The 118,979-nt window shown below is 39.9% G+C and overlaps 4 protein-coding genes and 1 long non-coding RNA gene across 7 annotated transcripts in view; 3 read left to right on the top strand and 2 right to left on the bottom strand.

The window, feature by feature from the left end:
• Positions 1-10,252: 10,252 nt before the first annotated feature.
• LOC122991912 (interferon-induced protein 44-like) lies at positions 10,253-42,099 on the bottom strand. Of its 3 annotated transcripts, none has more exons than XM_044365388.1 (12): positions 41,985-42,099; positions 39,896-40,048; positions 39,244-39,266; positions 38,323-38,380; positions 20,923-20,946; positions 20,800-20,833; positions 19,862-20,063; positions 15,630-15,782; positions 12,954-13,122; positions 11,966-12,066; positions 11,704-11,861; positions 10,253-10,940 (listed from the first exon to the last, which is right to left on the bottom strand). In XM_044365388.1, exons 1-12 carry the CDS (start codon positions 42,028-42,030, stop codon positions 10,700-10,702), a joined length of 1,362 nt encoding a protein of 453 aa, XP_044221323.1. In that variant the 5' UTR covers positions 42,031-42,099; the 3' UTR covers positions 10,253-10,699. The 3 variants fall into 3 exon arrangements, with proteins under 3 accessions (XP_044221323.1, XP_044221325.1, XP_044221326.1); XM_044365390.1 differs by having other exon boundaries at positions 39,896-40,045; XM_044365391.1 differs by lacking the exons at positions 38,323-38,380; positions 39,244-39,266; positions 39,896-40,048; positions 41,985-42,099 and adding exons at positions 21,298-21,324; positions 25,785-25,896.
• A 2,781-nt stretch (positions 42,100-44,880) lies between these two features.
• Positions 44,881-65,624, top strand: LOC122991668. The gene is made up of 11 exons (XM_044364864.1): positions 44,881-45,046; positions 47,709-47,732; positions 49,669-49,821; positions 50,815-50,837; positions 51,474-51,531; positions 55,349-55,531; positions 60,000-60,209; positions 61,830-61,976; positions 62,860-62,882; positions 64,934-65,006; positions 65,557-65,624. The coding sequence occupies exons 3-11, from the start codon at positions 49,749-49,751 to the stop codon at positions 65,622-65,624; spliced, it is 858 nt and encodes a 285-aa protein (XP_044220799.1). The 5' UTR covers positions 44,881-45,046; positions 47,709-47,732; positions 49,669-49,748.
• Positions 65,625-83,967: 18,343 nt separating this feature from the next.
• LOC122991929 lies at positions 83,968-86,035 on the top strand. The gene is made up of 4 exons (XR_006405938.1): positions 83,968-84,085; positions 85,283-85,394; positions 85,558-85,662; positions 85,948-86,035. It is a non-coding gene; the product is annotated as an uncharacterized LOC122991929 (long non-coding RNA).
• LOC122991921 lies at positions 86,032-99,761 on the top strand. Its single transcript, XM_044365400.1, has 11 exons — positions 86,032-86,156; positions 86,841-86,901; positions 89,919-90,008; positions 90,288-90,413; positions 90,538-90,651; positions 91,869-91,892; positions 92,247-92,534; positions 92,925-92,947; positions 94,290-94,347; positions 95,429-95,611; positions 99,366-99,761. Exons 3-11 carry the CDS (start codon positions 90,005-90,007, stop codon positions 99,596-99,598), a joined length of 1,053 nt encoding a protein of 350 aa, XP_044221335.1. The 5' UTR covers positions 86,032-86,156; positions 86,841-86,901; positions 89,919-90,004; the 3' UTR covers positions 99,599-99,761.
• Positions 99,762-114,350: 14,589 nt separating this feature from the next.
• Positions 114,351-118,979, bottom strand: part of LOC122992774 (interferon-induced protein 44-like) — a 16,372-nt gene continuing 11,743 nt past the window's right edge. Inside the window, exons 4-6 of the mRNA XM_044366684.1 lie at positions 118,235-118,403; positions 115,196-115,296; positions 114,351-115,115 (exon numbers count right to left, since the gene is read on the bottom strand). Of these exons, the coding sequence (XP_044222619.1) occupies positions 114,954-115,115; positions 115,196-115,296; positions 118,235-118,403 (432 nt within the window). The 3' untranslated portion in view covers positions 114,351-114,953. The remainder of the gene's footprint in view (positions 115,116-115,195; positions 115,297-118,234; positions 118,404-118,979) is intronic.

Genomic DNA, 118,979 nt, shown 5'->3' with positions numbered 1-118,979 from the left:
ACCCAATGCAAAATCATAAAACATGATATCCCTCCTTCATAACCCCTCCTATTGTGGAGCTTATTTTCTAGACTCCACCTCATTTTTTTAATTATGTTCAACCATTTGGTCATTATTGCTGAGTTCATGAGTGACCTTGATGCTTTGGTGATAACACAAGTATGACTTATCTTAGAAATTACTGCCTTAGCATCTTTCGCCTTTTTCTCACACTAAAAGCGGGCCTGGCGGCCTATAATCATCTCACACAGAAAACCAAATTGCTATACCACCGATTAGCCTTCTTAACTCCCTGGGAATTTTCTCTTGTTGACATAATGTTATCTTTGCACACCCACTGGCACATTCATTTGATCATAGCAAGGCAATTTCCACCACAAGGCCACCTTCTTCCATTGCTCCATGGTTCAGTGCCTGATGCTCACGTGCCCATTGTAGCTTTCGGCGGTGGACAGTGGTTAGCATGGACACAGGACCTGCCATTTTGGAGATGCTCTGACCCAGTCATCTAGCCATCACAGTTTGGCCCTGGTCGCTCAGATCCTTACGCTTGCCCGTTTTTCCTACTTCCAAAACATCAACTTCAAGAACTGACTGTTGCCTAATATAACCTGCTGCCTAATACATCCCACCCCTAGACAGGTGCCATTTTAACGAGATAATCAATGATATTCACTTTGCCTGTCAGTGGTTTTAATGTTTTGGCTGATTGGTTTAGATGTCTAGACATTTAAAAATCTACTGTATTTTAACCTTGATGCCTTTTCAAGTGTAAATCACCAAACATACTATTACTGGATCAGACTGTGAGCTAACAGTCATGTCTCTATGTCTTTGATCTATATATATATCAAATCTTAAATTGTATTTTTCATCTTCAATTGCTGCCTTCTGGGTTTTGTCTGTCAGATTAAAGCTGAATCATCCAATATTTTTGAAGCATTAAGAACTGACATAAATTTACAGATTACAAGAAAGAAAATGAATCATTTGTTTTATTAGATTTGACAAGTCAGAAGTGAGCAGGTGTGAACCTTTTAAAGTGTTTTCACGTTGACTGAATAAAAACAGAATTTCTAATGTTTGTATTGAACAGAATTTTTTTCTTCTTATTGAAATGTGTTTTGTTGTGATGTAGATCTGTGGTGATTCTTCAGTTAAACAAAGATGAAACAGATGATTACTTTTGGAGCCAAAGAACCAAGATTAAAAGTCTGCATTTAGCTTCAATCGCTAATGTTGAAAACCACAATCTTGGTGTTGTCATGTACTCAGAGTTGAATTTCAACAACCACATTAAGACAATTACAAGATCAGCTGACTATCACCTGAAGAACATATCAAGAATTAAAGGACCTCTGTCTATGTGTTTATCTTCAGTAGGCTCGACTACAGCAACAATGTGTTTACAGGTTGATCAGACAGCTGCAGCCCAATCAGAGACCAGGAGAGTGGATCACATCAGTCCACTTCTGTTACCTGGGGGCAGAGCAGGTGAACCCAAGAGCAGACACTCAGAGGCAAGGAGAGAGGAACACAGTTGGGCAAGGTATTTATTGCAAAGAGGGGGTGTAAAAAAGGCCATGTGCCTGGGCATGTTTTCCGATATCTCCTGTGCCAGATCATGCTCTGTGTATGTGAGTTCAGTGTGCCTACACTGCCTGTGCATGCAAATTCAGCATTGAGTGAGACCTGCAGATGACGGCAGAGATTATCCAACCTTGGATCACAGTGACATCCAATGAGCGTTTCTCTGTCTGTGTCCATAGAAACGTGAGTTTAATATTCACTCATGTTTATGGTACGCACACCATTAGTGTTTATATTTAGCCATGAGCATATTTTGTAGAGTTAGTTGTGGTTTTTCTGTCTGTTTACATGATGTGATTCAGGGTTAGCCGCTAGCTTGTAATAGTCTGAGTTGTGTCACTGTATTCTAACTATTGTTTTCAGTGCATTATTTTTCTGTTGTTTACGCTCCTGCACACTGAATGCTTGTTCATTAGTGACTATTACAGTGACTGTCATATGTTGTGCAGTTTGCTTATTCACTGTTTACTAATATTTTATAATATTAGCTAATGTTTTATTTATATTGCTAGCTTATTACACCAACATTAATAGCCTTTAGCTCTGTATGTTATCTGTTATCTGGGTAGATGTCTATGCCTAGCTTTGGTTGATATGCTAGATTCTCTTACAGAACCACACACCTTTAGATAAACAGCGTAGCCCTGGGGAAGCTTGGCTAAGGCTTGGGCTGGAAGCTGGGAACCTGGGACTGAGGCAGGCTGGGGCAAAGGGAGCTTGGGCCCATACTATGCGGCAGGATTTGGCATTAGTGAGGTAACTTAAGGTTTAACTCTGGGTTTTCAGGGTTACGACAGTGCTTCACTTTCTACTGGGGTGCATCACCATGGCAACTTATGCTAAACAGCTAACCTGCTCTGGAGCAGGTTAACTTTAGAGTCATCATTCCTACAGGATCCCGACATGGACAAAACTCCTGAGTTTACAATAAAGTAATAAGTGAAAGGAGCAATATATATTTTTATAGGTCAGTAGAAACATTTTATTGTTCCATGTTTCTATTTCCACTCTGGTTTTAAAACAGAGCTTCTAACAAACAGGGAAATCATTTACGACACTAAACACATAATGATAATTCTAGCTAAGTTTAAGCTGATTTTCTCCTGGAGTGACAGCTGACAATGTGGATGATTTTACACTCTGATTCCATCACTGCTGCTCGGAATAACATGAGACAACTGTGTGATAACCGGTAATAAAAACCAAAGATTGTCTTTTATTAGAAAAATATTACACACATTGTTAATTGGCTCCATGATTACAAATGCAACATTTGAGTCAGATAGACCTCATCAGTCATTAACTACTTTTCCATTCATTGCTTCTGGCATTACTTTTAAGTTTAAGTTCTTTGTTTGACATATTCAGAATGTTTTCTTCATCAACCAATTAAATATCAAAAAATATTCTATAATTAGGTCATTTATAATAATTCCTATATGTATTTTAAGCCTTAGCCTACTTTTAATAATTGGAAATTTCTATTGTTTCTACATCTTATTCTGTTGTATGATTACAGTCTGCTGTTTACATTTCACATTATGAAGTACTTCATTTATGGTTCTGATGATATTGCTCGTAATTAACAAACCCACCTCTCTTACATGAATGCGCTCGTAGCTAGAAAACCCAGAGTTGACTGAGCTAGTACATAACCAGCTTCGTAGTAATGGTTATCTGGGCAGCCAGTGTTAGGTTCACTGACGCCAGATAACGAAAAGATATCCCAGGTAAATTACCTTCTTATACATATCTATGTCGTGAGTGTGTTTTGTATTCTGATCTCTACAGCTTAATTTAATCAGGGTTGTAATTCTGTTACACCACACATAGCTGAATCTTGATCTTTTTCCTGTCAAATGCACCAGAATATAAATAGTTAGTACATTTACACCTCTGCATTAATAGAAGATTTTACAGTATACAGACATTACTGTGTTTCTATCTGGGTTGTGAACAATACAAATAAAAGTAACATTTGTGGTTTTGGAGCAACATAACAATGCCAAGGAAGAGTAAGAGGTCACAAGCTGCAAAGCTGCCCCGGCAGGGATTGAAGGACCATGCAACAAGTGAACAGAATGTCTTGATTCTCAGAGCACTGGAGAGATAAATGTGTCTGCCATGTCTCATGCTGAAAGTGTAAAACAGGGAGGTCAGGATGATGTTTCATGTACACCATGGGATTCTTGTGCTGACATTGTAAAGAGAGGGTGTTCCAGTGATGCTCACTGTGTACCTGGGCTTTCTAATGTTTACCAGGTAAACCAGGGAAGTCAAAGTGATTTGTCACATATACGACAGGTTTCATATGCTGACACTGTAAAGAGGGGATGTCACAGTGATGCTCCTTATATAGCAGGACCTTATCTTACAAACCATGTAAACCTGGTAGATCAGCCTTCTGTAAGACATGGTCTTGCATCCCGCAGCCAGGCTTCTCTTAAATATGGCCAGAAAGTCCAGAAATCATCAGTGTACATGTAACTCACTAACCTTTCTTGATTTCCGTCATGAGAATGAAAACATCACTAGAGCAGACCTTGACTTTGTTTTGGATAAGGGTGATGTGATCAATCAATCAATCAATTTTTATTTATATAGCGCCATATCACAACAAAAGTCATCTCAAGGCACTTTTCACATAGAGTAGGTCAAGACCGTACTCTTTAATTTACAGAGACCCAACAATTCCCCCATGAGCAGCACTTGGTGACAGCGGTAAGGAAAAACTCCCCTTTAACGGGTAGAAACCTCAAGCAGAACCTGGCTCTTGGTGGGCGGCCATCTTCTTTGACCGGTTGGGTTGAGAGAGAGAGAGAGAGAGGGAAAGGGGGAGGGGAGACAGAAGAACAACAATCATAACCATCATAATCATGTATAAAGAGGCCAGGAAAAGGTTTCCTAAAAATATCCATTTGGCTGCTGATGAGCTTCCTGTTGAGGTTATGGTACGCAGATGCATATATAATGTGGACATGACACAACCTTCCAGGTACGGCACATTAGGAGGACCTTCATTGGGATCTCTGCATAGGTTTCTTGACCTAAAGGCAGGACTGAGCTGTCTGTTATCAGATGTGCAGTTTTTCTCAGAAAAAGCATCAAAAAGAAAAGAGAATCAGAAGAGAAAAGAGAAGGAAAATATGCTTTGGATGAAACATATAAAGCAAAGAAAAAATCATACTCAAAAAGGCTATACAGATATTCTAACGCAAAACTGAAACTGAGCTACAAACAGAATGCCAAAATTTGTTACAGAGACAAACAGTGAATATAAACAAAAAAACAACAGTACATTATAAACCATTACAGAGACAATGTTGACTTCAGGCAGAGGCACAAACAGCACCTTACAAACCGTTAAAGAGACAATGTTGACTTCAGGGAAAGGAAGCAATCTTATATCGGCCAGTGTTATACACATGATGAAGCATTTAGAGTTAGAGACACAGGCAGCTAACGAAACAACTAATGAGAGACAGGTATAAAAACAATCTTGCATTTAGGAATTTGCATTGCATGAGATGTGCAAAGAAAAGAAGAAGGAAATACAGACGGATCAATAGACAAACACATCAAAGTGACAATGGTTTGATCAAAGAGGCCATATCTGTGTTCAAATCACAAATAAAGGCCAGTCCCACTTATGTATGCACTGTTTGTCACAAATCATAATTTCCAAACTATGACCCTGTATAAGGTCAAACTACATTAAAAATCCAGACGTAGTTGTAGCATGCTTAACAGGAAAATATTTTCATGTTTGTAATGATGACTGCAAAAATCAACATTGCATAGTGCCTGATGAAAGGAAGAAAGAGTGGATATGTTATACCTGCCATAATCACCTTAAAAATGGTGTCATGCCACCCCTTGCTGTGGCAAACTACTTGGACCCTTGCTGACATTCCACCTGAACTGTCTGATCTCAACATACTTTAGAGACATCTCATAGCCAAGTACATTACATTTTTTAAGATCATTCCTCTGCCAAAGGGCCAACAGAGAGCAATATGTGGTAATGTTGTATGTGTCCCATCTGAGGTACAGGAAACAGTGGATGCTCTACCCAGACTGAGAAGTGACTCTCAGGTCATGAGAGTGTGTGTTATGTGAGATGTGTGTTATGTTTTACGGAGGGAATCTACTCTGTTGTCCCAGCTGAAAGAAACAGTCCAATCAGCTTTTTCAAAACACCTAAACTGAAGGCCATGGCTTTCCCTGTTCAGTTCCCTATGGGTGAAAATACACTGGATGAAAAGAGAAACATTAAAGTAACACCCAGTGGTAACTTCAAAATAGGCTTTTCTCTATTGATGATTGGGAAACTGGTGCAAAATAAAGATGCAGTCAGATTCATGCAGCCACTGAGAGGGACTCCAGCCTATTGGGAGAAAACAAGATCTTTTTGCCATGATCAGACAACTGGGAAAGCCTACATTTGTCTGTACATTTTCAGCCACTGAAATGCGTTGGCCAGAAGTGATTGACGCAATAAGGACTCAGCAGGGTGAAGAAATCAATTTTGAAGAGCTTGACTGGCCAAAAAAATGTGACATTTTGAGAAGCACTCCTGTGACAACAATGCACATGTTTGATAAATGTATCGAGGCATTATTCAGAGATTTAATATTGTCTCCTGCACAACCTCTTGGCAAAGTTGTGGACTACTTTTACCGAATGGAGTTTCAGCACAGAGGAAGCCCACATACACATTGCCTCATATGGGTTGATGGTGCACCTGTGTTTGATGAGGATGAGGTGTGACTTTGTGTCAAAATATATCACAGCTCAGTTACCTGACCCACATATGCAACCTGAATTCTACAAGAAAGTGCAAGAAGTGCAAATTGACAGCAAAAATGACTCTAGAACATGTTTCAAATGTCCTGGCTCAGGTTGCAGATTTGGATTTCCTAAACCCCCGTCCAGAAAGACAATGATAACAAGACCTGGAGAGGATGAAGAGTCACTTGAACTGGAAAATGCAAAGAAGAAGCTCAAACCACTGAACCTGCTGCTCAATGAACCAGGAATTGCATCTATGACTTAAGAGCAGGTTCTGACTCGCTGTAAGTTAATTTTTGAAGAGTATGAACATTATATAAAATAACTGAAACATGTTACATTTCAGAAAAATACAAGAACACATCTGCTGAAGGAGCTGTACAGATTGACATTTGAATGGTTTTTATAGCACAAAGTATGCAGCAGTTGAAACGCGGCAAAAAACGTACAAAATGTGGAATAAAAAGAAGAATAGAGAGTTAGAAGAACAATGTGTGATTGCTTTCAACAATCACAGTGAATGTGATGAAATGAGGGCAATCATGCAGGCACCTTCCAAAAAAAGAGGAAATCGCTAACCCTCATCTTCTTGATGCCTGGAATGCTAACCATGACTTGCAGCTAATCCTCAACACGTATGGTGCAATCATATACATTACCACTTATATTACAAAAAAAGAGGGCGCAATGTCCGAGTACCTCAGAACTCTCATTCGGAATTCAAACGACAACAACGTGAACTTGACAATGTAATTTCTGTAGAAATTGCGTGTGATTGCTGAAAGCAGATTTAGATTGCATAACTGGAAACTGAACACTATTGAAAAATCGACCCAGATTAAAATCAGCAATGGATGGAACTGAACCCCCACCCTCATGTTTGTAAGACAGACATGCTGTGCACCGAGCTAACAAGTCACACAGCAATGTCAGGCCAGATTCTGGTCTTTAGTCTGTCAATTGCATGAAACTGACAAAAAGCAGTCTCATTAAGCAGATTGACATCACCTGTGGACTCCTGCATCCTTCAAGTATACTGAGTTCTGTCCAAAGCGGGGCTCAAACTCACAGCCTTTGGATCTAAACCACTAGACTACTCACACAGGCTCTGTAGCATAGGAAAAGATGTGTTTAACAAGCATATCAATCCACATTTTAGGTAATAATGTTAAAATAAGTTAGAGAGGAATTGACTTATGGTACATGATGAAGATGTGAAGCAACTTTGTAAATGAGAGCAATATTATGAGAGGCACTGCAGTAAGCAGGTATCAAACACACAACCTTGTCATCTAAGGCGAAGCTGATCAGTAGAACAGTGTTCTAAACCACTGAGCCAACAGACATTCACAAAAATGAGAGGAAAAAATCTCCATTTTGATGATGAAAATGTATTTGTCTCAAACTAGAGCTTGAAGCCCAGAGATGTGTACATCATCAGTGAAAGCAAGATTAGTTTTACATGAGAATGAATGATATGTGTAAAACGTGTTTGAAGGAAGAGAGAATCTGTATGTTTAAGAAACTGGAGTGAGAGGAGACACACATGCTGCAGACTGTATTGCAGTCAATGAGAACATGACATGGACCCTCTATCAATTAAGGTTCAGATGTCAAAAAGTATAAGTACTATGTGAAATGTATTTACATTTTGAGAGAGAGGAGGCTTGTGGCAACATACTGAGGCAAGATATATGCTTAAGGAGTTAAAACTGTGGAAGTGACAACTGTTTAGAATTTTTTTTCTGGTCTAAAATTATCTGTGCTCTCCACTGTGCCTGATCACATGACACACTGGTGAGACCTGGCAAAGTCTGCAAAACCCCTGATTTTGGGCTTGAATTGCTGAAAAACTACAACAGATATCACTGAACTATCTGATAACTTTGAAAACTCAAAGTTTTGTGAACATTTTGAAGTTTGAATGGCATCTGTAGGATAGGGGACGTCCGAACCGTTCTTTTTTTGGAAGGTGCCTGCATGATTGCCCTCATTTCATCACATTCACTGTGATTGTTGACAGCAATCACACATTGTTCTTCTAACTCTCTATTCTTCTTTTTATTCCATATTTTGTACGTTTTTTGCCGCGTTTCAACTGCTGCATACTTTGTGCTATAAAAACCATTCAAATGTCAATCTGTACAGCTCCTTCAGCAGATGTGTTCTTGTATTTTTCTGAAATGTAACATGTTTCAGTTATTTGATATAATTTTTTAAAACATTAAATTTTATAATGTCAGTCTATGGGACGACCCGTCCAACTGAGTTGGCTAACCGTCTAAGAGTAGGCTTAAAACTTTTCTTTTTGATAAAGCTTATAGTTAGGGCCGACCAGGCTTGCCTTGGATCAGCCCTTAGTTATGCTGCTATAGGCCTAGATTGCCGGGGGACTTCCCATGATGCACTGAGCTACTCTCTCCTCCTCCCCCTCTTCATTTGTATGCATTCATGTACCATTAATGCATGTTACCAACTTGGTTTTGTTGGGCCGTGGCTACAAGTTTGGCTATCAGCAATAATTAATTATTATTATTAATTATTAATTTGATTATCAAAGATAATTGTTAATTATTAAAATCAATAAAATTATTAATAAGAATTAATAATAACGGGGCACCACCCTGGACTCAGGGAAAAAGATACCCAATTCAGTCTCAAAGTGTATTAATCTATGAATTTGGGAGTTTGATTAATAATTAATTTAATAACTATAAACAAAATCACCATATCAATAGCTAGTTAAGGTTGAAGGATTTGGAGTTCTTTACAGAGCAGAGGTTGGCAAAACTCATTCTTGTGCAACATTAAAACAGACAACAGGTATATCCAAAAGCATTTATTTAACAAAAGGGTAAAAGCAAAACACACAATACTAATCTAGCTAAGTGTACCTATATACAAGTGTGAGTGTGTGTGTGTGTGTGTGTGTGTAGGGAAGACAATAGCAAGATGGCTGCAGTCACCTGGTGACTGAGCACATAGCATGCCGACAATTTGGAAGAGATGCTTTGTGGTGTTCTGCTTTGTAGCCGGTGAATCCGTGGGTGAGTCAGGCTGAGAGGGTTTTGGCTCTGAAGCTGAAAGATGCAGGCGTTGCTGGGGAGACAGCACTCCAGTCGTGCAGAGGGCCCAGGTCACTCCTTTGTGTAGAGTTAGCAGCAAGCTAACTCCATTTCGCGGCTCCTGTACTTGTTAAACTGGCCAGCAGACTTGTGTGTTAGCTGCTGGCACAAGGAAACTTAGTTTCTGAGTCTTAGGCAGGCTCTCGCGTCTTCTGCCGTAAAGAAGACTATGTGTCTGCTGTGAGCAGGCCACACAAGGGAGCAGAGAAAGACCAAGCAGCTGCTCCTGCAGCTGAAGGAGAAAGAAAGCAAGGAGCTGCTCCTGCTGCAGCTCATGGAGAAAAGAGAAAGATAAGAGGGGAATCTCTAGTTTTGATAACCTGGATCCATGGGTGGAGCTTCACACTTTGGGTTTCTTGGAGTCTTGAAACATGTGGTAAACAGTGGTCCACATGTAGTCCCAACAGCTTCTTCCCCGGAGTTTTTTGTTGCTTTCTCGTCTCGCAGGAATCTGCGGGATCCAAGCTGCAGTCCTGTTAGTGTCCTGCCCTGATGTCTTTTCCGGCTATTACTACTATTATTATTACTAGTCATATCTCTATATTTATTATTGTTGTTATTATGCTTCTCTGTGTCTCTCTCCCACCTCCACCAGGAGTCCAGTTGTGTTTGAGGTTTCTTCCTGTTAAAGGAACTTCCTTACACCAAGTGCTGCTCATGGGGAAATTGTTGGGTCTCTCTAAATCTAAGAGTACGGCCTTGACCTGCTCTATGTGAAAAGTGCCCTGAGATGACTTTTGTTGTGATTTGGTGCTATATAAATAAAATTGAATTGAATTGAATTGAATTGAATTGAATTGAACTGAATTGAATATTTATACCGTGGCCACAGGAATTCTTGCTCTCTGACTGGCTGGCAGGTGTCTGTTAAAATCATATGTGGACACCTCAAACGTAGCTCTGGTCAATAGTTTAAGCACTGCTTTGTTGAAGTACAGGTTACCATAGCAACAAGCTAACTGCTAACCATGGCTTAAAGGAAAACTACAGTTTGGATTGAACTTCCTTATCTCAGTCCAGAGGTGATAATAATGGTGCACTCACCAAGTTCATTTCTGAGTTCTGAGGATGCAGCAAACATTGTTAAAAAAGGTCGAACAGAGAAAAAAGGTCACAGGTTGTAAACAAACCAGCATTTACCCAGATGAACTGAACGTCTTTAGTTAAGAGAGAGGGACACACCTGAAATGTCATCAATGAGATCTCATCATGATCAAGATGCCAAACCCCAAAAGCAGAGTCATCAAGATACCAAACTGCTGTAGTCCAGTTATCAACATACCAAACTGCAGTAGTCCAGTTATCAAGGTACCAAACTGCTGTAGTTTAGTTATCAAGGTACCAAACTGCTGTAGTCCAGTTATCAAGATGTCAAACCACTGTATACAACTGTGTATCAAATTCCGCCACTGCTCCTGGTGGTACTGGTGATCCCTGCAAATACAGAAACACAATCAGCACTTTGAGACAAACAAAAGTGATGCAGTGGAATAAAGGCCTTTTGTTTTGAGATAATAACTCAGTGCCATGAGCTCTCTGAAAGGTTACATCAGTGAGATCTATTTGTAACCTCTTTCCTGAAACTGTTCATATATTATTGATTAAGGGCTGGTCCCATTGATCTTTATGCCAGATGAATCGTGTTGACTAATCAGGTTCATGCCTTTGTATTACGTCTGACCTTACGCATGCTGAGGAATGGCTCGGCCCCAAACATCCGTACATTAGATAATATTTTCAGCATAATTCATGATGTGCAGTCTTTTCAGTTTGTTCCACGCATTAGTTTAGAAGTTCTAGCACCTGTGTATTTCATAGAAGTAGAGAGTACATTAAAACTTTATTGTTTCTGTGTGATCACGTGTTAGCTGGTTTAAGAACATCGAATGAAAGTGTTTGTTGCTAATGTTTGACTTTGGTGAGTTGTTGAACTGATTGAATCAATGGCATGATCTGTGAAAATAAGCCCGCATTTATAATAAACTGTTGTTTTCCTTAGAGCTGACTACAAGAAAATTCAGACACAGCCTCAGTTTCTATAAGTGGCATAAGACAGAGCTGACTCCTGGTGTCCACACAGAGACAGTAACAGACTCCCTGTCTCCTTAAAATACAGACATGGACAATAAAAGAAATTTACCAAAAAGTAAAACCAATAAATAAAGTGTTATTGCTCATCTCTGTTTATAATTTTTACATTTTCTTGATGAAGTCATCTCCAAAGTCGATCATGCGTCTCAGAGCGCTGAGGATTAGAGTGTCAACATCATCGTTGAGGTCGATTTCTTTATTGTAGTTCTTCACAGGAAAGATGCAGTTCAAAGGGATACCGACTGCTGACTTGAAATCTTTCATCTACATGTTAAAGAAAAAACATTAATAAATGTGAAGTTTTAGTTTTATTGTGCTGAAACTATTTTGACTGCAAAGTTTCAGGTTACATTTCTGTACAAACTCACCTTTTTCTTCAGGTGCATGCTTTTATAAACGTTCCTCACATCCTTTTCAGTTTCAGCACAGGCCTCATCGATCTTTGTGATTATCGCCATCTGAGGAATCCCTGCAGATACAGAGACACACTCAGCTTTTTAAACCCGACTCAATGCTAACATGATCAGGCTAACTGAAATCTGATTTTAATCCTCTGCAGTCCAGCTTCCTTTAGCTTTACTTTTACAGACGCTGATAAATGAGCACATTTTAATAATAATCACTGAAAATATTTTTATAGAACAGTTTACGGTTGTAAAAGATCTAGTTTCATTATTCATACACACAAATCCAGCTGAAATGTGTAATGTCATGTTTCCACCTGCCGCTAGGACATTTTTTTAAAAACCATAACTTTGTGGTGTTTACTATTGCCATGACGACACCGGTTAAGAATTATAAACCATGTTTCAAGTCATCATCAAAACCAAGTAGTTTTTGTGCTTAAACCTAACCAGATTTTAACCACGGCCATTACACTCCTATGGGTTGTGGTCTGGTCCCTATATGTCCTATAGAGGGCGCTAAAAACACCCATATCAGTCGTTTTGGGAGCCACTGGAAATAGATCTATTCTCTCATTTCAAAACAACAATTGCCATTTGGTGCAAAAATCCTTCATCCTTCTATCTTCCATCTTTAAACTTCTGTTCTCAGTAAAATGTTGAATCTAATAGAAACTTTTATATTTAAAATCTTATTCAGAAAGGTCTTTATGTACTTAATAAATAAAATGATAACACGTTAGCTGTGGTTTAAATATTTACTTGTTTTTTACTTTAAAAATACAAACATAAGGCAGTAAACTTTTTTTTTCAAGCTTTAACCTGATACAAGCCTGCACACTTATGGACTCTGGACCTCATGGTTTAATGTTGGAGACCAAGAGTTCAGATCAGGTTAACTTAAATAAAACAGGATCAGTGGACACACACACTTTTAGTAAACTGTTCTCACCCAGGTCTCTGGCTGCCTCTCTGACGACCTTCATCTTCTCTAAAATCGACTCTTTAATCTCTGCTGTGTTAGCAGAGAGGACGCAAACCAGAACGTGGACTCGATCGTCTAGAGAGGGGGACCGGTTGTATCCTTCATCATGCTCTGACAGTGCAGATGCTGAGTTGAACTGGAAAACAATGTAGAATCCAAATGAATGACACATTATATCAAGGATTGAACATAAACGATAAACGTTCGACTAACTATAAAACAGAAATGTGAAACAGAGCTTCATACTCGCAGACATTTCTTTATCACACTGACGGTGAGAAGTCAGCAGACACTCAGACGTCACACATGTTGAAGACTTTGGATCATTTAATGCTGATCACTCACAGATTTTTGAGAAATTTCAGAAAATAACTGTTTTACAATTTACAATTTACAATTTCATTTAGCAGACGTTTTATCCAAAGCAACGTACATCTGAGAGCTGATTCAACACAAGCAAGGATCTAGTCAGGAGACCAAAACATGAGTAAGTGCCATGAAGCTAAGTTTGAGTCCGATAGGACGCAGATGCCAACAGGCGGTGCATTGAGGCAATGCATAGAGTGAATAGATTGCATAGAAGCAGATTTTTTTTTGTATTTTGTTTTTTCTCTACCTTCAGTCCATGAAGTGCGGAGGTGTTTGTGAATAGCTGGGTCTTTAGTCTTAAAGATTGAGAGAGACTCTGCAGATTGAATACAGTTTGGTAACTCACCATCGGGGAACTACAGAGGAGAAGAGTCTGGCTAGCAACATAGGGTCCTGTTGTGGTGGTGGTACCAGGCACCTTTCATTGGCAGAGCGTAGGGATCGGGAGGGAGTGTAGACCTGAGTTCAGGTAGGCAGGAGCCATTTTATTTGCTATTTTGTAAGCGAGTGTCAGGGTTTTGAATTTGATGTGGGCAGCAACTGGGAGCCAGCGGAGGGATATCAACAGTAGGGTGACGTGCTGTTTTGGGCCTGTTGAAGACCAGACGCAGTGCCATGTCCTGGATCATCTGCAGAGGTTTGAATGTACCTACCAAGGAAGGCTTGCCAGTAAGGTGTTGCAATAGTCAATGCGTGATATTATGAGAGCCTGTGCCAGGAGTTGTGCTGCATGCTCAGACAGGTAGGGTCTGATCTTCCTGATGTTGTACAGGGCAAACCAACATGACCAAGTGATTGAGGCCACATGAACCTTAAAGGTTAGTTGGTCATTGATCATGACACCCAAGTTCTGGACAGACTTTGTGGGCATGTGTTAGGCTGATTCGAGCTGGATGCCGATGTTCTGTTGTATAGAGGGACTGGCTGGGATGAGAAGGAGCTCGGTCTTAGAGAGGTTGAGTTGAAGGTGGCATTCTTTCATCACCTCTTTCATCAACACCTTTCACTATTGTTTCAATGTCTATATCTGTAGAATATGTCACAGACATGAAGTGTCACCACTGTAGCTCGAGGGAGCCTCTCTGGCGGAGAACTCCAGTACAGAGAGTCAGTGACACATGGAGCTTCTTTTCTCGACATCTGTCACTTTCTGTGATATTAGTTCAAACCGGGGCTGCTGCCTGTTGTTTCACCTGCTTCCAGATGGAGATTTGGTGTTGTTATTTTTCTTATTTGTTGTCAGTTTCCCTCCTGACAGTTTGGAGGTTTGTTTGTCGGAGTCTGTTTGGCTCATTTGGGGAACTTGGTGTCGTCAGAAGGGATTTTCTTCACTTGGAGTGGTGACAGCAGGGATTTAACTGGTGGAATGATTAATATAATCAATAAAAAAAAACATGACTTTTTTGAGGAATGTATGTGGCTGACAGAAGTAGCCCCAACCAAACCCCACCATGCCCATCAGAAAGAAGGCTGCTTTCACTTCATATATTGTTTATTTATTTTTAACAATTGAGCACATGCTTCCTTTTCTGACTAAACTAAATATAAATAAAATTTTATAATTAAATGATATGAAACATGCTATTATTGATGGCCATTATCAAAGCCAAACTCTATGTAGAAAGATAGATCTGGCAGCAGAAGCACCGCAGCAGCATTGCTGTCTGTGTGGACGCTGCAAGCATGCAAGACACAGCAGTTCAGTGACACACACGCACTGCTGAGGTTCCCAGGCATCAGTCTCTCTCCTCTGCTCGGCTGTTATGTCTATCAGCAGTTCTATCAGCACATCCACCAGCTACATGACACACATTTCCTTATTTGGACATCACTCCCGGAGTTGGGGGTGTTCCCCAGAGATAAAACCAAGCTACTGACACGTGCAAGGTGCCCTCAAGGGGCTCTCCATAACCTGTTGTTCCCCTTCTACTTTCCACAAAGTTAGGTCATAAAAAATAGACAATAAATGAAAGTGCATATTACTAAGTGTGCTGTCTCTGTGTTATGGGTGTATAAATAGGTAGGGTGTATAAATAGGTATAATCTATCTGCAATGAGGCAATGAGTAAAGTTTTATCTCAGTAGTCAGTGCAGTCGTCTATGATCTGAGAGACTCCAGTTCAAGACCTCTTTTGTAAGGTAGTTTCAGTTTTGTGAGACCAGAAAACCTGAGTTAAGTCCAAAGAGAGCTGCTAACACACTGATGTCACTTCGTGGTACAGGCTCCTGATCACAACAGTCGATGGTTTTTATTGAATAATGTGACAGTTGTACCTTGTAACCCTCCTTCACACGTCCCATCATGGCCAGTTTGATGTCTTCAGGATGGACGCCTTGTCCCGTCCCCTCCTCCAGACCCATGATGTCATTGAAGATGATCGGGTAGAAGCTGTTTGAGGTTCCTCTTCTGATTTCATGAGTTTCATACTGAAACACAAACAGAGAAACATGTGTCTATTGACTGTATAAAAACCCTGGATACATCTCTGTGAAAGAGGGAAATGTGTGTCTTTTGTTTGCAGCAGTGAGCTGCAGCTAAAGATTCGACTCTCGGGCGAATTCACAAAGAATGGATTTCGGCCACTGACAGCACCATGGAATGTGCATCATTTGCAACCGCTGTCTGCCCCAATGCAAAGTCCTAATCACACAAGATATTGCACTAATGATGATAATGATTCAGACATGCCCATAAACTTTTGCTGCTAAGTGCAATTTGCCCTTGTTTTGCATCTGTTTGAGTGAGTGGAGCTGTTTCCAGTGTTTCAGGCTTTTCTCCACATTTCAGCACACAGATTGGTCCATAATGAAAACTGAAAAGAGCAAAAAACCTCAAATTGTGTGTCTTTAATTAGTTTATTTAATTTAATTAATTTATTTCTCTAGTATTTCACATCTATAACATAATTTACTGAAATGTCAAATAATCTATTAATGTGACTCAGGCAGGTCTGAAACATGTTAGATTAATGTCTGAATCTCACAATAATTTTGTTCAGGTGTCACTGAATGAATCCGGGATTTCGCAGAAACATACTGATGTTCTGTTTGTTGTCCACAGCTGGCTGCAGCTGAAATGATAAGTGCATCGCCAAACTGAGAAAGACGTCATGTGCATTTACACACGTGGCACAGCAGTGGTAACTTCATTAACACCGGATCGGCCAAGATCTGTGTTCTGCTACACATCTACACAGGTCAGCTGTTACACACAGATTCCAGGTTTATATGGTGGAATTATTTGTAATAAAGTAGCCCTCATGGATGAATCCTGAGCTCCACCAGAGCTGTCAGGACATATTTATTTTAAAGTAGCTGAAAGTGCAAGATAAGCCTGCCACCCCATATCCTACCTCCTGCATCTTGTAGCCCCCCATCGAACCTGTCCTCCTCCCTCCCACTGTAGAGACATATAGAAATGTAGCTTCATTCATTCCACTAAACGTTACTGTGAACATCATCCAGGCAGAGACGTCACTGGAAAATAATTCATATATGAAGTCATATATGAAGGTCATTTCTAGCAGACAGGGTTGGTCCTATGGATCTTCTGCTCTGAGAACTACAAACTCACCAAACATAATGCTGATGTAACACATAAGTCTTGCTCTTTTCCTGTTTATCCTCCACACACATGAGTTCAGCTACAACAGGAGCTACTGCAGTATCAGCAGCAGGTGGATTTCTTTCAGGTCAAAACATCCTGAACGTCCAGGAGGGAGCTTGGAGGTTGTTTAAAGGTGCAAACTGATGAAAGCTGAAGTTTTAACATTCATAGTTTACATCAAAACTTTAATTTTTCACAAATCTTGTGTAGATGATAAAATAGAATATTTTAGAATGAATATGAGCTTGTTCCATCTAATAGACCCTTTTCACTGCAGACATTCAGACTTGTCAAAGCAGGAACAGCACAGGTGGAATCATTAACATTAATAATGGCCGCACGTCATTGTGGTGAGCTGGCTGCAGCTCTGGTACTGAGCATGCTCAGTCACTGATATGTTGCTTACTGGAACCAAGCGGGTAGCTCCAGGTCTGAAAAGTGAAGCGAATGCAGAAGTGCCTTAAACCTGCATTCTCTCTAACGGCCAGCAGGGGGCGACTCCACTGGCTCCAAAAAGAAATCAGATTGTATAAAAGTCTAAGAGAAAATGACCTTACTTCTCAATTGATTCATTACCTCAATAAACACTTTCCTAATGAGATTATGGTCTCAATCCCTAGTTTCAAATCTTCAATACAGCATGATGTTCATTTTGTAATTTATGGTCCCATTTACAGCATACAGCGTATGCTTTAGGGCGTGGCTACCTTGTGATTGTAGCTACCTCTGCTCCCCAGGTCCACCCTCTCATCCAAATATGGTCACTTCTCATCACTTCTAGCTCCAAAACAACAAGATGGCGACAGTCAAAATGCCAAACTTGAGGCTTTAAAAACAGGAGTCCACAAACCAATGGGTAACATCACAGTGGCTACATCCATTATTTTTATACAGTCTATGATTGGGACACTTAATGGAATGGAACCATGGTTATTAGTATTATTTACAGCTGTGATTTTCCTGCTTTGACATGTCCAGCTGTCTGCTGTGAAAAGGCTCCATTGTGCCTCCCACTGCATTCACTTCAGTTTGCTTTTTAATATTTGATATTTTTGTGTCTCAAGCTGCTTTGTGGTCTCTTTATGTGTACATTTACTTCCTTGATATAATGTGTCATGTTGCTGTACGTCTCTTTATGTGTATATTTGGGGCCCAAGCACCTAGCAGTGTGAAGGTCCTATTGTATCCGAAGGAATTCTTCTTCTTCTTCTTCTTCACAATGAATCGCATTTTCAAGGGGCTTAATGTCCTCGAAAACTCACCAAACTCTGCAAATGTGTCAGGAGTTGGGGGAAATTGTATTTTCTATAGTGATTGGGTGTGGGGGCGTGGTCAGCGGGCTCCGTAGCGCCCCCAGACGCAGGTCCATTTAGGAAAAAGTGTCTTTGATGTTCATGTAATTCAGTGGTATCATTGGTCTCATCATTAGACTTATAATTTTTGGGGGGAGCCCAACAGGAAGTCAGCCATTTTGGATTTTGTGTGTCAGTTTTCATTATACAAACACATTTTTCATGCCTTTAGGATGCGCAAAAGCTCACAAAACTTTGCACACTTGTTTGAATTAGTGTTTTGATTTCATATCGCAAATGGACTTGGGTGTGGCACGGCAGCTCTATAGCCTCCCATTAATTAATTTTGACATTTTTAAGGTGCTAAGAATGCTTCAAAACTCAAACAAAAATTTTCACAGTCATCAGAAGTGGCAAAACTTGATATTCTTTGGCTTTGGCTTGGGTGTTCCAAAATGGCTCAAAGGCGCCCCCTAGAAAATTTAAAATTAAAAGCCCCCACCTTTAAATTTGACATAGATGAACGAAATTTGGTAGGCATATGTATCATGTCCACACGCATAAGAAAACCTCTTGGAGCCATACCCTAAATCCAACAGTAAATTGGCCATTTTGAATATACTGTGCAATTTTTGCGCAGTTTTTGCATTATACAAGTGTTGTATTTTAACGACTCCTAGAAATTTAACCGCAGTGACTTCGAATTTGGTCAGTGTCATTTAAAGACCTTTGTGATGAAAGGTTATCAAAATCTTGAGTTTTCATCGAACTCCCTTGATGTGGTGATGAGGTGAAATTTGATATTTCGCCATGAAGCAGGATGTTGTTGTAACTTGAATGTACATTAGCTAACCTGTACCAAATTTCTTAATCTTGATAAGAGTCCAGGCCTGAACACATCTTAATGTCAATATTGATTCATAGTCATAGCACCATCTACTGTCAGCATGAACTCAGCCTTTTATGACAAACATCATTCAATTTACATGGAATATACATGGTGTGGTCTACACATGATATTCAGCAACATGACGTATAATTAGTGGGTGTTCTCTAGTGCCACATAGTGCACACAGGAAGTGATATTTAATTCCTTTGTGCAACATCCAATAAGAGCCCGGTCCTGAACACATATGCATGCCCACAATAAAAGCCTTTCGACTGTGGCACACCTTGATGTGTGCGAAGGTGCAAGGGCCTGATCATTGCTGCTTGCAGCTTTAATTATTTTTGCTCTTTGTGTCCATATTATATTTAGTAGATGCTCATGAAGTATATAGTATTCTAGTTTTTAAGGTTACCTATTAATACTCTGAACATGTTGCTGTACTTCATTTTGCTGCTGTGACACTTTAATATTCCTGTGTGGGATCAATAAAGTTTCTCTTGTCTTGTCAATGCAAAGTTAATTTAAGAATATGACTAAATCAAGGGAACAAAATAATTATACTGAATTAATTCAGATTTATTAAGATTTATCTCTGTTGCTTTAAAGTTTCATCAAAGTGTTGTCAAATGTTTATAGTAATAAAAATGAAATAAACTAAAAATATATTGATAAAAACACTTAACTGGGATCATTTTTGACACAGATTAAGTGTTCTTACTTTTTTAGTGAAACTCTTGTCAGAGGTGGTAGAACTGACTGCAGCAGGAATGCTCATTCTGCGTCGCAGGACGTTGCTGACAGAGTTAATGAAGCTGGACTTTCCGGCTCCAACCGGCCCGTACAGCAGAACTCGGAGATGTTTGACTTTCCCCTTTGCAGGCGAGTAATTCTCCACATACTGCAGATCTGTCTCGTTGTCTCTGTAAATAAAATGACATTTGATTTCAGATAAAAATATAAACCTGTTTAAATTTTTAAGAGATCTTTTTTTAATTGATTTTATCATCAACAAACTGAACAAATACAGATGTATTTACACAATTGTGAGCACAATTAGTGTGAATCTAGAGGGAAAAAAACTTATTGTAGACAATATAGAAAATAATAATTCAATACATCAACTATTGTATAATAATAATAACTAGAATGTGCATTTCCTGAAGAAAACGGGTGTGTTTGCTACTTGCAGATTCAGCTGCTGAAAGATTTACAGCAAGATGTTTCACTTTTATAAAACTCAAACGAATGTTGAGTTTTGCCTCTTTCAGTTTTCTGATTAAAATGTTTGTTATAATACAACTTTTAATGTGATTTATGGTTTCATGTTGGATCTCTTCCCTGCAGTTAAATACCTGCAGTCAGCTTCCTCAGCAGAATTCATCTGTTTTGTATTATGACACTGATTTCCACAGTCGCATCGTGTTTCTACATGTTTGCAGTTGTGGTTTTATGATCCACAGAACTGCCTGAAGCAGCCTTCAATAATGAGCAGATATGACTCATAATAACAATACTGCAGCTCACCTGACTCCACCTGCTGACAGTAAAATATATTCAGCCTCTCTGAAGCTGTTTGTGCTGCTGCTGCTCACTAAAACTACAAACATGTCGGTCACACTCCATCCTTTATGTTAATCAGCAGAGACATAAACTCACCCCCAAGATATTTGTCTCCATGGTTCACTGAGAGCTGAAGAGAAAACAAACATTTTCATTAACATCATGTGTCGTTCTGTGTCAATAAAGATCAGAATTCAGAAACAGATTTTAATGTCTTACTGGGAGAAGGCGGCGGCTCAGATCCTACAAAGACAAACATTTAGGAAACATGAACATGTAATACAAGACTTTTTATTTGATGTTAATCTAACATGGAATAAACAAAAATACTGCAAATTACAATGAATTGAAGGTTCAGTGATTTATAGCAGCTTTTAGTATCAAAGAGGAAACTGTTTCTTGTTTTAATGTTTTTATTTCATCCAAACTGATGAAACCAAACTAAACAGAAGTCAGTTTTCAGTTTCAATTTAAGAAGAATTTAGTTTAAAAGAAACAGATTTACATCAATAAAACAAAGTTTCACATTGAAGGAGAATAATATTCATATTGTTAACATGTCGTCTATATTCTGCTGTTAAATGTGTTTCTTACCATGAACATGAGGAAACAGAAGAAGTGCTGTAGAGAGGAAGATATGAAGAATATCATGATCGATACCTTAGAACCAAAGTGACATTTTACCAACTTCACAGAACTGAAACAAAAAATGGTTTTGATCATTTGATCTGAGTTTGTGTACTGATTTCAGTCTTCAATAATAACATTTTAAACACACATGGATGACAGTATACTTTATGAACAATATTTTATCATTTATTTAAAAAAATCTTTTTTCTACACCATTAAATTTGAGACAAAGTCACATGGTGCCTTTTTGGCTCAAATAGCATAGCCAATGACAATGTTTTTGTAGAGATGCAGTAGGGGCAGATAATACAGATATTACAATAAAAGCAAAAAACAAGTTTTGGTTTTGGTTTAATTTCTATTCCAACAGAAAGATGTAAAGAGGAAAACAGGAAAAGCACGTGGATTTCCATTTATTTTTAATTCACATGAAAAACAGAAAAACAGAATGATGTGTTGTACATTTTTTTATCCTGTTATCAAACAAGTTGAACACAGCTTTAGACAGAGGGTACACGGACCCTTTCCCCAGTCATCTCCATCGTCTGCGGCTGTCTTTCCCTCTTGTGTGTTCTCTCTCTTGTGGCTAAGCAGTAACTGAGTGCCTACATAATGAAACATACCAATAAAATTAAAGTTATGAGTTACTATCTGCTTTAACCTTACTTACCTTACCTCTGTTACTCATCACTGATGTTGAAGTCTGGATGGTAAATGGACTGCATTTATGTGGTGCCTTTCTAGTCTACCGATCACTCAAAGCGCTTTACAATACATGCCAACATTCACCCATTCACACAAACATTCATACACTGATGGCAGAGGCTGCCATGCAAGGTGCCAACCTGCTCATCAGGAGCGATATAGCGATTTTTAAGAAAAGCGCTTTACAATGTTTCCAATGCTCACCCATTCACACACACGCTCACATCGGGAGTAATTTGGGATTCAGTATCTTGCCCAAGGACACTTCGACATGCAGACTAGAGGAGCCGGGGATCGAACCAACAAACCCGCTCTAACTCCTGAGCCACAGCTGCCCCAAATGTTTTCATTTGTCCCATCATCATTCAGCTGTTCTTCAATTTTAGATATACACTTCCTCAGCAGTTAAAAGATGTTTTCTTTTGCTGGTTGACCTACTAGGTCCATCCTTGACCCCTATAGTAAGGGGATCTGGTGGTTCTGTTATGCTTTTTGTAATAAAAACAAAAACAGTATTTTACGGCCTCTTTCCACTTTTATTCAAACACAAATACAAATAATTTTGCTGCCTCAACAAATACAGATACAAATACAAATACTGGGCCCTCTGCACATCCCTAGTGGAGAGAGCACTGTCCAACACGTCAGTCCTAAATCTCTCATAGATGTTCAGCTGGGTTGAGATCTGGTGACTGTGAAGGTCACACATATGATTCACGTCATTTAATACTCATCAAACCATTCATTGTCATCCTGGAAGAGACCACTCCCATCAGGATAGAAATGTTTTATCATAGGATAAAGCTGATCATTCACAACTACTTTATATTGATTAGCAGTGACCCTTCCCTCTAAGGGGACAAGTGGACCAAAACCATGCCAGCAAAATGCCCCCCACAGCATAACAGAGCCACCAGACCCCCTCACTGTAGGGGTCAAGCATTCAGACCTGGACCAGGTTTTCCTTTAATTTGTCATCCATCTGTATATCTCCATTTCACCCCCTCTGGTTCTCACCCTCAAAAAATTTCTGATCTTTCAGAATATATTTAAAATAAGAAACAGAACTGAGTTTATAAAAAGTTTACAGTGACATTTACACCAAGGAAATCTCCCCATTCATTACAGGATAAACTTCAAAATTCTTCTAATTGTCTATAAATTTCTCCATGGTCTCGCCCCTACTTATATCTCAGAACTTCTCATCCCTTACAGCACCGCCAGACCCCTCAGATCTTCCCACCGTGGCATGTTGGCCGTGCTCCGTTGGTGGGGACAGAGCTTTTTCTGTAGCATCTCCTTGGCTCTGCAATAGCCTGCTGGAGGCCATTAGAGAGGCTGAGTCTGTTGATGCTTTTAAGATGCACCTGAGGACTCACTTTTATTCTCTGGCTTTTAACTTTGTTTAATCTGTTTTATATTTTATCGGATTTCTTGGGTTTTAATTTGTGCTTAAATGTGTTTTTATTATACTCTTGCTCTATTTTTCACAATTATCTGTTATGCACGTATATGTCTTATATGTCATATGCTTGCATGTGTATGCATATGCCTGTCTTTGTGAAGCACTTTGGTGCAAAAGCTGTTTGCCTTTAAAGTGCTATATGAATAAAATAAACTTGAAACTTGAAATCAGCGCTAACCTCAGGGACAAATACATCACATACATTTCCTGTTGCACAGTAAAAGCCAGTCTGTGGTTCACTAGTTCACAGCTCTGTTCACAGCAGGAGTGGTGACAAGAGTTTTACAGAGAAATTTAAAAACTGCAGAAATGTGTTTAAAGTGAATCACTTGTTCATGATTAAACTTTTCACCACATTTTATTGAACTGTTGTTTATTGAACTTGTTTTTGAGAAATCAGACAAAACTAGAGGTCTCACTTCATTCTTAAAATATATGTAAAAACACATTTTTTGCAGATATTTGTATTAATAGCTTTAGTTGAATTGTACTGAATAATCTGAGGAGAAATATTCCTACCCCAGAATATGCATTGATCGATCATTCTTCTTCTGCTGTCGTAGTTCTGCAGCACAGTGGAGTCAAAAGGTTACTGACTCTTTACCTTTAGCTTCCTCTTTTATCAGATGTTTTTTTCATGAAACCCACAAGCTTTCCCGCCCAACTGCTACTTTCACTTTCACTCTCCCTCACCTGTTTCTGTCTGCACATGAACATGTGCTGCTCAAACATACAGTACAAAGTGCAGCAGAAGGATAAAATCATGACATTCACAAACAAATCAGGCTGTAACAAGTCTCTAAAGACTCTCCAGCTGGTCCAGAATGCAGCTGCACGTGTTCTGACTAAAACTAGAAAATATTCAGATATTCAGAGTCAGACAGCAGCAACAGCAGGGCAACAAAGTGGAGGAGAGATGGGGTTGTGTGGGTCATGTAAATTTAAATTGCCCTGCTTGTAGAGTATTGTGAGAAACATGAGAAAATCCTGCCTCAATAAACTCAGTTTGCAACATAAAATTTATAGGTGTATTTACTCATTACTTTAATACACAGTTATAAAACACAATTGAAGCAGGAGAGAAGGAAGATAACTGGATAAAATGGAGATGTAGAATCAGAAATGTCACAGTTATGGTTAAGGAGTCCTGCAGCAATGTCCTTTGGGAGGTGTACACATTAGTGTGTGCAGTAGATGATTTGTTAATTTTTAACAGGGGTCCAATGGGAGCACCCCCTGCCCCCACACCACCAACCAACACACACACACCCATGTACACCTGCCAAAGGAAAGGGACATCGAAATACTCAAGTAAAGTACAAGTACCTCAAAATTGTACTTAAGTGCAGTACCTGAGTAAATGTACTTAATTACTTTCAAACACTGCCCCCAACATGAACCTCAAAAAGAAGTTTGAACCCCCAAACAGCTCTTTGAAGGAGCAGACAAACTGTCCTCACAAAGATAGCAACACACACACACACACACACACACACACACACACACACACACACACACACACACACACACACACACACACACACACACACACACACAAAAAGTGAAAGTAACACTGACGGTTTGAAAGCAGTTGGTGAGTTTCTTATCAGTCAAATGTTTTTTGAAACTTACATGATGGTTAATGAAGGTTTTATGTTAATGAAGTCACATGACGAGCTGTTTTACAGCTTCTTTAACTTTTAGGATTTTAGTTTTGAGATTATTCAAACGTTTGTTTCATCATTAACAGGAAACTGTTTCTTTTATTGATCATATGGACATACTGTGAATCTTTTATCACACTGAAGATAAGAGATAATGAAAACAAATCACAGTTAAAACTACAACTGTCAAGAGCAGAGTTAAACAGGACAGAGAACAGTGTCTGTTTTAGTTTGTTCAGTGTGATGATCGCAGAGGGAATAAAAGATGTTTGTAGATGTTTTTCTGGGACTTTGTAGCATCGACCTGCTGGCAGTAAAAGGAAGGACTGATGGAGGGGTGAGAGGTCCTAGAAACACACTGAGCCGTGTTGGAAGTCTCTCTGACAGAGTAAACATCACTGTTAGAGTTTGACCCAGTCTGAGTCGATACAATACTGAGTTAATGTTGTTCTGAGCCAGTTTTAATGTTATTTTTATTATTTACACAAACTAAATCAGACAGAACTAGAGGTCTCACTTCATTCTTAAAATATATTTAAAAACACATTTTTTGCAGATATTTGTATTAATAGCTTTAGTTGAATTGTACTGAATAATCTGAGGAGAAATATTCCTACCCCAAAATATGCATTGATCGATCATTCTTCTTCTGCTGTCGTAGTTCTGCAGCACAGTGGAGTCAAAAGGTTACTGACTCTTTACCTTTAGCTTCCTCTTTTATCAGATATTTTGCTTCATGAATCATGTGACTTACATGAAACCCAACAGTTTTCCTGCCCAACTGTTACTTTCACTTTTACCCTCACTTGTTTCTGTCTGCACATGAACATGTGCAGCTCAAACATACAGTACAAAGTGCAGCAGAAGGATAAAATCATGACATTCACAAACAAATCAGGCTGTTAGATTATAGATTATAATGTATGATGATGATTGTTATAAAAATTATGCACTGTGTATGAGTGTTACTATTTTATCTAGATCATGATGAATTGTTCCTGTTTCGTACTGCAACTCTGCAACATCAGCAGACTCATCAGCTCAGGATAAAGGAAGTTGGGTTGAAGACAGGGTAAGACATGTCATCTGGGGTCAGTTGGACAAGATGAAATTGTTCTGAGCCAGTTTTACTGTTATTTTTATTATTTACACAAACTAAAGCTTGTTATAATCTACTCTGTTTAAACTGACATGTCACAGTTTGTTATTGATTGTTAATAACTTGTGTCTCTTTTGAATCGTTTTGTAGAAACAATCAATCTGTGACAGTTTTTAGTTAAAGCTTGTTGTGTGTAACACTGGCTCACAGTAACAGATTGATAAAGTTAACCTGATGTTGTTGCTGCTGTATTGATCCAAACTGGATTCAACTTTAACCCAGTGATGTTCAGATTGCACAGTACATCTTAATAAAAGAAGTTAACATAACTTAATCTTGGAAAAAAAGTTGGAGTCACTCATTCTCATGAATTTAACCTTACTCAAAAATCAATTGTTGAAGTAAAAACTCCTTTAATTTGAGTGCACTTAAATTTTTGAGCCTTTTAAGTATTGGTGATATAATTCCACTTTGTTTCACTGACTCGTTTTCTTTAAGTTGACTTTACATCATTACCAAAATGTAAGCCCTGCTGATGGGCAGCTATAATGTTGAGTATAATTTTTGCTTTTATTCCAATTCATAAATCATCTTGTACCCAAGTAAACCAAACAATGCATTCAAATAATTCTTGATCATTCTTGAAATGACCTCCAAAAATGTTTAGATCTGATGTATTACAATTAGTCAATGGAAAAAAAAATAATCAGCCACTATTTTGATAATTGATTAATAATCTAAGTACATTTTCAAATAAATTGCCATTATTTTATGTTTTTAGCTTCCAAAATGTGAGATGTTTTTTGCTTTTCATTGTCTAATAAGTAAATTGAATATTTGGGGTTTTGGTGTGTTGGTAGGGCAAACAAGGCGTCTGATGATACTGTATCACCAAACTTTTAATCAAAAAAAAAAAAAAAAAAATCAGCTTTGTGGAAAATAGTCATTAGTTACCTAAAGTTTATTCAGTCTTCATTTGTATTTGGGTAACCCAGTTGAAATGCATCACATCAATAAAACTCAGTGGACAACACTAAACCAAAATCAGTACATGTACATCAACAAGGTTAACAGTGTATGCTTAGCTGTGCTATATATGTCCAGTGTGTTACTGAGTCCATGGAGCGAGTTCAGTTTCATAGGTTTACAGACATTAAACACACATTAATATTGTAATTATATCAGTGTATTGCTTGTGAAATAAAATGATTTTTTGATTTTTTTAAATAAAAATAAAAGAGAAAGACCTAAAACGTTTGTTTAAAGTGATACTTCACAGCTACGTCTTCATATTTATACCGTGACCACAGGAATTCCTGCTCTCTGATTGGCTGGAAGGTGTCTGTTAAAATCATATGTGGACATTTCAAATGTAGCTCTGATCAACAGTTTAAGCACTGCCATGTTAAAGTACAGGTTACCATAGCCACAAGCTAACCGCTAACATGGCTTAAAGGAAAACTACAGTTTGGATTCCTTATCTCAGTCCAGAGGTGATAACAATGCTGCACTCACCAAGTTCATCCCTGAGTTCTGAGGATGCAGCAAACATTGTTAAAAAAGGTCCAACAGAGAAACAAGATCAGACAGGTTGTAAACAAACCAGCATTTATCCAGATGAACTGAACCCCTTTATCTAACGGAAAGTGAAACACCTGAAATGTCATCAATGAAATCTCATCATGATCAAGATACCGAACCCCAAAAGCAGAGTCATCCAGATACCAAACTGCTGTAGTCCTGTAGTCAAGTTATAAAGACTGTTGAGCTGTAATATCCAATCCCATATCAAATTCCACCACCGCTCCTCGTGGTACTGGTGATCTGAGGAATACCTGCAAATACAGAAACACAGTCAGCACTTTGAGCTAATGTTTTTCAGGCTGTTTCTTTCAAACAAACACAAACAACTAAACATGGTGGGGCTGCTCTAGAGAGGAGAGACAAACAAGACTTCAGCTTTGAACTCCACTCAAAGCTAACATGATCAGGCTAACTGAAAACTGGTTTTAACCCTCTGCAGTCCAGCTTCATTTAGTGTCATTTTTACTTTCTCTGCATTCATGTTTGTCTTTGTTTATCACCTTTTAAACTGTCTTTACTCCACATGCTCCATCACAAACAAAACATCAGCACAAACAAAAGTGATGCAGTTGAATAAAGGCCTTTTGTTTTGAGACAATAACTCGGTGACACAAGCTCTCTGAAAGGTTACATCTTTGTAACCTCTTTCCTGAAACCGTTCATATATTATTGATTAAGGGCTGGTCCCATTGATTGTTATGCCAGATGAATCTTGTTGACTAACCAGGCTCCTGCTTTTATATTACGTCTGACATTAAGCACGCTGCTCAGCCCCAAACATCCATATATTAGATAATATTTTCAGCATAAGTCATGATGTGCAGACTTTTCACTTTGTTTCATGCATTAGTTTAGAAGTTCTAGCACCTGTGCATTTCATACAAGTAGAGAGTACATTAAACTTTATTGTTTCTGTGTGATCACATGTTAGCTGGTTAAAGAACATAGAATGAATGTGCTTGTTGCTAATGTTTGACTTTGGTGAGTTGTTGAGCTGATTGAATCAATGAATAAAGTTATAATAAACTGTTGTTTTCCTTTCAGCTGACTTCAAGAAAATTCAGACACAGCCTCTGTTTCTATACGTGGCATAAGACAGTTGACTCCTGGTGTCCACACAGAGACAGTAACAGACTCCCTCACTCCTTAAAATACAGAAAAAAATAAATAAATAAATAAATAAAGGGTCCTATCTTACAGCAGTGCCAAGAGCGACCCAAGTGTCTTTGCTAGTTTAACACCGATGCAGTTGTTTAAATGTAGTTCAGTGTTTCTCCTCAATATTGACTGCTTTGGGAGGGGGGGGGGGGGGTATTGTTTTCGCACAGTGTGCGAATGAAAATCATTAGTAGCCTGTTGATATTAATGATCGTCTGAAATTTTAGCAGCGGCGCTCATAATTTTGCAGCAGCGTTGCGAATGAACGAATGCAGGGGAAACGCTGCAGTTGCGTGTTGTTCTTAAAATGAGGTGTGGTTAGGCACATTGTTGGCGCATTGCTATCTTGAGGCAGCAGAAAGTGATTGACCAACCAAAAACTGGTCAGTGGCGCAGTGCTTCACTGTTATTTAAGGGCGCATCATCAAGATACTAATATGCGCCTACATAGGCAGGTGCACAACACGCGTACAATCTGCTTGTTACACACACACGGATGCACAGCAGCACACAAACATGCAAAAGATTTCAAATAAAAGGATTACAATGTTAAAGATTATTATTGTGTTCATCAACATATTTTTAAAAATACATGTCATAATGGTTAGGCGTAATATTTATCAGAATTAGCTAATCACAGTAATGACGGATGAAACTGTCTTATTATTTGACAATTATTTAAACAGACCCATCAGGTTGACGGTGTCTGTCAAGACCTAGCAAACAGTTATCAACAACAGATCAGACACAGATCGACTTTCCTGCTGCATCAATACATGATGACATGAGGAAATAAATGAGGTGAAAACAATGATTTAACTAGGGCTGTAGTCTGCTGCTCGACTGGTCAATTAGTTGATCGATATGCTCTTGTCTGACTAAGTTCTCATTGGTCGAATAATCTCTGTGTTACTTTCATAATGAGAAAAGTGCTTCATCAACAGCTTTCCAGGAGTAATCCATTATTTCCTGCGGCGGGAGGGACAGACTAACAAATTACCTGTGAAAACGACTTTGAACTCGCCCAACCTGATGGAGCCTGCTGGGTCTAACTGTATTCAACGTTTACTGAACGTTTACTGAATCTGTGTTTCACCATAATGACACAACGAGAACCCCCGCCAGGCCAAAAGAAAAAAATTTAATATTTGATTTGATTTGAAATCGACAGCGTTTGGGAGTCTCTGAGCAGCGCTGTTCCGGTACGTGAGTCAACCTCTGCGTCGTTGTCTGGGAAACCACTGGTCGCGCGACTCCATTAAGGAGTATGTTTGCGTAGCGAGCGGGAAAGAGCGAGGGGCAGAGAAGTGACGGTGGATGCGAGCGGAGCAGAGGAAAAGGTTAGTAGTGAGTTGTCAGTCTGGCAGTAAATGTACAGCACAGACTACAGTGTGTCAGTTAATAAATGCTAAAAAGTCACGTCTGTTGTTTCCCCAAATGCTGGAAAAGTAAAGGGGGTTAGCTCCAAAGTTAGCAACAATGGGTTAGCCTAGCCTGAAGACGCTAAACAGAGAAACAAACAAAAAGAAATTTGCAAGAAGTGAATGAACAGGATCTTAAACTAGTGGTTTGGGGCCACAGGAGGGTTCAGGAGCAGCAGGCGCCAGTGTGCTTGTTATGGATCGTGCACTTTCACTTCACGCACAAGCATTTTTGTTTCCCCTGCAGAGAAGCGCTCCTTCTTACTACTTGGCAAATGCACCATTATAACAGCAATCCGCCAAGGTACAAGTGCACCTGGCTCTTAAAGGGAATGGGAGATGACACTCTGATTGGTTTATTGCATGTTACGCTCAAAACACACCCATGATTAATTAGGAGACTATGGACAACCCTTTTGAACCGTGCGCCTGGTGCTGCGATAATTTTTTCCGCTGTTAAACTAGCAAAAGTGGAATTTATATATGCCCCAAATACACTTGCACCATGCGCTTTAGACCATGTGTTTAGATCGTTAAAATAGGGCCCAAAGTGTTATTGCTCATTTCTGTTTATAATTTTACATTTTGTCGATGAAGTCGTCTCCAAAGTCGATCATGCGTCTCAGAGCACTGAGGATCAGAGTGTCCACATCATCGTTGAGGTCGATTTCTTCATTGTAGTTCTTCACAGGAAAGATGCAGTTCATCGGGACACCGACTGCTGAGCTGAAATCTTTCATCTACATGTTAAAGAAACAACATTAATAATGTGAAGTTTTTGACTGCAAAGCTACAGGTTACATTTCTGTACAAACTCACCTTTTTCCTCAGGTATTTGCTCTTATAAACGTTCCTCAGATCCTTTTCAATTTCATCACAGGCCTCGTCGATCTTTGTGATCATCATCATCTGAGGAATCCCTGCAGATACAAAAACACACTCAGCTCTATAAACTCGACTCAAAGCTAACATGATCAGGCTAACTGAAACCCTCGTTTTTAACCCTCTGCAGTCCAGCTTCATTTAGCTTCATTTTTACTATTTCTGCATTCATGTTTGTCTTTTTTACCTTTTAAACCTCCACATACATGGTCTCCTTTTTTTCAGCACAAATTCAGGGAGGCTAGCGAAGGCTAGCTGACTGTGCTTCCCTCCGGTCATGCTGCAGCTAATGCTCCGCTAGCCTCCCAGCTAACGTTAGCCCTGGCTCTCCATGTAGATCCAACTGGACCACCGAGCCCCAATTACTTATTCAGGTTAAAATGAGAGCAGCGGGTCTGACTGAGTGAAGTGCAGCCTGCGGAGGAAACACCAGGACCGTCAAGGTGAAACAGTCCATCGAGGTGCTGCGGTGTTCGGCTGTACAGATAAGAAATCCCTCGGCTGACAGGATGTACCACTCTGTTTGAAAAATAAAAAACTTCATATTCTTCTTTTGGGTTTATAACGGCAGTTGGCAACCAGTGTATGTGCACCTTCTGCTCCGGAATGTGGACCAGAGATTAAATCCTACACAATAATCCTGTCTGTCTAATAAACTTTAAGAAAACTCTGCTGCTGCTCCCACTTGGCAGGTTCATTAAAGTTTTAATGCTGAGCTCCTGAACTCCAGTCTTTCTCAGTTCTTCCTTCATATTTTGTCTTTCTTGATCATACTTAGTACAATCTATACTTCCATACATAATAGTCTCCTAGGCCAGCTGGAAAAAAATACGTGCAAATATCGGTATCGAGTATCGGCCACAATGAGTTGGAAATATCGGCATATCAGATATCGGCAAAAAATCAATATCAATCAATATCATGCATCCCTAAGTTTTAGGTCAAGAAAGTTTCCATTTTCTACTTTGTTACATGACTTCAGGCAAAACAACAGCCTGTCCTCACAAGAAAAACAACAGTATAGGTTTAAAATTCAGGCCGGCAAAAACTATCTCAAGACAAAGTGTCTTATGGACTCTGGACCTCATGGTTTAATGTTAAAGACCAGGAGTTCAGATCAAGTTAACCTGAATAAAACAGGATCAGTGGACACACACTTTCAGTAAACTCTGTTCTCACCCAGGTCACCGGCTGCCTCTCTGACGCCCCTCATCTTCTGTAAAACCGGCTCTTTAATCTCTGCTGTGTTAGCAGAGAGGACGCAAACCAGAACGTGGACTTGATCGTCTGGAGAGGGGGACGGGTTGTATCCTGGATCGTGCTCTGACAGTGCAGATCCTGCGTTGAACTGGAAAACAATGTAGAACCCGAGTGAATGACACATTATATGAAGGACTGAACATTAAAGAAACATTGGAAACTGTCCACTATCCCTTTAGGAACGGAAAAAAACTTTGCACAATTAAAATGCAGCTGATCATCATTGTGTTTAGTGTTGTTAACTTTCCCTCCTTCTGTTAGAAGCTCTGCTTTAAACTCAGACTGGAAACAGAAAGTCTGGAACAATAAAATGATTCTCCTGAACCATAAAAATATATTTAGCTCTTTTTTACTTGTCATATTATTGTAAACTCAGGATCCTGTAGGAATGATGATTTTTCCAGTGATCTGATTGGTCAGTGGTTGTTCTGCATAGGTTACCATGGTGATTTATCCCCATTAAAAGTGAACCAGCTTCATGAGACCAGAAAACCTGAATTAAGTCCAAAGAGAGCTGCTAACACACTGATGTCACTTCGTGGTACAGGCTCCTGATCACAACAGTAGATGGTTTTTATTGATTAATGTGACAGTTGTACCTTGTAACCCTCCTTCACACGTCCCATCATGGCCAGTTTGATGTCTTCAGCTTGGACGCCATGTCCCGTCCCCTCCTCCAGACCCATGATGTCATTGAAGACGATCGGGTAGAAGCTGTCTGAGGTTCCTCTTCTGATTTCATGAGTTTCATACTGAAACACAAACAGAGAAACATGCATCTACCGGCTTTGTATAAAAACCCTGAATACATCTCTGTGAATGAGGGAACTTTTTTGTTTTTTAGTGTTTTTTGTTTGCAGCAGTGAGCTGCAGCTAAAGATTCAACTCTCAGGGGCAAATTCACAAAGAATGGATTTCGGCCGCTGACAGCACCGTGAATTGTAAATGTGACTAAGGCAGGTCTGAAACATGTAAGATTAATGTCTGAATCTTACAATAATGTTCAGGTGTCACTGAATGTGTCCAGGAACCCACAGAACATCAGTACACACACACAACGCTTCAGTTACCACCACTAGTGTCTGCAAAAGCCGCACAATCCTTTTATGAATTCACCTCTCAATTGTTTAAATCAGATTCTGGATCAGTTTGGGATGAATTGTGAGTAAAGTAATGAGGTTTGTTCCCAACTGCAACGACAAAGCATTCATACACCTCTGATAGTTGCTAAGGCTCATGGGTAGTGTAGTATTTAGAGCCGTCCATCAAACAAATTGAAAGAGCCAACAACAGTGTTTCCAAACTGTGAAACCACCTGCATAAACCGTCCTATCAACTCTGTCTCCTAGAAATTACATTTATATAAAACTGCAACAGCAAATATATTTTGTTACAAAAATATCGCAGCTTAATCATGTTTTCTGTCAACATAACCAGAAAATGTTGTTAATTAAAGTATTTAAGTTGCAAAAATGTTGATACTGAAAGTATGAGTGAAATGTTCAGAGACAACATGCCTGGTTTTTGTTTTTAACACCAAAATCTCTGATGTTGCAGTAAAATATCAGCTGGTAGAAACTACAGCAGTATGAAAGTGTGTGTGGTTGTGTTCAGACTCTGGCAGCACTTGGTTCAGGTCCGAGAAAGATCCTGGTCTCTGTTTAATACAGAAAAAAGTCTGCAGGGACTTGAAGCTCAACATGTTTATGAACATTTAAGCCACAGCAGCATCTTTCACTAACCTGAACCAAACCTGAACACACACAGGACTCAGGATGTGAACCCGAGTCCCTCCCACTGCAGAGACATACAGAAATGTAGCTTCATTCATTCCACTAAACCTTACCGTGAACATCATCCAGGCAGAGACGTCACTGGAAAACAGTTCAGTCATATATGAAGGTCATTTCTAGCAGACAGGGTTGCTCCTTTGGATCTTCTGCTCTGAGAACTACAAACTAACCAAACCAGAGGAGGCTGGTCCATAGAGGCAGAGGAGGTTGCTCCTCCTCTATTTTTCTCTTCTTTGGAAAAAATCTATTATTGAAATTCTGATTAAAATGCTTCAACAGCGACACCTGCAGGGCAGGAGGAGAAAGAGCAGCCTTTTCACCACTCAGGGGTTTTTCTGGGTGAGCCGGCTCCAGCTCTGGTACTGAGCATGCTCAATCACTGACACGTTGCTTACTGGGACACTTAATGGAACAGAACATGGTTATTGTTATTATTTACAGCTGTGCTTTTCCTGCTTTGACATGTCCAGCTGTCTGCTGTGAAAAGGCTCCATTGTGCCTCCCACTGCATTCACTGCAGTTTCTCTATTTAATTTAATATTTGATATTTCTGTGTCTTAAGCTGCTTTTTGGTTACTGTCTCTTTATGTGTACATTTACTTTTGTGATTCATACTGTGTTTAGTAAACATTCATGTAGTATATAGTATTCTAGTTTTAAAGTTTACTTATTAATACTCTGAACATGTTGCTGTACTTCATTTTGCTGCTATGACACTTTAATTCTCCTGTGTGGGAATATGACTAAATCAAGGGAACAAAATAATTATATTGAATTAATTAAGATTTATTAAGATTTATCTCTGTTGCTTTAAAGTTTCATCAAAGTGTTGTTAAATGTTTATAGTAATAAAAATAAAATAAAATAAAATAAATTTTTGACACAGATCAAGTGTTCTTACTTTTGTGGTGAAACTCTTGTCAGAGGTGGTAGAACTGACTGCAGCAGGAATGCTCATTCTGTGTCGTAGGACGTTGCTGACAGAGTTGATGAAGCTGGACTTTCCGGATCCGACCGGCCCGTACAGCAGAACTCGGATGTGTTTGACTTTCCCCTTTGCAAGCGTGTAATTCTGCACATACTGCAGATCTGTCTCTCTCTCGTTGTCTCTGTAAAAAAAAATTACATTTGATTTCAGATAAAAATATAAACCTGTTTAAATTTTTAACATATTTTGATTCCATCAACAAACAAACAAATACAGACATATTTACACAATAGGTTGTGCAAATAGTGTGAATCTAGAGGAAAAAACTTATTGGACACATTATTAGAGAAAGTAAAAATAATTAAATACATCAACTATTGTGTAATAATAATAATAATAATGATAATGTGCATTTCCTGTAGAAAACGGGTGTGTTTGCTGCTTGCAGGATCAGCTGCTGAAAGATTTACAGCATGTTTCACTTTTATAAAACTCAAACAGATGTTGAGTTTTGCTTCTTTCAGTTTTCTGATTAAAATGTTTGTTAAAACACAACTTTTAATGTGATTTATGGTTTCATGTTGGATCTTTTCCCTACAAAACTACAAACATGTCGGTTACACTCCATCCTTTATGTTAAACAGCAGAGACATAAACTCACCCCCAAGATATTTGTCTCCATGGTTCACTGAGAGCTGAAGAGAAAACAAACATTTTCATTAACATCATGTGTCATTCTGTGTCAATAAAGATCAGAATTCAGAAACAGATTTTAATGTCTTACTGGGAGAAGGCGGCGGCGGTGGCGGTGGCGGCGGCGGCACAGATCCTACAACGACAAACATTTAGGAAACATGAACATGTAATACAAAACTTTTCATTTGTGACATGAAACAAGATGTTAATCTAACATGGAATAAATAAAAATCCTGCAAATTACAATTAATTGAGGGTTCAGTGGTAGAATCCTATTGTTTTTGTTCCATTTATTATTTTTCTCTGTTAAGTGTCTGAGGCTCAGAAACTGTAAGTCCTACACCAACCAAATTCAGAAGAGAAACAGCCCCATACCATAACGCGTCCACCTCTGAACTTCACTGTAGGTGTTTTTAGGGTCATATGCAGAGCCGTTTCTCCTCCAAACATGGCGCGTAGTGTTATTGCCAAAAGTTTTAATTTTTGTCTCGTCTGACCACACGACATTCTTCCAGTAATCTACAGGTTGATCCAAATGTTGTGTAGCAAACTTCAAACAAGCTTCAACATGTCTTTTCTTCAGTAATGGTGAAGTCTTACGGGGTGATCATGCACGGAGACCGTGGTGGTGGAGAGCATCACCTATTGTTTTCTCTGTGACAGTTGTACCTGCTTCTTCCAGATCGTTCTGGAGCTCCTTGGAACTTGGGCTACTCTGACTAATTTTCTGACTGCCCGGTCTGCAGTCTAGCGAGGAGCTTCTGTGCGTGGCTGGTTGACAGTGGAGTGATGCTGCTTCTATTTGTGGTTAAAAGCCCCAGTGGTGCTTATGGGAGCATTTAGGAGTTGAGAAATCAGTGTGTAACCTTTGCCATTCCTGTGTTGCTCAACAATCTCTGCCTCTACCCATCATGAGATGGTTCATGTGTGATAGCTTGGTAGCAAATGATGCGTTAATGATGTTAACCCTTTTTAAAAGAGTAGAGTGCTAATAGTCACATGCACTAACCCAGCTGATTCTAATTAGTACAGGTGAAAGGACTAATTAGTGGAATCACCTGGTTCAGTGCTTTTTCTTACTTCTTGTTCAATACTTTTGTCCTGTGTCATTCCAGTTTAATGCACAGAACCGTTTTATTGATCACATCAACTGAAATGAGTGACATCTGTAAAAGTCCTGCATGAAAAATACTAGTACAGTTAAAGTACATAAGTATTATGAGCTTGATGTAGTTTAAAATGGGAGAAGTTTAGAAGGGAAATGTCTCTCTGATGGAAATACCAGCAACTCAGAGACATCTGAAAAATGACAACATGACACTGATTTTATTAATTAAGACACAACTACACACTAATTTATTATCAAATTTGGGAACCGCTGGTTTAATCCTACAAATGTTGTGTAATTTATAAGTTTGTTATTTCATGTAAAATTCTGTCTAAAAGTGTTTTCCACCAAATAAATATAGTGCAGCAGAATCTAGTATAAAGCAGAATAAAATAGAAATGTGAGTAGAAAGGTACGAGTTTTTACAAGTCTGTCTTAATTTAATACTGATGTGCACATATGTACATGGAAATGTGGGAAAACTCTCCACACTGAACCTGAAGATATTCTATCTGAATGAGACGACACTGTAAGAGATGAGGGACAAAATCTACAGAGCTCGTTCTAAACTCCAGCTGACGATAATATGATGATTCAGCAGCCTCAGATAGATAAATTCAGTCTGTATTTCCTACAGTTTTAGTTTAGTAATTGTCTCTTTTTGTTTCTGTTCCACTCTGATCTGTGGCGGAGGGATACATTCTAGTAGTGGCGTGCAAGTCTGATGATGTTTTCCGGCTTTTACTACTCAAGAGACTCAGAGAAAACAGCTGGATAGCTGGAGTATTTTTGCAGTCTGAGTTTTTTGACACTAAATAGATAGATAGGTAGGTAGGTTTTATTGAACACCTGAGGGGGAAACTACAATAGTCACCACATTCCAACACACACAGCAAGAGAAAAAACCCATAAAAACAAAGATAATCAAAGCCAAGATAAAACAGTTAAAATAGTCAGAAAGCACTGGACACTTGTTTCATTACTGGCTGTATCTTGTACATCACTGTACTCTGTATGCTGCTGCTAAAAATAAACTCTTCCAGTGATCCAAATAGGCCTATAGGCTGCCCCGAACACCTGCAGTGCTTCTTCTTATTCCTGCTGCAAAGCTGATGAGTTTGTCTTTTAAAATGCTGAAAGTGGCGCTTAGTGCAGCTAAACATGAGAAGCTGCCGGCTGAAACAACAAACATTAATATAACAATAATTATAAATAATTGTACATACGCATGAAACTTTCTTCTGGTATTAAATCTTTTAGTTCCTGTAAGATCTCCATCAGGTTCTGAAACACAAAACCAGAAGAAGTGAAGAAATGCACACACACACACACACACACTGTTATGTATTGTAAGCATTATTTTCATGGATCATAAAAATATATATGGCTCTTACTGACGTAAGCATATGTATATATATGTGTGTGTGTGTATATATATATACATATATATACATATACATATATATAAATAGTCGACACACAAAGTTTCAACAAAAACTCATTTTCACTTTCTGTCTACAAGTTAGAAGGTTACAGAGTGAGATTAATGGACAGTACAGCAGTAAGATGAATTTTAGAGGCTTTTCTTCATTCAGTCCTTCTGTAATAACGTCCTGTAGGTCTGAGTTCATCACACAGACTCTGAGGACTTTAATTAGCAGATTAGAATTTCTAATGAAAACAAAGATAACATTTTCCTGCTAACTAAACACAGACAAGCTTCCTGCTTTCTGCCTGCTGTTGTTAATGGACTCTGTGAGAGCTGTGGGAGCTGTGGGAGCTGTGGTCCTGTCCACTCCGCTGAGAACAAAAACTAACTATTTGAAGTATTTAGAAGCTTCTATTTTTGTGGATTTAAACTCACTGCTGGTTTACTTTCAGCCACAGCTTTTTGTAGTTTTGTTGTTAATGTTAAGAGAGTCAGCAACAGTCCACTGCTGCCTCAGTGTTTAACAAAGTTAACAATACTTCCACAGAAAGGCTGAATGGGCAGGTGGAGCTGCAGGACTGAACCAAAGAGAGACAGACCTCCTGAATCATCATCTCTCTGTCGTAATTTTTATCAACGAAACTGCATTCTGATTGGCTGAGAGTAGTTTCAGTGTTCAGGACTAATGAAAATGAAGCATTTAAACGAGTTCACTCACCTGTGATCCATCTTCAGCATCACCTGTGGAAGGAAACAGGTGAGATGAGTTGTTGACACTAGTTGAAGGAGTACTCAGATAATTTACTGCAGTAAAACTACCAGTACCACAATGTAAAATAAGTATTGTCAGCTTGATGTACTTTAAGTATTGCAGTAAAAGTTTGAACTATTTTATATACAGTTAGCTAGTTTAGTCCAGTGAATAAACTCCAAAGGGTCAGCAGATACATCTGAAGGGTCGTGAGATGATTAATGGGAGAGGAAAGAAGAAAAAAATTAATCTGATTCATTTTCAAGAACTTTTTTCTCTTTTTTGTGAAATGTTGTGTGTTTTATATTTTTATTGTGTTATAATTATGTTATTTTATTTAAAGGTGATCAGAAAAGTAAGTACAGCTGTCAAATAAATATAACATATCAGAAGTATCAAGAAGCAAAAACAGAAATTTAAGTAAAGTTCAAGTCTCCAAATTGTATTTAAAGGACAGGTTGATGTTTTAACAAGTCTGTCTTAATTGAACACTGATGTCTCCACATGTTCCTGCTCTCCACACTGACCCTGAAGATATTCTCTCTGAACAACACCACACTGTAACATCTAAAGCTGAAGATAATATGAAGCTTAAGACAAGACAAAACATTGAATGTACCTGTACGCCAGAAACGAAGAGCAACTAAAAGTCCAACAACACCAACAACAGCAAAAACAATCTTGGAGTTCATCTTCCACTGATCTTGTCCGTCAGACTCAGACTTGCTCCCTTCTTGGTTTTCTTGTATATTGTTCAGTCTGTGTTTATCTGCTGTGGTGTGAAAGAAACAAGCGATTAGTAAAATGTGTTCCACAGATTTTCTTTGAGAGATCCTGAAAGCAGCGAGTTGTGGCTCACAGCTGGCAAATTGGACATAAATACAACGTTTGCAGCTCAGTAGAAGAGAAGCTCTGAGAACAACAAAAACCAGCTGATGAGGACGTCAGTGTGTGAATAAATACATGAATGTGCTTCAGTCTGTAACATGTGAATCTACACACGACTACCAGAATGTTTCCCTCCACAAGAAGATCTGGAGAAACAAAAAGCTGGAAACTGTGATGTTTGGTGAAGGTGTACAATCCCATAAGATCACTTAAACACTTCAATAAATACACTGCTCAAAAAAAATTAAGGGAACACTTAATCGTTACAGTATAACACCAAGTCAGTTGAACTTCAGGGATACCAATCTGTCCATTTAGGAAGCACAAGTGATTGTGAATCAATTTCACCTGCTTTAGTGCAAATGAAAGTGACAACAGGTGCAATGGAGAGGCAAAAGCAAGACAACCCCCAAAAAGGGAATGGTTTTGCATGTGGTGGCCACAGACTATTGCTCCCTCCTGATCCTTCCTGACTGAGTCTTGTGTTCTGCTAGTGTCCTTGTCATTACTGGTAGCATCAGGTGGTACCTGCAGCCCAACCAAGTTGCACAGGTAGTCCAGCTCCTCCAGAATGTCACATCCATATGTGCGGTCGCAAGAAGGTTTGCTGTGTCTCCCAGCACAGTCTCAAGCATGGAGGAGATACCGGGAGACCGGCTGTTACATGAGGAGAGCTTCACAGGGTCGTAGAAGGGCATCAACCCAGCAGCAGGACCGGTATCTGCTCCTTTGTGTGAGGAGGAACAGGAGGAGCACTGCTAGAGCCCTACAAAATGACCTCCAGCAGGCTACTGGTGTGCACGTTTCTGACCAAACTGTCAGCAACAGACTCCATGAGGGTGGCATGAGGGCCCAACATCCTCTAGTGGGACCTGTGCTCACAGCCCAGCACCGTGCAGCTCGATGGCATTCGCCAGAGAATACCAGAATTGGCAGGTCCGGCACTGGCGCCCCGTTCTCTCCACAGATGAGAGCAGGTTCACACTGAGCACATGTGACAGGCGAAAGAGTCTGGAGGCGCCATGATGAACGTTATGCTGCCTGTAACATCATCCAGCATGACTGGTTTGGTGGTGGGTCAGTGATGTTCTGGGGAGACATATCCTTGGAGGGTCGCACAGACCTCCATGTCATAGCCATCGGTACCCTGACTGCTGTTAGGTACCGGGATTAAATCCTCAGAGCAACTGTCAGACCTTACGCTGGTGGGGTGGGCCCTGGGTTCCTCCTGGTGCAGGACAATGCCCGGCCTTATGTGGCCAGAGTGTGTAGGTAGTTCCTGGATGATGAAGGCATCGATGCCATTGACTGGCCCTCTTGTTCCCCTGACCTAAATCCAACTGAACACCTATGGGACGTTATGTATCGGTGCATCCGACGCCGCCAAGTACCGCCAAAGACTGTCCAGGAGCTCACTGATGCCCTGATCCAGGTCTGGGAAGAGATCCCCCATGACACCATCCGCAGACTCATCAGGAGCATGCCCAGACGTTGTCGGGAGTGCATACAGGCACACGGGGGCCAAACACACTACTGACTCACATTATGAGCTGCCGTGATAAAATTCATGCAAGTTGGATCAGCTGTTGTTTCAATTTTTTACTTTGATTTTCGGTGTGATTTTGAATCCAGCCCTCAGTGGGTTGATGATTTTGGTTTCCACTTGTTACGTCATTTTGTTCTCAACAGTTTAAACCATGTACATCAGTAAAGATTTTCAACTTGAATAATTCCTTCATCAAGATCTGATGTGTGATTTAAGTGTTCCCTTCATTTTCTTGAGCAGTGTACATTCATTCATTCTGCTGAAAGTCTCTTACCTCGTTGACCCTTCCTGTTGGATTTTGGACAAAAACATAAAAACATCAAGCAGAAATAGTTTCATTAAATCCTCAAACACGACCATCATAAAATATAAATACTCACAATGTTACAGGTTTTACCTCACGTTCATGAATGTGATACGACTCATTTGTTGAGTCCAGATTAACCAGGATGAATGGTTTGATTAAATGTGAATATTATAAAAACTGATCAGGCTGAAAGCTCCTCTGAATTGATCCTTTTCATAACAAAATGTTTCATCTGCATCTGGACTGATTCAGTCCTGCTGACATGAGAATAAATCCTGAAGCATCACATCAGAGTCAGACTCAGGTCCACTGAGGTATTTATCACAGTGCTACAGCACCATCTGCAGGTGACACTTGGTATGTGCATGTGGCCTCTAAATTCAGCTCAGTGAATCATATGGAAGCAAATCTTTGACAGAATCATTTGAATTATATCAGCAACTGACCACCAACATTTCAAGTTTATTCAGTCCTGAATACTAAATGTTGAAATTTAAATACCACTGAATTTACTGAACTGAAATATTGACTTTGAAAACCATCTTTCTAAATCTACTATATGTGTTCTCAATAATCACTGAAAAGGTGTGCAATTTCAAAAACTTTATTTCCAGTATATATTTATTTTAGGGTTCAGATAGAAAATTCTGGTGGTTAATATTCAAAAGTTGTATTCAAGTCCTTCTATTTCAATAAGCTCAATTTAGATTTAAAAATTCAAGTAAAAAAACTCTGGTTGCTCAAATACACTTCATGTAATTCAGACGCTAAAATTCAAGATGTAAAATTCAGATCTGAACATCCAGGATTACATATTTACTTTTACACACACACACACACACACGTATATATGTATGTATATATAAACTTCAAAGCACAATCAAGTAAACATTTCAAGGTGTTTGGGTTGTATGCTGGTTCTTAAGCTTCTTAATCAGCATATTAACCATAACACACAAATCTGTCTTCCAAGAAAAAGGGATATGAGACGTTTTTAGTCAGATGATGTTTCTAATTCAGCATGTTTGAAACTTAAGAATGGTGATATGTTCACTAGTAGATTTGTAGGTGCAACATGTTCTGTCTGTCTTACTTACATTTAACATTTATTTTCATACACTAATTGGGAGTCAGGAGGATGAGTGTGAACGAACATTTTCAATGTGACAACTTGAAGTGATATTTTTGACCATGTTGTGCATGTTTATATATCCTGCATGAAACAACACAGTAAGAACGACTGTGGTGAAGTAAGATGAGCTTTTTGTAGTCCATCTTCAGAACATTGTAGTTTCACCACAGCAGACCCACGTCAATAACATCCGCCGCCACATAATTACGTAGCCCAGTGTAGGTGCAGGGGTCAAGGAAAAGTGGTTAGGAAAAGACGATAGGACGTGCTTTTCAACTGATTTTGAACTCTTGAATATTAAGCGCCAGAATTTTCTAAATTTCAGAACCCTAATATAAACATATACAGGAAATTTAAGTTTTTGATAATGCAGAATTTGAAAGTGACTGAAATTCAGACCACATGAATTCAGAAAGATGGTTTTAAGTCAAATGTTTCAGTGCAGTAAATTCAGTGATATTTAAATTTCAGTAGTGATTCAATTTAGTAAATGTTGGTATTCATATAATTCAAATTATATTTGCTTCCATAGAATCGCACCTGCATGAATTCCACTCACAGTTAATCAATATGAAGAAAAACACATGAACAAGTCTTCAGCTCAGTGAAATATGAGATAAATGAATCAGATGATATGTGACACACACTTTGTCTCCTGTGTACAGATTTATACACTCTGAACATCACTGGGTTAAAGTTGAATCCAGTTTGGATCAATACAGCAGCAACAACATCAGGTTAACTTTATCAATCTGTTACTGTGAGCCAGTGTTACACACAACAAGCTTTAACTAAAAACTGTCACAGATTGATTGTTTCTACAAAACGATTCAAAAGAGACACAAGTTATTAACAATCAATAACAAACTGTGACATGTCAGTTTAAACAGAGTAGATTATAACAAGCTTTAGTTTGTGTGAATAATAAAAATAACAGTAAAACTGGCTCAGAACAACATTAACTCAGTATTGTATCGACTCAGACTGGGTCAAACTCTAACAGTGATGTTTGAACGCTACTCTGTCAGAGAGACTTCCAACACGGCTCAGTGTGTTTCTAGGACCTCTCACCCCTCCATCAGTCCTTCCTTTTACTGCCAGCAGGTCGATGCTACAAAGTCCCAGAAAAACATCTACAAACATCTTTTATTCCCTCTGCGATCATCACACTGAACAAACTAAAACAGACACTGTTCTCTGTCCTGTTTAACTCTGCTCTTGTCAGTTGTAGTTTTAACTGTTTTGTTTTTATCTCTTATCTTTAGTGTGATAAAAGATTCACAGTATGTCCATATGACCAATAAAAAGAAACAGTTTCCTGTTAATGACGAAACAAACGTTTGAAAAATCTCAAAACTAAAATCCTTAAAGTTAAAGAAGCTGTAAAACAGCTCGTCATGTGACTTCATTAACATAAAACCTTCATTAACCACAGAGAGCATGTAGTGCTAACATGCTAACATGCTAACATCATGCAGCACATGAAATAAATAAACCGAGGAGAGAAATCTTTACCTGCAGCTTTCTGTCACTTTGCTGGTCTTCTTCTTCTGCAGCAGCAAAGTGGAGACAAACACGAGTCGTATAAACGTTCCTCCTGCTTTAAGTTTCAAAAAACATTTGACTGACAAGAAAAGCAGCAACTGCTTTCAGACCGTCAGTGTGACTTTCACTTTCACTGTGTGTGTGTGTGTGTGTGTGTGTGTGTGTGTATGTATGTATGAACTCACACAGTGAAAGTGAAAGTCACACTGACGGTCTGAAAGCAGTTGCTGCTTTTCTTGTCAGTCAAATGTTTTTTGAAACTTAAAGCAGGAGGAACGTTTATACGACTCGTGTTTGTCTCCACTTTGCTGCTGCAGAAGAAGAAGACCAGCAAAGTGACAGAAAGCTGCAGGTAAAGATTTCTCTCCTCGGTTTATTTATTTCATGTGCTGCATGATGTTAGCATGTTAGCATGTTAGCACTACATGCTCTCTGTGGTTAATGAAGGTTTTATGTTAATGAAGTCACATGACGAGCTGTTTTACAGCTTCTTTAACTTTAAGGATTTTAGTTTTGAGATTTTTCAAACGTTTGTTTCGTCATTAACAGGAAACTGTTTCTTTTTATTGGTCATATGGACATACTGTGAATCTTTTATCACACTAAAGATAAGAGATAAAAACAAAACAGTTAAAACTACAACTGACAAGAGCAGAGTTAAACAGGACAGAGAACAGTGTCTGTTTTAGTTTGTTCAGTGTGATGATCGCAGAGGGAATAAAAGATGTTTGTAGATGTTTTTCTGGGACTTTGTAGCATCGACCTGCTGGCAGTAAAAGGAAGGACTGATGGAGGGGTGAGAGGTCCTAGAAACACACTGAGCCGTGTTGGAAGTCTCTCTGACAGAGTAGCGTTCAAACATCACTGTTAGAGTTTGACCCAGTCTGAGTCGATACAATACTGAGTTAATGTTGTTCTGAGCCAGTTTTACTGTTATTTTTATTATTCACACAAACTAAAGCTTGTTATAATCTACTCTGTTTAAACTGACATGTCACAGTTTGTTATTGATTGTTAATAACTTGTGTCTCTTTTGAATCGTTTTGTAGAAACAATCAATCTGTGACAGTTTTTAGTTAAAGCTTGTTGTGTGTAACACTGGCTCACAGTAACAGATTGATAAAGTTAACCTGATGTTGTTGCTGCTGTATTGATCCAAACTGGATTAAACTTTAACCCAGTGATGTTCAGAGTGTATAAATCTGTACACAGGAGACAAAGTGTGTGTCACATATCATCTGATTCATTTATCTCATATTTCACTGAGCTGAAGACTTGTTCATGTGTTTTTCTTCATATTGATTAACTGTGAGTGGAATTCATGCAGGTGCGATTCTATGGAAGCAAATATAATTTGAATTATATGAATACCAACATTTACTAAATTGAATCACTACTGAAATTTAAATATCACTGAATTTACTGCACTGAAACATTTGACTTAAAACCATCTTTCTGAATTCATGTGGTCTGAATTTCAGTCACTTTCAAATTCTGCATTATCAAAAACTTAAATTTCCTGTATATGTTTATATTAGGGTTCTGAAATTTAGAAAATTCTGGCGCTTAATATTCAAGAGTTCAAAATCAGTTGAAAAGCACGTCCTATCGTCTTTTCCTAACCACTTTTCCTTGACCCCTGCACCTACACTGGGCTACGTAATTATGTGGCGGCGGATGTTATTGACGTGGGTCTGCTGTGGTGAAACTACAATGTTCTGAAGATGGACTACAAAAAGCTCATCTTACTTCACCACAGTCGTTCTTACTGTGTTGTTTCATGCAGGATATATAAACATGCACAACATGGTCAAAAATATCACTTCAAGTTGTCACATTGAAAATGTTCGTTCACACTCATCCTCCTGACTCCCAATTAGTGTATGAAAATAAATGTTAAATGTAAGTAAGACAGACAGAACATGTTGCACCTACAAATCTACTAGTGAACATATCACCATTCTTAAGTTTCAAACATGCTGAATTAGAAACATCATCTGACTAAAAACGTCTCATATCCCTTTTTCTTGGAAGACAGATTTGTGTGTTATGGTTAATATGCTGATTAAGAAGCTTAAGAACCAGCATACAACCCAAACACCTTGAAATGTTTACTTGATTGTGCTTTGAAGTTTATATATACATACATATATACGTGTGTGTGTGTGTGTGTGTAAAAGTAAATATGTAATCCTGGATGTTCAGATCTGAATTTTACATCTTGAATTTTAGCGTCTGAATTACATGAAGTGTATTTGAGCAACCAGAGTTTTTTTACTTGAATTTTTAAATCTAAATTGAGCTTATTGAAATAGAAGGACTTGAATACAACTTTTGAATATTAACCACCAGAATTTTCTATCTGAACCCTAAAATAAATATATACTGGAAATAAAGTTTTTGAAATTGCACACCTTTTCAGTGATTATTGAGAACACATATAGTAGATTTAGAAAGATGGTTTTCAAAGTCAATATTTCAGTTCAGTAAATTCAGTGGTATTTAAATTTCAACATTTAGTATTCAGGACTGAATAAACTTGAAATGTTGGTGGTCAGTTGCTGATATAATTCAAATGATTCTGTCAAAGATTTGCTTCCATATGATTCACTGAGCTGAATTTAGAGGCCACATGCACATACCAAGTGTCACCTGCAGGTGGTGCTGCAGCACTGTGATAAATACCTCAGTGGACCTGAGTCTGACTCTGATGTGATGCTTCAGGATTTATTCTCATGTCAACAGGACTGAATCAGTCCAGATGCAGATGAAACATTTTGTTATGAAAAGGATCAATTCAGAGGAGCTTTCAGCCTGATCAGTTTTTATAATATTCACATTTAATCAAACCATTCATCCTGGTTAATCTGGACTCAACAAATGAGTCGTATCACATTCATGAACTTGAGGTAAAAGTAAAACCTGTAACATTGTGAGTATTTATATTTTCTGATGGTCGTGTTTGAGGATTTAATGAAACTATTTCTGCTTGATGTTTTTATGTTTTTTTCCAGAATCCAACAGGAAGGGTCAACGAGGTAAGAGACTTTCAGCAGAATGAATGAATGTACACTGCTCAAGAAAATGAAGGGAACACTTAAATCACACATCAGATCTTGATGAAGGAATTATTCAAGTTGAAAATCTTTACTGATGTACATGGTTTAAACTGTTGAGAACAAAATGACGTAACAAGTGGAAACCAAAATCATCAACCCACTGAGGGCTGGATTCAAAATCACACCGAAAATCAAAGTAAAAAATTGAAACAACAGCTGATCCAACTTGCATGAATTTTATCACGGCAGCTCATAATGTGAGTCAGTAGTGTGTTTGGTCCCCGTGTGCCTGTATGCACTCCCGACAACGTCTGGGCATGCTCCTGATGAATCTGCGGATGGTGTCATGGGGGATCTCTTCCCAGACCTGGATCAGGGCATCAGTGAGCTCCTGGACAGTCTTTGGCGGTACTTGGCGGCGTCGGATGCACCGATACATAACGTCCCATAGGTGTTCAGTTGGATTTAGGTCAGGGGAACAAGAGGGCTAGTCAATGGCATCGATGCCTTCATCATCCAGGAACTACCTACACACTCTGGCCACATAAGGCCGGGCATTGTCCTGCACCAGGAGGAACCCAGGGCCCACCCCACCAGCGTAAGGTCTGACAGTTGCTCTGAGGATTTAATCCCGGTACCTAACAGCAGTCAGGGTACCGATGGCTATGACATGGAGGTCTGTGCGACCCTCCAAGGATATGTCTCCCCAGAACATCACTGACCCACCACCAAACCAGTCATGCTGGATGATGTTACAGGCAGCATAACGTTCATCATGGCGCCTCCAGACTCTTTCGCCTGTCACATGTGCTCAGTGTGAACCTGCTCTCATCTGTGGAGAGAACGGGGCGCCAGTGCCGGACCTGCCAATTCTGGTATTCTCTGGCGAATGCCATCGAGCTGCACGGTGCTGGGCTGTGAGCACAGGTCCCACTAGAGGATGTTGGGCCCTCATGCCACCCTCATGGAGTCTGTTGCTGACAGTTTGGTCAGAAACGTGCACACCAGTAGCCTGCTGGAGGTCATTTTGTAGGGCTCTAGCAGTGCTCCTCCTGTTCCTCCTCACACAAAGGAGCAGATACCGGTCCTGCTGCTGGGTTGATGCCCTTCTACGACCCTGTGAAGCTCTCCTCATGTAACAGCCGGTCTCCCGGTATCTCCTCCATGCTTGAGACTGTGCTGGGAGACACAGCAAACCTTCTTGCGACCGCACATATGGATGTGACATTCTGGAGGAGCTGGACTACCTGTGCAACTTGGTTGGGCTGCAGGTACCACCTGATGCTACCAGTAGTGACAAGGACACTAGCAGAACACAAGACTCAGTCAGAAAGGATCAGGAGAGAGCAATAGTCTGTGGCCACCACATGCAAAACCATTCCCTTTTTGGGGGTTGTCTTGCTTTTGCCTCTCCATTGCACCTGTTGTCACTTTCATTTGCACTAAAGCAGGTGAAATTGATTCACAATCACTTGTGCTTCCTAAATGGATAGATTGGTATCCCTGAAGTTCAACTGACTTGGTGTTATACTGTAACGATTAAGTGTTTCCTTAATTTTTTTTGAGCAGTGTATTTATTGAAGTGTTTAAGTGATCTTATGGGATTGTACACCTTCACCAAACATCACAGTTTCCAGCTTTTTGTTTCTCCAGATCTTCTTGTGGAGGGAAACATTCTGGTAGTCATGCGTAGATTCACATGTTACAGACTGAAGCACATTCATGTATTTATTCACACACTGACGTCCTCATCAGCTGGTTTTTGTTGTTCTCAGAGCTTCTCTTCTACTGAGCTGCAAACGTTGTATTTATGTCCAATTTGCCAGCTGTGAGCCACAACTCGCTGCTTTCAGGATCTCTCAAAGAAAATCTGTGGAACACATTTTACTAATCGCTTGTTTCTTTCACACCACAGCAGATAAACACAGACTGAACAATATACAAGAAAACCAAGAAGGGAGCAAGTCTGAGTCTGACGGACAAGATCAGTGGAAGATGGACTCCAAGATTGTTTTTGCTGTTGTTGGTGTTGTTGGACTTTTAGTTGCTCTTCGTTTCTGGCGTACAGGTACATTCAATGTTTTGTCTTGTCTTAAGCTTCATATTATCTTCAACTTTAGATGTTACAGTGTGGTGTTGTTCAGAGAGAATATCTTCAGGGTCAGTGTGGAGAGCAGGAACATGTGGAGACATCAGTGTTCAATTAAGACAGACTTGTTAAAGCATCAACCTGTCCTTTAAATACAATTTGGAGACTTGAACTTTACTTAAATTTCTGTTTTTGCTTCTTGATACTTCTGATACATTATATTTATTTGACAGCTGTACTTACTTTTCAGATCAGTTTTACATAAAATAACATAAACTTATAAATCTCACATTTTTAAGATTAAACCAGAGGTTCCAAAATATGATGATAAATCACTGTGTAGTTGTTTCTCTTGTATAAAATCAGTGTAGTTGTGTGTCCTTGTCATGTTCCAGATGTTTCTGTGTTGTTAGCATTTCCACCAAAGAGACATTTCCTCTCTAAACTTCTCACAACATTTTAAATATTTAAGGCCCAAAGAGGAAAATCTCTTCAATACAGGACATTTACTTTACTTAAAAAAAGTTCTGAAAAATGAATCAAATTAATTTTTTTTAATCATCTCACGACCCCTCAGATTTATCTGCTGACCCTTTGGAGGGGCCCGACCCCTAGGTTGGGAACCACTGGACTAAACTAGCTAACTGTATATAAAGTAGTGTAAACTAGCTCCACCTCCAGCAGCTACAACAGTAACATGCTGCTCTAACACTGATGCTTCACTATTAATAATCTAATGATGTCATATATAATAATATATCAGTCAGAGGGACCAAACCACTACTTTTACTGCAATACTTTAACTACATCAAGCTCATAATACTTATGTACTTTTACTGTAGTGGGATTTTTCATGCAGGACTTTTACTTGTAATGGAGTATTTTTATTTTCTGTATTAGTACTTTTACTGCAGTAAATGATCTGAGTACTTCCTCCACTGCTGACAACTTCTCACCTGTTTCCATCAACAGGTGTTATTGACACCATCTGGCCGGTGAGTGAACATGTTGTAATGTTTCACCTTTATCAGTCCTGAGCACTGAAACTGTACTGGGAGCTGTGGGAGCTGTGGTTCTGTCCACAAAAACTAACTATTTGAAGTATTTAGAAGCTTCTATTTTTGTGGATTTTAACTCACTGCTGGTTTACTTTCAGCCACAGCTTTTTGTAGTTTTGTTGTTAATGTTAAGAGAGTCAGCAACAGTCCACTGCTGCCTCAGTGTTTAACAAAGTTAACAATACTTCCACAGAAAGGCTGAACAGGCAGGTGGAGCTGCAGGACTGAACCAAAGGGAGACAGACCTCCTGAATCATCATCCACATTAATTAAAGTCCTCAGAGTCTGTGTGATGAAATTAACTTTAGTCTTGCTCTCATTTAGCTGCAGGAAGTTTTGTGCCATCCAACTCTTGATGTCCTCAAGACATTTATGTTAACAATCAATATGTTGATTCAACAGTGATCTAATTAGTTCTGTTCTCCCTCAGTTCCTCTGTCATCTATATGCTTCCATCAGTAAGAGCCATATAGACTTTTATGATCCATGAAAATAATGCTTACAATACGTGTGTGTGTGTGTGTGTGTGTGTGTGTGTGTGTGCATTTCCTCACTTCTGGTTTTGTGTTTCAGAACCTGATGGAGAACTTACAGGAACTAAAAGATTTAATACCAGAAGAAAGTTTCATGCGTATGTACAATTATTTATAATTATTGTTATATTAATGTTTGTTGTTTCAGCCGGCAGCTTCTCATGTTTAGCTGCACTTAGTGCCACTTTCAGCAGTTTAAAAGACAAACTCATCAGCATCACCACAGGAAGAAGAAGAAGCCCTGCAGGTGTTTGGGGCAGCCTATAGGCCTATTTGGATCACTGGAAGAGTTTATTTTTAGCAGCAGCATACAGAGTACAGTGATGTACATTAGTGAAACATGTTCACAGTGGTGAACAGTATCCAACTTCTTTAGGCTCTGGTCCGCTGCATTCATAAAGAGCACAGAGGTGCTGATATCAAGTGTTTCCTTGCCTGGAGGGAGAAACAGGATTTATTCCTGAAGAAGAAACTCAACTCAGCTATGCAGGTCAGCTGTCACTAATTAAACAGTAACTTCACCCCCAGTCTGAGCATAATTAATCATTGAAAAATGATTTTAAATAAATGGGCAAGAAGCTGAGAGGGGGCCGGAGTCACTCAGTGACATCCCCTGGCCAGAGAAAAATGATGATGATGATAATAATAATAATAATAATAGTAATAATAATAATGAGAGAAGGACAAACAGTGCAACAACATTTAAACAAGCCTGAAGTCACTTTTAAACCTGTCTGTGTTTAACTTTATTTATTACCTTCAGGAGCTAACAGCAGCACTGACCTGCTGGAGTAGATCTGCCTGTGATTGTCTGCAAGAGGAAACATTGCTAGCCGCCACAAAAATCCTCTTTGCATTTCATCCTGTAGTGCTTGTAGCTCTTTAACTCTCCGGCTGTCTGTTTCTGCAGTTATTAGCTGGTAAAATCTTCTATTACATTGTTAAATTGCAGTGTCCAACCACAGCTCTGCAGCTCTGCAGCAGACAGGTTCAGTAATGGTGGAGCTCCATTTGCACTGTGATTTAACATTTTAAAACAAGAGTTTACCAGCTGGTAACTGCAGGAACAGACAGCCGGAGAGTTTAAGAGTTATCCTGTTTTGAGGAAATTTACTGTACACGAGTCATAAACAAGAGAAAAAATGGGCCTAAATGTGTAATTTCAGAAAACATGTTTATTGAGACAAACAACTTTTTGACCTACAAATCTAGCCTCATTATTTAAAAAAAAATTTAAAAATTGCTGACGCAGTTATATGATGCATGGAAGTGGGTCTTTCAGGACTCACTCAAATAAAAATGTCCTGACACTGAAAACAACAGCTGTTAAACTAAAGGCTTTAATAGTAAACTGTAACAACACGAGCTGTAGCAGGTTCAGCATCTATATGCAAATTAAATAAATAACATGCTTACATCTGTTGTAAAATTTTGTGTCCATAACTCCATCAGTCTGTTCAGCAGTAAGCTATTTCTTGTGCAGATTGTCTTTGAATGAGCGAGCCAACCAATCAAGCTTCATCACAACAAGCGTGATTGGCTGGAAGGATGTCACATGAGAAGAGATGTGTAAACACAGATGTAGGATCCATAATTTATTATCCTGATCGTGTTGGGAAATAAATTAAAATGAGACTGATTATAACTTTTATACTACTGTCAACTGGCAATATTACCAAATTATTATACATTATGGGATTTTTGGCATTCTTAATCGCAAAGAAGGCAAAATTATCATACAAATATGATAATTATCGTCCATCTGGCAATGCTGGCGGGTGGGCTGCGCAGACTCACACTCAAGAGTGGGGATGGGGAGAGGAGGGCATTATCATCATGGATGTACGAAGAGAACACTGGTAGGAGTGTGTTTGGTTATTAGTAATAATAATCAAAATATTATAATATTCATTAATAATTCGGGCACCAACTATTAAAGGACCTCACAAGGGGGGACAAAAAGGCTGATATTATGATAGCCTCACACGGGACACCAATATGTTGGATCTGGTAGGAGTGCATTTGGTCATTAGTAATAATTCATAATTATCAGAGATATTTATGAATTAAATAAATAAATAAATAATAAAATAAAGAAATTATTAATATTGATTAATAATACAGGGCACCAACCATTAGAGAGCCTCACATGGGGACATCAACTGTCGGATTTGTGAGGAGCACAGCTGGTTATTAGCAATAATTAAATAATTCAAACAAAAAAATTATTAATATGATTTAACAATTACAGGGCACCACCCGGGAACCGGGACTAACAACCAAACAAGGTAGTCTAATAAAAGAGTTCACCTAGAATGTTAATATCTGAGGGATTTCAACATTCTAGGTGAACAAAGAAGGTTTGAATTCGAGCTCTGACTTCCTCAATCAGCCACTTTTCACAATATGTAAAACACAATAATGACAAAAAACTTCTCTTCAAAGATATAACAGTGTTTAGACAACCACTCAAAAGTGGTGGCGGGGAGAGGAAGGCGTTATCATCATGGATATATAAAGAGAACTGGATACAGCGTCGGAGGCGGGGCCTTGTTCATTCCTATGAAAGTTGCTCAGTGGCGCATGAAGCCAAAAAAGTTCAACTTCTTCCGCATCACCTCCGCCTCTGTTAGGCCCATAGAGCAAGTGCATTAGTGACTTTCGCCAGCCAAGCCGGCTACTAAAACAAGTCAGTCATGCGGCTCCTCTAGAATTTTGAAATGTGATCGAACCGAATGGATCAAATTCTGATAGTGAGACGAGTAATTTCGTGGGAGTTGTGATGCTCAGAATTATCCATTGATTTACAGACGTCTCTTTCACAATGTAAGTTTATGGGAAAAAGTCTTTTAGGGCCCAATATCGTATGTATATGATCGTATATGTAATTACACAGTTTGGCTACCATGTCAAATTGGCTTCACAGCCCGGCGCCGTTCCTGGGGGCTTGGTCATCATTCTACCATTTCTATTAATTTCATGATGCAGAGAACTCCCAAACGGTCGACTCTACGTCAGCATTGTTCCTGCCTTTTCAGGGCTGATTTTAAACAGCAGTTGAGCCATTTTTAACCCATGAAATGCTGGTTTTTATACATTTGGTGTCAATGTCAATATTAATATATGTATATAACAGCAGCATTGATGTGTTTCATCACAGTACAGTTATAATTTAGATTACAGCTCAAAAAACACATTTTAGAGTGCATTGTCTATTTAATTCTGTGAATAACGATGACAAAATTAAACTCATCTGTCAGTTTGTGTGTCAAAGATCATCTATGAGGGAAGAAACTCCACTCTGTAACACAAATAGTGTTTCTGTAGTTACAACAACTCCAACAGAGTGAGACATCTTCTCTCTAGAGGATCAGGAGTCACATTCTCCATTTCAACTGTCATTCACATCAGATTAATCATTTCATCTTTTTCATCACCACTTTGATAAACCATATAGACCAGTGCTATATTAAAAGTGCCCTAAGATAACTGCTGTTGTGATTTGCTGCTATATAAATAATACTGCCATAGAACAATGTACCTGAATGTGTTTTTCTGAGCTCTGTCTCACACATACATAAACCCTAACAATAGGTTCATAGGCCACACACAGGGAGAGATAACACAATGGTAGAACAAAGACCACTACGACAGGTATGAAGGCTGTTTTTTATTACCTGTACTCTGCTACATTTCAGAGGGAAATCGTGTTCTTTTCTCTTCACTTTATTCATTTGACAGTTTTACAGATTACAACTCACAAACAAAATATGTGATGATCTTAAATATGATGTTTTGCTGCAGACAGTGAATTCTACTTTGTCATTTTCAGCTGAGTTTACAGTACACATATATAAACTGTATATAAACACATGTATAAAATGTATAAACTTTAACAATGTGTTCATCTTTCAGCAAAGGTGAAGGTGTACTCGGTGGTTACTGGTAAAACTTTTGGAGCCCATCAAGTCCTACTGGACAAAGTGAAGAATGTGGAAACCACCAGAGACCTGCAGGAAAGCCACGTGGTTATCGTCTTCTGTCCAATCACGTCTCGTGTTGGATCAGATGTGGAGGCAGCCATGACAGACATTAAAGGTGAAGGAAAGACTTGTTGTTTCTAACTTGTTCTGACTGAAATCTGTGCAGCTCAGACATCATGTTCAGATCAGATTCTGCAGATCAACACTCCGAACCAGAGTTCATGTTGAGTCTGAAGCTTCTTTCAGTCAGGATGAACATCACAGGGGGAGGTGGGGAATGAAATGAGTGAACCATGGATCTGGTCTGTAACAGAGATGGACATTCAGCAGTACACAGCAGCACCAACCTGTAGCTGACATTACAGCAGCACATCTGATCAGCTTTGATGGGGTCTTGCTCTCCTGATGCTTTTATTTGTTTCTGTCGTCATTTTGGCTCAAACAGGCCGATATGTTGCTGTTAGCATGTTTCCATCTGTCAGATCAGCAAAAACATTTGAACACAAAAGTCAAATTTCACTCTGAGCTGATAAAATGCAGCAGAAGTAAAAACCTTTAAAATACGAGGACGTCAGTCTAGACGGGATTTAAATGACAGGAGGAGCAGCGAGTTCACTGAAGAACAGTCGCTCACAGTTTTTCCTTTTATAGTCAAAACTGCTGTAGATAATTATATCAACACAAGTCTTGTTTAATTCCTGATAAATATGACCTCTTATCATCTAATAATGTTAAATGCTCCCACATGAAGAGAAGCATGCAAACCGAGGGCACGCCCTTCTGAACCCAGCTGTTTAGGTCATACCATAGACTTATTAATAATATAATCAGCTTCATTTAAATAACACAAGTCTGCCATCTGCCCCATTCAAACACAGTTTTAATTCCTCCATTTAAATGAAAAAATATCTGCATTTCATGAACAGATGAACAGAAATGTCACGCTAGTAACTTTTAACCCTTAAATGGAAAAGCACATATAAATATTTTTGAAAATTAATTAATTGCTATTTTCTAATGTATCACAGCTAAAAAGACACAATTTCATGATTTTTTTTCAAAATATGAGGTTTATTTTTCTATTAAAACTCTGTGTCTCCTGAGATTCTTTTCCTATTTCAGGTATAAATTTAACATTTTCCCCCGTTTTAATAGTTCACATCAACTTTTAAACATTTTATAAATAATTAGTTAGCTACTTTCTTTCATGCTTTGCAAACAACATTTTAAAAAAGTAACAAAAACTGAACAAAACATAGTTATTCACATGTTTTGAACGCTGGAAACAAATTTAGTCTCTGAATAAACAACAAACTATTTAACAAACATTTATGAACAAAACAACTTATTCCTGTTTTTATACAACCATCTTCCCTGTAGTGGCAACATTTTATACAAGAGTGGAATGCAGTGGCTTCTTACAGTTTAAGTAATAACAAGTAAATGTTCATTTTGCTTCAACCTATAGTGACTTCACTAAAGTTTTTACATTTGCTGTTATAAACATGTATGAGGGGGAAAATCCTCTGCTGCACAGGAAGTGGTGCATTTTAAGTGTATGGAAGGAACAACAATGGTTCGTTTGAAAGAAATATGAGAAGTTGCAGTCTGAGTGTCTTTATTATTACGGTTTGTCAGCCAGTGCCGACACTGAGTTCAGAACACCAAAGCAGTTACCAAACGTGCTATAAAATCACAAAAAACAAGGACATTGAGGGTTTTTACTGTAAATACACAGCCTCCCCTACACTAGCAATATCCTATCAGCAATAGAAGCTGAGTAAACAGTTGTGAGCAGTTTGACCAGTGACAATGCAATGCCTCACTTTGCACTTCTGACACATGATGGAGGTCTGTCCATCCTGACACATCCTGCATCAGCCTTTCTGACAGGATAGAGGTGGTCAATCCCATCATATCTCATATCATCCACAGGTCTGGAGACTTTTGGCTGTTTGATTACTCTTAGTGGTGTATAGTCTTCATTTCCTTTGGAGGGTAATTCCAAACAGGAGAAGGACCAGCAAAGACAAAGACAACATCTTTTACCACCCACTATCAACTCTGTCTTGGATTAACATACTGATTGATTTGAATTTACTGAGATTGTGAATGTATGTGAAACACAAAGGGAGATATTAACAGAAGATTTGTCTTTAGGTTCTTCTTAGAATATGAAAGATGATGTGATCATTCATTTTTACCACAAGACATTTACATTACATTAACATTTTTTCATTTAGCAAACGCTTTTATCCAAAGCGATGTACATATGAGACTGATACAACACAAGCAGGGATCTAGTCAGGAGACAACAACACGAGTAAGTGCCATAAAGCTGAAGTTTGGGACCGATAGGACGTAGATGCCAACAGGCAGTGCACCAAGGCAATGCATAGAGTTCATAAAAGCATGGTTTTGTTTTTTGGGGGTTTTTTTTGTCTTTTTTAGTTTTTTCTCTACCTTCTGGGTCTGTAGTCTTTTCTTAAAGATTGAGAAGGACTCTGCAGTTCAAACAGAGTTTGGTAACTTGTTCCACCACCGGGGAACTACAGAGGAGAAGAGTCTAGCTAGTGACTTAGGGCCCTGTTGTGGTACCAGGCGCCTTTCATTGGCAGAGCGTAGTGGGGGGAGGGAGTCTAGACCTGAATGAGGGAGTTCAGGTAGGCAGGAGCCATTTTAGTTGCTGTTTTGTAAGTGAGTGTCAGGGTTTTGAATTTGATGCGGGCAGCAACTGGGAGCCAGTGGAGGGATGTCAACAGCGGGGTGACATGTGCTGTTTTGGGCTGATTGAAGACCAGACGTGTGTTCTGAATCATCTGCAGTGGTTTAAGTGTACATGCAGGGAGACCAGTAAGGAGTTGCAGTAGTCGATGCGTGATATAACGAGAGCCTGTACCAGGAGTTGTGCTGCATGCTCAGACAGGTAGGGTCTGATCTTCCTGATGATGTACATGGCGAATTAACAGGATTGAGCGACTGAGGCCACGTGAACCTTAAAGGTTAGTTGGTCATCGATCATGACACCCAAGTTCTGGGCAGACTTTGTAGGCATGAGTTGGGTTGATTCAAGCTGGATGCTGATGTTTTGTTGTATCGAAGGACTGGCTGGCATGACAAGGAGCTCGAACTTAGGTTAAGCTGAAGGTGGCGTTCTTTCAGCCATGCTGATATATCAGCAAGGCATGATGAGATCCTAGCCGACACTGTGTGGTCTTCCCGTGGGAATGACAGGAAGAGCAGTGCTATGAGAAACCATGGGAGCAGATGATTGCACCAGGTGAGGTGGTGTATAATGAGAAAAGAAGGGGACCAAGCACTGACACTTGAGGAACCCCTGTGGATAAGTTGTGCAGTTTGGACACTTCTCCCCTCAAAGATACTCTAAAATATCTTCCTGACAGGTAGGACATGAACCAGCGGAGGGCAGATCCTGAGATACGAGCTCAGTGAGTGTGGAGAGGAGGAGCTGGTGGTTAACTGGACAAATATTAATATTATTTTAAAAGTGTGAAGAAGTTCAAAAATCTTCAACACTGATTCTTCATAATACTTTTGTTGTTGTCATGCTGACATCATCAGACTGTTTCTCTGATATTTTCTCAGAGGTATGATATGGCTCAGGAGGTAGAGCGGGTCGCCCACTAATCGGAAGATTGGTGGTTCGATTCCCGGCTCCTCCAGTCTGCATGTCAAAGTGTAACTGAAATCCTAATTGGTCCTGATGGCTGTGCCATTAGTGTATGAATGTGTGTGAATGGTTAGTTCCCTCTGATGGGCAGGTTGGGACCTTGCATGGTGGCCCCTGTACCTATTCAACAATTGAATGTGTGTGAATGGGTGAATGTGACACGTAGTGTAAAAGTGCTGAGTGGCCAGAAGACTAAAAAGGTGCTATACAAGTACAGTCCATTTACCATTGTGGTAAATTCTTCTCATTAGTTTAGCAGCAGAAACACTTTGTTTTGTGCTTCATTGTGTCTTCATCAGGAACTGAAGGATCTTTACTTGTAGCAGTTTGATATGTGAGAAGCCTAAACAAAGCGTATTTTTATTTAAGTGGAAAGAACACTTGAAGGAGACACATGAAGTCATTTGAAGGTATTAAAGATCTGGAATTGTGTAAAACAATAAAACAAGTCAACAAGATTCAGTCAGAATTTTCTACCATTTCCTCTTTAATCTGTGATGAAGTTTTAAAACAGGTTTTCTTTCTGTTCCTCAGCTAAAGGAATATAATATATCTGTGCTAAAGCTAAGCTAGTGACCTCCGGCTGCATTTGAAAAACAGACTTTAACTTTGTGAGGAAACTTAGACACGATCTCACTGTTCTGAAACATCCTGTTGAGTCTCATCCTTCATTCAGGGTCAGACATTACTGCAGGTAAACATGCTGCTGCATTCATTAGCTAACATCCTGATTGGCTGGAGGTGAACTGGGAGGAAAGAATAAGTTATTGAAGTCATGAATGTGCCAGAATCACTAACATACACTCCTGTCATGGTTTTATTTGAAGGAGGAGAACGTTCTACTGCAGGTTCCTCTGTTCAGGAAATCTCATGTTCTTCTCTGGTGTTTCAGGCTCCTGTGGTCAGAAACCTGTGATCCTGGTGCTGATGCATCACACCAGAGATGTTGACTATTCAACTGATGGAAAGAGATGGTCTGATGTGTATGACAACGTTGTGTTGGATGTTCACGTTCTTTTCCACGAGACAAAAAGGGGATTACTGACCTGTCCAAAGAATCATCAGGCAGTTGATCAAATACAGAAAGAGCTCCAGAAACACGGTAAATACAACTGCTTCAGATGTTATCAGCACCTTAAATTGTAATTACGTACCCTGACGTACCGCATTTGACTGCTGTTTAATCAGATGTTTTTACTGCATTTTACTGCATTCATAACCGACAGTTGCCACATTTAAACCATAATGTGGTGTTAACTGTTGCCACACTCATTTTAACCCAAACCATTATCTTTCCTTAACCCTAACCAAGTGGTTTTAGTGCCTAAACCTAACCAGACCAGGTGGTCCAGTACAGGTGGGAACTATTGAATTCCCAGTTTTTGTCAATATAGTGCATGGGATGCAGGTGTAGCTGACCTTCCTGTAGTACTCAGGTCTCGTTATAAAAATGCTGCAGGGCACCACACAGGGCTGAGCAAAAAGAAAGTAGTGGCAGTCCAACAAAAAAGTTGAACTAGAGTCAACTTTTGCTGGTACACAACCAGACATCACGCTGTGTTGGCCAATCACATACATGCAAGTGCACATTCCTGGTGGATTACTTTGTAACGTGAATCATGTATTCGACTGTCTACCTCGCCACTGCCATGACGAAAGATGACAAACTTTGAACTTTCTGCACTTTCTACATTTTAAACATTTTTAACCAACATACACACTAGGCCTCTTTCTGACATATTCAGTGTTCTCTTCCCTGTGACACTTGGCCATTGTTCTATTATCTGTTTTGTTGTTTTAACTGCATACTTTTCTAATGCAGGACGAGGCTGTATTTCTATCATTTAAAAAATAAACTATACTGCATAGCAGGCCTAATCACTTACCAGACAACCTACTATTTCTTCCACATTTCTTTTTTTCATGTCACAATAAACAAAATATGATGAATTGTACAGCTCCAGGAAACCAGAGACTGCAATGATCAATTTCTCTTCATTGCCAATATGGAACAGAACAGATATTTGATAGGAACTTAAGTACAGGTGGTTGCTGTGGGAAGAAAAACAAATCCTGATCTGCAATTGGTTGCTGCTTCAGCAGTGTTGATGCTAATTTGCATAAAGTTAAACTCTGCTGAACTTCAACTTGTCGCTCTTGGCGCTGCTCGCTGCTGCCAAGGCGTCTGAAGCCCTCCCTTGCCCGCTTTCACTGCTTTTGTCGTTAATGAATCTTTGGGTGTGAGTGCACACTAACACATGCTGATGTGAGACTGGTTTGGGGTATCAGCCTCACATCAAATAGTGAATTCCACTGTATGCAGAATGTTGCGTGCATGTCTGCTCAGTGTTATGTTTTCACAGCTCACAGTCAATAAGTATCATACAATAAGTTGGTTCTGGAGGTTTGGTTACAGCAGTTGTGCCAGGTTGATGTGGCCTGTGGTGGTGGAGCCCAATGTGATCTTTTAATGGGGCCCAAAATCCCTTTCAGCACCCCTGCACATTATTCTTACACGTCAGCAGGACTGAATCAATCCAGACGCAGATGAAACATTTTGTTATGGAAAGGATTGATTCAGAGGAGCTTTCAGCCTGATCAATATTTACAACGTTCAGATTAAATCAAACCATTCATGCTGATTAATCTGGACTCAACAAATGAGTCGTATCACATTTATGAACATGAGGTAAAAATATCGCTTGTTTCTTTCACACCACAGCAGATAAACACGGACTGAACAACATACAAGAAAACCAAGAAGGGAGCAAGTCTGAGTCTGACGGACAAGATCAGTGGAAGATGGACTTCAAGATTGCTATTGGTTTTATTCTTGGTGTTGGTGTTACTCTTCTTCTCCAGCGTACAGGTGCATTCAATGTTTTGTCTTGTCTTATGCTTCATATTATCTTCAGCTTTAGATTTTATAGTGTGGTGTTGTTCAGAGAGAATATCTTCAGGGTCAGTGTGGAGAGCAGGAACATGTGGAGACATCAGTATTCAATTAAGACAGACTTGTTAAAACATCAACCTGTCCTTTAAATACAATTTGGAGGACTTTCTGTTTTATGCTATTTCTGATATGTTTTATATATCTGACAGCTGTACTTACTTTTCAGATCAGTTTTCATATTCCAGATGTTTCTGTGTTGTTAGCATTTCCACCAGAAAGACATTTCCTCCCTAAACTTCTCACATTTTAAATATTTAAGGCCCAAAGAGGAAAAACTCTTCAATATTTCACAAAAAAAGCAAAAATGAGAAAAAGTTCTGAAAAATTAATCCAATTAATTTTTTCCTCTCTCTCCCATTAATCAGCTCACGACCCCTCAGATTTATCTGCTGACCCTTTGGAGGGCCCCGACCCCTAGGTTGGGAACCACTGGACTAAACTAGCTAACTGTATATAAAGTAGTTGAAACTAGCTCCACCTCCAGCAGCTACAACAGTAACATGCTGCTCTAACACTGATGCTTCACTATTAATAATCTAATGATGTCATATATAATAATATATCAGTCAGAGGGACCAAACCACTACTTTTACTGCAATACTTTAACTACATCAAGCTCATAATACTTATGTACTTTTACTGCAATACTTTAACTACCTCAAGCTCATAATACTTATGTACTTTTACTGTAGTGGGACTTTTACTTGTAATGGAGTATTTTTGTATCACTGTTTACTGCAGTAAAGTATCTGAATACTTCTTCCATCACTGACAACACCTCATTTGTTTCCATCCTCAGGTGATGCTGGAACTGGCTCACAGGTGAGTGAACACACTTTCACTCTACTCTCTACTCTCTTGCTCTACTCTCCTCAGTCCTGAACACTGAAACTCTACTGGGAGCTGTGGGAGCTGTGGTCCTGTCTGCTCTGCTGAGAACAAGAACTATTTACAACTACTTGAAGCATGTAGATGCTTCTGTTTTTGTGGATTTTACCTCACTGCTGGTTTACTTTCAGCCACAGCTTTTAATTATTTAGCTTTGTTGTTAATTTTAAGACATTTTATTTAAATGTCCTCACCTGATGGGCTCTTATTCTTTCACAACCTTTGCTGTCCATAGCTGCGTTTACATGGACTCTAATATTCCACTAATAATCAGAATAAAAATGCCTCATGTAACCACCAGATCAGAAGGAATTTTCGGGTTGAGAAGGGTGTTGTAAACCTTTGATAATCCATTCAATAGGAATATATGAGCACCTAATAACCATGCAAACATTTAATCTGATCATTTCTCTCTGGCTGGAATAAATATATTCTTTCTGTGCATGTTTGCCCCACGTAGCGGTAACATTAGGTGATGTGGACGAGTTTCTGTGAGTCACAGAAACAAAACTGGTCTGTGGCTGATACAGCTTTTAGTTGGAGACCTTAAAAGTTTTAAGGATTGTTTAACGCCTCTATTTGGATGATATGTGGGGAAAACTAAATAATCAAATTGCACTACAAATACATTAATCCCCAAGATGGTTTCTGTCATTTTAGGTTCGTTCTTATAACACTGATGTTTGTTTAAGTGCTCATTTTTTTCTGCTAAGTTTGTTTTCAATAAGTTATTTGATGATATAAAAAGGGGGTGTAACATCATGATTGACAGCTGTGATTGACAGCAGCACTTTCTGATGGAAGACGCTAATGAACCTGTTCCTCTGTGATTCACTGCCTGCTGTAGCTGCTGGTTACCAGCTGGTTTTGGCTAGTTTACCTCCATCTCAGCTGCTGGGTTCACTTGGCTCTCATTGGCAGGACTGATAGTCAAGTTGAGGGGGCGTGTCCGGCGGGCTGTCACACCGCCCCCCCAGACTCTACTGTATAGAGTTGCAAATGATGTCACACAAGCAAGATGCACTCCCTCCAGGAAATTAAAAATAAATGCAAATTAAAGAAATCTCTGCAATATTTGCGAGAGCTTTTAGCACTTTTGCTAAATTACAGCAGCGTTCTTCATGAAATGTCCAAATCAACAGACACTTGTGATTTGGACCAATTGTGGCGTTTGGTGTGGTGGTAACTTACGTCATCGCAGTGTTCAGCAAGGATTCAGGTGCATTCATGTGGAAGATGGACAAATCTCACCTGCCAACAAAAATGATGCCATAGACAAGCAAAACAATTCCCAAATGTTCCCAAATGTTCCCAAATGAGGTTTGATTCTGTGAGTCAGAAGAATACAAGCTGATGTTAATCAGACAGCAGAGATGGATATAATCTACCTCAAACATAAACATCAAACTTTAATTTTATGTTGATGGATTTATTTTAACGGTATTATTGACGGATTTTATTTGCTGCTGATGTTGAGCTGAAAGTTTATTTAATAAAGGTTATAAATGGAACTCAAGTACAGTACTTTCTTTTTTATAGAACTTTGAGTCCTCATGGTTCTCATGTTCAGAAAATACATTAAACATTAGAGCTGAAATATAGTTGTTTCTGTGATATGCAGGATGCTTTTTATCCAAGGAAGTCATTACATATGACTCTTCACTGGTAGCAATTTAAATAAATCACATTATTTTACTTTGCTTGCAATTTTTCCCAATTCTTGCAATTTTACTGCAAAAAGAGACATAAAACATCACTAATTGTTTTCGGAAACTTTACGAAAAACTGCTGCGAATTCAACTTTTTTGCCACAATAATCACAAAAAACCTCTGCGAAATCCTGGAGAGACACAAGATGGCAGCTCTTGATAATGCAATACTTTGGCTTCATTTTGCAGAGCAGCTGGAAGTGGAGACACGTCGTCCATCTTTATATACAGACTATGGTTTTAACCACCCTGTCTCTACCTCCTGTCTCTCCACAGGCTGACAAGGCCTCACAGACAGACATTGAGCATCCTGAACATAAACTGGATACATGTTCTCCACATCATCCAGGTAGGCCTTCTCATCATTATTAGAGATGACACCATGTTATCAGCAGACTATATAATGGAGGTGGAACTGTGTGTAGCAATGCAGTCATGTGTGTAAAGGCAGTATAGCAAGGGGCTCAAGAAGCAGCCTTGGGGGGGGGGGGGGGGGGGGGGTCCAGTGTTGAGGGTCAGGCTGCCTTAGGTGAACCTGCCCACCCTCACCACCTGGGGGCAGCCAGTCAGGAATTCCAGGACCCAGCTGCAGTGTTGAGACTACAATCCCTGAGCTTAGAGTCCAGCCTGAGGGGAATTGGAGGGGGTCAAGGGATGCAGGGAGAGAGGAGCAGATGACGTCTTTCATGAGTCTCTCAAAGCACTTCATAATGAGGGAGGTCAGGGCTACAGGGCAGTAATGATTTAGGCAGGAGGGTCTGGAAGTCTTTGGGACAGGGACTACGGAGGACTTCTTTAGTCATGAGGGACCTGGACCTGAGTGCCTCATTTCCTTCCCTTTCATGTACCAACATGCTCTGGAATGACAATGAACTTCCTTGAATCCTTGAATCCTTGAGATGCCATCTGGGCCAGCTGCCTTCCTGTTGTTGGTCCGTCTCAGAGCTCTCCTAACGTCATGCTCTGACCCAGCAAACATACCCCTTTGGGACCCATGTGGGGCCGCTGTGAGAATAAAATGAGCCCCGCAGGGGCAGCCCACTGTGGGCTCCGTTACTGGTGTGAAATGCGGGGCACGAGTGGGCCCCACACTATGGGGCCCACAGTGGTCCCGAGTGGGGCCCACCTGGGCCCACTGGGGCACGTTGCGGGCCCACAGTGGGCCTCAGTGGGGCCCACACTCAGCCTACACTTTGGGCTGGGTGTGGGCTGTCCCACTGGGGCACCACCTGGGCCCCATAGTGTGGGGCCCACATGTGCCCCGCATTTCACGCCGGTAACGAGGCCCACAGTGGGCTGCCCCTGCGGGGCTCATTTTTCTTCCTTAAGTCACCCCACACAGCCCCCAAAGGGGCATGTTGCTGGGATTAGGGTGAGAAAAACAATCAAAAGGCCTTCAGCAGATAAAAACTTTTAACAAACAGTGACAGGAACTACAGCCAATCAATTCTCTTCAAATAAAGTGACAAAAACCGATATGTTTCATACCACAAACACAGATTTAAATTTTACATTCCGGACCTTTTGGTTAACTGCCTTGGGCCCCGCACGGACTATCCCACAGTGGGGCCTCTGTCGGCATTCTGTGGGCAAGCCCACATTAGCTATCACACGGGAAACCCTCATGGTGGCCCCAAAGGGCAAAACTGCTGTGGGCCCTGCCCGGGCTATCCCACAGGGGAGCCTGTGTGGGCTTTCTGTGGGCAAGCCCACAGTGGGTTTCCCACAGAAACCCATGATGGGGGCCCAAAAGGGCAAGACTGCTGTAGGCCCTGCATGGACTATCCCACAGGGGGCCCATACGGGTTTTCTGTGGGCAAGTCCAACTGTAGGCTTGCCCACAGAAAGCCCACAGAGGGGCCCCAAATGGGCAAAACTGCTGTGGGCCCCGCATAGGCTTACCCACATGGGGTCCACGTGGGATTGGTGTGGGTTTGCCCTGCCCACACTTCCCCACAGTAAACCCACACATACCCACAGTGGGCCCGCCTGGGCATGTTTGCTGGGGAGACGGACAGCGGACACTCTTTTTCACTTTGATGAAAGGACTGTTCACTTTGATAAATACAGCATGTGTCTAAGGCATAATGCATCACATCTGCGCCAAGAAAACTCTGGAAAAGCTTAATTCAATCTGGCACTCAGTGTATTTTGTCTCTATGATTAACTTTAGAACTTTTAATACCACCAGTCTAAAGCAAACTGTAGCACAAACAGTAGTCATGGGCAGCTGATTTACATTTTAATGTGTGAGAGAGAATCATTGTATGAACCAGAAATACAGAAATCCATTTGACCTTTTGCTGATGAGGACTTCCAGTGTAAATAAAATATATTATAATGAATGAACCTGATCCAAATGTTTGTCTAATACGACGGCTGTTTCCTCAGACAGAGGTAACTCCATCCCGTCAGCGTCCACAGGTGATAAGCAGGAGTCATCAGACAAGAAGGATTCAGGACAACAGAGCAGTGATGATGGAGCAAAGACACAGGTTAGTCAACATGTTATAATGTGTCTGTTCACATGTGAGAAACCACACAAGCTTCACTCTCTGCAGCTGTAGAGATCTTTGAATAATGTGTAATCACTCAGCCGATCAGAGTTTAGACTATTCCCTCGTCATCTGACCACAGCAGAGTGTGAGCGTCACATGACCTCTCTGCTGGAGGAGTGACTGCTGTCAGCTGTAACTACTGCTTTACTAATAAATGACAGATGGTTGATTCACTTTCACTGTAGCATCGTAACATCGCAAATTGTGTCTAAATTTTTGAGAGAAGCTGCTGCAAAATCAAACATTTTTTACAGCAGTAATCACAGAAAAACTCCCAGAGCGACTCAAGATGGCAACTCCTTATAATACAATATTTTGGCTTCATTTTGCATGGCAGCTGGAAGTGGAGACACGTCGTCCATCTTTATATACAGACTGTGGTTTTAACCGCCCTGTAACCACCTCCTGTCTCTCCACAGGCTGACACGTCCTCACAGAAAGACCCTCAGAATCCTGAACATGCACAGGATACAAGTTCTCCACGTCATCCAGGTAGGCCTTCTCATCATTATTAGAGATGACACCATGTTATCAGCAGACTATATAATGGAGGTGGAACTGTGTGCAGCAATGCAGTCATGTGTGTAAAGGCAGTATAGCAAGGGGCTCAAGAAGCAGCCTTGGGGGGGGGGTCCAGTGTTGAGGGTCAGGCTGCCTTAGGTGAACCTGCCCACCCTCACCACCTGGGGGCAGCCAGTCAGGAATTCCAGGACCCAGCTGCAGTGTTGAGACTACAATCCCTGAGCTTAGAGTCCAGCCTGAGGGGAATTGGAGGGGGTCAAGGGATGCAGGGAGAGAGGAGCAGATGACGTCTTTCATGAGTCTCTCAAAGCACTTCATAATGAGGGAGGTCAGGGCTACAGGGCAGTAATGATTTAGGCAGGAGGGTCTGGAAGTCTTTGGGACAGGGACTACGGAGGACTTCTTTAGTCATGAGGGACCTGGACCTGAGTGCCTCATTTCCTTCCCTTTCATGTACCAACATGCTCTGGAATGACAATGAACTTCCTTGAATCCTTGAATCCTTGAGATGCCATCTGGGCCAGCTGCCTTCCTGTTGTTGGTCCGTCTCAGAGCTCTCCTGACGTCATGCTCTGACCCAGCAAACATACCCCTTTGGGACCCATGTGGGGCCGCTGTGAGAATAAAATGAGCCCCGCAGGGGCAGCCCACTGTGGGCTCCGTTACTGGTGTGAAATGCGGGGCACGAGTGGGCCCCACACTATGGGGCCCACAGTGGTCCCGAGTGGGGCCCACACAGCCCACCTGGGCCCACTGGGGCACGTTGCGGGCCCACAGTGGGCCTCAGTGGGGCCCACACTCAGCCTACACTTTGGGCTGGGTGTGGGCTGTCCCACTGGGGCACCACCTGGGCCCCATAGTGTGGGGCCCACATGTGCCCCGCATTTCACGCCGGTAACGAGGCCCACAGTGGGCTGCCCCTGCGGGGCTCATTTTTCTTCCTTAAGTCACCCCACACAGCCCCCAAAGGGGCATGTTGCTGGGATTAGGGTGAGAAAAACAATCAAAAGGCCTTCAGCAGATAAAAACTTTTAACAAACAGTGACAGGAACTACAGCCAATCAATTCTCTTCAAATAAAGTGACAAAAACCGATATGTTTCATACCACAAACACAGATTTAAATTTTACATTCCGGACCTTTTGGTTAACTGCCTTGGGCCCCGCACGGACTATCCCACAGTGGGGCCTCTGTTGGCATTCTGTGGGCAAGCCCACATTAGCTATCACACAGGAAACCCTCATGGTGGTCCCAAAGTGCAAAACTGCTGTGGGCCCCGCACGGACTATCCCACAGTGGGGCCTCTGTCGGCATTCTGTGGGCAAGCCCACATTAGCTATCATACGGGAAACCCTCATGGTGGCCCCAAAGGGCAAAACTGCTGTGGGCCCTGCCCGGGCTATCCCACAGGGGAGCCTGTGTGGGCTTTCTGTGGGCAAGCCCACAGTGGGTTTCCCACAGAAACCCATGATGGGGGCCCAAAAGGGCAAGACTGCTGTAGGCCCTGCATGGACTATCCCACAGGGGGCCCATACGGGTTTTCTGTGGGCAAGTCCAACTGTAGGCTTGCCCACAGAAAGCCCACAGAGGGGCCCCAAATGGGCAAAACTGCTGTGGGCCCCGCATAGGCTTACCCACATGGGGTCCACGTGGGATTGGTGTGGGTTTGCCCTGCCCACACTTCCCCACAGTAAACCCACACATACCCACAGTGGGCCCGCCTGGGCATGTTTGCTGGGGAGACGGACAGCGGACACTCTTTTTCACTTTGATGAAAGGACTGTTCACTTTGATAAATACAGCATGTGTCTAAGGCATAATGCATCACATCTGCGCCAAGAAAACTCTGGAAAAGCTTAATTCAATCTGGCACTCAGTGTATTTTGTCTCTATGATTAACTTTAGAACTTTTAATACCACCAGTCTAAAGCAAACTGTAGCACAAACAGTAGTCATGGGCAGCTGATTTACATTTTAATGTGTGAGAGAGAATCATTGTATGAACCAGAAATACAGAAATCCATTTGACCTTTTGCTGATGAGGACTTCCAGTGTAAATAAAATATATTATAATGAATGAACCTGATCCAAATGTTTGTCTAATACGACGGCTGTTTCCTCAGACGGAGGTAACTCCATCCCGTCAGCGTCCACAGGTGATAAGCAGGAGTCATCAGACAAGAAGGATTCAGGACAACAGAGCAGTGATGATGGAGCAAAGACACAGGTTAGTCAACATGTTATAATGTGTCTGTTCACATGTGAGAAACCACACAAGCTTCACTCTCTGCAGCTGTAGAGATCTTTGAATAATGTGTAATCACTCAGCCGATCAGAGTTTAGACTATTCCCTCGTCATCTGACCACAGCAGAGTGTGAGCGTCACATGACCTCTCTGCTGGAGGAGTGACTGCTGTCAGCTGTAACTACTGCTTTACTAATAAATGACAGATGGTTGATTCACTTTCACTGTAGCATCGTAACATCGCAAATTGTGTCTAAATTTTTGAGAGAAGCTGCTGCAAAATCAAACATTTTTTACAGCAGTAATCACAGAAAATCTCCCAGAGCGACTCAAGATGGCAACTCCTTATAATACAATATTTTGGCTTCATTTTGCATGGCAGCTGGAAGTGGAGACACGTCGTCCATCTTTATATACAGACTGTGGTTTTAACCGCCCTGTAACCACCTCCTGTCTCTCCACAGGCTGACACGTCCTCACAGAAAGACCCTCAGAATCCTGAACATGCACAGGATACAAGTTCTCCACGTCATCCAGGTAGGCCTTCTCATCATTATTAGAGATGACACCATGTTATCAGCAGACTATATAATGGAGGTGGAACTGTGTGCAGCAATGCAGTCATGTGTGTAAAGGCAGTATAGCAAGGGGCTCAAGAAGCAGCCTTGGGGGGGGGGGTCCAGTGTTGAGGGTCAGGCTGCCTTAGGTGAACCTGCCCACCCTCACCACCTGGGGGCAGCCAGTCAGGAATTCCAGGACCCAGCTGCAGTGTTGAGACTACAATCCCTGAGCTTAGAGTCCAGCCTGAGGGGAATTGGAGGGGGTCAAGGGATGCAGGGAGAGAGGAGCAGATGACGTCTTTCATGAGTCTCTCAAAGCACTTCATAATGAGGGAGGTCAGGGCTACAGGGCAGTAATGATTTAGGCAGGAGGGTCTGGAAGTCTTTGGGACAGGGACTACGGAGGACTTCTTTAGTCATGAGGGACCTGGACCTGAGTGCCTCATTTCCTTCCCTTTCATGTACCAACATGCTCTGGAATGACAATGAACTTCCTTGAATCCTTGAATCCTTGAGATGCCATCTGGGCCAGCTGCCTTCCTGTTGTTGGTCCGTCTCAGAGCTCTCCTAACGTCATGCTCTGACCCAGCAAACATACCCCTTTGGGACCCATGTGGGGCCGCTGTGAGAATAAAATGAGCCCCGCAGGGGCAGCCCACTGTGGGCTCCGTTACTGGTGTGAAATGCGGGGCACGAGTGGGCCCCACACTATGGGGCCCACAGTGGTCCCGAGTGGGGCCCACACAGCCCACCTGGGCCCACTGGGGCACGTTGCGGGCCCACAGTGGGCCTCAGTGGGGCCCACACTCAGCCTACACTTTGGGCTGGGTGTGGGCTGTCCCACTGGGGCACCACCTGGGCCCCATAGTGTGGGGCCCACATGTGCCCCGCATTTCACGCCGGTAACGAGGCCCACAGTGGGCTGCCCCTGCGGGGCTCATTTTTCTTCCTTAAGTCACCCCACACAGCCCCCAAAGGGGCATGTTGCTGGGATTAGGGTGAGAAAAACAATCAAAAGGCCTTCAGCAGATAAAAACTTTTAACAAACAGTGACAGGAACTACAGCCAATCAATTCTCTTCAAATAAAGTGACAAAAACCGATATGTTTCATACCACAAACACAGATTTAAATTTTACATTCCGGACCTTTTGGTTAACTGCCTTGGGCCCCGCACGGACTATCCCACAGTGGGGCCTCTGTCGGCATTCTGTGGGCAAGCCCACATTAGCTATCACACGGGAAACCCTCATGGTGGCCCCAAAGGGCAAAACTGCTGTGGGCCCTGCCCGGGCTATCCCACAGGGGAGCCTGTGTGGGCTTTCTGTGGGCAAGCCCACAGTGGGTTTCCCACAGAAACCCATGATGGGGGCCCAAAAGGGCAAGACTGCTGTAGGCCCTGCATGGACTATCCCACAGGGGGCCCATACGGGTTTTCTGTGGGCAAGTCCAACTGTAGGCTTGCCCACAGAAAGCCCACAGAGGGGCCCCAAATGGGCAAAACTGCTGTGGGCCCCGCATAGGCTTACCCACATGGGGTCCACGTGGGATTGGTGTGGGTTTGCCCTGCCCACACTTCCCCACAGTAAACCCACACATACCCACAGTGGGCCCGCCTAAGCATGTTTGCTGGGGAGACGGACAGCGGACACTCTTTTTCACTTTGATGAAAGGACTGTTCACTTTGATAAATACAGCATGTGTCTAAGGCATAATGCATCACATCTGCGCCAAGAAAACTCTGGAAAAGCTTAATTCAATCTGGCACTCAGTGTATTTTGTCTCTATGATTAACTTTAGAACTTTTAATACCACCAGTCTAAAGCAAACTGTAGCACAAACAGTAGTCATGGGCAGCTGATTTACATTTTAATGTGTGAGAGAGAATCATTGTATGAACCAGAAATACAGAAATCCATTTGACCTTTTGCTGATGAGGACTTCCAGTGTAAATAAAATATATTATAATGAATGAACCTGATCCAAATGTTTGTCTAATACGACGGCTGTTTCCTCAGACGAAGGTAACTCCATCCCGTCAGCGTCCACAGGTGATAAGCAGGAGTCATCAGACAAGAAGGATTCAGGACAACAGAGCAGTGATGATGGAGCAAAGACACAGGTTAGTCAACATGTTATAATGTGTCTGTTCAACCCAGTCTCACGGTAATTCGTGAAATAGTCGTCAAATTTAATTTTAGATTTGTGTACATGAACATGAATTTTCCATTTTTTCATGACAATCAGCACAACTTTCAAATTAATGTATTTCAGCCTGAAGTCCTATGTTATCCTATTTTTATGTCAGTTTTGGATAGAAGATCGCTACATTACCCATGATCCTCAGCCACCGTTGCTATTGAGATAAAGACAGTCTGCTTTGTCACACTTTAAAAAACTTCTATATACTATCATATCTACTATTTTTATTCAACTGAATAAGATTTTGTGTGTGTTCATGTAGCCTCTATTGTCATTTACAAAGGCACAGGGTACATGCACTGTACCAGGCCTGATGCTCTGGATGGCCACAGTGTAAAAGGTTTTTAGAATAGCAGGTGATGATTTGAGTTTTCTAAGTTGTCTGAGGTGCTGCAGACGCTGCCTGGCTTTTTATTACTATTAACTGAGTGTGCTGGCTGAATGTGAGGCCCTCAGTGAGGTGAACTCCAAGGTTTTTATGGGAGCTTACTCTCTCCACTGGGGATCTGTTTATGCAGAGAGGGGAGTATGGTTTGTCCTGTCTCCTTGTGTAATTCACCATCTCCTGTTGAGAGTGAGGTGGTTAGTCTGGCACCAGGCATCCAGGTAGGCCCTCTCATCATTATTAGAGATGAGACCCACCACCATCATGTCATCCACAAACTTTATAATCAAGGTGGAGCTGTGTGTAGCAATGCAGTCATGTGTGTAAAGGTAGTACAGCAGGGGGCTCAAGAAGCAGCCCTGGGGGGGTCCAGTGTTGCGGGTCAGGTGGAGACCAAACAGAGCTGAAACTGAACTGGGCTGAGATTCATCAGGTGGAAACAACATGTTGCAATGTGTCTTCTGGATGTTTGCTAATATGTTAGCCCCAACTATTTTATAATATGATAATGTGTCATGTGACATTTTAAGATGCAGGTTTGAGAAAGTAAAGTTTATTATTTTTGTTTTAGGAAATTTAAAAAAAATCTCAGGCGGAGAAATCTTTGAAGCTCTCTCAGCAAGGTGAGTTTACAATACTGATGGATTTAATTTTATATTTTGTAAATGTATAAATGTTAACAATTTTCTTTCAGCAAGGGATTTTTTCTCATCAACTTCATGGAATTCAGTCACAGTGAAAGTCTTCTTGGTCGTTACTGGTAAAACCTTTGGTGCCCATGAAGTCATACTGGAGCAAGTAAAGAAAAATAAACAGCTAACGGTGGAAACCACCACAGACCTCCAGGGATGTGACGTCATCGTCGTCTTCTGTCCAATCAAATGTGGTCTTCAATCAGATGTGGAGGCAGCCATGAGAAACATTATAGAACTGTTCTTATTGTGCAGCTCTTTTACTCTTGGTGTTTTCACTCTTGCAACAGTAAAGCATTTAAACACAACCATGACGTGATCACATGATAATCAGTGATCATCATCACATCACACAGCTGCAGCAGATTATCACTGATATATACTCCATCTCATAACATTTTTTTCTGGGCTCTTGCTAGACTTGCATGACATGCATAAACTATCTATCTAGACACATCATCAACATTTTTCCTTTCAGAAGAGTTCTTGTCCTCACATGAACCAGGATGAAAACAACCTCCACTACATGTTCCTCATATTCCTCTCTCCTCTCCTCTCCTCTCTTCAGATGAGAAACCAGTCATCCTGGTGGTGATGCATCACACCCGAAAACCAGAGCATTCAACTGGGAGGACCGCTGTGTCTGACAAGTTTCCAAATGTTGTGTTGGATGTTCACGTTCTTTTCCACGAGACAGTGAGCGGGTTATTGACATGTCCAAGAAATAATCAAACAGTCAGTCAAATACAGAAAATGTTACAGAAACTCAGTAAACACAGCTGTAGTTCATGATAGTTTTAGTGGTTTTAACGGCTGCATTTGGAGCAACAACACAAATGAAATCAGTGAAGCAGCAGCATCATTACATTATGTTTAGTCTGTCCTCTTCCATGGTGATGGCTCAGGGGTTCAGGTCCTGGAACCAGCACCTGGACGTTCTCCAGATCACATTCTTCATATATGTTATAAATTCAATATAACTTTCCATCCTGCTTCATGCTATATTTCTGTAATTTGTCTTTCTTAGTCTGTTATGTACTAGGAGTGTGCCCGAACACAAATAGTGAGTTGTTTTTTTTTACAAATATTTGTTTCATACAAATATTTTAAAAATGATTTGTTTTTTGGAAGAAAAAAAAACGTTAAATACGAGCACACAGGTTGGTTACGTCGCTATCCCAGTCTTTGTCCTCTTCTCCACAGCAGCAGGTCTCAACAAGGGGAGTCACATCCACCTGCTACATGACACACATTTCCTTATTTGGACATCACAGAGTTGGGGGTGTTCCACAGAGATAAAGTTGAGCTACTGACACATGCAAAGTGCTCCCAAAGGACTCTCTTGTTCCCCTTCTCCTTTCCACAGTTCTGTCCTGCAGAGGGATCCTCCTCTGTCGCTCTTCATGAAGTTTCTTCCATTTTTTCAGTTAAAGGGGTTTTTGACGGATTTTTTCCTTATTTGAATCGAGGGTCTAAGGATGCTGTATTGCTGTACAGATTGTAAGATAATTTGTGATGTGTGATGTTGGGCTATACAAATAAAAACTTGTCAGTTTTGATTTGACATTTATAGCCATTATTAATTAATGAAGTAAAGGGTAACGCTTTATTTTACAAGTCTTTTAATTTTATACTGATTTCTTGCAGGTATTTAAGGGTACATTTTTAGGACACCTTACAGAAAGGGTGGTGCAATTTGGTACATAAACTGTGAGTTTATAAGACTCTGATAATATATAAAATACATATTTTAACACACAAAACTACACACTCAGTTAAAGAAGTTATATTATATATATATAAAGTTATTTTCAGTTTTTTCTTATAATTTGTACCAAATTGCACAACCACTTCTGGGAAATGCTCCAAATTACTGTTAAATACCTGCAAATTACTCAAAAAATTCAATTTAGAGAAAGTAGAGAAATATGTGGAACAATTTTATAGGTTTCTACTCATTACACATTGCTTAACTCCTGTGATATATTATCAACAGTATGAGGTATGAAGAAATCTTTATTATTAATTAATTGATTAATTATTTAGTCTATAAAATGTTTCTCAGAAATATGATAAAAACACACTAAAGATTGTTTTTTTCTGTGAGTTAAGTTTTTATTGTTTGTTTTTCTGTCTGTTTGGAAATATACCAAAAGGTGTGAAGCTTTTGAACCTTTAAAGTGGTTTCATATTGCTGAATAAAGAAAAAGATTCTCAGATGTTTGTAGTGAACAGAATAATTTCTTCTTATTTAAATGTTTTTAGTTGTGAAGCAGATCTGTGGTGTTTGAGATGTTTTCCAGAGTAAAAACCAGCCTGTTAGTGCCCTCTGGTGATGGAGAGGCAACATTCAGTTTTTATGCTCCACAAATCTGAGAAAACTCCCAGAAAACTGCAGGGCCCTTGTCAGCTTGTTAGAGCAGCTCCTGACCTGAAATCTGTATTGCACGTAATGTGTAATCTAGAGTTTTAACTTAAGAAAATCAGTATGAAGCTTTAGACAGGTAGGATCAATGAATAATTATCTCTCTCATTCATGATGTGATTGGTTCACTGATGGAACATCATTCCTGTAATACTGGAGATTATATGTTTATGTTCCATTGATGATGGCTTTTTTCATTCATCACTCACTATCGAACATACTCAGAGTTGATTGATCTGACTCTGATCAGCTGCTTCCCATCTCCGTGTTCATCAACTCAGAGTTCCGGTTTAGACTCAGAGTTTGTTGAACCTGCTCTCTGGAACTGACCCCAGTTCATTGTTGGTTTGGACCCAAACATGACATTTGTTGACAGTAAGAAAAATATAGAAAATCACCAGTGAAATCCTTTAAGCACTCTGATTTCCATCTTCTCACCATGGTGTTCCTCTGTTGGAAGAGAAAACAGAAGGCCCATCGACCTCCCTTCCTTGGATCCATCATCCACCATCCTGCTTCAGGCTTCTCTACCAGCTGATAAACTTTATTGCATCTATTTCCTCCTCCTCGCCCTCCACTGCGCAAAATGACAACTTGTCTCCCATCCCGGCTACGACTGCAAGGTCACGCTTTCATTTCTCACCCGTTTTCACTCGCATCAACTTCTTCTATGAAGACCGACTGACAGACAGCATTCAGCTCTACACAGAGCTGCTCCTTCTGCTGGTTTTGGGGTTTTTAGCAGCCTCATTATTCATATGAACAACAGTAAGCAGCACTTGAATCAACAAAGCCCAACTGAACCAGTGATACAGAAAGAACTAAATACATACATTTATTTGGCAGACACTCTTGTCCAAAGAGACTTACATTTTTTCCATTTATATACATTTGGAACAATTTGGGATTCACAGTGTTTTGCTCAAGGATGCTACAACATGTGTGATTGACATCTGGGATTAGTGGCTGACCCCTCACCACCAGCTACAGCTCAGTTTAAACATGAAAGGGTTCAGTGGATATTGTAGAAGAGACAATGACAGATTCCTAATATAAGAAAGTAATGGACTGTTCTCTGCTTAACTACTGTCTGATATTATGCCTCCTGTTTGTGTTTTTTCTCTTCATTATTACAAGAAATGGGAGAAATAAATCAGCAAAAAGTGCATCCTATAGATTACTAAAGAAAAATTAAGCTATGTTTTCCATGTGTCTAGGTTTACATTTTCTAAATGAAGTCATCTCTAAAGTTGATCATATGTTTCAGAGCGCTGAGGATCAGAGTGTCGATATCATTGTCAAGATCAATTTCTTCATAGTAGTTCTTCACAGGAAAGATGCAGTTCATCGGGATACCGACTGCTGAGATGAAATCTGTCATCTAAATAAAGAAAAAGAAAAGAAAAAAGTATTTCAGTCGACAGATTAGTGGACCGTGTTGATCTCAGCAGGTTTTTGTTCCTAACAGAAACTCACCTTTTTCTTCAGGTACTTGCTCTTATAAACGTTCTTCAGATCCTTTTCAGTTTCAGCACAGGCCCCGTCGATGTTTGTGACCACCACCGTTTGAGGAATCCCTGCAGATACAGAAACACACAAAGCTGTTGGAGTTCATGTTTATGTTCAGAAAATGATTCAAAGTAGGAGAGTAAGAGGAGCTTGGACGTGGAGTATTAATATTACCTATTTCCTAGCTAACATTGTTTGTTTACCTTTGAACAGCAGGGGACAGTTGGTTTGTTTGGCCTCACACGGGGCACCATAAATGTTGTAGTATGAATTCTTAGTTAATGAATTACCTCGTCATTAGGGCACCACCTCCTTTCTGGTTAGGATTTGTTAGTGCCAGGAGGGAGCACTAACACTTGTTCAATTTAATCAATGAATCAGTCTCACAATCTTAAGTTCTTGTCCCAAACAGTGACCTCTGTTTACTGCAGCTCAAAGAAACAGCCTAATGTCTTTAAGGATAAAGACATCTATAAATAGCTAAACGTCTTGAGGATACATGATAAAGCATAGATAATATACAGAAAATAATAAACAAAAATGAAAGTCAAATAAATAAATAAATAAGGCCTAAGAATGATAATAAAAATCATAAAGAAAATTATTTAGCAAGATCGGCTTGAAGTGCGTGACTCGAGGCTTAACGTGTTGTACTGGGAAATGCTGAGGGGAAAGCTAATTCAACTTCTCTAAATAAACTCTTAAACATTATTCACCATCAACCCTTGATCACAAAACCATATTGTGCCTTACTGTTGGGGTGTCTCGTCGTGGTAGAGGTGTCATCTTGGCAGGTCCAGCATTGTTGGTGCAGCATCTCCAGCGGTGTTGCAGTGAAAGAGCCCATATCAGCTGTGGGCTGTGGCGCATCTCAGTGGATGCAGAGGCGTTGAATGCCGTTTCAGGCTGCTATGAAAGAGTCTTTAGGCCGTCTTCACTTCTGGTTTTCAGTATTGCTCTCAGAGAGCAGGTTCAGTATCAAGCGTTCTTCTTCTTCTTCTTCTTCTTCTTCTTCTTCTTCTTCGGGAGCTTACGTTCAGGCTTTATTTGGCTTGTAATAACTTGAGTTAGGTGTCGAATAAAGTTTAGTCTGACTACGCTCAAATCTTCAGTGGTGTCTACTTCAAAATAATATACTGTACGTGTTCACTTCAAATTCTATTACTCTTTATGGAAATACAAGACTTAATGTTACTAATAAAAAAGAAAAACATTAACTTGTTGCAATAAAAGATTAAATTTGGATACATTTGATTGAAAAACAAATGAAAGAGATGTCTTAAGAATTTTCTTGAGGTCTTGGAGGCCAACTCAAAGAGGAATCTCTTTGAGGCTGTTTTTATAAGTTAGAATAAGATGGGAGGAGTTTTAGGGATGTTCTAAAGGGGTTTGTGCCGAATTATTGATGAATATTCAATTTCTTTGTTCTAGAGGCTTTAGGTGTGGCTGGTGGTCTGCAGCCTGTGCCTCCTGAAGTAAAGGAATTTGGGGAAAACTAATTCTGAGTTTTACATGCAAAACTTATACTTCAAGTCACTGTTGCCTATTATTTCACATTAAGCTGTAAACACATTCCTGTCATAATGTCCAAATATTCATGATATTTCTGATTAATAATGGTCCTGTCAGCTTGTATCATATTTGTAAAACCATTAAAGAAGCAGTTGAGCAGTTTATATACATTTCATAATGTCGGTTCTTCTAATAACAAACATTAACCTTCATATTAACACTTCATGATGTTTAAGCATACAATCTTCATTGATTCACCTTTCTCAAACTATCTACACATCTTAAACCATCTATTGAAATAAAGTTTAATACTATAGTGAAAGGAAATAAAGTTCTGCAACACTTATGTGATTAGATTACTTTCAGAAACATATTTAGATATAAGTTGCTAAACTCTTACCTCATAATGTGAATGACATTCAATGTGACTATTGTTTAACAATAAGAGAAAACTTTAAACTCAAATCCTTCAAATATTATCTTTACATTCCTATTATTTTAGAAAACTTCATTCTTTCAACACAACTACTCTAATTTAACTATTGAAATATGATTGTCTATGAGGTTAATGGATAACAAGTTAAACACTTAAAATACAAATACATGGTTATCAAACATTCATTAACTCTTCACATAAGGGAATTTAACTCTTTTCAATAGAGGACAGCATGGTTAAATGTAGTATAAAAGGTTAATAAAATCTAAATCCTATATCTCTTTAGTAGATAGCCATACATATATGAAAGTTATACCATTCTTCTTGTATTTACATGACAAATAACATGATATAAGTTGCATAATGATCAGATATTTAATTTACACGAGTCTCAGGTTTGCCTCAGATTTGTAGGGAGGCTTCACAAAGTCCTCAGGAATGTGGGTTAGTTTTATAGCTTTGTTGATAAGCATCTGTCTTCCCTCTAAGGTGGGAGTTGTTTTACTCCAGTCCAAGTGGCCTTTAGGGTCAGTTCATGCTTTCGTGTCATAATTCAACTTATTGAAATGGTTTCTTAGGAGGTCTTTCTGAGTCTGTTGAGCATCACTGATCAACCCCCACTTACAGTTACAAAGGTCAGCTCTGCAGGCCGAGGGTCAGCTCTTACAAATTTAGGAATCCAGAGAGTCTGTCTCTTATTTTCCTTAAGAATCAAAGATTAGTTAACACAATCAAAGAACAAGCGGTTGTCCTCCTACACCATGCTGACGTGTTGATGTCCTTCTTCTGTCCTTCACCAGCTGTCCCCTCCCCCCCATAATCAACTGACCATAACACCATCCTTAGGGCACACAGTTTCCATCCTCCTTGGTTGATAGATAACATACCCTTCGGTCAGTTTCAGAGACTTAAATGCAGCTGTGACTCAAAAGAGGATTTTGAAAGAAATGCTCAAGACATGAGCCAAAGATTTGAGAAAAGAGGATATAAAGACAAGGCTATAGATACAGCAATACAAAAAAGCAAAATGTCTCACTAGAGAACAGTTACTTGTCCAAAAACAGAAACAACAATAGTGTTCAGATCAAGTTTACTTTGTGACACAATATAGCAGTGAAGAAAATATAATTCAACAAATCATTAAAAGAAACAAGGACATATTGAAAAGTTACAGTTCTCTTAGAGAAGCTCATTCAGATGCCCCTACCATCAGCTTCAGAAGAGCCCCAACCCTTAATGATAAGTTGTGAAGAGTCATCTCCCTGCTGTACATCAAAAAACTTGGTAAGGCATTAGAGCAGGTAACTATAAGTGTGGAAATTGCAATCCTTGTGGTAATATGACCAATACCAACTACTTTACTGATATAACATCAGGTTGTAAGTATGACACATAAATTGCAATACGTCATATGTGGTTTACAGACTTGAGTGTCCATGTGGTTGTTTTTATTCTGAGAGAACAAAGCACAAACCGAAGGCAAGATTAGCTGAACATAAACATGCTATAAGAACTGGCAACCCCCAACACCCCATGGCTCTACATTATAAAGAGTCCGACCACAGGGGCATAGACCATATATCAAACTCAGTAAGGGGTGGAGACAGTTTAAAAAGGCTTTTACAAAGAGATTTGTTTTCGGTATATACATTGAAAGCTACGCAATACCCTGGTTTAAATGAAGAACTTGATTTCTCTCCTTTTCAGTAATTGTCATTGATTTAGGCATCTGGGTTCTGTGTCATGTGCCATCTTGCTTGTGTGGACTGAAACCCAAAATTTGGATGATTATATATATTCTTTTGTCAGTTAATTGCTGTTTTTTTGCCTTGATATTCCTTGATATTATGTGAATACTTTGATATATGTGGTTTCCTCTGCTGAACTGTGTCTGTCATGTGACTTCACCTGTTTACATTAATCATGTGACTACTACCTGTCCATACTGATCATGTGATTACCTGCCAACATATATAGGAAGCAGCCTAAAGGCGACCATTTTATACTTGCCCTGATGAAGGCCTTAATAGCTGAAACACATAGGCATGTTTTTAACTGACTAAGTAGCCATAAATATTAAAGGCTTTTTAAATTTATTACCCTCTTGACTGCCTCAGATCTTATCAATAACTCTAAACTAGTAGGATCCCCAAACTGGAGATCACCAGAAGGACACCTTTCTACACCCAAGCAGCACTCCATACATCTGTGTTTTGACTCTGTAACTTAATATTTTAGACAAGATAGTCTAAATGCTCAGCCATGTTGTCAGTGTAACTGTGTACTCTGTGTACTCAGCAGGGCAGCAAGGTGGAGGAGAGAGAACAGCAACAGGGCAACAAGGTGGAGGAGAGATGGGGTTGTGCAGGTCATGTAACTTTAAATCGCCCTGCTTGTAGAGTATTGTGAGAAACATGAGGAAATCCTGCCAACCAAGTCGGTCTGCAGCATCAAATTTAAAGGTGTATTTACTCATTACTTTAATACACAGTTATAAAAACACAATAGAAGCAGGAGAGAAGGAAGATAACTGGATAAAATGGAGTCGTAGAATCAGAAATGTCACAGTTATGGTTAAGGAGTCCTGCAACAATGTCTTTTGGGAGGTGTACATTAGTGTGTACAGTAAATGATTTGTTAATTTTGAACGTGTATGTGTGTGTGTGTGTGTGTGTGTGTGTGTGTGTGTGTGTGTGTGTGTGTGTGTGTGTGTGTGTGTTTGTGTGTGTGTGTGTGAGAGAGAGAGAGAGAGAGTGAGAGTACATGTGTGAGGGGGATGGAAGGGGGGACTGCATATTGTACAGTTGTATTCATATCTGTTTTTATGACTGTTCTTTGCACTTTGACCACCTGAACTTCCCTGTCTGGGATAATATAGTTTATCTTGACCTGGATTACAGAACATTCTCATGAATCAGTCAGGTTAATGATGAATCAGCATTTTGTTTCCTAATAACTGCAACTATCTGTCAGTTTTAGTGTTTTAGTGTTTACAACAGTAACTGAGGTCAACAACCTTTTAACAGCTTAAGAAACATGTCAGAGTTGTTGTGTAGTGTTGGTACCCGTATTAAAAGATCTGTAAGTCCTTTCATAGCAGGTTTGGATATCGTGCTTTGACTTTAGTTTGTTAGAATGTCCTTTAGTTTACATTTGGATAACAGATTGTGCTTTTTAAAATATTTACAGAACAGTAATTCATCTACATACATGTAGAAGTCAGACCAGTTTGTTCTGCCTCCTGCTTTGAATGTGTTCATGTGTCTCCATCACCTGACGTCTGGGCTGCTTCTATGTGTTTCTCTTTCCTCAAACTTCTTCTTTAAATCTTCAATCAGGTGCACCTTCTTCCTTCTTGAATCAGTTCTTAACTTTCTCATTGTTTTTCTTTCAACACCATTAAGTTACATCATGTGGTTCTTCCTCACTTCTGATTACTTCACTTAGTCTGAAAATATAAAAAAACTTCCTTTTAAAATCTGACGGAGCATGAAGAAGAACTTTAACTTGTATGGTGTTAATTACAGTACTTGTGGACAAACGACACACAGTGTGAATACATCAGTAGTCAAGTTATCCAAACTATCAGCTACATTAACATCACTGTAATGTAAAGCAGCAGCAGATAAACTGGACGGTTAAAACAACACTAATGTCAATTTAACACACTTTAGTTCCACTGAAGAGTTTTTCTAGCTACTTGCTTTGTTGTATTTTGTCTGACATTATTATTTGATGCCGTACATCTTCATGTCAAATATGATCCTCTGAACTATGATTCATTCGTCTATTCAAGCGGCTCCAGCCTGCCTGCTGGCTTCAGCACGGAGGGTTCGTAGCAGGAGCTGCTGGTGGTTTGTTGGTCCGTGTTAACAGTAACGTCTCCGTGTCTCATTCATATTTATTGCAGTCTGTGGTCTCATACAAGGACACAGTGTTCAAACGAGCGCTCCTAGAAGCTACGGCAGAAACTGCAGTAGGAAGCAGGTCTGATTAACAGTGATGAAAGTCTACGTAAGTTACGTTATTTCTGAATTTGAGAGCCGGCTAAACGGCGTCATACACATTACGTTTTTTATATTCGGGCTACACTCAAACCGTTCGGGATTTAAGCCTCAAACTGTCGTCTCAAAGATAGCAACACACACACACACACACACACACACACACACACACACACACACACACACACACACACATACATACACATACACACACACACACACACACACACACACAGTGAAAGTGAAAGTCACACTGCTTGTCTTATCAGTCAAATGTTTTTTTGAAACTTAAAGCAGGAGGAACGTTTATACGACTCGTGTTTGTCTCCACTTTGCTGCTGCAGAAGAAGAAGACCAGCAGAGTGACAGAAAGCTGCAGGTAAAGATTTCTTCATTAACCACAGAGAGCATGTAGTGAAGGTTTTATGTTAATGAAGTCACATGACGAGCTGTTTTACAGCTTCTTTAACTTTTAGGATTTTAGTTATGAGATTATTCAAACGTTTGTTTCGTCATTAACAGGAAACTGTTTCTTTTTATTGATCATATGGACATACTGTGAATCTTTTATCACACTAAAGATAAGAGATAAAAACAAAACAGTTAAAACTACAACTGACAAGAGCAGAGTTAAACAGGACAGAGAACAGTGTCTGTTTTAGTTTGTTCAGTGTGATGATCGCAGAGGGAATAAAAGATGTTTGTAGATGTTTTTCTGGGACTTTGTAGCATCGACCTGCTGGCAGTAAAAGGAAGGACTGATGGAGGGGTGAGAGGTCCTAGAAACACACTGAGCCGTGTTGGAAGTCTCTCTGACAGAGAAGCGTTCAAACATCACTGTTGACCGGATGCTCGATGCTGTTTCTGTGTCTGACTTCCTGTCCAGCTCGATCTGCTCTGTGTTGCTTGACGCGATCTCCGTCAAAAATAGACGAGGCACCTTTCTTCAGCACAGCGGAGCGGAGAGTCGCGTCTGACAGGCGGTGGGATTTAGGCGTAACATGGGGGTGTTCCATCAACGCAGCCTGGCTAGAATATAGAATATGTCAGTGCAATAAATTCAGTTATATTTATATGTCAACATGTAGTATTCAGTATTGCATACATTTCAATTCAGTTGCTGATATAATTCAAATTATTCTGGCAAAGATTTGTTTCCATATGATTCAGTGAGCTGAATTTTAGAGGCCACATGCACGTATCAAGTGTCACCTGCAGGTGGTGCTGCAGCACTGTGATAAATACCTCAGTGGACCTGAGTCTGACTCTAATGCAAGAATGTACATAAGGCCGGAGTAAAGCTGCCCGAGCAGCAGCCCATTTGACCACTTTGGCTGAGCTGCCCCTCTGAAGGAAAAAAAATGAAAATCTCCATATCATCCAAACTCTGTAGGCCAGAGCTGTAAAAAAACAAAAACGTGACACATGTCCTTGTTTAAAAATAATTACGTTTTATGATGTGACTTAAGGTCTGGTTAGGTTTACACACAAAAACTGCTTGGTTAGGTAAAGATCATGGTTTGGGTTAAAATTTTATTTTTAAAATATTTTTGGAGAACAGGAGTGAGGAGCAGAGGAGCGAGGAGCAGAGGAGTGAGGAGCAGAGGAGTGAGGAGCAGAGGAGCAGAGGAGCTCCGACAGGAGAAAGAAATGAGTGGAGCAAAGAGGAGGAAGCTTACACACTTACGGTACGTCACACATCACTTCTGATCTAGCTAGTTGAAGTTTATTGTCCCTTGGTTCATTTTCAGTCTGTTGTCAGGTTTGTCATCATCATGTCTTGCCATCAGTGCTTTCACTCAATATTAAGGTTTTCCTTTTCCTTTGTCAATTCTCCTCATTTAAATGCAGAGATGAGCAGGACAGGGCAGATGATGAGAGAGGAGCGGAGCAGTTTGGACAGGAGAGAGAAATGAGTGGAGTAAAGAGGAGGAAGCTTACACACTTCAACAAAAGGTACGTCAGACATCACTACTGATCTAGCTTAGCTAGGCACATGTGCTGAAGCCGTTTGTATCTTTTGTAATATGTTTACTAGGTAATCCAATCATGATGTAATTTATTGATATAATAATAATATAAGTACCAAACTGAATCTGATCTAGCGAGTTGAAGTTTATTGTCCCTTGGTGCATTTTCAGTCTGTTGTCAGATTTGTCATCATCATGTCATGCCATCAGTGCTCATATTTAATATTAAAGTTTTCCTTTTCCTTTGTCAATTCCCCTCATTTAAATGCAGAGTAGAGCAGAGGCAGGGTGATGAGAGAGGAGCAGAGGAGCTCGAACAGGAGGGAGGAGAGAGGAGCAGAGGAGCAGAGGAGTTCGAACAGGAGGGAGGAGCAGAGGAAAGTGGAGCAGAGGAGCTCGAACAGGAGGGAGGAGCAGAGGAAAGTGGAGCAGAGGAGCTCGAACAGGAGGGAGGAGCAGAGGAGCTCCGACAGGAGAGAGGTATCCATTGTTCTGAAATAACAGCTTAAACAGAGTTTCCACAGTATCGTAAGATGGCTCTGCATTACCATATTCAACTCTACGAGCCAGTGCCAGTCGTTTCTGCTTACAGCCACAATGTTTTGTAAATCCACAGATACTTTCTGTGGTGACTATGATTTGGATTGTGATTGTTTGTTCGTGCTTGTTGTCGTAAACTTTTTGCATGCATTTGATTTGTTCATTCTAAATTCACGGAATTAATTGTGCTTAATAGCCCAGGATCATTGAATCTCGTCTTTCTTTTGTTGCATCAAAATTCATTAACACCCTATAAACAATCCTGCCCACCCATAGTTCCCCCAGTCACAATTCTCTGGTGCTGCTGCCGCCGCAGCTTGTTACATTTGCGTCATCAGGCAATATTGACTTTTATTATGCTATCACATGAACAAATCTTAGCTAGCTAGCTAGCTAACATACAGGCAGCAGGCTACGTGCAAGATAACTCATCAGTAGGGATGGGTATCAAGAACCGGTACTAAATTGGTACTAGTTCATGACTGGTCAGTACTGAAATATTGATAAGCTCCTGGACAAATGGTGTTGCTATCGGTCTTTATATAACGTTAATTTATTCTAACATAGCTGGCATAGGTAGTGGTAACGCCCTTTCAATGCTGATTGCTACCCGCCATAAAACAGAAAGAAGAGAGGAAGAAGAAGAAAGTGCTGCAGCAGGCTGAGGAGACAGCTGCTAACCAGGGTGAGTCTGAGACGGAGGCAGGAGCAGGAGAGCTGCATGGCGAGAAGAGAGGCCTTGCATGTGCTTGTCAGGCTCAGAGATAGCATCATCTTCTACCTTCTGCTTAGAGGTGGTGAATTTACAGCTCATAGCAACTTAATATGATACAGTCTCTTGCTTTTGTTTGATATCTAGTGTTGGCAAAAAATGTTGCTGACACTAGATATCACCAGGATAGCTCCTGCTAAGCAGTTAGCACGCATTAGCTTGGAGGGCTAACTTGGTTTGTTTATATTACGTGAACTTCGCTTTTTTCCCCATCGACCAATCCATTGGTTGAAGAGTAGGCAGAAATTCAGTTGTCCAAGATTTTCTTTGGTTGACCACAGCCCTAATAGTTATAAAAATAGGTCTTCAGTTATTAACTCAGGCCACAGTTAGCATTGATTTTAAGCACTTCTAATTTAACTGTTATGTTCGTAAATGTATTTATTTCTTTATGTATTTATTGGGACCATGTGTAGTGTTAAACATAAATGTTACCATTTGATGTACTGTACCAGAGTTAGCTAATAGCTAATTTTCATCTGCAGTCCCTTACAATTAAAACATATAAGAGAACAATAACAAACAGTACAAAGCAAAAAACACACAGGGCACATTATACAAAATACAAAGCTAAACACAAAAGCGCATCACATACACTCACAATGCCAACTAGAAATGACTAATGTAAGTTTGTCAAATTAAAAGCAAGATTATTTGTGTTCATGAGTAGACCATGAGATGAAATTTAGAGTCAGTGGTTACAGAGCTGAGTTGCTTTTGCAGATTTTTAATTTGGTTTTAAATGTATTGATGGAACTACAGTTCTTCATATCATCAGGTAGGGCGTTCCACTGAGTTGTGGCTTTCACAGAGAAAGCTGACTGTCCAAATGCAGTGTGATGAAATGGTCCAATCTTGTATAGAGGATATTCTGGAGGATCTAATAGAACTTACTCAGCGAGTGAACACAAAGTCACATAGTGGAGGAGGACAAACCTTTTAAAATTTTATAAACTAGGCACAAATTTGAGAATAATCTAAAATTCTCAGAGCTCAGTAAATTGTATTTCTCCAGAACCCTACAATGATGGAAATGCATTGGCTTTTTGTCCAGAGTTTTTAGAGTTTGTTTGTAAGGACTCAAGAGGTTTTATGGCTGTTTCTCCAGCCTGCCTCCAACATGTGATCACTAAGACATCTGGGAAAGAATCATTGCTGTATAAATATCTTGGCTGCGTCCAAAGAGAGACAGTTTCTAATATATCTATAATTTGCAAAGTTGTACTTTATGGTTTCAACCTTTTTTTAACATGTTTCTTAAAGTTCAAATGTGGATCCAGTGTCACATCAAGATATTTAAAATCAGTGACTATGTCAATCCTTTAACCTTTGATGAGAATATCAACGTTAGGAGGTTGTACCATAGTCTTAGAGAAAAACATACCTTTTGTCTTGTTTACATTTAGACTCAGACATGATTGATCAAGCCAATCTGTGATCCTGTGCAAGGTAGCAGTTTCAGTGGAATGATTTGCTCTAAAGACAAATTGCATACAATGTAGACCAAAGTTGCTTGTATTAAGATATGTTGTCAGTTGTTTAATGACAACTTTCTCAGCAACCTTTGAGAGTACTGGCAGTATACTTATTCGTAGTAGATTGTAGTTTCTAGTTTCAAGGCGGTCTCCTGATGTAAGAATAGGCATGACAACGGCACATTTCCAGTCATCACCAGGAAAGGAACTGTGTTTAAAAGACAAGTTAATTAAATGAGCAATGGGGGAGTTAAAATATGTTTGATGTTTGTCTGATTTAACAAACATGGTGTCAAATTGAAAAGCATCTCTACTTTTGGAGCTTTTTTTTAAGTTGATGATCAAAAAAAGCTGATGATTTTGTTGCATTTTATAAGTAAATTGTGGTTATCAGTGAGGAGTGCAGTGGCATACTGTTTCTTGCTTGTGGTGGGGGACAAAGGGGGTTGTATTGCCCCCAGTGGTCCCAACCTGTTGAAACAAAAAGCCATAATTATATTTCAGTATAGTCTGGTAGTATTTGCCATTGTAATCAGCTCATTATAGGATATATTTGCAGAAAGAGACATAACTTGAGCTGCAAATTTGAGACTTGCTTGACTATACTTTGACTAGTTTTTGGCTGGACCGCAGGGACCAACACTACAAACGCAAATGTCTGTCCCTGATTGACTGACTGACTGACTGACTGACTGACTGACTGACTGATGAAGTTACACGATTGGTCGGCCGAAGCTTTGGACAGCTAAGTATCCCAGAATGCGTTTTGCACCAATCAGCAGAGATAGCGGAGATTTTGAGTCAGGCTAAAAACTGTTGCTATTTTCACTGCAGGACTGTTAATATGTCACTTAATTAAGTTTTAGTATTTTCTAAAGTAACCGTTTAGATTCCCAACATGTGGTCAGTTTATGCAAATAACACCTCTCTGTGAATCTACTGCAACATTTTTGGAGATCTTTCAGCACCGCTGGCTGGGTGAAACCAGCCGACCACCTCTTTGCTCATTCACCGCTGGATCTAATGTCTTTGCAGCATTTTGATATACGATATAATTCCTTTTGGAAGATAAATGTTGGTCTCACAAATTAAATCTAACAATCATAGCTGTCACATTAGTTTGTCTGAATGTTTGAATGAAGCCTTATGGTTTTACTGGTGGTTGCTGCTTTTTGTATCCATCCCTCTAGTGTTCATATATGGTCCAGTCATATACAAGGTTTTGACTTAGTCTTGTTTACGTTCGCACATGTCTATCTTAAGGGGCAAATGTGAGTGAAGCACTTGCACTGTAGAGCCATGATTTAATGCTTTAATGAGGACTAGGAGTCCTTGTGATCTGATGTCTGCACTGGGGAATGAATCACCTATTAGTCTGTCTTGTCTGACACACATAATAATTAAATTGAATATACTGTATCTGCTTTTTTTCTCTTTTGTTAAATACAAAAACAGCTACTAACCCTGTGACGAAGACTTCACCACCAAAGAAGCGCCTCTTACCCAGAGATGAAACTCATCTAACAGTGAAGAAGAGGAAGATGGGTAAAAATGAATTTTTTCTCTTTTTTTTACACTGCAAAGGAACATTGTAATCATTCAGATTGGTTGTTGTTCTTGGGTTTTTTTTTGTCTTTTTAAGACATCTGTGGTTATAATATCCATAAAAGTTAACTGATATCACCTACAACCAAAACTGTATAAAAGTTTATGTAATGGTGTTAAAAAACTGGACTTTTCTAAGCTCATTAAATAGACATGACTTACCTGCTCTTGCACCATACAGCTGAAAGTGTCCTCAGGCTCTTTATCGCATCCTTTCAGATGCTCCCTTGTCATCCGATTGTGTTGAAGCCTCAACGTCTTCCTGTAATCCTGCAAACAGAATCAAAAACCTGAAGCAGCCCACAACCGGTCCGAGAGCTTTGCCATTTAAAATCCAAAGAGATGGTATGTTTGGATTTTTATCATATTATTCTATTATGTAAGACAATTAAGCCAGACTGTGATGCCAAAATGTACATTTTATGCCACTGGAGGGTTTAATGGGTCCTTGACTTTCTGACTTTTTCAGATGCTGCAGTGCTGACCAGCACTGCTGAAAACTCACTTCATTTGTTTGTCAGTCGAACCAAAGACCTGGAACAGCCTGAAACTAGCCAGCTGCTAGCCACAGTCCAGGCCCATGGTGAGTTGGGATTGCTGAGATGCCAGAATGGACATTGTAGTAGGTATGGTAATTGTAGTTAGGTATCCATCTTTAGGTTTTGTGAGAGCAGGGTAGTTTTTTCCTGAATCAGACCTCTTGCTTGCTGTTATATTGGTTGGGTTCTGTTTTCTGATGCTGCAAAAGTTTTGTTTACATCAGTGCTGCTTGTCAGTGCTGGAGGGACACAAACATAACATACTCAATATAGCAGTGTCATTTATTTAAATCATGACAATATGTACACATCTATGAGTCAAACTGTGTCCTAATATATAAACTGCTACAGTAGGACACATCAAGGGGGGCTAATGCAAAACCCCCGGCTAATGCAAAATGGGTAAAGAGGTGGAGCTGAGGCAGCTGAATGAAGCCTGGTTGCTGAAACAAGCCACCTAGCAGTTAGTGACCTGTCACTCAAAGTGACCACATCCTTAATTATGCATAACTTTATGGCTTAATGAAATTTAAACAAGTGAGTTATAAAACAGTTCACCCCCCGTACAGTTGTCATGAACGGATCAATTAGCTATAGAGACCAAAACCGTTTTTTGTATCAGGCTGTAAACATGTTTACTTCTGCTGTAAAGTTCGGCATTTTAACATGGGGGTCTATGGGGAACGACTCACTTTTGGAACCTGAAGGGGCCATTCGAGGAACTGCAGTTTTTGACACTTCAGCATTGGCTTCATTTTTCAGCCCTTGAGGTTGCCATCTGTCAGCATCACGTCCATGAAAATTAAACTGGCTACACTTAAGTGTTCAGTTGTCTTAGTGCAGTTTTTGCAGTGAGAGGTGAAAGTTGACGATTCAGTCGGACATTCAGTATTGAAATGATTAGAATTGTTGAACCAGCACAGTATATATAAGGAGACACATCAAACAGGTACATATGAGGGTGATAGTGGCCGAGTGTGAGAGAGTTACTATAAAAGGGCGATGCCAGTTAGAGTGGGATAAAGAGAAATATGGATGGTGTAGACAATGGTAGACAGTTTTTAAATTTCATTAATCTAGCCCTGTTTTCAACATTTTTGAAAAAGACAACATTCAGATTTAATAAAACCATTCTTCCGGGTTAATCTGGACTCAACAAATGAGTCGTATCACATTTATGGATGTATTTATATCTGATGATGGTCGTGTTCAAGGCTTTAATGAAACTATTTCTGCTTGTTGTTTTTATGTTTTTGTCCAGAATCCAACAGGAAGGGTCAACAAGGTAAGAGACTTTCAGCAGAATGAATGAATATATTTATTGAAGTGTTTAAGTGATCTCATGGGATTGTACACCTTCACCAAACATCACAGTTTCCAGCTGTTTGTTTCTCCAGATCTTCTTATGGAGGGAAACATTCTGGTAGTCGTGTGTAGATTCACATGTTACAGACTGAAGCACATTCATGTATTTATTCACACACTGATGTCTTCGTCAGCTGGTTTTTGTTGTTCTCACAGCTGCTCTTCTACTGAGCTGCAAACGCTGTATTTATGTCCAATTTGCCAGCTGTGAGCCACAACTCGCTGCTTTCAGGATCTCTCATTTTTTTCACTTGTTTCTTCCACACCACAACAGATAGGCTGAAGACAAGAAGATCAGCTGGAGAACAACTCCAATACACCAACAGACTGAGTTCCCAAAAACACAAACTGCAAAGATCACCAAATCACCAAAACTCACCTCAGAGTTTCTCTTCTCCTGTTTCAAAAACTGAAGATACCCCGAGAACAGCAGTGTTTCTCTGCTCTTCTTGTTCAAAAACTGAAGATACAAGTGCACAGCAGCACTTCTCTGCCCTTCATGTTGTTCCTCTTCTTCTTGTTTTTCTCTGGATTTTATTGACGGTTGGAAACCAGCCTACAGGTACATTCAAAGTTTTCTCTTCTCTCAAGCTTCACATTATCTTAAGCTTCAAATTTTACATTGTGGTGTTGTTAAGACAGACTCGTAAAAACATCAACCTGTCCTTTAAATACAATTTGGTGGACTTGAACTTTACTTAAACTTCTGTTTTGCTCCTTGATACTTCTGATACATTACATTTATTTGACAGCTGTACTTACTTCTGAGATCAATTTTACATGAAATAACATAAACTTATAAATCATGCAACATTTTTAAGATTAAACCAGAGGTTCCCAAATTGTATAATAAATCGTTGTGTAGTAATGGAGTATTTTTAAATTGCTGTATTGGTACTGAATACTTCTTCCACCACTGTCAACATCTCATCTCACCTGTTTCCGTCCACAGGTGATGCTGGAGACGGATCACAGGTGAGTGAACTCGCTTTAATGCTTCACTCTCCTCACTCCTGAACACTGAAACTGTACTGGGAGCTGTGGGAGCTGTGGTCCTGTCCACTCTGCTGAGAACAAAAACTAACTATATGAACCATTTTGATGCTTTTATTTTTGTGGATTTTAACTCACTGCTGACTTACTTTCAACCACAGCTTATCATTTTTGTAGGTTTGTCGGTAATATTAAAAGAGTCAGCAACAGTCCACTGCTGCCTCAGTGTTTAAGCAAAGTTAAAAATACTTCCACAGAAAGGCAGAATAGGCAGATGGAGCTGAAGGACTGAACCAAAGGGAGACAGACCTCCTGAATCATCATCCACATTAATTAAAGTCCTCAGAGTCTGTGTGATTAACTCAGACCTACAGGACGTTATTACAGAAGGACTGAATGAAGAAAAGCCTCTAAAATTCATCTTACTGCTGTACTGTCCAGTTAATCTCACTCTGTAACCTTCTAACTTGTAGAGAGAAAGTGAAGATGAGTTTTTGTTGACACTTTGTGTGTTGACTCAGTTCTGTGGTCAGTTCTGAGACTGTTTATTGTTGTAGTTGTGGACAGTAAAATGAAAAGGTGTGAACTCTGAAGTGACTTTGGTTCTGTTCAATCACAAACAAGAATTGTCCTTAGCTTTCCCATTTCATCAGATGCTTTTGTATTTTGCACCTCAGGGCCACCGTACTAGTTTTCTTTGTTGACTAAACAGCAGCTCAAGCTCAAGCTCAAGTTCAATGTTTTACAATTCACCATATATTAAAAGTTATTCACATTTGTATGTACATTTTTCTTAAATTACAAAGTAAATTATACCATGGTCTCTCTGATTGGCTACTGGATGTCCGTTAATTCCTGATAATGGACACCTACTGAGTATTTCCAGTGAAACTGGTCTGTTACCGTTTTAAATTAATGTCCTGAGTAAAATGAGTAATCATAACAACAGGGACGCAGTAAAAGCCTCCATTTACAATTTATTGCAACACAAGCTAAAATCTAATCACAACAATGTGTGACTTTAACATTTCTTTTAACCTATTTGGAGAATATGACAAATTAACTTTAGTCTTGCTCTCGTTTAGCTGCAGGAAGTTTTGTGCCATCCAACTCTTGATGTCCTCAAGACATTTATGTTAACAATCAATATGTTGATTCAACAGTGATCAAATTAGTTCTGTTCTCCCTCAGTTCCTCTGTCATCTATATGCTTCCATCAGTAAGAGCCATATAGACTTTTATGATCCATGAAAATAATGCTTACAATACGTGTGTGTGTGTGTGTGTGTGCGTGCATTTCCTCACTTCTGGTTTTGTGTTTCAGAACCTGATGGAGAACTTACAGGAACTAAAAGATTTAATACCACAAGAAAGTTTCATACGTATGTACAATTATTTATAATTATTGTTATATTAATGTTTGTAGTTTCAGCCGGCAGCTTCTCATGTTTAGCCACATGGTACAGGAATAAGAAGAAGCCCTGCAAGTGTTTGGGGGAGCCTATAGGTCTATTTGGGTCACTGGAAGAGTTATTTTTTTTCTGTTGTGCGTGTGAGTCCGTCTGGCAAAAATAGACCCAGCAAGTAGAGATAGCGGAACGAATCAACATGTGTAGAATATTGTAAGAACGCAGGTGATATTGATTTAGATTTCTACACATGTATGTACAAAGATAAGGAACAACTAGCCCAAGGACAGAGTTGCATATAAGAGTCAAACAATGATAAAGTCTGTGGACATACAGGGATGGACACTCAGCAGCAGCATACAGAGTACAGTAGTGTACAAGATACAGCCAGTAATGAAACATGTTCACAGTGGTGAACAGTATCCAACTTCTTTAGGCTCTGGTCCGCTGCATTCATAAAGAGCACAGAGGTGCTGATATCAAGTGTTTCCTTGCCTGGAGGGAGAAACAGGATTTATTCCTAAAGAAGAAACTTAACTTCAGTTTCAGCTTAGAAACAGGTTTTAATGTGTCTCATGCAGTGGAATCTGTTTTTTTAAGGATTCACTGTAATGATTAGACAGGCTGTTTTCAGTAATCGGAAATGTTTATCACTGCAGCAAATATGGTGGGACATTGCATTTCTGCAGCAAAACTGAAAACTGTCATTGTAAACTTGACAAGACAGAGGAAAGTCTCCAGAGGAAACATAGTTTAGACCTCCAGCTTGAAATAAAAATGTCCTGACTGCTCAGGATTCATTCAGAGAAATGCTGCTTTATTACAAACACTTTCACTGGATGAACCTGGAATCTGTGTGTAACAGCTGACCTATTGGATGTGCAGAAAGACCATCAGGAGATTTAAAGAATCAATGAAGTTACTGCCGCTGTGTCTCGTACGTAGATGCAAACAGCACTTATTGTTGTTTACAGTACACATGGATTTTATTTCTTTACTAGGTTCATGTAAGTTTGGCAAATGTGTAAACTTTAACAATGTGTTCATCTTTCAGCAAAGGTGAAGGTGTACTCGGTGGTTAGTGGTAAAACTTTTGGAGCCCATCAAGTCCTACTGGACAAAGTGAAGAATGTTGAAACCACCAGAGACCTGCAGGAAAGCCATGTCGTTATCGTCTTCTGTCCAATCACGTCTCGTGTTGGATCAGATGTGGAGGCAGCCATGACAGACATTAAAGGTGACGGAAAGACTTGTTGTTTCTAACTTGTTCTGACTGAAATCTGTGCAGCTCAGACATCATGTTCAGATCAGATTCTGCAGATCAACACTCAGAACCAGAGTTCATGTTGAGTCTGAAGCTTCTTTCAGTCAGGATGAACATCACAGGGGGAGGTGGGGAATGAAATGAGTGAACCATGGATCTGGTCTGTAACAGAGATGGACATTCAGCAGTACACAGCAGCACCAACCTGTAGCTGACATTACAGCAGCACATCTGATCAGCTTTGATGGGGTCTTGCTCTCCTGATGCTTTTATTTGTTTCTGTCGTCATCTTGGTTCAAACAGGCCGATATGTTGCTGTTAGCATGTTTCCATCTGTCAGATCAGCAAAAACATTTTAACACAAAAGTCAAATTTCACTCTGAGCTGATAAAATGCAGCAGAAGTAAAAACCTTAAAATACGAGGACGTCAGTCTAGACGGGATTTAAATGACAGGAGGAGCAGCGAGTTCACTGAAGAACAGTCGCTCACAGTTTTTCCTTTAATAGTCAAAACTGCTGTAGATAATTATATCAACACAAGTCTTGTTTAATTCCTGATAAATATGACCTCTTATCATCTAATAATATTAAATGCTCCCACATGAAGAGAAGCATGCAAACCGAGGGCACCTCATTCTGAGTCCGGCTGTTTAGGTCGTACCGTAGACTGAAATGGACAGTGCCTGGAGCTGAAATGACATCTAATAAATATACCATGTGAATAACAGATAATAATATAATCAACTTCATTTAAATAAAACAAGAAGGTTGCCCTGTGAATTCAGACACAGTTTTAATTCCACTATTTAAATGAAAAAGATCTGCATCTCACAGTTGAACAGAAATGTCATGCTGGTAACTGTTAACCTTTAAATGGGCACGCACATATAAATTTGCTGAAACAAGGTGCAAAACACTTGAGAGGTCTCTTATGTATTTATTAGAAGTGTAAGCGAGGAAAAAGACATCACCTGCAATAGTCTTGCAATGTGACTGCGAGCAGCAGGATGTTAACTGCAGCTCATTTATCATTCATCACAAGTGTCTCTATGAGATTAAATTTCTGATTCTTACAAAACTTTGCACTTCTGACACATGATGGAGGTCTGTCCATCCTGACACATCCTGCATCGGCCTTTCTGACAGGATAGAGAAGTGGTCAATCCCATCATATCTCATATCATCTACAGGTCTGGAGACTTTTGGCTGTTTGATTACTCTTAGTGGTGTATAGTCTTCATTTCCTTTAGAGGGCCGTCCCCTTTTCTGCTTCTCTGGGTAGATGAGTCCTTAGGCAGCATTCAACCTAAAGTCCTTGAGACACTGGTGTTTCTGACCCAGTGCTGGTGCATCACGCTGATAGAGAAACCATGCATTATTGACAACAGTGTCAACCATCTGCTAAAATATGCCCAGGTACCACCAATGGGACTTTACAGGGCAATCATCAAATCAGCCAAATCCACTCTCCCCCCCCCCCCCCAGTCTGTCAAATTACTGTATCCTCCAGGATACAGATTCATTCAACTATAAATGAGGATAAGCTATCAATTAAAGCCCCAGTCTCTCACAACACAGATAAATAATTCAAAGTCTTTTTAGTGTTAATGTGCCATAATAGCTCTGTAAGGCCATTCTTACTAATGTGGCAAATGACATCTACTATCTGATACAATCCTGTGGATGTTGGCTGAAATACTGGAGGTTTTGATGTGCAGGCAGTCCTGCAGTGATTCCAGAGTTGGTTTCTTGCGTGTGTCTTTATTGCATTCATGGCTGAGAAAGAGGACTCACAGTTGTATATTGATCACTAGCACATATAATGCAAGTCTCTTCATTATTCTGTACTCTTCTGAGCATGGTGTCCAACATGCACAGACTGACTGCGCCCCTGACAGGGCTGTCACTTTATTCGAAATTCAAACTTTATTAAATATTTGAGCTGTAATGACCCATTCAAATTCAGAATTTACAGTCTATTAACGCAACAGACCATTTGAAGTAGTTTGCCCTGTGATCCAGCAGAGGGCGTTCTAAAAAAATCACTATCAGCTTGACCTGTTGCTCTTTGACCTTTCAGTAAAGTAAGATAATAAACAGGACTCAGCAGCTAGCTAACCACACAGGTGAGGCAGCGGAAACATTGAACAAGAGGAGATGCTCAGACACTGAGGGATGGACATCACTACCATATATGCTGTTGACAGTCACAGTAAAATGTATCTCAGAGACATTACGTTACATGTGTTGAGTTTGAAATAATTTAAACTAATTACTTGTTAGTTCGAACTTCACTTTTTGCAAAGTCACATCTCTAGCTCCTCGAGGCTGCTTGATTCAGCTTAATGACTGAAATTCAACCAACTCAGTCTGGATTGCCACTGCATCCAGAGAAGAGCATGTCCAGGACCATGGTAGAGACATGTCCACATGGTTGGACTGTGAGAGGATCAAGCACTAAAGCAATAACATCCTTTGCAACTTTGTAATCTTGAAATCTCAAGGACAAGTTGTCCATCAAAAGTTTCCATTCAGTCACAACATTGACCCGGCTGGAGTCTTCCTCATGCCATGCTTGCTTGGAACAGGCCCCTAAATCAGTGTTTTCACTCCATGCCATTTGTCTCTGCTGGATTTGGCAGGAGTGCGTTTGGTTATTAGTAATAATTGATAATTACCAGAGATAATAATGAATTATAAAATCAAGAAATTATTAATATTAATTAATAATACGGGGCACCAACTGTTGGATCTATGAGGAGCATGGCTGGTTATTAGCAATAATTAATAATTCACTAACCAAGACCACCCCAACCAGAATATAGACCGAAATGGTTTATTTGGTGAATGGTGGACGAGGTGTAGAAAAAGGGAAGGATAGAGGTTGGAGGGATGAAGGGATGGAGAGTCAAGGGTAAGGGTCAAAGGATGTGGGGGTGAGTGGTGAGGGTCGAAGAACGTAGGATGAGCAATGAGGGTTGAGGGATGATCACTTTATTCAGAACTCGACTTTCATTCAGATGTAGGGAAAATTAAATATTCGAATCATAATGATGTGTTCATATTCAAAATTTACAGTCTATAAACACAACAAACCTTTTGAAGTAGTTTGCCTTGTGATCCAGCAGAGGGCGTCCCTAAATTCACTGTCAGGAATTACTGTCACTCTCTAATAAATAAAAATGGAGAAGGACACCAGTGAGGAAAGCTGTGCTGATCAGATAATCATGACACCGAAGCATCTGAGAAGCAGTGTGTGGAAGGATTTTTTATACTGTAGACATTATCAACAAAGATCAGGCTGTTGGCCATTTGTCTCTGTCTTGGATTAACATACTGATAGATTTGGATCTACTGAGATTCAGCCAATTGGAGCAGTTGCTCATTAAAAATGCAGATTTTATGTAAATAGCTTCAGAAACAGCCTGCTGGAGGACAGAGGGGAATCGGGGCTGTAAGGAGAGATGGATTTAGAGAAATTTTAACAACTTTTGGCGAATAAAATATCACAGATATGTTTAAAATAGACTCAGTGTTTGTAAAAATGAGTCAGAAAGGGCCAGAATAGCAGATATTTAAACTGAGAGGAAATAATAAGTTAATGAAGTCATTAATGTGCCAGAATCACTAACATACACTCCTGTCATGGTTTTATTTGAAGGAGGAGAACGTTCTCCTGCAGGTTCCTCTGGACAGGAAGTCTCATGTTCTTCTCTGGTGTTTCAGGCTCCTGTGGTCAGAAACCTGTGATCCTGGTGCTGATGCATCACACCCGAGATGTCGACTATTCAACTGATGGAAAAAGATGGTCTGACGTGTATGACAACGTTGTGTTGGATGTTCACGTTCTTTTCCACGAGACGAAGAGCGGATTACTGACCTGTCCAAAGAATGATCAGGCAGTCGCTCAAATACAGAAAGAATTACAGAAACACAGTAAATGGAGGTCGTGGTCTTAACAGCTGCATTTGGAGCAACAACAAGAATGAAATAAGGAAAGCAGCAGCATCATTACATTAAAACACTCAGTAATTATAGAAGCAGAGAAATACACATTTATTAAACCCCTTCCTCTTGAGTCAAAGTATTTTTGTTTAATAAAGTTGATCCTGCTGAGCTTTATCTATCTGCTGTATAAAGTTAAGTCTGGTTTGCTCCTCTCACATAAATGCTTTTAATTTAAGTCATAAATCTTCTACAGCTGAATATTAATATGAAAAAGCAACATTAACAAGAAACACAATGATATTTGATTCTAGTCATATAATGTTATGAATTTATAAACTGTGACTGCAAATAACCATATTCCTTATGAATAATAAATTGATTAATTGTTAAGTCTATAAAATATTTAGAAATGATAGAAAACAGAGAAAAGATTGTCTTTTTTCTGCGAGTAAAGTTTATTATTATTAATTTTAATTTCAGCCCATGTCCTGTTTTCAGAAAGGAGGATTAATGAAAACTCTGAGTTTGTTAACACTGAGATGAGGGAAACTCTGGGTTTTCAGTTCCAGAGAGAGAGCTAGCTTAAACTCGGGGTCAGTTACCATGGTAACTGGACGGGCTTGTTTTTCCAGCACATCCCTCAGATGCTCAATCAGATTGAGATCTGGGGAATTTAGAGGCAACACCTTGAACTCTATGTCATGATCCTCAAACCATTCCCGACCAATTTTGCAGTGTTGCAGGGAGCATCATCCTGCTGAAAGAGGCCACTGCCATTAGGGAATACCGTTGCCATGAAGGGGTGAACTTTGTCTCTAACAATGTTTAGGTAGGTGGCACATATCAAAATAACATCCACATGAATGCCAGGACCCGAGGTTTCCCAGCAGAACATTGCTGAGAGCATCACACCGCATCCGCTGGTTTGCCTTCTTCCCATAATGCATCCTGGTGCCTTCTCTCCCCCAGGTAAATGATGCACATGCAACCAGCCGTCCACATGATGTAAAAGAAAACATGATTCATCAGACCAGGTCACCTTACATTGCTCCATGGTTCAGTTCCTGATGCTCACGTGCCCATTGTAGCTTTTGGCGGTGGACAGTGGTCAGCATGGACACAGGACCTGCCATTTTGGAGATGCTCTGACCCAGTCATCTAGCCATCACAGTTTGGCCCTGGTCAAAGTCGCTCAGATCCTTACGCTTGCCCGTTTTTCCTACTTCCAAAACATCAACTTCAAGAACTGACTGTTGCCTAATATAACCTGCTGCCTAATACATCCCACCCCTAGACAGGTGCCATTTTAACGAGATAATCAATGATATTCACTTTGCCTGTCAGTGGTTTTAATGTTTTGGCTGATTGGTTTAGATGTCTAAACATTTAAAAATCTACTGTATTTTAACCTTAATGCCTTTTCAAGTGTAAATCACCAAACATACTTTTACTGGATCAGACTGTGAGCTAACAGTCATGTCTCTATGTCTTTGATCTATATGAAAAATGAATCATCCAATATTTTTGAAGCATTAAGAACTAACATGAATTTATAGATTACAAGAAAGAAAATGTTGATTGATTTGTTTTATTAGATTTCACAAGTCAGAAGTGAGCAGGTGTGAACCTTTTAAAGTGTTTTCATGTTGACTGAATAAAAACAGCATTTCAAATGTTTGTAGTGAACAGATTTTCTTCTAATTGAAATGTATTTTGTTAAAGATGAAACATGATTGCCTTTAGAGCCAAAGAACAATTAAAAGTCAGTGTTCAGTTTCAATCGCTAATGTTGAAAAACACAAACCAAGCCAGAAATCTTGGTGTTGTCATCAGCCAACTATCATCTGTAGAGCATATCAATAATTAAAGGACTTCTGTCTCAGTAGGATTTAGAAAAACTCACCAAGACCAGGAGAGTGGATCACATCAGTCCAAGAGCAGACACTCATCACTGCATGGTCAGATTTTTGTATTTAGAGTTTTCATATATTGCATGCAATATATGAATTGTAATTTTTCCAAACACAAAGTTTTCTTGACTATTATGCACATGTGTTTGTGCGTGCCAGTATCTGATTTTGTTTTTGTATGTTTTGTTTTGGTTTTTTTTGTTTTTGTTTTGAATTGTGAATGAAACCTGAAGGTTGAAGTTTGACAGTTTAAAACAGAGAAAGAGAGAGGGTGAGAGGTTGTATCAGAAGGACTGAGTCAATACACCCTTTTCATACTCACCCTGTCTCACTAGTGAGAGGTATCTCTGGAGAGTACCAGAATATTTTTTAGCCTTCTCATACGTGTCTGAGTCTGGTAGTTGCAACTTTGACCGTAGACTTGTCCAACTCATTCTGTGCTGCTTGACTGATGCATCCTGTATTGTGCTGCTGTTGATACTGCTGCTATTTTAACAAATCCAGCTGGTGTAGGGGGACCAAAAACATTTTTGCGTATGCTCCATTTCACCCACAGTTAATAAGACTGCCAATAAACGGAATGGCTGCACCTAATAACTGTAATAAAAAGCCTCCAGATTGGTTAATGGTCTTTCTTTTTTTCAAAACAACTCCACCAGTGCCAGTGCCAGTGTGAAATATTTGGCGTAACCCGGAAAAATCTGTATACCTAAAAGTGAAATTTGGTATATATTTGGTTAAACAAACAATGAAAAAAATTTGAGCAGAGATTAATGTTCTCAGAAAAATCATCAAAAAGAAAAGAGAATCAGAATATAAAAGAGAGGGTAAGTATGCTCCGGATAAAACATAAAGCAAAGACAAAAGTCATACTCAAAAAGGCTATATGGGTATTCTAATGCAAATCTGAAACTGAGCTACAAACAGAATGCCAAAAATCATTACAGAGACAACAATGAATATAAATAAAAAATAATCAACAGTACATTACAAACCGTTACAGAGACAATGTTGACTTCAGGGAAAGGAAGCAATCTTATATCGGCCAGTGTTATACATATGATGAAGCATTTAGAGTTAGAGACACAGGCAGCTAATGAAACAACTAATGAGAGACAGGTATAAAAACAATCTTGCATTTAGGAATTTGCATTGCATGAGATGTGCAAAGAAAAGAAGAAGGAAATACAGACGGATCAATAGACAAACACATCAAAGTGACAATGGTTTGATCAAAGAGGCCATATCTGTGTTCAAATCACAAATAAAGGCCAGTCCCACTTATGTATGCACTGTTTGTCACAAAGCATAATTTCCAAACTATGACCCTGTATAAGGTCAAACTACATTAAAAATCCAGACGTAGTTGTAGCATGCTTAACAGGAAAATATTTTCATGTTTGTAATGATGACTGCAAAAATCAACATTGCATAGTGCCTGATGAAAGGAAGAAAGAGTGGATATGTTATACCTGCCATAATCACCTTAAAAATGGTGTCATGCCACCCCTTGCTGTGGTAAACTACTTGGACCCTCGCTGACATTCCACCTGAACTGTCTGATCTCAACATACTTTAGAGACATCTCATAGCCAAGTACATTACATTTTTTAAGATCATTCCTCTGCCAAAGGGCCAACAGAGAGCAATATGTGGTAATGTTGTATGTGTCCCATCTGAGGTACAGGAAACAGTGGATGCTCTACCCAGACTGAGAAGTGACTCTCAGGTCATGAGAGTGAAACTAAAGAGATGTGTGCTACAGAGGTCATCAGCTGTTCCAAACTGTCACCTGGTCTAAACTTGTTCAGGCTTTGCATAAACTCAAAAACATTCACCCACAGTATGAGAACATAACTATAAGAGATGAGGCAGAGTTATGAGGCCCAACACTTTCTGACAAGGAAGATGATGATTTTGATGAAAACATGAATAGTGATGATTATGATAAAGATGATTTGATAGCGATTGAGAGGTGTGAGAATAGTGCACTGCGTGAGGCAGAAAGTGATCCTGAAAATGATCAGAATATTGACATGCTTCCTTATAATGGCCAACAACCAGAGGAGCAGATAGATGACACAGAACAGGAAGGTGACATGCCTGATGGTGGTTTTGCTCTGGAATCATGCCTTCAGCCAAGTGATGTTTCAGATGATATTCACAGTTGGACTTGCCCATAGAAAACCCACATGAGCCCCCTGTAGGATAGCCTGTGCAGGGCCTACAGCAGTCTTGCCCTTTTGGACCCCCATCATTGTTTTCTGTGGGAAACCCACTGTGGGCTTACCCACGAAAACTGTTGGATGGCATATGCAGGGCCCAAAGCAGTTTTGCCCTTTGAGGCCACCATGAGGGTTTCCCATGAAATACCCACTGTAGGCTTGCCCACAGAATGTCCACACAGCCCCCCCTGTGGGTTGGCCTCTGCAGGGCCTACAGCAGTTTTATTTCTTCAGGCCTCAATGAGGGTTTTCTGTGGACAACCCACTGTGGGCTTGCCCACAGAAGTCCCACACAGACCCCCCTGTGGGTTGGCCTCTGCAGAGCCTACAGCAGTTTTACTTCTTCAGCCCCAGATAAGGGTTTTCTGAGGACAACCCACTGTGGGCTTGCCCACAGAAAGCCCATATGGGCCCCCCTGTGGTATAGTCTGTGCGGGGCCCAGAACAGTTTTGCCCTTTTGGGGCCACCATGAAGGTTTCCATGGGATACTTACTGTGGGCTTGCCCACAGAATGTCAATACAGGCCCCCCTGTGGGATAGTCCATGTGGGGCCCAAAGCAGTTAACCAAAAGGACTAGGATGTAAAATTTTAATCTGTATATGTGGTATGAAACATATTGGTGTTTGTCACTTTATTTGAAGAGAATTGATTTGCTGTAGTTCCTGTCACTGTTTGTTAAAAGTTTTGTTCTGCTGAAGGCCTTTTGATTGTTTTTCTCACCCTAATGGTGGAACATGATTATCTAATCACCATCAGCTGTGCTACTAGGGTGTGGCCTATATAACATACCAGTGTATGTGTCCTTCTATGATTGCTGATCTTGAAGAAGGCCTGAGGGCCATAATGTTATCCATATAGAGGGAAATGCATATGGAGCCAGAGTGTGCAACACTTTTTTCCTGCTCTGGAGTCTTCTTCCAGTGATCAGTACCTCACTACAACCCTTGGTGTGCATTACTTTTCCATTATATACAAAAGCTTCAGAAATAACTATTTGGACCTTGTGTTGTTGTTGTTTTTATTTACTTTGTCAAGTATTTAACATTGTGGTTCCCCATGAACAGAATGAACAGAAAATATATGGCGATTTTCCACTAATGCAGTGGGACAGCCTACACCCAACAGAAAGTGTGGGCTGAGTGTGGGACCCATTGTGAGCCCACTTAGGATCATACTGTAGGCAAACAAGAGAGCCAGATCAGGAAAGTGAACAGGAGAATGTGCCAGACTAGACACATCAGGCTTTAACAGAAGCCAGAGTCATCAGAAAGCCCCTGATATAGATCCTTCACTGTAACGCCAAATGTATCAGAATCTAAACCAAAAGCAAGCCTGTGTATTATACGCAGTTCAAGATTTGTGCATAAGGTGAGTCAATGGCATAAATCCAGAGCAGTTTTTCTTTTACATAAATGGCAGTTCTGGAACACAGAAGTCACATCTTATCAAATGCATCCATTCATAGGCATCTAAGATATTGAGCAAAATGCCAAGACATTTGAGGAGGCTGACATATCAGAACTTACTGTCCTGTTGACTGCTTTCACTGGAACTGCAGTCATTAACATATCTGGCACAACACTGCACTCTGTCCTCAAACTACCAAAAAACCACCATGCAGAAATCATTATCATTGATGAAGTGCCTATGGTTTCAAAACAGCTTTTTGCCTTTGTTGATGTCAGACTCAAACAGATTAAAGGCAGTCAGAACCCCTTCAGAGGAATGTCAGTCATAGCAGTTAGAGCCTCCTAGCAGCCAACACCAGTGCTAAAACCCTTCTTGTGTATGAACCATATGAGATTGATTTATGGCAATAACATTTTCAAATGATCACTTTGAATGAGATAATGCCTCAGAAGGATGATGCTGCCTTTGAAGAGATGTTGAAGAGTTTCTGTTGTGTGACAGAAAATCAGATGAGCTGTCTGAGGCAGACAGAGCTTAGCTGTAGCAAGCCATCAGTGAATCAGAAGTTTGTCCAACTGATGTGTTGCACATTTTTGCAACAAATAAAGAGGTAGATGCACACAACTCAGCAACATTAGCTCTGCTCCATTTTCACATCACTACCATTGATGCAGATGACTATAGAAAGGATCCATGAACTAGCTGTACATCTATCAGCAGGTCTTAACGAGATGAGTCACATCCACCTGCTACATGATGCACATTTTCCAATTTGGACATCACTATCAGAGTTGGGAGTGTTCCCCAGAGATTAAGCTGAGCTACTGACACACACAAAGTGCTACTAAGGGATTCTCCATCATCTGTTGTTCCCCTTCTCCTTTCCACAAAGTTAGGTTGTGAAAAATAGGCAATAAATGAAAATTGCAAAGCAATAATCACCTTTGAAGTTCTTCCCTACATGTTACACGCTGTGCTGTCTCTGTGACATGGATGTATAAATCGGTAGAGGTCTGTCTGCAATGAGGCTATGAGTAAAGTTTTAGCTCAGTAGTCAGTACAGTCATCTAAGATCTGGGAGATTTCAGTTTGAGACCCAGTGTGGGGACCTCCTTAGTAAGGTAGTTTATTCATGAACACTTATTTTAAAACTTTAATTTTCGAAAATTAAAATCATATAAAAAATTAAAAAACAAGATTTTTAATATCTTTTATTCAAATACAAATACAAATAATTTTGCTACCTCAACAAATACAAATACAGATACAAATACAAATACTGAGCTCTCTGCACATCTCTAGTATGTACATCCACTGCTGCACACAATAGAGCCTAATTACTATTGATCATTTCACAATTGATCAGGCGCACTGCTGCAGGGACACAAACTGTCACAGAGCAGTCAACACTTTCAGTCTTTCTCCGTCTGGGCTGTGAGCCTTCGCTGCAGGGATGTCCTTCTCCAGCTGTTGCTGCTGTTTGTTGTTGTTAGTCATGTATCTAATGTTTTAGATGTTGTTGTTGTTCTGCTTCTCTGTGTGTCTCTTGGACTATTCTAAACTGCAAGTATATAGAAACCTGGCATGTTTATACAGCATACACAAACACACGCATATATTTTTTTATGTTTTTTCTTTTTTTAAATCTTATCTTATATAGTGTTTATAAAGTTTATTTATCAGCATTATTTATAGATTTTATTCCACATTATAGCTCCTTGGTGTATTTCTTTTTTGTATGTTCTTGTATGTTTCTGTGTTTTTCTGTGTACAACAAGCTTGTAACTAATTGCTAATAACCCCCCTAGTGGGTTTAAGAAAAGTGTTTCAGATTTGAACTTGAATCTGATAATTATCGATTATGAAGCTGAAAAACACGTCCTCTTGCACTACAGGCACTTGAACTTATTATGGTAAATCAACAAGACAAAAATTAATGTTTGCAAATATAAAACTGAAAAAACAATATATAAGGATGGATTTCACTAAGTGATGCAGTGATGCAGAATAGCAATCCACACTTTAGATGTTAAAGTGAGCTAGAGAGGAATTGACTTACGGTACATAATAGAGATGGAAAGCAACTTTGTACATGACAGCAATATTATGAGGAGCACTGCAGTGAGCAGGTATTGAACACACAACCTTGTCATCTAAGGCGAAGCTGATCAGTAGAACAGTGTTCTAAACCAGCGAGCCAACAGACATTCACAAAAATGAGAGGAAAAAATCTCCATTTTGATGATGAAAATGTATTTGTCTCAAACTAGTTGTTACACAACGTTTATTGATTTTGTGAGCCAGACAGTCTTGAGAAAGTAGGAAATAACATGAATTCAAAATCCAACTAGAAAATGCAATTTCTGTAGAAATTGCGTGTGATTGCTGAAAGCAAATTTAGATTGCATAACTGGAAGCTGAACACTATCTAGCAAGATTCAACTCTGCAATGGTTGGAATTGAACCTGCAACCTCATGTTTGTAAGACAGACATGCTATGCACCAAGCTAACATATCACACAGAATTACCAGGCCAGATTCTGGTCTTTAGTCTGTCAATTGCATGAAATTGACAAAAAAGAGGTTGAGCTCAGCTCATTAAGCAGATTGACATCACCTGGACTCCTTCATCCTTCAACTCTACTGAGCTCTGCCCTAAGTGGTGCTCGAACTCACAACCTTTGGATCTAAAAGGAGTTGAGAAGCACTGCAGTGAGCAGGTATTGAACACACAACCTTGTCATCTAAGGCGAAGCTGATCAGTAGAACAGTGTTCTAAACCAGCGAGCCAACAGACATTCACAAAAATGAGAGGAAAAAATCTCCATTTGATGATGAAAATGTATTTGTCTCAAACTAGAGCTTGAAGCCCAGAGATGTGTACATCATTAATGAAGGCAAGACTAGTTTAACATGACAATGAATGATATGTGTAAAACGTGTTTGAAGGAAGAGAGAATCTGTATGTTTAAGAAACTGGAGTGAGAGGAGACACACATGCTGCAGACTGTATTACAGTCAATGAGAACATGACAGGGACTCTCTGTCAATTAAGGTTCAGATCTCAAAAACTATAAGTCCTATGTGAAATGTACTTACATTTTGAGAGAGAGGAGGCTTGTGGCAACATACTGAGGCAAGATATATGCTTAAGGAGTTAAAACTGTGGGAGTGACAGCAGTTTAGAAAAACATTTCTGGACTAAAATTATCTGTGCTCTCCACTGTGCCTGATCACATGACACACTGGTGAGACCTAAAAAAGTCCTCAAAACCCCTGACTTTGGGCTTGAATTGCTGAAAAACTACAAAAGATATCACTAAACATTCTGATAACTTTGAAAGTTCAAAGTTTTGTGAACATTTTACAGTTTGAATGGCATCTGCACGATGAGGGACTTCCGAGCAGTTAAGTGTCAAACTGACAAAGGTTCCAACTCAGTTGGACGGTTCGTCCCATAGACTGCCATTATAAATTTTAATGTTTTAAAAAATTATATAAAATCGCTGAAACATGTTACATTTCAGAAAAATACAAGCACACATCTGCTGAATGAGCTGCACAGATTGACAGTTGAATGGTTTTTATAGCACAAAGTATGCAGCAGTTGAAATGCGGCAAAATACGTACGGAAGACGGAATAAGAATAAAGACTGAGAAGAACAATGTGTGATTGCTAGAAGCAATCACACAATTACAACAATGCTGTTGTCAGGCTCATCTTTGTTTACCAAGATAAAAGTTTCCTGTGTAGGGGATTGAAATTACCCCCTACTGTTTGCAAATCAGCATTGTTAACCACTGAGCTAACATGATTGACAGTTTGTAGTCCCAGGATCTAATTTTCATCTTTAGACCTTTAATTGTACAAAAAATAAGACTTGCAATTCTGACCTCTGTGTAATATTAAAAGGGAGCAGGAATAGTTTAGTATGATGGTAAATAATAATTATATCAACCGACTTCAATTATAAGAAGAGTGTTTCAAAAAGTGCTGCCCTGGGCATGAAATGAGCCACCCAGAAATCCCAGCAACGCAGCACAAGTTGATATTTTCTGTAAGAGAAATTGAATGCCCTAAAATTAAAGCTTCTATTTCATAGATTTGAACATTATTTGTGGAAGTATTTGTGATTGAGCATAAGACTGTGTAACTGTACAAAGTGTTTGAAGGAAGAAATAAACTGCAAGTTTATGAAATGGGAGTGTGAGAAGGCACACAGCCTGCACATTGTATGGCAGTGAACGAGGGCTTTACAGTGCTCAACAGCATTGAGCCCAGAATCTTATCTTATCGCAATGCTGATCATTAAGATAACATGGTTACCACACAACAATCTGCACAACTTCAGATGTTATTAATAATTGTTTAACTAACCAAAAAAGAAATTCTGGAGACTGTGTTTGCAGTATGTCTTCTTGCACAGGCAGGACTTAAACCAATAACATATGACCACTAAGACCCGTGTTCTATCAACTGAGCAAATTCCCAACACAGGAAATGTTGCCTATAAACCCACAAAAAGTGAAACTCTTATAAGGACAGGTCTAACCAGTAATCAGCCAAATCCCAAAAACCTGATGACCTTGTTATTGAAATATTGGACGCCCTGTTATTATCCTAAAATGCTAATGATTTAAATTCCCTTGCATCTGTGCTACCTTCACATTTGAAAAAAGAGGAAGTATCTTCATGTTTGATATTGTTTGAATTGCTACAGGTGAGTGTGTTGTATATATAAGGTCATTTAAAATAATAACTTATTGACCACCATTTGAGATTAAGTGTGTTTTCCTTTGAAATAATGTAGATGTTTTATGACTTTATCCCATTACAACCAATTTTCAAGTGACCCTGTTGTTTTGTTATTGAGGAATTTAACTTAAATGTGCTTTGTGAGTATGATAGTCTTGTTTTATTTTTTTAGCATGGCTTTGAGAAAACTACTTGGGACAAGACCAGATACCCCCTATTCCTGCCCCCCACCTCCACAGGCAATCAAGGTGTTGGCCACAAGCCCCCAAGAAAGGGTTGTATCCTGGAGCTTTGATAATGGCTGCAAAGCTGATGTTATTTTAAAAAAAAGTTTAATTGCTGTTAGTGATGGGGTCAGTGTAACCAAAGTTACTCCCTTTGGAGAATTCTGGGAGTGTGGCCAGAGGCAATACTTATATGATAAGGGGTTACAGCCTTACACCGGGATCCCACTGGGTGCATGTGCGCTGCTTTCACACTCCGATGCAGTTTTGCTCCGTACTCTGCATGGCAGCCTATCCCATCAGGAGCGTTTCAGAAGCAGAGCATCTTGATTGCAGGGAAGCCATCTGCCTTTTAAATTCAGTTGCACTCCTACTGTGATCAGAGCAGCCTAGTCAAAGCTGAAAAAGTGCCTTCCCAGATAGCAGTCAGTTCTGGGCTGATTCTGTCTCTCTTCCACCAGTGTTGGCTGGCAGCCGGCCAGATCATCTGTGTATGTGCCAGAAATGGCCCAGATGTGGACGTAGCGTAACAATAATCTGGTAGTACAGCTATTACTGGGACAGGGATTATATGTAGGCTGTTAGTTTTAGCCCACAATGTTGACTGAACCCAAATTGCTGTCATGTTCACATGTAGCTGGGCCAGAACTGATCACACTAACACCACCCGGCATTTTTTTTTAAATCCCAGGATGGCAGGGAAGGTGACATTGTTTTCTACCACAGCCTGCCCCAAATGGATGAGTGCGGTTATACAAAAATGCATGTACCTGGCAAATGGCTTGTCAAACCAACTGCGTGTTGGAGCCAGAACGCGGTGCACATGCACCTGGTGGGATCATGGCGTTAGAAGTCAACTGCCACAGTTCTACATCGGCATAAGCCGTGAGACCCTGTTCCTCAAAACAGCACCCCTTGACTGCTCACTGCCCGTGAAGAGCAATCCCCGATGGAGCTATGGATACGAGAAAGACATACTTGCAGGATGCCATGATTTATAATTTTTATGTATGTTTGCCAAACTGTGAATAGTTCTCTTTTTTTTTTTAAAAAAAAAAAAAACCTTTTGTGTATCTCTTGTTGGTTTTGTCAGGGAGTGTAGAGTAGCAGGAATGGACCCAAATGCAGAGACAGAAAATCTTCTTTATTCTTGGAGTGGTAAAAGACAGAACAGGGTAACAGGGCAACATGGAACAAACTGAACAAACCTTGAAAAGTAACAAGGAGATGAGGTGCAGGTGGGGAGATGGATGGAGAACTCAGGAGAGGGGAGTTAACAGACAGGGAGCCGATTGACTGGGAAAACACAGGGAGCAGGGCAGGGCTGATGGGGCTAACACAAGGCAGGTGTGGGGAAAACAGAGCAGGGCAGGGCTAACAAGGCCAAATGCAGGGCAGGTGTGAAGGAGTACATGAACACATAAGGGAAGCACAGAAAATCAAAACCCAGAAAATACAAACTCTCAATGCAACCTACACTAACCCATTCAAGAATACCCACAAACACAAACCCAAGTACACAACACAACAAGCAAAACATATGATCAGAAGGACTCAACAGAAGTGGAACCCCAAAGAACACAAAAACACAAAGAGTCCAAAAAACACATGAAGACCAGGCAGGATGTGACAGGTTTTAGTTTTAATTTTCTGATAAGGCAGCTGTGAGCTATGCAAATGTGCAGAATCATAAATAAACTTTGTTCAAAAAAAAAAAAAAAAAAACACAGACGCAGTTGTCATTTTCCCATCCAGTACCCATGTTGTTTAAATAGCAAATCGACCAGCACCCATCTGAGCGCCCATGGGTGTGTTGATTTTAAAATGAGTTGAGGTCTGGTGCATTGTCGGCGCATTACTATCTTGATGCAGCAGAAACCAACAAAAACCTGGTCTGAAGTCAATGGTGCAGTGTTTCACTGTTTTTATTTATTTGTATATTTATTTTAAAGGGCGCATTATCAAGATAGTAATATGCACCTACATAGGCGAATGCACAACATACACTCTGCTTGTTATACACACGGATTACAATGTTAAAGATTACTATTGTGTACATCTACATATTTCTTAAAAAATTCATGTCATAATGGTTGGTCATATTTATCAGAATTAGCTAATCGCAGTAATGACAGATGAAATTGTATAATTATTTGACATAATTATTGAAACAGACCCATCAAGTTGAAGGTGTCTGTCAGACCCAGCAAATGGATATCAACAATGGATCAGACACAGATCGACTTTCCTGTTACATCAATAAATGAGATCATGAGGAGCAAATGGGGAAATAAATGAGGTGAAAACAATGATTAAACTAACGACGGAAATAAATCTGCACAGCTTCTAGCTGCTGCAAGCAACAGGATCAGAACCTGAGCTGATCAAGTCCTGATAACTGTCTATGATGAATTTTTACATGATTAAAATTAATGATTTAATTTTTGAGCAATATTTAAATATATACATATATACAATATAGACAAAGGATTTGTCTCTATACTTGTCCTGTTAGATCTTAGTGCTGCATTTGACACAATTGACCATCAAATCCTTTTGCAGAGACTGGAACATTTAATTGGCATTAAAGGAACTGCATTAAGCTGGTTTAAGTCTTATTTATCAGACCGATTTCAGTTTGTACATGTTAATGATGAATCCTCCGTGAAGGCAAAAGTTAGACACGGAGTTCCACAAGGTTCTGTACTTGGACCAATTCTATTCACCTTATATATGCTTCCTTTAGGTAACATTATTAGGAAACACTCCATAAATTTTCATTGTTACGCAGACGATACCCAATTATATTTATCAATGAAGCCAGATGAACCCAATCAGTTAACTAAACTCCAAACATGCCTTAACGACATAAAGACCTGGATGACCTGCAATTTTCTACTACTAAATTCAGATAAAACTGAAGTTATTGTGCTTGGCCCTAAACACCTTAGGAACACATTATCTAATGACAAAGCTGCTCTGGATGGCATTACCCTGGCCTCCAGCACCACCGTAAGGAATCTGGGAGTTATCTTTGATCAGGATATGTCCTTTAACTCCCACATAAATCAAATTTCAAGGACTGCCTTTTTTCACTTACGTAATATCTCAAAAATCAGGCACATCCTGTCCCTAAAAGATGCAGAAAAACTAGTTCACGCATTTGTTACTTCTAGGCTGGATTATTGCAATTCCTTATTATCAGGCTGCCCTAACAAGTCTCTAAAGACTCTCCAGCTGGTCCAGAACGCAGCTGCACGTGTATTGACTAAAACTAGAAAAAGAGATCATATTTCTCCCATTTTAGCTTCACTACATTGGCTTCCTGTAAAATCTAGAATAGAATTTAAAATCCTTCTCCTAACCTACAAAGCCCTTAATGGTCAGGCACCATCATATCTTGAAGAGCTCATAATACCGTATTATCCCACTAGAACACTGCGCTCCCAGTATGCAGGCTTACTGGTGGTCCCTACAGTCTTTAAAAGTAGAATGGGAGGCAGAGCCTTCAGCTATCAGGCTCCTCTTCTTTGGAACCATCTACCGGATTCAGTCCGGGGTGCAGACACCCTCTCTATGTTTAAGAGTAGGCTTAAAACTTTCCTTTTTGATAAAGCTTATAGTTAGGGCCGACCAGGCTCGCCTTGGATCAGCCCTTAGTTATGCTGCTATAGGCCTAGACTACTGGGGGACTTCCCATGATGCACTGAGCTCCTCTCTCCTCCTCCTCCTCTCCATCTGTATGCATTCATGTAACAGCAATGCATGTCACTAACTTTGCTTCTTCCCCGGAGTTTTTTGTGCTTTCTCATCTCACAGGAAAACCTGACTCCCGGGCCGAACCTTCGCGGTTCTTCACAGTCCTGATGGCATCCTTCCCTGTCTGTTGATGCTTGTGCTTGTTGTTGTTTGTTGTTGTCATTGTTTTTCTGCTGTCCCCCCTCCCCCTTCCCCTCTCTCTTTCTCTCTCTCAACCCAACCGGTCAAAGCAGATGGCCGCCCACCAAGAGCCGGGGTCTGCTTGAGGTTTCTACCCGTTAAAGGGGAGTTTTTCCTTACCGCTGTCGCCAAGTGCTTGCTCATGGGGGAACTGTTGGGTCTCTGTAAATTAAAGAGTACGGTCTTGACCTGCTCTATGTGAAAAGTGCCTTGAGATGACTTCTGTTGTGATATGGCGCTATATAAATAAAGATTGATTGATTGATTGATTGATTGATACAGTTTGTAATATTTTTTGAGATTACTGTGATCAGGTTTCCATACTTTCAACAGTTAAAATCCCGCTGATTTTACCCGTTACACCATGATTGAACAAAACAACTTTAAAGAAACCAAAGCTGTAATTTAAAAAATAAACCTTTTAAAAATAAACGAAAATAAATTTGCAACAAGTTAATGAAGCAGATCTTAAACTGGTGGTCTGGGACCACAGGAGGGTCCAGGAGCAGCAGTGTGCTTGTTATGGATCGTACGCTTTCACTTTGCGCATGAGCAGATCCGTTTCCTCTGCAGAGAAGCGCTTCCTCTTGCTACTTGGCAACATTATAACAGCAAACCACCAAGGTGCAAGCACACCTGACTTTTAAAGGGAATGGGAGATGACACTCTGATTGGTTTATTGCATGCTACGACCAAAACACACCCATGATTAATTAGGAGACTATGGACAACCCTTTTGAACCATCTGCCTGGCACTGCAACCATTTTTTCTGCCGTTAAACTAGCAAAAGTGGATTTTATATATGCCCGAAATACACTTGCACCATGCGCTTTAGACCATGCACTTTGGATCATTAAAATAGGGCCCAAAGTGTTATTGCTCATTTCTGTTTATATTTTTTACATTTTGTGGATGAAGTCGTCTCCAAAGTCGATCATGAGTCTCAGAGCGCTGAGGATCAGAGTGTCCACATCATTAATGAGGTTGATTTCTTCATTGTAGTTCTTCACAGAAAGGATGCAGTTCATCGGGATACCGACTGCTGAGCTGAAATCTTTCATCTACACATTAAAGAAACAACATTAATGAATGTGAAGTTTTTGACTGCAAAGCTACAGGTTACATTTCTGTATAAACTCACCTTTTTCTTCAGGTATTTGCTCTTATAAACGTTCCTCAGATTCTTTTCGGTTTCAACACAGGCCTCGTCGATCTTTGTGATCATCATCATCTGAGGAATCCCTGCAGATACAAAAACACACTCAGCTCTTTAAACCCGACTCAAAGCTAACATGATCAGGCTAACTGAAACCCTCGTTTTTAACCCTCTGCAGTCCAGCTTCATTTAGCTTCATTTTCCATTTCTGCATTCATGTTTGTCTTTTTTACCTTTTAAACCTCCACATACATGGTCTCCTTTTTTCAGCAAAAACTCAGCCATGAGTTTCATGTATTGTTTTGTCAATTAAAAAAATTATAAAACTGCCACTGAAAATATTTTTTGTAAAAAAATATTTTTTTGTAAAAGATCTATTAAGTGTGAATGGACATTAATGACATTTATGCTATTACCTTTCATTTCTATAGTATATTCCAGTGATTTTATATAATTTTTAAAAGAACAAAGGAATGTTTGAAAGTTAATATCTCAAAAAGTAAAAGTACAAAACTTTTCATATTTGATGTACAGGTGTCTCATGTGCCAATGCTTAACATAAGAAAACATGGTACCAATAGCGCCACCACATGGTCAGTTATTACATCTTTTACATTCTGGCTAATAACTCATGAATAGTGAGGCCTATCAAGAAAAATGTGCAGAGTGTTCCTTGGATGATGCTGATTAGACTGATATAGGCCACGCCCATTTATGCCTAAAAAAATTCAATTTTGTATTTTTTGATAAACACATTTTTTGCTTCTGTTGGCACATATTTCATCTAATCTTCACCAAACTTGGTACATACCATATTTAGAGGACCCTGAACAAAACCTATTTATTTGTTTTTGGACATCACTTATGGTTTGTCTGTAATTGGTTACCAAACTTTTGAAGGCGTGGCCTAATGCACTTAATGGGAAATAACTCAATACCGAACTGGATTGCAACCAATCACAACCAAATTTTGGAATGTTGTACACAAAGTGACATTGCAGACATGTGTAAAATTTCATGAAATTCTACCAAAAGGGGGCGCAAAAGTAACTTTATAACATGATATTTTTGCAATTCTTTAATAAAATTAAACTTGGTATGCAAGTTCACCGTGAGAATCTGCACAACATACTGAATAATGGTACCAACAGCCCCACCTTGTGGTCATTAATTAAAAACCACCATAGAAATTACTAACTGCCATATCTGTTATATGTAATATGCCATGGTAACGAGATTCTACAAAATTTTATAGATGGTTTGTAGTATTTTCGGCAATTCTTTGCAATTTCTTTCAGCTTTCAGCATTCACACGTTTTCTGCAGGAAATGCATTTCTAGTTTAGTTTATTATACACACAATTCCATCAGAAATGTGTAAGAAATTAAACTAATTCAATCTGTTTGCATGTAAAGTGATTTTACCTCATTTTGTACCTTCATCATTTTAAGTATTTAAGCCTGAAAATCACTGAAAATATTAACATATAATACATACATATAATCTGTTTTGTGAGACATAAAGTCAAGTTAAATTAACAGCTGAATAATCTATTTTTAGGTCAAGAAAGTTTCATTTTCTACCTTGTTACATGACTGCAGGCAAAACAACAGCCATCCTCACAAGAAAAACAACAGTATAGGTTTAAAATTATGCAACATGTAGTTACGACCAAGCAATCTGATTGGTCTACTAGACATTTAGAATGTGCTCAAATCAGCATGAGAGCACACCCAGCTGTGCTCAAATGAAGAAAGCCTCATCACTAAAAATACTGTTCTGCCATTCATTAGAACTACAGACCGTGATACTGTGCTATCAACAACAGTCACTTCTAGGTAGACGACTGGTGGTTGATTTGAACTGTGGAGATATGTGAACTTGGCAAACTTGTTTTTTTCTGTTGTCATTTTCAGCCGTAACTGTAACGTTTGAAGATACATAGTTAAACACAGTGGTCCGACCTTTTTGACATCCCTGCTGGGTTTATTTTATGTACTGTGTTGTTTTGCTAGTGTCTTTGGTTTGTTTTGAGTTGTCTGTCTTTTATGTTTGTGAAACTGGATTGAATTGAACTGATAAAGAGTTGTGGGAAAAACAAAACGGACCCTTTAGAGAGTAAACTCTGAGACTGTAGGATGAGTTACACACGCACACACATTGAAAAAACCCAAACCCCTCTCCACTCTTTATCGTTACCCGGCATCCCCATACACAGCAAAACTTAGCCATTTTTCCTGCAGTTGAGAGTGTATTTTAGCTTCCATTCTGACATCCTCCTTTACTGCAGCAGACCGCTGTGCGCCTCCCGCCTCAAAGTGCGAGTGACATGTTTTCAGCCACCGTTGTGATATTTTTTGAAATGGTGTTTACTGTTGCCATGAAGATGAAGGTTGTGAAAGTATAAACCAGGTTTCAAATGATCATCAAAACTAAGTGGTTTTTGTGCTTAAACCAAACCAGATCTTAACCACAGCCATTACGTTCCTACGGGTCGTGGTCTGGTCCCCGTCCGTCCAACACTCATATCGGTCGTTTTGGGAGTCACTGGAAATAGATTTACTCTCTCACTTCAAAACAACAGCTGCCATTTGGTTCAAAAATCCTTCATCCTTTTATCTCCTCTTTAAATTCTGTTTCCAGTAAAATGTTGGATCTAATGACGAGTTTTATTTTTTAAATCTTATTCATAAAGGCCTTTATGGACTTAATAAATAAAATGATAATATGTAAGCCATGATCTAAAATACATTTTTATGTTATTTTTTAGCTTTAAAAATGCAAACACAAGGCAGTAAACAGTTTTTTAAGCTTCAACCTGATATGATCCTGCACATTATTTCAATATATATTTAGTCCTGACTGTTGTATTATGGACTGTATCAAACTGAGACGACTTTTTCATAAAGTGTCTTATGGACTCTGGACCTCATGGTTTAATGTTGGAGACCAGGAGTTCAGATCAAGTTAACCTGAATAAAACAGGATCAGTGGACACACACTTTCAGTAAACTCTGTTCTCACCCAGGTCTCTGGCTGTCTCTCTGATGCCCTTCATCTTCTGTAAAACTGACTCTTTAATCTCTGCTGCATTAGCAGAGAGGATGCAAACCAGAACGTGGACTCGATCGTCTGGAGAGGGGGACGGGTTGTATCCTGGATCGCTGTCTGACAGTGCAGATACTGGGTTGAACTGGAAAACAATGTAGAACCAAAATGAATGAGACATTATATGAAGGACTGAACATTAAAGATAAACATTTGACTAACTATAAAACAGAGAAATGTGAAACAGAGCTTCATACTGAGCTTTCAGATCATTAAACGTGGAAGACAGACAGATGACCACACAGCCTCCGACTCTCAGACATTTCTTTGTTTATCACACTGAAGGTGAGAAGTCAACAGTCACTCAGATGTCACACATGTTGCAGACTTTGGATCATTTGATGCTGAAATGTAACGTGTTCCAACAAATACAGGATATAAGCTGCCTTAAAATGAACTGTTTGGTTCTGTAATTTCTGTGAATCAAGTGTTATGAGAAGCTGCAAATATTTATATTTATATTTAAATACTGTTAATAACCAGTATTTTGTTACATGTAGTTAAAGCGCATTTTAGCATCTCCTGGTGGTTGCTTTGGAGATTATTGTCAGCTTATTGTACTTGCTCTCTATTGGTTATTTGTGGTCACATGGGTAAGGTCGTAGTCTAAGACCGGCCATTTTGATTGAAATTTTGCACAGCAAGGTGCTCCAGAAGTCTC

This window comes from Thunnus albacares, chromosome 11 (genome assembly GCF_914725855.1).
Source record: "Thunnus albacares chromosome 11, fThuAlb1.1, whole genome shotgun sequence".
Taxonomy (NCBI): Eukaryota; Metazoa; Chordata; class Actinopteri; order Scombriformes; family Scombridae; genus Thunnus; species Thunnus albacares.
The sequence above is the reverse complement of the archived record's forward strand: the minus strand, read 5'-3'. Positions and strand labels throughout refer to the sequence as shown.

Bases quoted from the DNA above. Each gene is read 5' to 3' on its own strand.
- LOC122991921 (XM_044365400.1), top strand. The intron at 90,414-90,537 runs GTATGTTTGGAT...TGACTTTTTCAG, and splicing joins ATTTAAAATCCAAAGAGATG to ATGCTGCAGTGCTGACCAGC. The intron at 95,612-99,365 runs GTGACGGAAAGA...CTGGTGTTTCAG, and splicing joins AGCCATGACAGACATTAAAG to GCTCCTGTGGTCAGAAACCT.
- LOC122991912 (XM_044365388.1), bottom strand. From the start codon at position 42,030: ATGTTTTTATGTTTTTGTCCAAAATCCAACAGGAAGGGTCAACGAG. The intron at 15,783-19,861 runs GTAAGAACACTT...TTTGTGTTTCAG, and splicing joins ACAAGAGTTTCACTAAAAAA to TATGAAACTCATGAAATCAG. The intron at 12,067-12,953 runs GTGAGAACAGTT...CTGTATCTGCAG, and splicing joins AGAGGCAGCCAGAGACCTGG to GGATTCCTCAGATGGCGATA.
- LOC122991668 (XM_044364864.1), top strand. From the start codon at position 49,749: ATGGACTCCAAGATTGTTTTTGCTGTTGTTGGTGTTGTTGGACTTTTA. The intron at 49,822-50,814 runs GTACATTCAATG...TTCCATCAACAG, and splicing joins TCTTCGTTTCTGGCGTACAG to GTGTTATTGACACCATCTGG. The intron at 60,210-61,829 runs GTAAATACAACT...TTCACACCACAG, and splicing joins GAAAGAGCTCCAGAAACACG to CAGATAAACACGGACTGAAC.